The following is a 144,179-nucleotide window of genomic DNA, read 5'->3' as shown; positions in this document are numbered from 1 at the left end:
GATGTCCAATTTTTGCTGTGCTGTCTATTTGAGATGAAATTAACATTGTGGACAGTTTTCAGCAAGTTGCAACATTGAAATACATTTTTTTTTCAAGAACAAGCTCCAAATCATGTTTGATACACTCTGGATGTCCAATTTTTGCTGTGCTGTCTATTTGAGATGAAATGAACATTGTGGACAGTTTTCAGCAAGTTACAACATTAACATAAAAATAAAAACATTTTTTCCATAAACAAGCTCTAAATGATGTTTGATGCACTCTGGATGTCCAATTTTTTGCTGTGCTGTCTATTTGAGATGCAATTAACATTGTGGACAGTTTTCAGCAAGTTGCAACATTAAAATAAAATAAAACATTTTTTTCCATAAACAAGCTCTAAATCATGTTTGATGCACTCTGGATGTCCAATTTTTGCTGTGCTGTCTATTTGAGATGAAATGAACATTGTGGACAGTTTTCAGCAAATTACAACATTAAAATAAAAAAAAAAACGTTTTTTCCATGAACAAGCTCTAAATCATGTTTGATGCACTCTGGATGTCCAATTTTTGCTGTGCTGTCAAATTGAGATGAAATGAACATTGTGGACAGTTTTCAGCAAGTTGCAACATTGAAATACAGACTTATTTTTTTTACATAAACAAGCTCTAAATCATGTTTGATTCACTCTGGATGTCCAATTTTTGCTGTGATGTCTATTTGCGATGAAATGAACATTGTGGACAGTTTTCAGCAAGTTACAACATAAAAATAAAAAATAAACATGTTTTTCCATAAACAAGCTCTAAATCATGTTTGATGCACTCTGGATGTCCAATTTTTGCTGTGCTGTCTATTTGAGATGAAATGAACATTGTGGACAGTTTTCAGCAAGTTGCAACATTGAAATACATTTTTTTTTTCAAGAACAAGCTCTAAATCATGTTTGATGCACTCTGGATGTCCAATGTTTGCTGTGCTGTCTATTTGAGATGAAATGAACATTGTGGACAGTTTTCAGCAAGTTGCAACATTGAAATACAGAAAAAACGTGTTTTCCATAAACAAGCTCTAAATCATGTTTGATGCACTCTGGATGTCCAATGTTTGCTGTGCTGTCTATTTGAGATGAAATGAACATTGTGGACAGTTTTCAGCAAGTTACAACATTGAAATAAAAAAAAAACAGTTTTTTCCATAAACAAGCTCTAAATCATGTTTGATGCACTCTGGATGTCCAATGTTTTCTGTGCTGTCTATTTGAGATGAAATGAACATTGTGGACAGTTTTCAGCAAGTTGCAACATTGAAATACAGAATTATTTTGTTTTACATAAACAAGCTCTAAATCATGTTTGATGCACTCTGGATGTCCAATTTTTGCTGTGCTGTCTATTTGAGATGAAATGAACATTGTGGACAGTTTTCAGCAAATTACAACATTAAAATAAAAAAAAAACGTTTTTTCCATGAACAAGCTCTAAATCATGTTTGATGCACTCTGGATGTCCAATTTTTGCTGTGCTGTCAAATTGAGATGAAATGAACATTGTGGACAGTTTTCAGCAAGTTGCAATATTGAAATACAGACTTATTTTTTTTACATAAACAAGCTCTAAATCATGTTTGATTCACTCTGGATGTCCAATTTTTGCTGTGATGTCTATTTGCGATGAAATGAACATTGTGGACAGTTTTCAGCAAGTTACAACATAAAAATAAAAAATAAACATGTTTTTCCATAAACAAGCTCTAAATCATGTTTGATGCACTCTGGATGTCCCATTTTTGCTGTGCTGTCTATTTGAGATGAAATGAACATTGTGGACAGTTTTCAGCAAGTTGCAACATTGAAATACATTTTTTTTTCAAGAACAAGCTCAAAATCATGTTTGATGCACTCTAGATGTCCAATGTTTGCTGTGCTGTCTATTTGAGATGAAATGAACATTGTGGACAGTTTTCAGCAAGTCACAACTTAAAAATAAAAAATAAACATTTTTTTCCATAAACAAGCTCTAAATCATGTTTGATGCACTCTGGATGTCCAATTTTTGCTGTGATGTCTATATGCGATGAAATTAACATTGTGGAAGGTTTTAAGCAAGTTATAACATTAAAATAAAAAATTAAAACGTTTTTTCCATAAACAAGCTCTAAATCATGTTTGATGCACTCTGGATGTCCAATTTTTGCTGTGCTGTCTATTTGAGATGAAATGAACATTGTGGACAGTTTTCAGCAAATTACAACATTCAAATAAAAAAAAACCTTTTTTTCCATGAACAAGCTCTAAATCATGTTTGATGCACTCTGGATGTCCAATTTTTGCTGTGCTGTCAAATTGAGATGAAATGAACATTGTGGACAGTTTTCAGCAAGTTGCAACATTGAAATACAGACTTATTTTTTTTACATAAACAAGCTCTAAATCATGTTTGATTCACTCTGGATGTCCAATTTTTGCTGTGATGTCTATTTGCGATGAAATGAACATTGTGGACAGTTTTCAGCAAGTTACAACATAAAAATAAAAAATAAACATGTTTTTCCATAAACACGCTCTAAATCATGTTTGATGCACTCTGGATGTCCAATTTTTGCTGTGCTGTCAAATTGAGATGAAATGAACATTGTGGACAGTTTTCAGCAAGTTGCAACATTGAAATACATTTTTTTTTCAAGAACAAGCTCTAAATCATGTTTGATGCACTCTGGATGTCCAATGTTTGCTGTGCTGTCTATTTGAGATGAAATGAACATTGTGGACAGTTTTCAGCAAGTTGCAACATTGAAATACAGAAAAAACGTGTTTTCCATAAACAAGCTCTAAATCATGTTTGATGCACTCTGGATGTCCAATGTTTGCTGTGCTGTCTATTTGAGATGAAATGAACATTGTGGACAGTTTTCAGCAAGTTACAACATTGAAATAAAAAAAAAAACAGTTTTTTCCATAAACAAGCTCTAAATCATGTTTGATGCACTCTGGATGTCCAATGTTTGCTGTGCTGTCTATTTGAGATGAAATGAACATTGTGGACAGTTTTCAGCAAGTTGCAACATTGAAATACAGAATTATTTTGTTTTACATAAACAAGCTCTAAATCATGTTTGATGCACTCTGGATGTCCAATTTTTGCTGTGCTGTCTATTTGAGATGAAATGAACATTGTGGACAGTTTTCAGCAAATTACAACATTAAAATAAAAAAAAACGTTTTTTCCATGAACAAGCTCTAAATCATGTTTGATGCACTCTGGATGTCCAATTTTTGCTGTGCTGTCAAATTGAGATGAAATGAACATTGTGGACAGTTTTCAGCAAGTTGCAACATTGAAATACAGACTTATTTTTTTTACATAAACAAGCTCTAAATCATGTTTGATTCACTCTGGATGTCCAATTTTTGCTGTGATGTCTATTTGCGATGAAATGAACATTGTGGACAGTTTTCAGCAAGATACAACATAAAAATAAAAAATAAACATGTTTTTCCATAAACAAGCTCTAAATCATGTTTGATGCACTCTGGATGTCCAATTTTTGCTGTGCTGTCTATTTGAGATGAAATGAACATTGTGGACAGTTTTCAGCAAGTTGGAACATTGAAATACAGAAAAAACGTGTTTTCCATAAACAAGCTCTAAATCATGTTTGATGCACTCTGGATGTCCAATGTTTGCTGTGCTGTCTATTTGAGATGAAATGAACATTGTGGACAGTTTTCAGCAAGTTACAACATTGAAATAAAAAAAAAACAGTTTTTTCCATAAACAAGCTCTAAATCATGTTTGATGCACTCTGGATGTCCAATGTTTGCTGTGCTGTCTATTTGAGATGAAATGAACATTGTGGACAGTTTTCAGCAAGTTGCAACATTGAAATACAGAATTATTTTGTTTTACATAAACAAGCTCTAAATCATGTTTGATGCACTCTGGATGTCCAATTTTTGCTGTGCTGTCTATTTGAGATGAAATGAACATTGTGGACAGTTTTCAGCAAGTTACAACTTTGAAATAAAAAAAAAACAGTTTTTTTCCATAAACAAGCTCTAAATCATGTTTGATGCACTCTGGATGTCCAATTTTTGCTGTGCTGTCAAATTGAGATGAAATTAACATTGTGGACAGTTTTCAGCAAGTTGCAACATTGAAATACAGTTTTTTTATTTTTTATTACATAAACAAGCTCTAAATCATGTTTGATGCACTCTGGATGTCCAATGTTTGCTGTGCTGTCTATTTGAGATGAAATGAACATTGTGGACAGTTTTCAGCAAGTTGCAACATTGAAATACAGAATTATTTTGTTTTACATAAACAAGCTCTAAATCATGTTTGATGCACTCTGGATGTCCAATTTTTGCTGTGATGTCTATTTGCGATGAAATTAACATTGTGGACAGTTTTCAGCAAGTTACAACATAAAAATAAAAAATAAACATGTTTTTCCATAAACACGCTCTAAATCATGTTTGATGCACTCTGGATGTCCAATTTTTGCTGTGCTGTCTATTTGAGATGAAATGAACATTGTGGACAGTTTTCAGCAAGTTGCAACATTGAAATACATTTTTTTTTCAAGAACAAGCTCTAAATCATGTTTGATGCACTCTGGATGTCCAATGTTTGCTGTGCTGTCTATTTGAGATGAAATGAACATTGTGGACAGTTTTCAGCAAGTTGCAACATTGAAATACAGAAAAAACGTGTTTTCCATAAACAAGCTCTAAATCATGTTTGATGCACTCTGGATGTCCAATGTTTGCTGTGCTGTCTATTTGAGATGAAATGAACATTGTGGACAGTTTTCAGCAAGTTACAACATTGAAATAAAAAAAAAACAGTTTTTTCCATAAACAAGCTCTAAATCATGTTTGATGCACTCTGGATGTCCAATGTTTGCTGTGCTGTCTATTTGAGATGAAATGAACATTGTGGACAGTTTTCAGCAAGTTGCAACATTGAAATACAGAATTATTTTGTTTTACATAAACAAGCTCTAAATCATGTTTGATGCACTCTGGATGTCCAATTTTTGCTGTGCTGTCTATTTGAGATGAAATGAACATTGTGGACAGTTTTCAGCAAATTACAACATTAAAATAAAAAAAAACGTTTTTTCCATGAACAAGCTCTAAATCATGTTTGATGCACTCTGGATGTCCAATTTTTGCTGTGCTGTCAAATTGAGATGAAATGAACATTGTGGACAGTTTTCAGCAAGTTGCAACATTGAAATACAGACTTATTTTTTTTACATAAACAAGCTCTAAATCATGTTTGATTCACTCTGGATGTCCAATTTTTGCTGTGATGTCTATTTGCGATGAAATGAACATTGTGGACAGTTTTCAGCAAGTTACAACATAAAAATAAAAAATAAACATGTTTTTCCATAAACAAGCTCTAAATCATGTTTGATGCACTCTGGATGTCCAATTTTTGCTGTGCTGTCTATTTGAGATGAAATGAACATTGTGGACAGTTTTCAGCAAGTTGGAACATTGAAATACAGAAAAAACGTGTTTTCCATAAACAAGCTCTAAATCATGTTTGATGCACTCTGGATGTCCAATGTTTGCTGTGCTGTCTATTTGAGATGAAATGAACATTGTGGACAGTTTTCAGCAAGTTACAACATTGAAATAAAAAAAAAACAGTTTTTTCCATAAACAAGCTCTAAATCATGTTTGATGCACTCTGGATGTCCAATGTTTGCTGTGCTGTCTATTTGAGATGAAATGAACATTGTGGACAGTTTTCAGCAAGTTGCAACATTGAAATACAGAATTATTTTGTTTTACATAAACAAGCTCTAAATCATGTTTGATGCACTCTGGATGTCCAATTTTTGCTGTGCTGTCTATTTGAGATGAAATGAACATTGTGGACAGTTTTCAGCAAGTTACAACTTTGAAATAAAAAAAAACAGTTTTTTTCCATAAACAAGCTCTAAATCATGTTTGATGCACTCTGGATGTCCAATTTTTGCTGTGCTGTCAAATTGAGATGAAATTAACATTGTGGACAGTTTTCAGCAAGTTGCAACATTGAAATACAGTTTTTTTATTTTTTATTACATAAACAAGCTCTAAATCATGTTTGATGCACTCTGGATGTCCAATGTTTGCTGTGCTGTCTATTTGAGATGAAATGAACATTGTGGACAGTTTTCAGCAAGTTGCAACATTGAAATACAGAATTATTTTGTTTTACATAAACAAGCTCTGAATCATGTTTGATGCACTCTGGATGTCCAATTTTTGCTGTGATGTCTATTTGCGATGAAATTAACATTGTGGACAGTTTTCAGCAAGTTACAACATAAAAATAAAAAAAAACATGTTTTTCCATAAACACGCTCTAAATCATGTTTGATGCACTCTGGATGTCCAATTTTTGCTGTGCTGTCTATTTGAGATGAAATGAACATTGTGGACAGTTTTCAGCAAGTTGCAACATTGAAATACATTTTTTTTTCAAGAACAAGCTCTAAATCATGTTTGATGCACTCTGGATGTCCAATGTTTGCTGTGCTGTCTATTTGAGATGAAATGAACATTGTGGACAGTTTTCAGCAAGTTGCAACATTGAAATACAGAAAAAACGTGTTTTCCATAAACAAGCTCTAAATCATGTTTGATGCACTCTGGATGTCCAATGTTTGCTGTGCTGTCTATTTGAGATGAAATGAACATTGTGGACAGTTTTCAGCAAGTTACAACATTGAAATAAAAAAAAAACAGTTTTTTCCATAAACAAGCTCTAAATCATGTTTGATGCACTCTGGATGTCCAATGTTTGCTGTGCTGTCTATTTGAGATGAAATGAACATTGTGGACAGTTTTCAGCAAGTTGCAACATTGAAATACAGAATTATTTTGTTTTACATAAACAAGCTCTAAATCATGTTTGATGCACTCTGGATGTCCAATTTTTGCTGTGCTGTCTATTTGAGATGAAATGAACATTGTGGACAGTTTTCAGCAAATTACAACATTAAAATAAAAAAAAAACGTTTTTTCCATGAACAAGCTCTAAATCATGTTTGATGCACTCTGGATGTCCAATTTTTGCTGTGCTGTCAAATTGAGATGAAATGAACATTGTGGACAGTTTTCAGCAAGTTGCAACATTGAAATACAGACTTATTTTTTTTACATAAACAAGCTCTAAATCATGTTTGATTCACTCTGGATGTCCAATTTTTGCTGTGATGTCTATTTGCGATGAAATGAACATTGTGGACAGTTTTCAGCAAGTTACAACATAAAAATAAAAAATAAACATGTTTTTCCATAAACAAGCTCTAAATCATGTTTGATGCACTCTGGATGTCCAATTTTTGCTGTGCTGTCTATTTGAGATGAAATGAACATTGTGGACAGTTTTCAGCAAGTTGGAACATTGAAATACAGAAAAAACGTGTTTTCCATAAACAAGCTCTAAATCATGTTTGATGCACTCTGGATGTCCAATGTTTGCTGTGCTGTCTATTTGAGATGAAATGAACATTGTGGACAGTTTTCAGCAAGTTACAACATTGAAATAAAAAAAAAACAGTTTTTTCCATAAACAAGCTCTAAATCATGTTTGATGCACTCTGGATGTCCAATGTTTGCTGTGCTGTCTATTTGAGATGAAATGAACATTGTGGACAGTTTTCAGCAAGTTGCAACATTGAAATACAGAATTATTTTGTTTTACATAAACAAGCTCTAAATCATGTTTGATGCACTCTGGATGTCCAATTTTTGCTGTGCTGTCTATTTGAGATGAAATTAACATTGTGGACAGTTTTCAGCAAGTTACAACTTTGAAATAAAAAAAAAACAGTTTTTTTCCATAAACAAGCTCTAAATCATGTTTGATGCACTCTGGATGTCCAATTTTTGCTGTGCTGTCAAATTGAGATGAAATTAACATTGTGGACAGTTTTCAGCAAGTTGCAACATTGAAATACAGTTTTTTTATTTTTTATTACATAAACAAGCTCTAAATCATGTTTGATGCACTCTGGATGTCCAATGTTTGCTGTGCTGTCTATTTGAGATGAAATGAACATTGTGGACAGTTTTCAGCAAGTTGCAACATTGAAATACAGAATTATTTTGTTTTACATAAACAAGCTCTAAATCATGTTTGATGCACTCTGGATGTCCAATTTTTGCTGTGATGTCTATTTGCGATGAAATTAACATTGTGGACAGTTTTCAGCAAGTTACAACATAAAAATAAAAAATAAACATGTTTTTCCATAAACAAGCTCTAAATCATGTTTGATGCACTCTGGATGTCCAATTTTTGCTGTGCTGTCTATTTGAGATGAAATGAACATTGTGGACAGTTTTCAGCAAGTTGCAACATTGAAATACAGAAAAAACGTGTTTTCCATAAACAAGCTCTAAATCATGTTTGATGCACTCTGGATGTCCAATGTTTGCTGTGCTGTCTATTTGAGATGAAATGAACATTGTGGACAGTTTTCAGCAAGTTACAACATTGAAATAAAAAAAAAACAGTTTTTTCCATAAACAAGCTCTAAATCATGTTTGATGCACTCTGGATGTCCAATGTTTGCTGTGCTGTCTATTTGAGATGAAATGAACATTGTGGACAGTTTTCAGCAAGTTGCAACATTGAAATACAGAATTATTTTGTTTTACATAAACAAGCTCTAAATCATGTTTGATGCACTCTGGATGTCCAATTTTTGCTGTGCTGTCTATTTGAGATGAAATTAACATTGTGGACAGTTTTCAGCAAGTTACAACTTTGAAATAAAAAAAAAACAGTTTTTTTCCATAAACAAGCTCTAAATCATGTTTGATGCACTCTGGATGTCCAATTTTTGCTGTGCTGTCAAATTGAGATGAAATTAACATTGTGGACAGTTTTCAGCAAGTTGCAACATTGAAATACAGTTTTTTTATTTTTTATTACATAAACAAGCTCTAAATCATGTTTGATGCACTCTGGATGTCCAATGTTTGCTGTGCTGTCTATTTGAGATGAAATGAACATTGTGGACAGTTTTCAGCAAGTTGCAACATTGAAATACAGAATTATTTTGTTTTACATAAACAAGCTCTAAATCATGTTTGATGCACTCTGGATGTCCAATTTTTGCTGTGATGTCTATTTGCGATGAAATTAACATTGTGGACAGTTTTCAGCAAGTTACAACATAAAAATAAAAAATAAACATGTTTTTCCATAAACAAGCTCTAAATCATGTTTGATGCACTCTGGATGTCCAATTTTTGCTGTGCTGTCTATTTGAGATGAAATGAACATTGTGGACAGTTTTCAGCAAGTTGCAACATTGAAATACATTTTTTTTTCAAGAACAAGCTCTAAATCACGTTTGATGCACTCTGGATGTCCAATGTTTGCTGTGCTGTCTATTTGAGATGAAATGAACATTGTGGACAGTTTTCAGCAAGTTGCAACATTGAAATACAGAAAAAACGTGTTTTCCATAAACAAGCTCTAAATCATGTTTGATGCACTCTGGATGTCCAATGTTTGCTGTGCTGTCTATTTGAGATGAAATGAACATTGTGGACAGTTTTCAGCAAGTTACAACATTGAAATAAAAAAAAAACAGTTTTTTCCATAAACAAGCTCTAAATCATGTTTGATGCACTCTGGATGTCCAATGTTTGCTGTGCTGTCTATTTGAGATGAAATGAACATTGTGGACAGTTTTCAGCAAGTTGCAACATTGAAATACAGAATTATTTTGTTTTACATAAACAAGCTCTAAATCATGTTTGATGCACTCTGGATGTCCAATTTTTGCTGTGCTGTCTATTTGAGATGAAATGAACATTGTGGACAGTTTTCAGCAAATTACAACATTAAAATAAAAAAAAAACGTTTTTTCCATGAACAAGCTCTAAATCATGTTTGATGCACTCTGGATGTCCAATTTTTGCTGTGCTGTCAAATTGAGATGAAATGAACATTGTGGACAGTTTTCAGCAAGTTGCAACATTGAAATACAGACTTATTTTTTTTACATAAACAAGCTCTAAATCATGTTTGATTCACTCTGGATGTCCAATTTTTGCTGTGATGTCTATTTGCGATGAAATGAACATTGTGGACAGTTTTCAGCAAGTTACAACATAAAAATAAAAAATAAACATGTTTTTCCATAAACAAGCTCTAAATCATGTTTGATGCACTCTGGATGTCCAATTTTTGCTGTGCTGTCGATTTGAGATGAAATGAACATTGTGGACAGTTTTCAGCAAGTTGCAACATTGAAATACATTTTTTTTTCAAGAACAAGCTCTAAATCATGTTTGATGCACTCTGGATGTCCAATGTTTGCTGTGCTGTCTATTTGAGATGAAATGAACATTGTGGACAGTTTTCAGCAAGTTGCAACATTGAAATACAGAAAAAACGTATTTTCCATAAACAAGCTCTAAATCATGTTTGATGCACTCTGGATGTCCAATTTTTGCTGTGCTGTCTATTTGAGATGAAATGAACATTGTGGACAGTTTTCAGCAAGTTACAACATTGAAATAAAAAAAAACAGTTTTTTCCATAAACAAGCTCTAAATCATGTTTGATGCACTCTGGATGTCCAATGTTTGCTGTGCTGTCTATTTGAGATGAAATGAACATTGTGGACAGTTTTCAGCAAGTTGCAACATTGAAATACAGTTTTTTTTTTTTTTATTACATAAACAAGCTCTAAATCATGTTTGATGCACTCTGGATGTCCAATGTTTGCTGTGCTGTCTATTTGAGATGAAATGAACATTGTGGACAGTTTTCAGCAAGTTGCAACATTGAAATACAGAATTATTTTGTTTTACATAAACAAGCTCTAAATCATGTTTGATGCACTCTGGATGTCCAATTTTTGCTGTGATGTCTATTTGCGATGAAATTAACATTGTGGACAGTTTTCAGCAAGTTATAACATTAAAATAAAAAATAAAAACGTTTTTTCCATAAACAAGCTCTAAATCATGTTTGATGCACTCTGGATGTCCAATTTTTGCTGTGCTGTCAAATTGAGATGAAATGAACATTGTGGACAGTTTTCAGCAAGTTGCAACATTGAAATACATTTTTTTTTCAAGAACAAGCTCTAAATCATGTTTGATGCACTCTGGATGTCCAATTTTTGCTGTGCTGTCTATTTGAGATGAAATGAACATTGTGGACAGTTTTCAGCAAGTTGGAACATTGAAATACAGAAAAAACGTGTTTTCCATAAACAAGCTCTAAATCATGTTTGATGCACTCTGGATGTCCAATGTTTGCTGTGCTGTCTATTTGAGATGAAATGAACATTGTGGACAGTTTTCAGCAAGTTACAACATTGAAATAAAAAAAAAACAGTTTTTTCCATAAACAAGCTCTAAATCATGTTTGATGCACTCTGGATGTCCAATGTTTGCTGTGCTGTCTATTTGAGATGAAATGAACATTGTGGACAGTTTTCAGCAAGTTGCAACATTGAAATACAGAATTATTTTGTTTTACATAAACAAGCTCTAAATCATGTTTGATGCACTCTGGATGTCCAATTTTTGCTGTGCTGTCTATTTGAGATGAAATTAACATTGTGGACAGTTTTCAGCAAGTTACAACATTGAAATAAAAAAAAACAGTTTTTTTCCATAAACAAGCTCTAAATCATGTTTGATGCACTCTGGATGTCCAATTTTTGCTGTGCTGTCAAATTGAGATGAAATTAACATTGTGGACAGTTTTCAGCAAGTTGCAACATTGAAATACAGTTTTTTTTTATTTATTACATAAACAAGCTCTAAATCATGTTTGATGCACTCTGGATGTCCAATGTTTGCTGTGCTGTCTATTTGAGATGAAATGAACATTGTGGACAGTTTTCAGCAAGTTGCAACATTGAAATACAGAATTATTTTGTTTTACATAAACAAGCTCTAAATCATGTTTGATGCACTCTGGATGTCCAATTTTTGCTGTGATGTCTATTTGCGATGAAATTAACATTGTGGACAGTTTTCAGCAAGTTATAACATTAAAATAAAAAATAAAAACGTTTTTTCCATAAACAAGCTCTAAATCATGTTTGATGCACTCTGGATGTCCAATTTTTGCTGTGCTGTCAAATTGAGATGAAATGAACATTTTGGACAGTTTTCAGCAAGTTGCAACATTGAAATACAGACTTATTTTTTTTACATAAACAAGCTCTAAATCATGTTTGATTCACTCTGGATGTCCAATTTTTGCTGTGATGTCTATTTGCGATGAAATGAACATTGTGGACAGTTTTCAGCAAGTTACAACATAAAAATAAAAAATAAACATGTTTTTCCATAAACAAGCTCTAAATCATGTTTGATGCACTCTGGATGTCCAATTTTTGCTGTGCTGTCTATTTGAGATGAAATGAACATTGTGGACAGTTTTCAGCAAGTTGCAACATTGAAATACAGAAAAAACGTGTTTTCCATAAACAAGCTCTAAATCATGTTTGATGCACTCTGGATGTCCAATGTTTGCTGTGCTGTCTATTTGAGATTAAATGAACATTGTGGACAGTTTTCAGCAAGTTACAACATTGAAATAAAAAAAAAACAGTTTTTTCCATAAACAAGCTCTAAATCATGTTTGATGCACTCTGGATGTCCAATGTTTGCTGTGCTGTCTATTTGAGATGAAATGAACATTGTGGACAGTTTTCAGCAAGTTGCAACATTGAAATACAGAATTATTTTGTTTTACATAAACAAGCTCTAAATCATGTTTGATGCACTCTGGATGTCCAATTTTTGCTGTGCTGTCTATTTGAGATGAAATGAACATTGTGGACAGTTTTCAGCAAGTTACAACATTGAAATAAAAAAAAAACAGTTTTTTCCATAAACAAGCTCTAAATCATGTTTGATGCACTCTGGATGTCCAATTTTTGCTGTGCTGTCAAATTGAGATGAAATTAACATTGTGGACAGTTTTCAGCAAGTTGCAACATTGAAATACAGTTTTTTTTTATTTATTACATAAACAAGCTCTAAATCATGTTTGATGCACTCTGGATGTCCAATGTTTGCTGTGCTGTCTATTTGAGATGAAATGAACATTGTGGACAGTTTTCAGCAAGTTGCAACATTGAAATACAGAATTATTTTGTTTTACATAAACAAGCTCTAAATCATGTTTGATGCACTCTGGATGTCCAATTTTTGCTGTGATGACTATTTGCGATGAAATTAACATTGTGGACAGTTTTCAGCAAGTTATAACATTAAAATAAAAAATAAAAACGTTTTTTCCATAAACAAGCTCTAAATCATGTTTGATGCACTCTGGATGTCCAATTTTTGCTGTGCTGTCAAATTGAGATGAAATGAACATTGTGGACAGTTTTCATTAAGTTGCAACATTGAAATACAGTTTTTTTTAATTTATTACATAAACAAGCTCTAAATCATGTTTGATGCACTCTGGATGTCCAATGTTTGCTGTGCTGTCTATTTGAGATGAAATGAACATTGTGGACAGTTTTCAGCAAGTTGCAACATTGAAATACAGAAAAAACTTGTTTTCCTTAAACAAGCTCTAAATTATGTTTGATGCACTCTGGATGTCCAATTTTTGCTGTGCTGTCTATTTGAGATGAAATGAACATTGTGGACAGTTTTCAGCAAGTTACAACATTAAAATAAAAAAAACGCGTTTTTTTCCATGAACAAGCTCTAAATCATGTTTGATGCACTCTGGATGTCCAATTTTTGCTGTGCTGTCAAATTGAGATGAAATGAACATTGTGGACAGTTTTCAGCAAGTTGCAACATTGAAATACAGACTTATTTTTTTTACATAAACAAGCTCTAAATCATGTTTGATTCACTCTGGATGTCCAATTTTTGCTGTGATGTCTATTTGCGATTAAATGAACATTGTGGACAGTTTTCAGCAAGTTAAAACATAAAAATAAAAAATAAACATGTTTTTCCATAAACAAGCTCTAAATCATGTTTGATGCACTCTGGATGTCCAATGTTTGCTGTGCTGTCTATTTGAGATGAAATGAACATTGTGGACAGTTTTCAGCAAGTTGCAACATTGAAATACAGAAAAAACGTGTTTTCCATAAACAAGCTCTAAATCATGTTTGATGCACTCTGGATGTCCAATGTTTGCTGTGCTGTCTATTTGAGATGAAATGAACATTGTGGACAGTTTTCAGCAAGTCACAACTTAAAAATAAAAAATAAACATTTTTTTTCCATAAACAAGCTCTAAATCATGTTTGATGCACTCTGGATGTCCAATTTTTGCTGTGCTGTCTATTTGAGATGAAATGAACATTGTGGACAGTTTTCAGCAAGTTACAACATTGAAATAAAAAAAAAACAGTTTTTTCCATTAAACAAGCTCTAAATCATGTTTGATGCACTCTGGATGTCCAATGTTTGCTGTGCGGTCTATTTGAGATGAAATGAACATTGTGGACAGTTTTCAGCAAGTTGCAACATTGAAATACAGAAAAAACGTGTTTTCCATAAACAAGCTCTAAATCATGTTTGATGCACTCTGGATGTCCAATTTTTGCTGTGCTGTCTATTTGAGATGAAATGAACATTGGGGGTGATACAATCTTCGGCAAAATCATTCGCAAGGAGATTCCTGCAAAAATATTATTTGAAGATGAAGTTTTCAGCAAGTTGCAACATTGAAATACAGAAAAAAAAATATTATTTCCATAAACAAGCTCTAAATCATGTTTGATGCACTCTGGATGTCCAATTTTTGCTGTGCTGTCTATTTGAGATGAAATGAACATTGTGGACAGTTTTCAGCAAGTTGCAACATTGAAATACATTTTTTTTTCAAGAACAAGCTCTAAATCATGTTTGATGCACTCTGGATGTCCAATGTTTGCTGTGCTGTCTATTTGAGATGAAATGAACATTGTGGACAGTTTTCAGCAAGTTGCAACATTGAAATACAGAAAAAACGTGTTTTCCATAAACAAGCTCTAAATCATGTTTGATGCACTCTGGATGTCCAATTTTTTGCTGTGCTGTCTATTTGAGATGAAATGAACATTGTGGACAGTTTTCAGCAAGTTGCAACATTGAAATACAGAAAAAAAAATATTATTTCCATAAACAAGCTCTAAATCATGTTTGATGCACTCTGGATGTCCATTTTTTTTCTGTGCTGTCAATTTGAGATGAAATGAACATTGTGGACAGTTTTCAGCAAGTTACAACTTAAAAATAAAAAATAAACATTTTTTTCCATAAACAAGCTCTAAATCATGTTTGATGCACTCTGGATGTCCAATTTTTTTCTGTGCTGTCAATTTGAGATGAAATGAACATTGTGGACAGTTTTCAGCAAGTTACAACTTAAAAATAAAAAATAAACATTTTTTTCCATAAACAAGCTCTAAATCATGTTTGATGCACTCTGGATGTCCAATTTTTGCTGTGCTGTCTATTTGAGATGAAATGAACATTGTGGACAGTTTTCAGCAAGTTGCAACATTGAAATACAGAAAAAAAAATATTATTTCCATAAACAAGCTCTAAATCATGTTTGATGCACTCTGGATGTCCAATTTTTGCTGTGCTGTCTATTTGAGATGAAATGAACATTGTGGACAGTTTTCAGCAAGTTGCAACATTGAAATACAGAAAAAAAAAAATTATTTCCATAAACAAGCTCTAAATCATGTTTGATGCACTCTGGATGTCCAATTGTTTTCTGTGCTGTCAATTTGAGATGAAATGAACATTGTGGACAGTTTTCAGCAAGTTACAACTTAAAAATAAAAAATAAACATTTTTTTCCATAAACAAGCTCTAAATCATGTTTGATGCACTCTGGATGTCCAATTTTTGCTGTGCTGTCTATTTGAGATGAAATGAACATTGTGGACAGTTTTCAGCAAGTTGCAACATTGAAATACAGAATTTTTTTTTTTTACATAAACAAGCTCTAAATCATGTTTGATGCACTCTGGATGTCCAATGTTTGCTGTGCTGTCTATTTGAGATGAAATGAACATTGTGGACAGTTTTCAGCAAGTTGCAACATTGAAATACAGAAAAAATAAAATTATTTCCATAAACAAGCTCTAAATCATGTTTGATGCACTCTGGATGTCCAATTTTTGCTGTGCTGTCTATTTGAGATGAAATGAACATTGTGGACAGTTTTCAGCAAGTTGCAACATTGAAATACAGAAAAAACGTGTTTTCCATAAACAAGCTCTAAATCATGTTTGATGCACTCTGGATGTCCAATTTTTGCTGTGCTGTCTATTTGAGATGAAATGAACATTGTGGACAGTTTTCAGCAAGTTGCAACATTGAAATACAGAAAAAAAAAAAAAATTCCATAAACAAGCTCTAAATCATGTTTGATGCACTCTGGATGTCCAATTTTTTTCTGTGCTGTCAATTTGAGATGAAATGAACATTGTGGACAGTTTTCAGCAAGTTACAACTTAAAAATAAAAAATAAACATTTTTTTCCATAAACAAGCTCTAAATCATGTTTGATGCACTCTGGATGTCCAATTTTTGCTGTGCTGTCTATTTGAGATGAAATGAACATTGTGGACAGTTTTCAGCAAGTTGCAACATTGAAATACAGAAAAAAATATATTATTTCCATAAACAAGCTCTAAATCATGTTTGATGCACTCTGGATGTCCAATTTTTGCTGTGCTGTCTATTTGAGATGAAATGAACATTGTGGACAGTTTTCAGCAAGTTACAACTTAAAAATAAAAAATAAACATTTTTTTCCATAAACAAGCTCTAAATCATGTTTGATGCACTCTGGATGTCCAATGTTTGCTGTGCTGTCTATTTGAGATGAAATGAACATTGTGGACAGTTTTCAGCAAGTTGCAACATTGAAATACAGAAAGAAAAAAAAAAAATATTTCCATAAACAAGCTCTAAATCATGTTTGATGCACTCTGGATGTCCAATTTTTGCTGTGCTGTCTATTTGAGATGAAATGAACATTGTGGACAGTTTTCAGCAAGTTGCAACATTGAAATACAGAAAAAACGTGTTTTCCATAAACAAGCTCTAAATCATGTTTGATGCACTCTGGATGTCCAATTTTTGCTGTGCTGTCTATTTGAGATGAAATGAACATTGTGGACAGTTTTCAGCAAGTTGCAACATTGAAATACAGAAAAAAAAAAAAAAATTCCATAAACAAGCTCTAAATCATGTTTGATGCACTCTGGATGTCCAATTTTTTTCTGTGCTGTCAATTTGAGATGAAATGAACATTGTGGACAGTTTTCAGCAAGTTACAACTTAAAAATAAAAAATAAACATTTTTTTCCATAAACAAGCTCTAAATCATGTTTGATGCACTCTGGATGTCCAATTTTTGCTGTGCTGTCTATTTGAGATGAAATGAACATTGTGGACAGTTTTCAGCAAGTTGCAACATTGAAATACAGAAAAAAATATATTATTTCCATAAACAAGCTCTAAATCATGTTTGATGCACTCTGGATGTCCAATTTTTGCTGTGCTGTCTATTTGAGATGAAATGAACATTGTGGACAGTTTTCAGCAAGTTGCAACATTGAAATACAGAAGAAAAAAAAATTATTTCCATAAACAAGCTCTAAATCATGTTTGATGCACTCTGGATGTCCAATTTTTTTCTGTGCTGTCAATTTGAGATGAAATGAACATTTTGGACAGTTTTCAGCAAGTTACAACTTAAAAATAAAAAATAAACATTTTTTTCCATAAACAAGCTCTAAATCATGTTTGATGCACTCTGGATGTCCAATTTTTGCTGTGCTGTCTATTTGAGATGAAATGAACATTGTGGACAGTTTTCAGCAAGTTGCAACATTGAAATACAGATTTTTTTTTTTTTACATAAACAAGCTCTAAATCATGTTTGATGCACTCTGGATGTCCAATGTTTGCTGTGCTGTCTATTTGAGATGAAATGAACATTGTGGACAGTTTTCAGCAAGTTGCAACATTGAAATACAGAAAAAAAAAAATTATTTCCATAAACAAGCTCTAAATCATGTTTGATGCACTCTGGATGTCCAATTTTTGCTGTGCTGTCTATTTGAGATGAAATGAACATTGTGGACAGTTTTCAGCAAGTTGCAACATTGAAATACAGAAAAAAATATATTATTTCCATAAACAAGCTCTAAATCATGTTTGATGCACTCTGGATGTCCAATTTTTGCTGTGCTGTCTATTTGAGATGAAATGAACATTGTGGACAGTTTTCAGCAAGTTGCAACATTGAAATACAGAAAAAAAAAAAATATTTCCATAAACAAGCTCTAAATCATGTTTGATGCACTCTGGATGTCCAATTTTTTTCTGTGCTGTCAATTTGAGATGAAATGAACATTGTGGACAGTTTTCAGCAAGTTACAACTTAAAAATAAAAAATAAACATTTTTTTCCATAAACAAGCTCTAAATCATGTTTGATGCACTCTGGATGTCCAATTTTTGCTGTGCTGTCTATTTGAGATGAAATGAACATTGTGGACAGTTTTCAGCAAGTTGCAACATTGAAATACAGAATTATTTTTTTTTACATAAACAAGCTCTAAATCATGTTTGATGCACTCTGGATGTCCAATGTTTGCTGTGCTGTCTATTTGAGATGAAATGAACATTGTGGACAGTTTTCAGCAAGTTGCAACATTGAAATACATAATTATTTTTTTTTACATAAACAAGCTCTAAATCATGTTTGATGCACTCTGGATGTCCAAGTTTTGCTGTGCTGTCTATTTGAGATGAAATGAACATTGTGGACAGTTTTCAGCAAGTTATAACATTAAAATAAAAAATAAAAACATTTTTTCCATAAACAAGCTCTAAATCATGTTTGATGCACTCTGGATGTCCAATTTTTGCTGTGCTGTCAAATTGAGATGAAATGAACATTGTGGACAGTTTTCATTAAGTTGCAACATTGAAATACAGTTTTTTTTAATTTATTACATAAACAAGCTCTAAATCATGTTTGATGCACTCTGGATGTCCAATGTTTGCTGTGCTGTCTATTTGAGATGAAATGAACATTGTGGACAGTTTTCAGCAAGTTGCAACATTGAAATACAGAAAAAACTTGTTTTCCTTAAACAAGCTCTAAATTATGTTTGATACACTCTGGATGTCCAATTTTTGCTGTGCTGTCTATTTGAGATGAAATGAACATTGTGGACAGTTTTCAGCAAGTTACAACATTAAAATAAAAAAACCCCGTTTTTTTCCATGAACAAGCTCTAAATCATGTTTGATGCACTCTGGATGTCCAATTTTTGCTGTGCTGTCTATTTGAGATGAAATGAACATTGTGGACAGTTTTCAGCAAGTTACAACTTAAAAATAAAAAATAAACATTTTTTTCCATAAACAAGCTCTAAATCATGTTTGATGCACACTGGATGTCCAATTTTTGCTGTGCTGTCTATTTGAGATGAAATGAACATTGTGGGCAGTTTTCAGCAAGTTGCAACATTGAAATACAGAATTATTCTTTTTTACATAAACAAGCTCTAAATCATGTTTGATGCACTCTGGATGTCCAATTTTTGCTGTGATGTCTATTTGCGATGAAATTAACATTGTGGACAGTTTTCAGCAAGTTATACATTAAAATAAAAAATAAAAAGTTTTTTCCATAAACAAGCTCTAAATCATGTTTGATGCACTCTGGATGTCCAATTTTTGCTGTGCTGTCTATTTGAGATGAAATTAACATTGTGGACAGTTTTCAGCAAGTTGCAACATTGAAATACATTTTTTTTCAAGAACAAGCTCTAAATCATGTTTGATACAGTCTGGAGGTCCAATTTTTGCTGTGCTGTCTATTTGAGATGAAATGAACATTGTGGACAGTTTTCAGCAAGTTACAACATTAAAATAAAAAAAAAACAGTTTTTTCCATGAACAAGCTCTAAATCATGTTTGATGCACTCTGGATGTCCAATTTTTGCTGTGCTGTCTATTTGAGATGAAATTAACATTGTGGACAGTTTTCAGCAAGTTACAACATTAAAAAAAAAAAAAAATGTTTTTCCATAAACAAGCTCTAAATCATGTTTGATGCACTCTGGATGTCCAATTTTTGCTGTGCTGTCAAATTGAGATGAAATGAACATTGTGGACAGTTTTCAGCAAGTTGCAACATTAAAATAAAAAAAAACAGTTTTTTCCATGAACAAGCTCTAAATCATGTTTGATGCACTCTGGATGTCCAATTTTTGCTGTGCTGTCTATTTGAGATGAAATGAACATTGTGGACAGTTTTCAGCAAGTTACAGCATTAAAATAAAAATAAACAGTTTTTTCCATGAACAAGCTCTAAATCATGTTTGATGCACTCTGGATGTCCAATTTTTGCTGTGCTGTCTATTTGAGATGAAATTAACATTGTGGACAGTTTTCAGCAAGTTGCAACATTAACATAAAAATAAAAACATTTTTTCCATAAACAAGCTCTAAATCATGTTTGATGCACTCTGGATGTCCAATTTTTGCTGTGCTGTCTATTTGAGATGAAATGAACATTGTGGACAGTTTTCAGCAAGTTACAACATTGAAATAAAAAAAAACAGTTTTTTCCATAAACAAGCTCTAAATCATGTTTGATGCACTCCAATTTTTGCTGTGCTGTCTATTTGAGATGAAATGAACATTGTGGACAGTTTTCAGCAAGTTGCAACATTGAAATACAGAATTATTTTGTTTTACATAAACAAGCTCTAAATCATGTTTGATGCACTCTGGATGTCCAATTTTTGCTGTGATGTCTATTTGCGATGAAATTAACATTGTGGACAGTTTTCAGCAAGTTATAACATTAAAATAAAAATTTTTTTTTTTTTTTCCATAAACAAGCTCTAAATCATGTTTGATGCACTCTGGATGTCCAATTTTTGCTGTGCTGTCTATTTGAGATGAAATTAACATTGTGGACAGTTTTCAGCAAGTTGCAACATTGAAATACATTTTTTTTTCAAGAACAAGCTCAAAATCATGTTTGATGCACTCTGGATGTCCAATGTTTGCTGTGCTGTCTATTTGAGATTAAATGAACATTGTGGACAGTTTTCAGCAAGTCACAACTTAAAAATAAAAAATAAACATTTTTTTCCATAAACAAGCTCTAAATCATGTTTGATGCACTCTGGATGTCCAATTTTTGCTGTGATGTCTATTTGAGATGAAATGAACATTGTGGAAGGTTTTCAGCAAGTTATAACATTAAAATAAAAAATTTAAAAGTTTTTTCCATAAACAAGCTCTAAATCATGTTTGATGCACTCTGGATGTCCAATTTTTGCTGTGCTGTCTATTTGAGATGAAATTAACATTGTGGACAGTTTTCAGCAAGTTGCAACATTGAAATACATTTTTTTTTCAAGAACAAGCTCTAAATCATGTTTGATACACTCTGGATGTCCAATTTTTGCTGTGCTGTCTATTTGAGATGAAATGAACATTGTGGACAGTTTTCAGCAAGTTACAACATTAACATAAAAATAAAAACATTTTTTCCATAAACAAGCTCTAAATCATGTTTGATGCACTCTGGATGTCCAATTTTTTGCTGTGCTGTCTATTTGAGATGCAATTAACATTGTGGACAGTTTTCAGCAAGTTGCAACATTAAAATAAAAAAAAACATTTTTTTCCATAAACAAGCTCTAAATCATGTTTGATGCACTCTGGATGTCCAATTTTTGCTGTGCTGTCTATTTGAGATGAAATGAACATTGTGGACAGTTTTCAGCAAATTACAACATTAAAATAAAAAAAAAACGTTTTTTCCATGAACAAGCTCTAAATCATGTTTGATGCACTCTGGATGTCCAATTTTTGCTGTGCTGTCAAATTGAGATGAAATGAACATTGTGGACAGTTTTCAGCAAGTTGCAACATTGAAATACAGACTTATTTTTTTTACATAAACAAGCTCTAAATCATGTTTGATTCACTCTGGATGTCCAATTTTTGCTGTGATGTCTATTTGCGATGAAATGAACATTGTGGACAGTTTTCAGCAAGTTACAACATAAAAATAAAAAATAAACATGTTTTTCCATAAACAAGCTCTAAATCATGTTTGATGCACTCTGGATGTCCAATTTTTGCTGTGCTGTCTATTTGAGATGAAATGAACATTGTGGACAGTTTTCAGCAAGTTGCAACATTGAAATACATTTTTTTTTCAAGAACAAGCTCAAAATCATGTTTGATGCACTCTGGATGTCCAATGTTTGCTGTGCTGTCTATTTGAGATGAAATGAACATTGTGGACAGTTTTCAGCAAGTCACAACTTAAAAATAAAAAATAAACATTTTTTTCCATAAACAAGCTCTAAATCATGTTTGATGCACTCTGGATGTCCAATTTTTGCTGTGATGTCTATTTGCGATGAAATTAACATTGTGGAAGGTTTTCAGCAAGTTATAACATTAAAATAAAAAATTAAAAAGTTTTTTCCATAAACAAGCTCTAAATCATGTTTGATGCACTCTGGATGTCCAATTTTTGCTGTGCTGTCTATTTGAGATGAAATGAACATTGTGGACAGTTTTCAGCAAGTTGCAACATTGAAATACAGAAGAAAAAAAAAATATTTCCATAAACAAGCTCTAAATCATGTTTGATGCACTCTGGATGTCCAATTTTTTTCTGTGCTGTCAATTTGAGATGAAATGAACATTGTGGACAGTTTTCAGCAAGTTACAACTTAAAAATAAAAAAAAAACATTTTTTTCCATAAACAAGCTCTAAATCATGTTTGATGCACTCTGGATGTCCAATTTTTGCTGTGCTGTCTATTTGAGATGAAATGAACATTGTGGACAGTTTTCAGCAAGTTGCAACATTGAAATACAGAATTATTTTTTTTTACATAAACAAGCTCTAAATCATGTTTGATGCACTCTGGATGTCCAATGTTTGCTGTGCTGTCTATTTGAGATGAAATGAACATTGTGGACAGTTTTCAGCAAGTTGCAACATTGAAATACAGAAAAAACTTGTTTTCCTTAAACAAGCTCTAAATTATGTTTGATACACTCTGGATGTCCAATTTTTGCTGTGCTGTCTATTTGAGATGAAATGAACATTGTGGACAGTTTTCAGCAAGTTACAACATTAAAATAAAAAAAACCAGTTTTTTTCCATGAACAAGCTCTAAATCATGTTTGATGCACTCTGGATGTCCAATTTTTGCTGTGCTGTCTATTTGAGATGAAATGAACATTGTGGACAGTTTTCAGCAAGTTACAACTTAAAAATAAAAAATAAACATTTTTTTCCATAAACAAGCTCTAAATCATGTTTGATGCACACTGGATGTCCAATTTTTGCTGTGCTGTCTATTTGAGATGAAATGAACATTGTGGGCAGTTTTCAGCAAGTTGCAACATTGAAATACAGAATTATTCTTTTTTACATAAACAAGCTCTAAATCATGTTTGATGCACTCTGGATGTCCAATTTTTGCTGTGATGTCTATTTGCGATGAAATTAACATTGTGGACAGTTTTCAGCAAGTTATACATTAAAATAAAAAATAAAAAGTTTTTTCCATAAACAAGCTCTAAATCATGTTTGATGCACTCTGGATGTCCAATTTTTGCTGTGCTGTCTATTTGAGATGAAATTAACATTGTGGACAGTTTTCAGCAAGTTGCAACATTGAAATACATTTTTTTTTCAAGAACAAGCTCTAAATCATGTTTGATACAGTCTGGAGGTCCAATTTTTGCTGTGCTGTCTATTTGAGATGAAATGAACATTGTGGACAGTTTTCAGCAAGTTACAACATTAAAATAAAAAAAAAAACAGTTTTTTCCAAGAACAAGCTCTAAATCATGTTTGATGCACTCTGGATGTCCAATTTTTGCTGTGCTGTCTATTTGAGATGAAATTAACATTGTGGACAGTTTTCAGCAAGTTACAACATTAAAAAAAAATATATAATTTTTTTCCATAAACAAGCTCTAAATCATGTTTGATGCACTCTGGATGTCCAATTTTTGCTGTGCTGTCAAATTGAGATGAAATGAACATTGTGGACAGTTTTCAGCAAGTTGCAACATTAAAATAAAAAAAAACAGTTTTTTCCATGAACAAGCTCTAAATCATGTTTGATGCACTCTGGATGTCCAATTTTTGCTGTGCTGTCTATTTGAGATGAAATGAACATTGTGGACAGTTTTCAGCAAGTTACAGCATTAAAATAAAAAAAAACAGTTTTTTCCATGAACAAGCTCTAAATCATGTTTGATGCACTCTGGATGTCCAATTTTTGCTGTGCTGTCTATTTGAGATGAAATTAACATTGTGGACAGTTTTCAGCAAGTTGCAACATTAACATAAAAATAAAAACATTTTTTCCATAAACAAGCTCTAAATCATGTTTGATGCACTCTGGATGTCCAATTTTTGCTGTGCTGTCTATTTGAGATGAAATGAACATTGTGGACAGTTTTCAGCAAGTTACAACATTGAAATAAAAAAAAACAGTTTTTTCCATAAACAAGCTCTAAATCATGTTTGATGCACTCCAATTTTTGCTGTGTTGTCTATTTGAGATGAAATGAACATTGTGGACAGTTTTCAGCAAGTTGCAACATTGAAATACAGAATTATTTTGTTTTACATAAACAAGCTCTAAATCATGTTTGATGCACTCTGGATGTCCAATTTTTGCTGTGATGTCTATTTGCGATGAAATTAACATTGTGGACAGTTTTCAGCAAGTTGCAACATTAAAATAAAAAAAACAGTTTTTTCCATGAACAAGCTCTAAATCATGTTTGATGCACTCTGGATGTCCAATTTTTGCTGTGCTGTCTATTTGAGATGAAATTAACATTCTGGACAGTTTTCAGCAAGTTGCAACATTAACATAAAAATAAAAACATTTTTTCCATAAACAAGCTCTAAATCATGTTTGATGCACTCTGGATGTCCAATTTTTGCTGTGCTGTCTATTTGAGATGAAATGAACATTGTGGACAGTTTTCAGCAAGTTACAACATTGAAATAAAAAAAAACAGTTTTTTCCATAAACAAGCTCTAAATCATGTTTGATGCACTCCAATTTTTGCTGTGTTGTCTATTTGAGATGAAATGAACATTGTGGAAAGTTTTCAGCAAGTTGCAACATTGAAATACAGAATTATTTTGTTTTACATAAACAAGCTCTAAATCATGTTTGATGCACTCTGGATGTCCAATTTTTGCTGTGATGTCTATTTGCGATGAAATTAACATTGTGGACAGTTTTCAGCAAGTTGCAACATTAAAATAAAAAAAAACAGTTTTTTCCATGAACAAGCTCTAAATCATGTTTGATGCACTCTGGATGTCCAATTTTTGCTGTGCTGTCTATTTGAGATGAAATTAACATTCTGGACAGTTTTCAGCAAGTTGCAACATTAACATAAAAATAAAAACATTTTTTCCATAAACAAGCTCTAAATCATGTTTGATGCACTCTGGATGTCCAATTTTTGCTGTGCTGTCTATTTGAGATGAAATGAACATTGTGGACAGTTTTCAGCAAGTTACAACATTGAAATAAAAAAAAACAGTTTTTTCCATAAACAAGCTCTAAATCATGTTTGATGCACTCTGGATGTCCAATTTTTGCTGTGTTGTCTATTTGAGATGAAATGAACATTGTGGACAGTTTTCAGCAAGTTGCAACATTGAAATACAGAATTATTTTGTTTTACATAAACAAGCTCTAAATCATGTTTGATGCACTCTGGATGTCCAATTTTTGCTGTGATGTCTATTTGCGATGAAATTAACATTGTGGACAGTTTTCAGCAAGTTATAACATTAAAATAAAAAATATTTTTTTTTTTTCCATAAACAAGCTCTAAATCATGTTTGATGCACTCTGGATGTCCAATTTTTGCTGTGCTGTCTATTTGAGATGAAATGAACATTGTGGACAGTTTTCAGCAAGTTGCAACATTGAAATACATTTTTTTTTCAAGAACAAGCTCAAAATCATGTTTGATGCACTCTGGATGTCCAATGTTTGCTGTGCTGTCTATTTGAGATGAAATGAACATTGTGGACAGTTTTCAGCAAGTCACAACTTAAAAATAAAAAATAAACATTTTTTTCCATAAACAAGCTCTAAATCATGTTTGATGCACTCTGGATGTCCAATTTTTGCTGTGATGTCTATTTGCGATGAAATTAACATTGTGGAAGGTTTTCAGCAAGTTATAACATTAAAATAAAAAATTAAAAAGTTTTTTCCATAAACAAGCTCTAAATCATGTTTGATGCACTCTGGATGTCCAATTTTTGCTGTGCTGTCTATTTGAGATGAAATGAACATTGTGGACAGTTTTCAGCAAGTTGCAACATTGAAATACAGAAGAAAAAAAAAATATTTCCATAAACAAGCTCTAAATCATGTTTGATGCACTCTGGATGTCCAATTTTTTTCTGTGCTGTCAATTTGAGATGAAATGAACATTGTGGACAGTTTTCAGCAAGTTACAACTTAAAAATAAAAAAAAAACATTTTTTTCCATAAACAAGCTCTAAATCATGTTTGATGCACTCTGGATGTCCAATTTTTGCTGTGCTGTCTATTTGAGATGAAATGAACATTGTGGGCAGTTTTCAGCAAGTTGCAACATTGAAATACAGAATTATTCTTTTTTACATAAACAAGCTCTAAATCATGTTTGATGCACTCTGGATGTCCAATTTTTGCTGTGATGTCTATTTGCGATGAAATTAACATTGTGGACAGTTTTCAGCAAGTTATACATTAAAATAAAAAATAAAAAGTTTTTTCCATAAACAAGCTCTAAATCATGTTTGATGCACTCTGGATGTCCAATTTTTGCTGTGCTGTCTATTTGAGATGAAATTAACATTGTGGACAGTTTTCAGCAAGTTGCAACATTGAAATACATTTTTTTTTCAAGAACAAGCTCTAAATCATGTTTGATACAGTCTGGAGGTCCAATTTTTGCTGTGCTGTCTATTTGAGATGAAATGAACATTGTGGACAGTTTTCAGCAAGTTACAACATTAAAATAAAAAAAAAAACAGTTTTTTCCAAGAACAAGCTCTAAATCATGTTTGATGCACTCTGGATGTCCAATTTTTGCTGTGCTGTCTATTTGAGATGAAATTAACATTGTGGACAGTTTTCAGCAAGTTACAACATTAAAAAAATATATATAATTTTTTTCCATAAACAAGCTCTAAATCATGTTTGATGCACTCTGGATGTCCAATTTTTGCTGTGCTGTCAAATTGAGATGAAATGAACATTGTGGACAGTTTTCAGCAAGTTGCAACATTAAAATAAAAAAAAACAGTTTTTTCCATGAACAAGCTCTAAATCATGTTTGATGCACTCTGGATGTCCAATTTTTGCTGTGCTGTCTATTTGAGATGAAATGAACATTGTGGACAGTTTTCAGCAAGTTACAGCATTAAAATAAAAAAAAACAGTTTTTTCCATGAACAAGCTCTAAATCATGTTTGATGCACTCTGGATGTCCAATTTTTGCTGTGCTGTCTATTTGAGATGAAATTAACATTGTGGACAGTTTTCAGCAAGTTGCAACATTAACATAAAAATAAAAACATTTTTTCCATAAACAAGCTCTAAATCATGTTTGATGCACTCTGGATGTCCAATTTTTGCTGTGCTGTCTATTTGAGATGAAATGAACATTGTGGACAGTTTTCAGCAAGTTACAACATTGAAATAAAAAAAAACAGTTTTTTCCATAAACAAGCTCTAAATCATGTTTGATGCACTCCAATTTTTGCTGTGTTGTCTATTTGAGATGAAATGAACATTGTGGACAGTTTTCAGCAAGTTGCAACATTGAAATACAGAATTATTTTGTTTTACATAAACAAGCTCTAAATCATGTTTGATGCACTCTGGATGTCCAATTTTTGCTGTGATGTCTATTTGCGATGAAATTAACATTGTGGACAGTTTTCAGCAAGTTGCAACATTAAAATAAAAAAAAACAGTTTTTTCCATGAACAAGCTCTAAATCATGTTTGATGCACTCTGGATGTCCAATTTTTGCTGTGCTGTCTATTTGAGATGAAATTAACATTCTGGACAGTTTTCAGCAAGTTGCAACATTAACATAAAAATAAAAACATTTTTTCCATAAACAAGCTCTAAATCATGTTTGATGCACTCTGGATGTCCAATTTTTGCTGTGCTGTCTATTTGAGATGAAATGAACATTGTGGACAGTTTTCAGCAAGTTACAACATTGAAATAAAAAAAAACAGTTTTTTCCATAAACAAGCTCTAAATCATGTTTGATGCACTCCAATTTTTGCTGTGTTGTCTATTTGAGATGAAATGAACATTGTGGACAGTTTTCAGCAAGTTGCAACATTGAAATACAGAATTATTTTGTTTTACATAAACAAGCTCTAAATCATGTTTGATGCACTCTGGATGTCCAATTTTTGCTGTGATGTCTATTTGCGATGAAATTAACATTGTGGACAGTTTTCAGCAAGTTGCAACATTAAAATAAAAAAAAACAGTTTTTTCCATGAACAAGCTCTAAATCATGTTTGATGCACTCTGGATGTCCAATTTTTGCTGTGCTGTCTATTTGAGATGAAATTAACATTCTGGACAGTTTTCAGGAAGTTGCAACATTAACATAAAAATAAAAACATTTTTTCCATAAACAAGCTCTAAATCATGTTTGATGCACTCTGGATGTCCAATTTTTGCTGTGCTGTCTATTTGAGATGAAATGAACATTGTGGACAGTTTTCAGCAAGTTACAACATTGAAATAAAAAAAAACAGTTTTTTCCATAAACAAGCTCTAAATCATGTTTGATGCACTCCAATTTTTGCTGTGTTGTCTATTTGAGATGAAATGAACATTGTGGACAGTTTTCAGCAAGTTGCAACATTGAAATACAGAATTATTTTGTTTTACATAAACAAGCTCTAAATCATGTTTGATGCACTCTGGATGTCCAATTTTTGCTGTGATGTCTATTTGCGATGAAATTAACATTGTGGACAGTTTTCAGCAAGTTATAACATTAAAATAAAAAATATTTTTTTTTTTCCATAAACAAGCTCTAAATCATGTTTGATGCACTCTGGATGTCCAATTTTTGCTGTGCTGTCTATTTGAGATGAAATTAACATTGTGGACAGTTTTCAGCAAGTTGCAACATTGAAATAAATTTTTTTTTCAAGAACAAGCTCAAAATCATGTTTGATGCACTCTGGATGTCCAATGTTTGCTGTGCTGTCTATTTGAGATGAAATGAACATTGTGGACAGTTTTCAGCAAGTCACAACTTAAAAATAAAAAATAAACATTTTTTTCCATAAACAAGCTCTAAATCATGTTTGATGCACTCTGGATGTCCAATTTTTGCTGTGATGTCTATTTGCGATGAAATTAACATTGTGGAAGGTTTTCAGCAAGTTATAACATTAAAATAAAAAATTAAAAAGTTTTTTCCATAAACAAGCTCTAAATCATGTTTGATGCACTCTGGATGTCCAATTTTTGCTGTGCTGTCTATTTGAGATGAAATTAACATTGTGGACAGTTTTCAGCAAGTTGCAACATTGAAATACATTTTTTTTTCAAGAACAAGCTCTAAATCATGTTTGATACACTCTGGATGTCCAATTTTTGCTGTGCTGTCTATTTGAGATGAAATGAACATTGTGGACAGTTTTCAGCAAGTTACAACATTAACATAAAAATAAAAACATTTTTTCCATAAACAAGCTCTAAATCATGTTTGATGCACTCTGGATGTCCAATTTTTTGCTGTGCTGTCTATTTGAGATGCAATTAACATTGTGGACAGTTTTCAGCAAGTTGCAACATTAAAATAAAAAAAACATTTTTTTCCATAAACAAGCTCTAAATCATGTTTGATGCACTCTGGATGTCCAATTTTTGCTGTGCTGTCTATTTGAGATGAAATGAACATTGTGGACAGTTTTCAGCAAATTACAACATTAAAATAAAAAAAAAACGTTTTTTCCATGAACAAGCTCTAAATCATGTTTGATGCACTCTGGATGTCTAATTTTTGCTGTGCTGTCAAATTGAGATGAAATGAACATTGTGGACAGTTTTCAGCAAGTTGCAACATTGAAATACAGACTTATTTTTTTTACATAAACAAGCTCTAAATCATGTTTGATTCACTCTGGATGTCCAATTTTTGCTGTGATGTCTATTTGCGATGAAATGAACATTGTGGACAGTTTTCAGCAAGTTACAACATAAAAATAAAAAATAAACATGTTTTTCCATAAACAAGCTCTAAATCATGTTTGATGCACTCTGGATGTCCAATTTTTGCTGTGCTGTCTATTTGAGATGAAATGAACATTGTGGACAGTTTTCAGCAAGTTGCAACATTGAAATACATTTTTTTTTCAAGAACAAGCTCAAAATCATGTTTGATGCACTCTGGATGTCCAATGTTTGCTGTGCTGTCTATTTGAGATGAAATGAACATTGTGGACAGTTTTCAGCAAGTCACATCTTAAAAATAAAAAATAAACATTTTTTTCCATAAACAAGCTCTAAATCATGTTTGATGCACTCTGGATGTCCAATTTTTGCTGTGATGTCTATTTGCGATGAAATTAACATTGTGGAAGGTTTTCAGCAAGTTATAACATTAAAATAAAAAATTAAAAAGTTTTTTCCATAAACAAGCTCTAAATCATGTTTGATGCACTCTGGATGTCCAATTTTTGCTGTGCTGTCTATTTGAGATGAAATGAACATTGTGGACAGTTTTCAGCAAATTACAACATTAAAATAAAAAAAACCCGTTTTTTCCATGAACAAGCTCTAAATCATGTTTGATGCACTCTGGATGTCCAATTTTTGCTGTGCTGTCAAATTGAGATGAAATGAACATTGTGGACAGTTTTCAGCAAGTTGCAACATTGAAATACAGACTTATTTTTTTTACATAAACAAGCTCTAAATCATGTTTGATTCACTCTGGATGTCCAATTTTTGCTGTGATGTCTATTTGCGATGAAATGAACATTGTGGACAGTTTTCATCAAGTTACAACATAAAAATAAAAAATAAACATGTTTTTCCATAAACAAGCTCTAAATCATGTTTGATGCACTCTGGATGTCCAATTTTTGCTGTGCTGTCAAATTGAGATGAAATTAACATTGTGGACAGTTTTCAGCAAGTTGCAACATTGAAATACAGTTTTTTTTCAAGAACAAGCTCTAAATCATGTCTGATGCACTCTGGATGTCCAATGTTTGCTGTGCTGTCTATTTGAGATGAAATGAACATTGTGGACAGTTTTCAGCAAGTTGCAACATTGAAATACAGAAAAAACGTGTTTTCCATAAACAAGCTCCAAATCATGTTTGATGCACTCTGGATGTCCAATGTTTGCTGTGCTGTCTATTTGAGATGAAATGAACATTGTGGACAGTTTTCAGCAAGTTACAACATTGAAATAAAAAAAAAACAGTTTTTTCCATAAACAAGCTCTAAATCATGTTTGATGCACTCTGGATGTCCAATGTTTGCTGTGCTGTCTATTTGAGATGAAATGAACATTGTGGACAGTTTTCAGCAAGTTGCAACATTGAAATACAGAATTATTTTGTTTTACATAAACAAGCTCTAAATCATGTTTGATGCACTCTGGATGTCCAATTTTTGCTGTGCTGTCTATTTGAGATGAAATGAACATTGTGGACAGTTTTCAGCAAGTTACAACTTTGAAATAAAAAAAAAACAGTTTTTTTCCATAAACAAGCTCTAAATCATGTTTGATGCACTCTGGATGTCCAATTTTTGCTGTGCTGTCAAATTGAGATGAAATTAACATTGTGGACAGTTTTCAGCAAGTTGCAACATTGAAATACAGTTTTTATTTTATTTATTACATAAACAAGCTCTAAATCATGTTTGATGCACTCTGGATGTCCAATGTTTGCTGTGCTGTCTATTTGAGATGAAATGAACATTGTGGACAGTTTTCAGCAAGTTGCAACATTGAAATACAGAATTATTTTGTTTTACATAAACAAGCTCTAAATCATGTTTGATGCACTCTGGATGTCCAATTTTTGCTGTGATGTCTATTTGCGATGAAATTAACATTGTGGACAGTTTTCAGCAAGTTACAACATAAAAATAAAAAATAAACATGTTTTTCCATAAACAAGCTCTAAATCATGTTTGATGCACTCTGGATGTCCAATTTTTGCTGTGCTGTCTATTTGAGATGAAATGAACATTGTGGACAGTTTTCAGCAAGTTGCAACATTGAAATACATTTTTTTTTCAAGAACAAGCTCTAAATCATGTTTGATGCACTCTGGATGTCCAATGTTTGCTGTGCTGTCTATTTGAGATGAAATGAACATTGTGGACAGTTTTCAGCAAGTTGCAACATTGAAATACAGAAAAAACGTGTTTTCCATAAACAAGCTCTAAATCATGTTTGATGCACTCTGGATGTCCAATGTTTGCTGTGCTGTCTATTTGAGATGAAATGAACATTGTGGACAGTTTTCAGCAAGTTGCAACATTGAAATACAGAATTATTTTGTTTTACATAAACAAGCTCTAAATCATGTTTGATGCACTCTGGATGTCCAATTTTTGCTGTGCTGTCTATTTGAGATGAAATGAACATTGTGGACAGTTTTCAGCAAGTTACAACATTAAAATAAAAAAAAACCGTTTTTTCCATGAACAAGCTCTAAATCATGTTTGATGCACTCTGGATGTCCAATTTTTGCTGTGCTGTCAAATTGAGATGAAATGAACATTGTGGACAGTTTTCAGCAAGTTGCAACATTGAAATACAGACTTATTTTTTTTACATAAACAAGCTCTAAATCATGTTTGATTCACTCTGGATGTCCAATTTTTGCTGTGATGTCTATTTGCGATGAAATGAACATTGTGGACAGTTTTCATCAAGTTACAACATAAAAATAAAAAATAAACATGTTTTTCCATAAACAAGCTCTAAATCATGTTTGATGCACTCTGGATGTCCAATTTTTGCTGTGATGTCTATTTGCGATGAAATTAACATTGTGGACAGTTTTCAGCAAGTTACAACATAAAAATAAAAAATAAACATGTTTTTCCATAAACAAGCTCTAAATCATGTTTGATGCACTCTGGATGTCCAATTTTTGCTGTGCTGTCTATTTGAGATGAAATGAACATTGTGGACAGTTTTCAGCAAGTTGCAACATTGAAATACATTTTTTTTTCAAGAACAAGCTCTAAATCATGTTTGATGCACTCTGGATGTCCAATGTTTGCTGTGCTGTCTATTTGAGATGAAATGAACATTGTGGACAGTTTTCAGCAAGTTGCAACATTGAAATACAGAAAAAACGTGTTTTCCATAAACAAGCTCTAAATCATGTTTGATGCACTCTGGATGTCCAATGTTTGCTGTGCTGTCTATTTGAGATGAAATGAACATTGTGGACAGTTTTCAGCAAGTTGCAACATTGAAATACAGAATTATTTTGTTTTACATAAACAAGCTCTAAATCATGTTTGATGCACTCTGGATGTCCAATTTTTGCTGTGCTGTCTATTTGAGATGAAATGAACATTGTGGACAGTTTTCAGCAAATTACAACATTAAAATAAAAAAAAACCGTTTTTTCCATGAACAAGCTCTAAATCATGTTTGATGCACCCTGGATGTCCAATTTTTGCTGTGCTGTCAAATTGAGATGAAATGAACATTGTGGACAGTTTTCAGCAAGTTGCAACATTGAAATACAGACTTATTTTTTTTACATAAACAAGCTCTAAATCATGTTTGATTCACTCTGGATGTCCAATTTTTGCTGTGATGTCTATTTGCGATGAAATGAACATTGTGGACAGTTTTCAGCAAGTTACAACATAAAAATAAAAAATAAACATGTTTTTCCATAAACAAGCTCTAAATCATGTTTGATGCACTCTGGATGTCCAATTTTTGCTGTGCTGTCGATTTGAGATGAAATGAACATTGTGGACAGTTTTCAGCAAGTTGCAACATTGAAAAACATTTTTTTTTCAAGAACAAGCTCTAAATCATGTTTGATGCACTCTGGATGTCCAATGTTTGCTGTGCTGTCTATTTGAGATGAAATGAACATTGTGGACAGTTTTCAGCAAGTTACAACATTGAAATAAAAAAAAAACAGTTTTTTTCCATAAACAAGCTCTAAATCATGTTTGATGCACTCTGGATGTCCAATTGTTGCTGTGCTGTCTATTTGAGATGAAATGAACATTGTGGACAGTTTTCAGCAAGTTGCAATATTGAAATACAGAAAAAACGTGTTTTCCATAAACAAGCTCTAAATCATGTTTGATGCACTCTGGATGTCCAATGTTTGCTGTGCTGTCTATTTGAGATGAAATGAACATTGTGGACAGTTTTCAGCAAGTTGCAACATTGAAATACAGAATTATTTTGTTTTACATAAACAAGCTCTAAATCATGTTGATGCACTCTGGATGTCCAATTTTTGCTGTGATGTCTATTTGCGATGAAATTAACATTGTGGACAGTTTTCAGCAAGTTACAACATAAAAATAAAAAATAAACATGTTTTTCCATAAACAAGCTCTAAATCATGTTTGATGCACTCTGGATGTCCAATTTTTGCTGTGCTGTCTATTTGAGATGAAATGAACATTGTGGACAGTTTTCAGCAAGTTGCAACATTGAAATACATTTTTTTTTCAAGAACAAGCTCTAAATCATGTTTGATGCACTCTGGATGTCCAATGTTTGCTGTGCTGTCTATTTGAGATGAAATGAACATTGTGGACAGTTTTCAGCAAGTTGCAACATTGAAATACAGAAAAAACGTGTTTTCCATAAACAAGCTCTAAATCATGTTTGATGCACTCTGGATGTCCAATGTTTGCTGTGCTGTCTATTTGAGATGAAATGAACATTGTGGACAGTTTTCAGCAAGTTGCAACATTGAAATACAGAATTATTTTGTTTTACATAAACAAGCTCTAAATCATGTTTGATGCACTCTGGATGTCCAATTTTTGCTGTGCTGTCTATTTGAGATGAAATGAACATTGTGGACAGTTTTCAGCAAATTACAACATTAAAATAAAAAAAAAAACGTTTTTTCCATGAACAAGCTCTAAATCATGTTTGATGCACTCTGGATGTCCAATTTTTGCTGTGCTGTCAAATTGAGATGAAATGAACATTGTGGACAGTTTTCAGCAAGTTGCAACATTGAAATACAGACTTATTTTTTTTACATAAACAAGCTCTAAATCATGTTTGATTCACTCTGGATGTCCAATTTTTGCTGTGATGTCTATTTGCGATGAAATGAACATTGTGGACAGTTTTCAGCAAGTTACAACATAAAAATAAAAAATAAACATGTTTTTCCATAAACAAGCTCTAAATCATGTTTGATGCACTCTGGATGTCCAATTTTTGCTGTGCTGTCGATTTGAGATGAAATGAACATTGTGGACAGTTTTCAGCAAGTTGCAACATTGAAATACATTTTTTTTTCAAGAACAAGCTCTAAATCATGTTTGATGCACTCTGGATGTCCAATGTTTGCTGTGCTGTCTATTTGAGATGAAATGAACATTGTGGACAGTTTTCAGCAAGTTACAACATTGAAATAAAAAAAAAACAGTTTTTTTCCATAAACAAGCTCTAAATCATGTTTGATGCACTCTGGATGTCCAATTGTTGCTGTGCTGTCTATTTGAGATGAAATGAACATTGTGGACAGTTTTCAGCAAGTTGCAACATTGAAATACAGAAAAAACGTGTTTTCCATAAACAAGCTCTAAATCATGTTTGATGCACTCTGGATGTCCAATGTTTGCTGTGCTGTCTATTTGAGATGAAATGAACATTGTGGACAGTTTTCAGCAAGTTGCAACATTGAAATACAGAAAAAACGTGTTTTCCATAAACAAGCTCTAAATCATGTTTGATGCACTCTGGATGTCCAATGTTTGCTGTGCTGTCTATTTGAGATGAAATGAACATTGTGGACAGTTTTCAGCAAGTTACAACATTGAAATAAAAAAAAAACAGTTTTTTTCCATGAACAAGCTCTAAATCATGTTTGATGCACTCTGGATGTCCAATTGTTGCTGTGCTGTCTATTTGAGATGAAATGAACATTGTGGACAGTTTTCAGCAAGTTGCAACATTGAAATACAGAAAAAACGTGTTTTCCATAAACAAGCTCTAAATCATGTTTGATGCACTCTGGATGTCCAATGTTTGCTGTGCTGTCTATTTGAGATGAAATGAACATTGTGGACAGTTTTCAGCAAGTTGCAACATTGAAATACAGAAAAAACATGTTTTCCATAAACAAGCTCTAAATCATGTTTGATGCACTCTGGATGTCCAATGTTTGCTGTGCTGTCTATTTGAGATGAAATGAACATTGTGGACAGTTTTCAGCAAGTTGCAACCTTGAAATACAGAAAAAACGTGTTTTCCATAAACAAGCTCTAAATCATGTTTGATGCACTCTGGATGTCCAATGTTTGCTGTGCTGTCTATTTGAGATGAAATGAACATTGTGGACAGTTTTCAGCAAGTTACAACATTGAAATAAAAAAAAAACAGTTTTTTCCATAAACAAGCTCTAAATCATGTTTGATGCACTCTGGATGTCCAATGTTTGCTGTGCTGTCTATTTGAGATGAAATGAACATTGTGGACAGTTTTCAGCAAGTTGCAACATTGAAATACAGAATTATTTTGTTTTACATAAACAAGCTCTAAATCATGTTTGATGCACTCTGGATGTCCAATTTTTGCTGTGCTGTCTATTTGAGATGAAATGAACATTGTGGACAGTTTTCAGCAAATTACAACATTAAAATAAAAAAAAAACGTTTTTTCCATGAACAAGCTCTAAATCATGTTTGATGCACTCTGGATGTCCAATTTTTGCTGTGCTGTCAAATTGAGATGAAATGAACATTGTGGACAGTTTTCAGCAAGTTGCAACATTGAAATACAGACTTATTTTTTTTACATAAACAAGCTCTAAATCATGTTTGATTCACTCTGGATGTCCAATTTTTGCTGTGATGTCTATTTGCGATGAAATGAACATTGTGGACAGTTTTCATCAAGTTACAACATAAAAATAAAAAATAAACATGTTTTTCCATAAACAAGCTCTAAATCATGTTTGATGCACTCTGGATGTCCAATTTTTGCTGTGCTGTCTATTTGAGATGAAATGAACATTGTGGACAGTTTTCAGCAAGTTGCAACATTGAAATATATTTTTTTTTCAAGAACAAGCTCTAAATCATGTTTGATGCACTCTGGATGTCCAATGTTTGCTGTGCTGTCTATTTGAGATGAAATGAACATTGTGGACAGTTTTCAGCAAGTTGCAACATTGAAATACAGAAAAAACGTGTTTTCCATAAACAAGCTCTAAATCATGTTTGATGCACTCTGGATGTCCAATGTTTGCTGTGCTGTCTATTTGAGATGAAATGAACATTGTGGACAGTTTTCAGCAAGTTACAACATTGAAATAAAAAAAAAAACAGTTTTTTCCATAAACAAGCTCTAAATCATGTTTGATGCACTCTGGATGTCCAATGTTTGCTGTGCTGTCTATTTGAGATGAAATGAACATTGTGGACAGTTTTCAGCAAGTTGCAACATTGAAATACAGAATTATTTTGTTTTACATAAACAAGCTCTAAATCATGTTTGATGCACTCTGGATGTCCAATTTTTGCTGTGCTGTCTATTTGAGATGAAATGAACATTGTGGACAGTTTTCAGCAAGTTACAACTTTGAAATAAAAAAAAAACAGTTTTTTTCCATAAACAAGCTCTAAATCATGTTTGATGCACTCTGGATGTCCAATTTTTGCTGTGATGTCTATTTGCGATGAAATGAACATTGTGGACAGTTTTCATCAAGTTACAACATAAAAATAAAAAATAAACATGTTTTTCCATAAACAAGCTCTAAATCATGTTTGATGCACTCTGGATGTCCAATTTTTGCTGTGCTGTCAAATTGAGATGAAATGAACATTGTGGACAGTTTTCAGCAAGTTGCAACATTGAAATACAGACTTATTTTTTTTACATAAACAAGCTCTAAATCATGTTTGATTCACTCTGGATGTCCAATTTTTGCTGTGATGTCTATTTGCGATGAAATGAACATTGTGGACAGTTTTCATCAAGTTACAACATAAAAATAAAAAATAAACATGTTTTTCCATAAACAAGCTCTAAATCATGTTTGATGCACTCTGGATGTCCAATTTTTGCTGTGCTGTCTATTTGAGATGAAATGAACATTGTGGACAGTTTTCAGCAAGTTGCAACATTGAAATATATTTTTTTTTCAAGAACAAGCTCTAAATCATGTTTGATGCACTCTGGATGTCCAATGTTTGCTGTGCTGTCTATTTGAGATGAAATGAACATTGTGGACAGTTTTCAGCAAGTTGCAACATTGAAATACAGAAAAAACGTGTTTTCCATAAACAAGCTCTAAATCATGTTTGATGCACTCTGGATGTCCAATGTTTGCTGTGCTGTCTATTTGAGATGAAATGAACATTGTGGACAGTTTTCAGCAAGTTACAACATTGAAATAAAAAAAAAAACAGTTTTTTCCATAAACAAGCTCTAAATCATGTTTGATGCACTCTGGATGTCCAATGTTTGCTGTGCTGTCTATTTGAGATGAAATGAACATTGTGGACAGTTTTCAGCAAGTTGCAACATTGAAATACAGAATTATTTTGTTTTACATAAACAAGCTCTAAATCATGTTTGATGCACTCTGGATGTCCAATTTTTGCTGTGCTGTCTATTTGAGATGAAATGAACATTGTGGACAGTTTTCAGCAAGTTACAACTTTGAAATAAAAAAAAAACAGTTTTTTTCCATAAACAAGCTCTAAATCATGTTTGATGCACTCTGGATGTCCAATTTTTGCTGTGCTGTCAAATTGAGATGAAATTAACATTGTGGACAGTTTTCAGCAAGTTGCAACATTGAAATACAGTTTTTTTTTTATTTATTACATAAACAAGCTCTAAATCATGTTTGATGCACTCTGGATGTCCAATTTTTGCTGTGATGTCTATTTGCGATGAAATTAACATTGTGGACAGTTTTCAGCAAGTTACAACATAAAAATAAAAAATAAACATGTTTTTCCATAAACAAGCTCTAAATCATGTTTGATGCACTCTGGATGTCCAATTTTTGCTGTGCTGTCTATTTGAGATGAAATGAACATTGTGGACAGTTTTCAGCAAGTTGCAACATTGAAATACAGAAAAAACGTGTTTTCCATAAACAAGCTCTAAATCATGTTTGATGCACTCTGGATGTCCAATGTTTGCTGTGCTGTCTATTTGAGATGAAATGAACATTGTGGACAGTTTTCAGCAAGTTGCAACATTGAAATACAGAAAAAACGTGTTTTCCATAAACAAGCTCTAAATCATGTTTGATGCACTCTGGATGTCCAATGTTTGCTGTGCTGTCTATTTGAGATGAAATGAACATTGTGGACAGTTTTCAGCAAGTTACAACATTGAAATAAAAAAAAAACAGTTTTTTCCATAAACAAGCTCTAAATCATGTTTGATGCACTCTGGATGTCCAATGTTTGCTGTGCTGTCTATTTGAGATGAAATGAACATTGTGGACAGTTTTCAGCAAGTTGCAACATTGAAATACAGAATTATTTTGTTTTACATAAACAAGCTCTAAATCATGTTTGATGCACTCTGGATGTCCAATTTTTGCTGTGCTGTCTATTTGAGATGAAATGAACATTGTGGACAGTTTTCAGCAAGTTGCAACATTGAAATACATTTTTTTTTCAAGAACAAGCTCTAAATCATGTTTGATGCACTCTGGATGTCCAATGTTTGCTGTGCTGTCTATTTGAGATGAAATGAACATTGTGGACAGTTTTCAGCAAGTTGCAACATTGAAATACAGAAAAAACGTGTTTTCCATAAACAAGCTCTAAATCATGTTTGATGCACTCTGGATGTCCAATGTTTGCTGTGCTGTCTATTTGAGATGAAATGAACATTGTGGACAGTTTTCAGCAAGTTACAACATTGAAATAAAAAAAAAAACAGTTTTTTCCATAAACAAGCTCTAAATCATGTTTGATGCACTCTGGATGTCCAATGTTTGCTGTGCTGTCTATTTGAGATGAAATGAACATTGTGGACAGTTTTCAGCAAGTTGCAACATTGAAATACAGAATTATTTTGTTTTACATAAACAAGCTCTAAATCATGTTTGATGCACTCTGGATGTCCAATTTTTGCTGTGCTGTCTATTTGAGATGAAATGAACATTGTGGACAGTTTTCAGCAAGTTACAACTTTGAAATAAAAAAAAAACAGTTTTTTTCCATAAACAAGCTCTAAATCATGTTTGATGCACTCTGGATGTCCAATTTTTGCTGTGCTGTCAAATTGAGATGAAATTAACATTGTGGACAGTTTTCAGCAAGTTGCAACATTGAAATACAGTTTTTTTTATTTTTTATTACATAAACAAGCTCTAAATCATGTTTGATGCACTCTGGATGTCCAATGTTTGCTGTGCTGTCTATTTGAGATGAAATGAACATTGTGGACAGTTTTCAGCAAGTTGCAACATTGAAATACAGAATTATTTTGTTTTACATAAACAAGCTCTAAATCATGTTTGATGCACTCTGGATGTCCAATTTTTGCTGTGATGTCTATTTGCGATGAAATTAACATTGTGGACAGTTTTCAGCAAGTTACAACATAAAAATAAAAAATAAACATGTTTTTCCATAAACAAGCTCTAAATCATGTTTGATGCACTCTGGATGTCCAATTTTTGCTGTGCTGTCTATTTGAGATGAAATGAACATTGTGGACAGTTTTCAGCAAGTTGCAACATTGAAATACATTTTTTTTTCAAGAACAAGCTCTAAATCATGTTTGATGCACTCTGGATGTCCAATGTTTGCTGTGCTGTCTATTTGAGATGAAATGAACATTGTGGACAGTTTTCAGCAAGTTGCAACATTGAAATACAGAAAAAACGTGTTTTCCATAAACAAGCTCTAAATCATGTTTGATGCACTCTGGATGTCCAATGTTTGCTGTGCTGTCTATTTGAGATGAAATGAACATTGTGGACAGTTTTCAGCAAGTTGCAACATTGAAATACAGAATTATTTTGTTTTACATAAACAAGCTCTAAATCATGTTTGATTCACTCTGGATGTCCAATTTTTGCTGTGATGTCTATTTGCGATGAAATGAACATTGTGGACAGTTTTCAGCAAGTTACAACATAAAAATAAAAAATAAACATGTTTTTCCATAAACAAGCTCTAAATCATGTTTGATGCACTCTGGATGTCCAATTTTTGCTCCAGAGTGCATCAAACATGATTTAGAGCTTGTTCATGGAAAAAACGGTTTTTTTTTATTTTAATGTTGCAACTTGCTGAAAACTGTCCACAATGTTCATTTCATCTCAAATAGACAGCACAGCAAACATTGGACATCCAGAGTGCATCAAACATGATTTAGAGCTTGTTTATGGAAAACACGTTTTTTCTGTATTTCAATGTTGCAACTTGCTGAAAACTGTCCACAATGTTCATTTCATCTCAAATAGACAGCACAGCAAACATTGGACATCCAGAGTGCATCAAACATGATTTAGAGCTTGTTCTTGAAAAAAAAATGTATTTCAATGTTGCAACTTGCTGAAAACTGTCCACAATGTTCATTTCATCTCAATTTGACAGCACAGCAAAAATTGGACATCCAGAGTGCATCAAACATGATTTAGAGCTTGTTTATGGAAAAAACGTTTTTATTTTTTATTTTAATGTTATAACTTGCTGAAAACTGTCCACAATGTTAATTTCATCGCAAATAGACATCACAGCAAAAATTGGACATCCAGAGTGCATCAAACATGATTTAGAGCTTGTTTATGTAAAACAAAATAATTCTGTATTTCAATGTTGCAACTTGCTGAAAACTGTCCACAATGTTCATTTCATCTCAAATAGACAGCACAGCAAACATTGGACATCCAGAGTGCATCAAACATGATTTAGAGCTTGTTTATGGAAAAAACTGTTTTTTTTTTATTTCAATGTTGTAACTTGCTGAAAACTGTCCACAATGTTCATTTCATCTCAAATAGACAGCACAGCAACAATTGGACATCCAGAGTGCATCAAACATGATTTAGAGCTTGTTTATGGAAAAAAACTTTTTTTTTTTTATTTCAATGTTGTAACTTGCTGAAAACTGTCCACAATGTTCATTTCATCTCAAATAGACAGCACAGCAAACATTGGACATCCAGAGTGCATCAAACATGATTTAGAGCTTGTTCTTGAAAAAAAAATGTATTTCAATGTTGCAACTTGCTGAAAACTGTCCACAATGTTCATTTCATCTCAAATCGACAGCACATGAAATGAACATTGTGGACAGTTTTCAGCAAGTTGCAACATTGAAATACAGAATTATTTTGTTTTACATAAACAAGCTCTATGTTTGATGCACTCTGGATGTCCAATTTTTGCTGTGCTGTCTATTTGAGATGAAATGAACATTGTGGACAGTTTTCAGCAAGTTACAACATTGAAATAAAAAAAAAAACAGTTTTTTTCCATAAACAAGCTCTAAATCATGTTTGATGCACTCTGGATGTCCAATTTTTGCTGTGCTGTCAAATTGAGATGAAATTAACATTGTGGACAGTTTTCAGCAAGTTGCAACATTGAAATACAGTTTTTTTTAAATTTATTACATAAACAAGCTCTAAATCATGTTTGATGCACTCTGGATGTCCAATGTTTGCTGTGCTGTCTATTTGAGATGAAATGAACATTGTGGACAGTTTTCAGCAAGTTGCAACATTGAAATACAGAATTATTTTGTTTTACATAAACAAGCTCTAAATCATGTTTGATGCACTCTGGATGTCCAATTTTTGCTGTGATGTCTATTTGCGATGAAATTAACATTGTGGACAGTTTTCAGCAAGTTATAACATTAAAATAAAAAATAAAAACGTTTTTTCCATAAACAAGCTCTAAATCATGTTTGATGCACTCTGGATGTCCAATTTTTGCTGTGCTGTCAAATTGAGATGAAATGAACATTGTGGACAGTTTTCAGCAAGTTGCAACATTGAAATAGAGTTTTTTTTTAATTTATTACATAAACAAGCTCTAAATCATGTTTGATGCACTCTGGATGTCCAATGTTTGCTGTGCTGTCTATTTGAGATGAAATGAACATTGTGGACAGTTTTCAGCAAGTTGCAACATTGAAATACAGACTTATTTTTTTTACATAAACAAGCTCTAAATCATGTTTGATGCACTCTGGATGTCCAATTTTTGCTGTGCTGTCTATTTGAGATTAAATGAACATTGTGGACAGTTTTCAGCAAGTTACAACATTAAAATAAAAAAAACCCGTTTTTTTCCATGAACAAGCTCTAAATCATGTTTGATTCACTCTGGATGTCCAATTTTTGCTGTGCTGTCTATTTGAGATGAAATGAACATTGTGGACAGTTTTCAGCAGTTGCAACATTGAAATACAGAAAAAACGTGTTTTCCATAAACAAGCTCTAAATCATGTTTGATGCACTCTGGATGTCCAATTTTTGCTGTGATGTCTATTTGCGATGAAATTAACATTGTGGACAGTTTTCAGCAAGTTATAACATTAAAATAAAAAATAAAAACGTTTTTTCCATAAACAAGCTCTAAATCATGTTTGATGCACTCTGGATGTCCAATTTTTGCTGTGCTGTCAAATTGAGATGAAATGAACATTGTGGACAGTTTTCAGCAAGTTGCAACATTGAAATACAGTTTTTTTTTAATTTATTACATAAACAAGCTCTAAATCATGTTTGATGCACTCTGGATGTCCAATGTTTGCTGTGCTGTCTATTTGAGATGAAATGAACATTGTGGACAGTTTTCAGCAAGTTGCAACATTGAAATACAGACTTATTTTTTTTACATAAACAAGCTCTAAATCATGTTTGATGCACTCTGGATGTCCAATTTTTGCTGTGCTGTCTATTTGAGATTAAATGAACATTGTGGACAGTTTTCAGCAAGTTACAACATTAAAATAAAAAAACCCCGTTTTTTTCCATGAACAAGCTCTAAATCATGTTTGATTCACTCTGGATGTCCAATTTTTGCTGTGCTGTCTATTTGAGATGAAATGAACATTGTGGACAGTTTTCAGCAGTTGCAACATTGAAATACAGAAAAAACGTGTTTTCCATAAACAAGCTCTAAATCATGTTTGATGCACTCTGGATGTCCAATGTTTGCTGTGCTGTCTATTTGAGATGAAATGAACATTGTGGACAGTTTTCAGCAAGTTACAACATTGAAATAAAAAAAAAACAGTTTTTTCCATAAACAAGCTCTAAATCATGTTTGATGCACTCTGGATGTCCAATGTTTGCTGTGCTGTCTATTTGAGATGAAATGAACATTGTGGACAGTTTTCAGCAAGTTGCAACATTGAAATACAGAATTATTTTGTTTTACATAAACAAGCTCTAAATCATGTTTGATGCACTCTGGATGTCCAATTTTTGCTGTGCTGTCTATTTGAGATGAAATGAACATTGTGGACAGTTTTCAGCAAGTTACAACATTGAAATAAAAAAAAAACAGTTTTTTCCATTAAACAAGCTCTAAATCATGTTTGATGCACTCTAGATGTCCAATGTTTGCTGTGCGGTCTATTTGAGATGAAATGAACATTGTGGACAGTTTTCAGCAAGTTGCAACGTTGAAATACAGAAAAAACGTGTTTTCCATAAACAAGCTCTAAATCATGTTTGATGCACTCTGGATGTCCAATTTTTGCTGTGCTGTCTATTTGAGATGAAATGAACATTGTGGACAGTTTTCAGCAAGTTGCAACATTGAAATACAGAAAAAATAAATATTATTTCCATAAACAAGCTCTAAATCATGTTTGATGCACTCTGGATGTCCAATTTTTGCTGTGCTGTCTATTTGAGATGAAATGAACATTGTGGACAGTTTTCAGCAAGTTGCAACATTGAAATACATTTTTTTTTCAAGAACAAGCTCTAAATCATGTTTGATGCACTCTGGATGTCCAATGTTTGCTTTGCTGTCTATTTGAGATGAAATGAACATTGTGGACAGTTTTCAGCAAGTTGCAACATTGAAATACAGAAAAAACGTGTTTTCCATAAACAAGCTCTAAATCATGTTTGATGCACTCTGGATGTCCAATTTTTGCTGTGCTGTCTATTTGAGATGAAATGAACATTGTGGACAGTTTTCAGCAAGTTGCAACATTGAAATACAGAAAAAAAAATATTATTTCCATAAACAAGCTCTAAATCATGTTTGATGCACTCTGGATGTCCAATTTTTTTCTGTGCTGTCAATTTGAGATGAAATGAACATTGTGGACAGTTTTCAGCAAGTTACAACTTAAAAATAAAAAATAAACATTTATTTCCATAAACAAGCTCTAAATCATGTTTGATGCACTCTGGATGTCCAATTTTTGCTGTGCTGTCTATTTGAGATGAAATGAACATTGTGGACAGTTTTCAGCAAGTTGCAACATTGAAATACATTTTTTTTTCAAGAACAAGCTCTAAATCATGTTTGATGCATTCTGGATGTCCAATGTTTGCTGTGCTGTCTATTTGAGATGAAATGAACATTGTGGACAGTTTTCAGCAAGTTGCAACATTGAAATACAGAAAAAACGTGTTTTCCATAAACAAGCTCTAAATCATGTTTGATGCACTCTGGATGTCCAATTTTTGCTGTGCTGTCTATTTGAGATGAAATGAACATTGTGGACAGTTTTCAGCAAGTTGCAACATTGAAATACAGAAAAAAAAAATATTATTTCCATAAACAAGCTCTAAATCATGTTTGATGCACTCTGGATGTCCAATTTTTTTCTGTGCTGTCAATTTGAGATGAAATGAACATTGTGGACAGTTTTCAGCAAGTTACAACTTAAAAATAAAAAATAAACATTTTTTTCCATAAACAAGCTCTAAATCATGTTTGATGCACTCTGGATGTCCAATTTTTGCTGTGCTGTCTATTTGAGATGAAATGAACATTGTGGACAGTTTTCAGCAAGTTGCAACATTGAAATACAGAAAAAAAAATATTATTTCCATAAACAAGCTCTAAATCATGTTTGATGCACTCTGGATGTCCAATTTTTGCTGTGCTGTCTATTTGAGATGAAATGAACATTGTGGACAGTTTTCAGCAAGTTGCAACATTGAAATACAGAAAAAAAAAAATATTTCCATAAACAAGCTCTAAATCATGTTTGATGCACTCTGGATGTCCAATTTTTTTCTGTGCTGTCAATTTGAGATGAAATGAACATTGTGGACAGTTTTCAGCAAGTTACAACTTAAAAATAAAAAATAAACATTTTTTTCCATAAACAAGCTCTAAATCATGTTTGATGCACTCTGGATGTCCAATTTTTGCTGTGCTGTCTATTTGAGATGAAATGAACATTGTGGACAGTTTTCAGCAAGTTGCAACATTGAAATACAGAATTATTTTTTTTTACATAAACAAGCTCTAAATCATGTTTGATGCACTCTGGATGTCCAATGTTTGCTGTGCTGTCTATTTGAGATGAAATGAACATTGTGGACAGTTTTCAGCAAGTTGCAACATTGAAATACAGAAAAAAAAATATTATTTCCATAAACAAGCTCTAAATCATGTTTGATGCAATCTGGATGTCCAATTTTTGCTGTGCTGTCTATTTGAGATGAAATGAACATTGTGGACAGTTTTCAGCAAGTTGCAACATTGAAATACAGAAAAAAAAATATTATTTCCATAAACAAGCTCTAAATCATGTTTGATGCACTCTGGATGTCCAATTTTTGCTGTGCTGTCTATTTGAGATGAAATGAACATTGTGGACAGTTTTCAGCAAGTTGCAACATTGAAATACAGAGAAAAAAAAAATATTTCCATAAACAAGCTCTAAATCATGTTTGATGCACTCTGGATGTCCAATTTTTTTCTGTGCTGTCAATTTGAGATGAAATGAACATTGTGGACAGTTTTCAGCAAGTTACAACTTAAAAATAAAAAATAAACATTTTTTTCCATAAACAAGCTCTAAATCATGTTTGATGCACTCTGGATGTCCAATTTTTGCTGTGCTGTCTATTTGAGATGAAATGAACATTGTGGACAGTTTTCAGCAAGTTGCAACATTGAAATACAGAATTTTTTTTTTTTACATAAACAAGCTCTAAATCATGTTTGATGCACTCTGGATGTCCAATGTTTGCTGTGCTGTCTATTTGAGATGAAATGAACATTGTGGACAGTTTTCAGCAAGTTGCAACATTGAAATACAGAATTATTTTGTTTTACATAAACAAGCTCTAAATCATGTTTGATGCACTCTGGATGTCCAATTTTTGCTGTGATGTCTATTTGCGATGAAATTAACATTGTGGACAGTTTTCAGCAAGTTATAACATTCAAATAAAAAATAAAAACGTTTTTTCCATAAACAAGCTCTAAATCATGTTTGATGCACTCTGGATGTCCAATTTTTGCTGTGCTGTCAAATTGAGATGAAATGAACATTGTGGACAGTTTTCAGCAAGTTGCAACATTGAAATACATTTTTTTTTCAAGAACAAGCTCTAAATCATGTTTGATGCACTCTGGATGTCCAATGTTTGCTGTGCTGTCTATTTGAGATGAAATGAACATTGTGGACAGTTTTCAGCAGTTGCAACATTGAAATACAGAAAAAACGTGTTTTCCATAAACAAGCTCTAAATCATGTTTGATGCACTCTGGATGTCCAATGTTTGCTGTGCTGTCTATTTGAGATGAAATGAACATTGTGGACAGTTTTCAGCAAGTTGCAACATTGAAATACAGAATTATTTTGTTTTACATAAACAAGCTCTAAATCATGTTTGATGCACTCTGGATGTCCAATTTTTGCTGTGCTGTCTATTTGAGATGAAATGAACATTGTGGACAGTTTTCAGCAAGTTACAACATTGAAATAAAAAAAACAGTTTTTTTCCATAAACAAGCTCTAAATCATGTTTGATGCACTCTGGATGTCCAATTTTTGCTGTGCTGTCAAATTGAGATGAAATTAACATTGTGGACAGTTTTCATCAAGTTGCAACATTGAAATACAGTTTTTTTTTTTTTTTATTACATAAACAAGCTCTAAATCATGTTTGATGCACTCTGGATGTCCAATGTTTGCTGTGCTGTCTATTTGAGATGAAATGAACATTGTGGACAGTTTTCAGCAAGTTACAACATTAAAATAAAAAAAAACCGTTTTTTTCCATGAACAAGCTCTAAATCATGTTTGATGCACTCTGGATGTCCAATTTTTGCTGTGCTGTCAAATTGAGATGAAATGAACATTGTGGACAGTTTTCAGCAAGTTGCAACATTGAAATACAGACTTATTTTTTTTTACATAAACAAGCTCTAAATCATGTTTGATTCACTCTGGATGTCCAATTTTTGCTGTGATGTCTATTTGCGATGAAATGAACATTGTGGACAGTTTTCAGCAAGTTACAACATAAAAATAAAAAATAAACATGTTTTTCCATAAACAAGCTCTAAATCATGTTTGATGCACTCTGGATGTCCAATTTTTGCTGTGCTGTCTATTTGAGATGAAATGAACATTGTGGACAGTTTTCAGCAAGTTGCAACATTGAAATACAGAAAAAACGTGTTTTCCATAAACAAGCTCTAAATCATGTTTGATGCACTCTGGATGTCCAATGTTTGCTGTGCTGTCTATTTGAGATGAAATGAACATTGTGGACAGTTTTCTGCAAGTTACAACATTGAAATAAAAAAAAAACAGTTTTTTCCATAAACAAGCTCTAAATCATGTTTGATGCACTCTGGATGTCCAATGTTTGCTGTGCTGTCTATTTGAGATGAAATGAACATTGTGGACAGTTTTCAGCAAGTTGCAACATTGAAATACAGAATTATTTTGTTTTACATAAACAAGCTCTAAATCATGTTTGATGCACTCTGGATGTCCAATTTTTGCTGTGCTGTCTATTTGAGATGAAATGAACATTGTGGACAGTTTTCAGCAAGTTACAACATTGAAATAAAAAAAAAACAGTTTTTTCCATAAACAAGCTCTAAATCATGTTTGATGCACTCTGGATGTCCAATTTTTGCTGTGCTGTCAAATTGAGATGAAATTAACATTGTGGACAGTTTTCAGCAAGTTGCAACATTGAAATACAGTTTTTTTTTTATTTATTACATAAACAAGCTCTAAATCATGTTTGATGCACTCTGGATGTCCAATGTTTGCTGTGCTGTCTATTTGAGATGAAATGAACATTGTGGACAGTTTTCAGCAAGTTGCAACATTGAAATACAGAATTATTTTGTTTTACATAAACAAGCTCTAAATCATGTTTGATGCACTCTGGATGTCCAATTTTTGCTGTGATGTCTATTTGCGATGAAATTAACATTGTGGACAGTTTTCAGCAAGTTATAACATTAAAATAAAAAATAAAAACGTTTTTTCCATAAACAAGCTCTAAATCATGTTTGATGCACTCTGGGTGTCCAATTTTTGCTGTGCTGTCAAATTGAGATGAAATGAACATTGTGGACAGTTTTCATTAAGTTGCAACATTGAAATACAGACTTATTTTTTTTTTACATAAACAAGCTCTAAATCATGTTTGATTCACTCTGGATGTCCAATTTTTGCTGTGATGTCTATTTGCGATGAAATGAACATTGTGGACAGTTTTCAGCAAGTTACAACATAAAAATAAAAAATAAACATGTTTTTCCATAAACAAGCTCTAAATCATGTTTGATGCACTCTGGATGTCCAATTTTTGCTGTGCTGTCTATTTGAGATGAAATGAACATTGTGGACAGTTTTCAGCAAGTTGCAACATTGAAATACAGAAAAAACGTGTTTTCCATAAACAAGCTCTAAATCATGTTTGATGCACTCTGGATGTCCAATGTTTGCTGTGCTGTCTATTTGAGATGAAATGAACATTGTGGACAGTTTTCTGCAAGTTACAACATTGAAATAAAAAAAAAACAGTTTTTTCCATAAACAAGCTCTAAATCATGTTTGATGCACTCTGGATGTCCAATGTTTGCTGTGCTGTCTATTTGAGATGAAATGAACATTGTGGACAGTTTTCAGCAAGTTGCAACATTGAAATACAGAATTATTTTGTTTTACATAAACAAGCTCTAAATCATGTTTGATGCACTCTGGATGTCCAATTTTTGCTGTGCTGTCTATTTGAGATGAAATGAACATTGTGGACAGTTTTCAGCAAGTTACAACATTGAAATAAAAAAAAAACAGTTTTTTCCATAAACAAGCTCTAAATCATGTTTGATGCACTCTGGATGTCCAATTTTTGCTGTGCTGTCAAATTGAGATGAAATTAACATTGTGGACAGTTTTCAGCAAGTTGCAACATTGAAATACAGTTTTTTTTTTATTTATTACATAAACAAGCTCTAAATCATGTTTGATGCACTCTGGATGTCCAATGTTTGCTGTGCTGTCTATTTGAGATGAAATGAACATTGTGGACAGTTTTCAGCAAGTTGCAACATTGAAATACAGAATTATTTTGTTTTACATAAACAAGCTCTAAATCATGTTTGATGCACTCTGGATGTCCAATTTTTGCTGTGATGTCTATTTGCGATGAAATTAACATTGTGGACAGTTTTCAGCAAGTTATAACATTAAAATAAAAAATAAAAACGTTTTTTCCATAAACAAGCTCTAAATCATGTTTGATGCACTCTGGGTGTCCAATTTTTGCTGTGCTGTCAAATTGAGATGAAATGAACATTGTGGACAGTTTTCATTAAGTTGCAACATTGAAATACAGTTTTTTTAATTTTATTACATAAACAAGCTCTAAATCATGTTTGATGCACTCTGGATGTCCAATTTTTGCTGTGCTGTCTATTTGAGATGAAATGAACATTGTGGACAGTTTTCAGCAAGTTACAACATTAAAATAAAAAAACCCGTTTTTTTCCATGAACAAGCTCTAAATCATGTTTGATGCACTCTGGATGTCCAATTTTTGCTGTGCTGTCTATTTGAGATGAAATGAACATTGTGGACAGTTTTCAGCAAGTTGCAACATTGAAATACAGACTTATTTTTTTTACATAAACAAGCTCTAAATCATGTTTGATTCACTCTGGATGTCCAATTTTTGCTGTGATGTCTATTTGCGATGAAATGAACATTGTGGACAGTTTTCAGCAAGTTAAAACATAAAAATAAAAAATAAACATGTTTTTCCATAAACAAGCTCTAAATCATGTCTGATGCACTCTGGATGTCCAATGTTTGCTGTGCTGTCTATTTGAGATGAAATGAACATTGTGGACAGTTTTCAGCAAGTTGCAACATTGAAATACAGAAAAAACGTGTTTTCCATAAACAAGCTCTAAATCATGTTTGATGCACTCTGGATGTCCAATGTTTGATGTGCTGTCTATTTGAGATGAAATGAACATTGTGGACAGTTTTCAGCAAGTCACAACTTAAAAATAAAAAATAAACATTTTTTTCCATAAACAAGCTCTAAATCATGTTTGATGCACTCTGGATGTCCAATTTTTGCTGTGCTGTCTATTTGAGATGAAATGAACATTGTGGACAGTTTTCAGCAAGTTGCAACATTGAAATACAGAAAAAAAAATATTATTTCCATAAACAAGCTCTAAATCATGTTTGATGCACTCTGGATGTCCAATTTTTGCTGTGCTGTCTATTTGAGATGAAATGAACATTGTGGACAGTTTTCAGCAAGTTGCAACATTGAAATACAGAAGAAAAAAAAAATATTTCCATAAACAAGCTCTAAATCATGTTTGATGCACTCTGGATGTCCAATTTTTTTCTGTGCTGTCAATTTGAGATGAAATGAACATTGTGGACAGTTTTCAGCAAGTTACAACTTAAAAATAAAAAATAAACATTTTTTTTCATAAACAAGCTCTAAATCATGTTTGATGCACTCTGGATGTCCAATTTTTGCTGTGCTGTCTATTTGAGATGAAATGAACATTGTGGACAGTTTTCAGCAAGTTGCAACATTGAAATACAGAAAAAACGTGTTTTCCATAAACAAGCTCTAAATCATGTTTGATGCACTCTGGATGTCCAATGTTTGCTGTGCTGTCTATTTGAGATGAAATGAACATTGTGGACAGTTTTCAGCAAGTTACAACATTGAAATAAAAAAAAAACAGTTTTTTCCATAAACAAGCTCTAAATCATGTTTGATGCACTCTGGATGTCCAATGTTTGCTGTGCTGTCTATTTGAGATGAAATGAACATTGTGGACAGTTTTCAGCAAGTTGCAACATTGAAATACAGAATTATTTTGTTTTACATAAACAAGCTCTAAATCATGTTTGATGCACTCTGGATGTCCAATTTTTGCTGTGCTGTCTATTTGAGATGAAATGAACATTGTGGACAGTTTTCAGCAAGTTACAACATTGAAATAAAAAAAAAACAGTTTTTTCCATAAACAAGCTCTAAATCATGTTTGATGCACTCTGGATGTCCAATTTTTGCTGTGCTGTCAAATTGAGATGAAATTAACATTGTGGACAGTTTTCAGCAAGTTGCAACATTGAAATACAGTTTTTTTATTATTTATTACATAAACAAGCTCTAAATCATGTTTGATGCACTCTGGATGTCCAATGTTTGCTGTGCTGTCTATTTGAGATGAAATGAACATTGTGGACAGTTTTCAGCAAGTTGCAACATTGAAATACAGAAAAAACGTGTTTTCCATAAACAAGCTCTAAATCATGTTTGATGCACTCTGGATGTCCAATGTTTGATGTGCTGTCTATTTGAGATGAAATGAACATTGTGGACAGTTTTCAGCAAGTCACAACTTAAAAATAAAAAATAAACATTTTTTTCCATAAACAAGCTCTAAATCATGTTTGATGCACTCTGGATGTCCAATTTTTGCTGTGCTGTCTATTTGAGATGAAATGAACATTGTGGACAGTTTTCAGCAAGTTGCAACATTGAAATACAGAAAAAAAAATATTATTTCCATAAACAAGCTCTAAATCATGTTTGATGCACTCTGGATGTCCAATTTTTGCTGTGCTGTCTATTTGAGATGAAATGAACATTGTGGACAGTTTTCAGCAAGTTGCAACATTGAAATACAGAAGAAAAAAAAAATATTTCCATAAACAAGCTCTAAATCATGTTTGATGCACTCTGGATGTCCAATTTTTTTCTGTGCTGTCAATTTGAGATGAAATGAACATTGTGGACAGTTTTCAGCAAGTTACAACTTAAAAATAAAAAATAAACATTTTTTTTCATAAACAAGCTCTAAATCATGTTTGATGCACTCTGGATGTCCAATTTTTGCTGTGCTGTCTATTTGAGATGAAATGAACATTGTGGACAGTTTTCAGCAAGTTGCAACATTGAAATACAGAAAAAACGTGTTTTCCATAAACAAGCTCTAAATCATGTTTGATGCACTCTGGATGTCCAATGTTTGCTGTGCTGTCTATTTGAGATGAAATGAACATTGTGGACAGTTTTCAGCAAGTTACAACATTGAAATAAAAAAAAAACAGTTTTTTCCATAAACAAGCTCTAAATCATGTTTGATGCACTCTGGATGTCCAATGTTTGCTGTGCTGTCTATTTGAGATGAAATGAACATTGTGGACAGTTTTCAGCAAGTTGCAACATTGAAATACAGAATTATTTTGTTTTACATAAACAAGCTCTAAATCATGTTTGATGCACTCTGGATGTCCAATTTTTGCTGTGCTGTCTATTTGAGATGAAATGAACATTGTGGACAGTTTTCAGCAAGTTACAACATTGAAATAAAAAAAAAACAGTTTTTTCCATAAACAAGCTCTAAATCATGTTTGATGCACTCTGGATGTCCAATTTTTGCTGTGCTGTCAAATTGAGATGAAATTAACATTGTGGACAGTTTTCAGCAAGTTGCAACATTGAAATACAGTTTTTTTTTTATTTATTACATAAACAAGCTCTAAATCATGTTTGATGCACTCTGGATGTCCAATGTTTGCTGTGCTGTCTATTTGAGATGAAATGAACATTGTGGACAGTTTTCAGCAAGTTGCAACATTGAAATACAGAATTATTTTGTTTTACATAAACAAGCTCTAAATCATGTTTGATGCACTCTGGATGTCCAATTTTTGCTGTGATGTCTATTTGCGATGAAATTAACATTGTGGACAGTTTTCAGCAAGTTATAACATTAAAATAAAAAATAAAAACGTTTTTTCCATAAACAAGCTCTAAATCATGTTTGATGCACTCTGGGTGTCCAATTTTTGCTGTGCTGTCAAATTGAGATGAAATGAACATTGTGGACAGTTTTCATTAAGTTGCAACATTGAAATACAGACTTATTTTTTTTTTACATAAACAAGCTCTAAATCATGTTTGATTCACTCTGGATGTCCAATTTTTGCTGTGATGTCTATTTGCGATGAAATGAACATTGTGGACAGTTTTCAGCAAGTTACAACATAAAAATAAAAAATAAACATGTTTTTCCATAAACAAGCTCTAAATCATGTTTGATGCACTCTGGATGTCCAATTTTTGCTGTGCTGTCTATTTGAGATGAAATGAACATTGTGGACAGTTTTCAGCAAGTTGCAACATTGAAATACAGAAAAAACGTGTTTTCCATAAACAAGCTCTAAATCATGTTTGATGCACTCTGGATGTCCAATGTTTGCTGTGCTGTCTATTTGAGATGAAATGAACATTGTGGACAGTTTTCTGCAAGTTACAACATTGAAATAAAAAAAAAACAGTTTTTTCCATAAACAAGCTCTAAATCATGTTTGATGCACTCTGGATGTCCAATGTTTGCTGTGCTGTCTATTTGAGATGAAATGAACATTGTGGACAGTTTTCAGCAAGTTGCAACATTGAAATACAGAATTATTTTGTTTTACATAAACAAGCTCTAAATCATGTTTGATGCACTCTGGATGTCCAATTTTTGCTGTGCTGTCTATTTGAGATGAAATGAACATTGTGGACAGTTTTCAGCAAGTTACAACATTGAAATAAAAAAAAAACAGTTTTTTCCATAAACAAGCTCTAAATCATGTTTGATGCACTCTGGATGTCCAATTTTTGCTGTGCTGTCAAATTGAGATGAAATTAACATTGTGGACAGTTTTCAGCAAGTTGCAACATTGAAATACAGTTTTTTTTTTATTTATTACATAAACAAGCTCTAAATCATGTTTGATGCACTCTGGATGTCCAATGTTTGCTGTGCTGTCTATTTGAGATGAAATGAACATTGTGGACAGTTTTCAGCAAGTTGCAACATTGAAATACAGAATTATTTTGTTTTACATAAACAAGCTCTAAATCATGTTTGATGCACTCTGGATGTCCAATTTTTGCTGTGATGTCTATTTGCGATGAAATTAACATTGTGGACAGTTTTCAGCAAGTTATAACATTAAAATAAAAAATAAAAACGTTTTTTCCATAAACAAGCTCTAAATCATGTTTGATGCACTCTGGGTGTCCAATTTTTGCTGTGCTGTCAAATTGAGATGAAATGAACATTGTGGACAGTTTTCATTAAGTTGCAACATTGAAATACAGTTTTTTTAATTTTATTACATAAACAAGCTCTAAATCATGTTTGATGCACTCTGGATGTCCAATTTTTGCTGTGCTGTCTATTTGAGATGAAATGAACATTGTGGACAGTTTTCAGCAAGTTACAACATTAAAATAAAAAAACCCGTTTTTTTCCATGAACAAGCTCTAAATCATGTTTGATGCACTCTGGATGTCCAATTTTTGCTGTGCTGTCTATTTGAGATGAAATGAACATTGTGGACAGTTTTCAGCAAGTTGCAACATTGAAATACAGACTTATTTTTTTTACATAAACAAGCTCTAAATCATGTTTGATTCACTCTGGATGTCCAATTTTTGCTGTGATGTCTATTTGCGATGAAATGAACATTGTGGACAGTTTTCAGCAAGTTAAAACATAAAAATAAAAAATAAACATGTTTTTCCATAAACAAGCTCTAAATCATGTCTGATGCACTCTGGATGTCCAATGTTTGCTGTGCTGTCTATTTGAGATGAAATGAACATTGTGGACAGTTTTCAGCAAGTTGCAACATTGAAATACAGAAAAAACGTGTTTTCCATAAACAAGCTCTAAATCATGTTTGATGCACTCTGGATGTCCAATGTTTGATGTGCTGTCTATTTGAGATGAAATGAACATTGTGGACAGTTTTCAGCAAGTCACAACTTAAAAATAAAAAATAAACATTTTTTTCCATAAACAAGCTCTAAATCATGTTTGATGCACTCTGGATGTCCAATTTTTGCTGTGCTGTCTATTTGAGATGAAATGAACATTGTGGACAGTTTTCAGCAAGTTGCAACATTGAAATACAGAAAAAAAAATATTATTTCCATAAACAAGCTCTAAATCATGTTTGATGCACTCTGGATGTCCAATTTTTGCTGTGCTGTCTATTTGAGATGAAATGAACATTGTGGACAGTTTTCAGCAAGTTGCAACATTGAAATACAGAAGAAAAAAAAAATATTTCCATAAACAAGCTCTAAATCATGTTTGATGCACTCTGGATGTCCAATTTTTTTCTGTGCTGTCAATTTGAGATGAAATGAACATTGTGGACAGTTTTCAGCAAGTTACAACTTAAAAATAAAAAATAAACATTTTTTTTCATAAACAAGCTCTAAATCATGTTTGATGCACTCTGGATGTCCAATTTTTGCTGTGCTGTCTATTTGAGATGAAATGAACATTGTGGACAGTTTTCAGCAAGTTGCAACATTGAAATACAGAAAAAACGTGTTTTCCATAAACAAGCTCTAAATCATGTTTGATGCACTCTGGATGTCCAATGTTTGCTGTGCTGTCTATTTGAGATGAAATGAACATTGTGGACAGTTTTCAGCAAGTTACAACATTGAAATAAAAAAAAAACAGTTTTTTCCATAAACAAGCTCTAAATCATGTTTGATGCACTCTGGATGTCCAATGTTTGCTGTGCTGTCTATTTGAGATGAAATGAACATTGTGGACAGTTTTCAGCAAGTTGCAACATTGAAATACAGAATTATTTTGTTTTACATAAACAAGCTCTAAATCATGTTTGATGCACTCTGGATGTCCAATTTTTGCTGTGCTGTCTATTTGAGATGAAATGAACATTGTGGACAGTTTTCAGCAAGTTACAACATTGAAATAAAAAAAAAACAGTTTTTTCCATAAACAAGCTCTAAATCATGTTTGATGCACTCTGGATGTCCAATTTTTGCTGTGCTGTCAAATTGAGATGAAATTAACATTGTGGACAGTTTTCAGCAAGTTGCAACATTGAAATACAGTTTTTTTATTATTTATTACATAAACAAGCTCTAAATCATGTTTGATGCACTCTGGATGTCCAATGTTTGCTGTGCTGTCTATTTGAGATGAAATGAACATTGTGGACAGTTTTCAGCAAGTTGCAACATTGAAATACAGAAAAAACTTGTTTTCCATAAACAAGCTCTAAATCATGTTTGATGCACTCTGGATGTCCAATGTTTGCTGTGCTGTCTATTTGAGATGAAATGAACATTGTGGACAGTTTTCAGCAAGTTACAACATTGAAATAAAAAAAAAACAGTTTTTTCCATAAACAAGCTCTAAATCATGTTTGATGCACTCTGGATGTCCAATGTTTGCTGTGCTGTCTATTTGAGATGAAATGAACATTGTGGACAGTTTTCAGGAAGTTGCAACATTGAAATACAGAAAAAACGTGTTTTCCATAAACAAGCTCTAAATCATGTTTGATGCACTCTGGATGTCCAATTTTTGCTGTGCTGTCTATTTGAGATGAAATGAACATTGTGGACAGTTTTCAGCAAGTTGCAACATTGAAATACAGAAGAAAAAAAATATATTTCCATAAACAAGCTCTAAATCATGTTTGATGCACTCTGGATGTCCAATTTTTGCTGTGCTGTCTATTTGAGATGAAATGAACATTGTGGACAGTTTTCAGCAAGTTGCAACATTGAAATACAGAATTATTTTTTTTTTACATAAACAAGCTCTAAATCATGTTTGATGCACTCTGGATGTCCAATGTTTGCTGTGCTGTCTATTTGAGATGAAATGAACATTGTGGACAGTTTTCAGCAAGTTGCAACATTGAAATACAGAATTATTTTGTTTTACATAAACAAGCTCTAAATCATGTTTGATGCACTCTGGATGTCCAATTTTTGCTGTGATGTCTATTTGCGATGAAATTAACATTGTGGACAGTTTTCAGCAAGTTATACCATTAAAATAAAAAATAAAAAAGTTTTTTCCATAAACAAGCTCTAAATCATGTTTGATGCACTCTGGATGTCCAATGTTTGCTGTGCTGTCTATTTGAGATGAAATGAACATTGTGGACAGTTTTCAGCAAGTTGCAACATTAAAATAAAAAAAAAACGTTTTTTCCATGAACAAGCTCTAAATCATGTTTGATGCACTCTGGATGTCCAATTTTTGCTGTGCTGTCTATTTGAGATGAAATGAACATTGTGGACAGTTTTCAGCAAGTTGCAACATTGAAATACAGAAAAAACGTGTTTTCCATAAACAAGCTCTAAATCATGTTTGATGCACTCTGGATGTCCAATGTTTGCTGTGCTGTCTATTTGAGATGAAATGAACATTGTGGACAGTTTTCAGCAAGTTGCAACATTGAAATACAGAATTATTTTGTTTTACATAAACAAGCTCTAAATCATGTTTGATGCACTCTGGATGTCCAATTTTTGCTGTGCTGTCTATTTGAGATGAAATGAACATTGTGGACAGTTTTCAGCAAGTTATAACATTGAAATAAAAAAAAAACAGTTTTTTTCCATAAACAAGCTCTAAATCATGTTTGATGCACTCTGGATGTCCAATTTTTGCTGTGCTGTCAAATTGAGATGAAATTAACATTGTGGACAGTTTTCAGCAAGTTGCAACATTGAAATACAGTTTTTTTTTTATTTATTACATAAACAAGCTCTAAATCATGTTTGATGCACTCTGGATGTCCAATGTTTGCTGTGCTGTCTATTTGAGATGAAATGAACATTGTGGACAGTTTTCAGCAAGTTGCAACATTGAAATACAGAATTATTTTGTTTTACATAAACAAGCTCTAAATCATGTTTGATGCACTCTGGATGTCCAATTTTTGCTGTGATGTCTATTTGCGATGAAATTAACATTGTGGACAGTTTTCAGCAAGTTATAACATTAAAATAAAAAATAAAAACGTTTTTTCCATAAACAAGCTCTAAATCATGTTTGATGCACTCTGGATGTCCAATTTTTGCTGTGCTGTCAAATTGAGATGAAATGAACATTGTGGACAGTTTTCAGCAAGTTGCAACATTGAAATACAGTTTTTTTTTATTTATTACATAAACAAGCTCTAAATCATGTTTGATGCACTCTGGATGTCCAATGTTTGCTGTGCTGTCTATTTGAGATGAAATGAACATTGTGGACAGTTTTCAGCAAGTTGCAACATTGAAATACAGAAAAAACTTGTTTTCCTTAAACAAGCTCTAAATTATGTTTGATGCACTCTGGATGTCCAATTTTTGCTGTGCTGTCTATTTGAGATGAAATGAACATTGTGGACAGTTTTCAGCAAGTTACAACATTAAAATAAAAAAAACCCGTTTTTTTCCATGAACAAGCTCTAAATCATGTTTGATGCACTCTGGATGTCCAATTTTTGCTGTGCTGTCAAATTGAGATGAAATGAACATTGTGGACAGTTTTCAGCAAGTTGCAACATTGAAATACAGAATTATTTTGTTTTACATAAACAAGCTCTAAATCATGTTTGATGCACTCTGGATGTCCAATTTTTGCTGTGCTGTCTATTTGAGATGAAATGAACATTGTGGACAGTTTTCAGCAAGTTACAACATTGAAATAAAAAAAAAACAGTTTTTTTCCATAAACAAGCTCTAAATCATGTTTGATGCACTCTGGATGTCCAATTTTTGCTGTGCTGTCAAATTGAGATGAAGTTAACATTGTGGACAGTTTTCAGCAAGTTGCAACATTGAAATACAGTTTTTTTTTTATTTATTACATAAACAAGCTCTAAATCATGTTTGATGCACTCTGGATGTCCAATGTTTGCTGTGCTGTCTATTTGAGATGAAATGAACATTGTGGACAGTTTTCAGCAAGTTGCCACATTGAAATACAGAATTATTTTGTTTTACATAAACAAGCTCTAAATCATTTTTGATGCACTCTGGATGTCCAATTTTTGCTGTGATGTCTATTTGCGATGAAATTAACATTGTGGACAGTTTTCAGCAAGTTATAACATTAAAATAAAAAATAAAAACGTTTTTTCCATAAACAAGCTCTAAATCATGTTTGATGCACTCTGGATGTCCAATTTTTGCTGTGCTGTCAAATTGAGATGAAATGAACATTGTGGACAGTTTTCAGCAAGTTGCAACATTGAAATACAGACTTATTTTTTTTACATAAACAAGCTCTAAATCATGTTTGATTCACTCTGGATGTCCAATTTTTGCTGTGATGTCTATTTGCGATGAAATGAACACTGTGGACAGTTTTCAGCAAGTTACAACATAAAAATAAAAAATAAACATGTTTTTCCATAAACAAGCTCTAAATCATGTTTGATGCACTCTGGATGTCCAATTTTTGCTGTGCTGTCTATTTGAGATGAAATGAACATTGTGGACAGTTTTCAGCAAGTTGCAACATTGAAATACAGAAAAAACTTGTTTTCCTTAAACAAGCTCTAAATTATGTTTGATGCACTCTGGATGTCCAATTTTTGCTGTGCTGTCTATTTGAGATGAAATGAACATTGTGGACAGTTTTCAGCAAGTTACAACATTAAAATAAAAAAAACCCGTTTTTTTCCATGAACAAGCTCTAAATCATGTTTGATGCACTCTGGATGTCCAATTTTTGCTGTGCTGTCAAATTGAGATGAAATGAACATTGTGGACAGTTTTCAGCAAGTTGCAACATTGAAATACAGAATTATTTTGTTTTACATAAACAAGCTCTAAATCATGTTTGATGCACTCTGGATGTCCAATTTTTGCTGTGCTGTCTATTTGAGATGAAATGAACATTGTGGACAGTTTTCAGCAAGTTACAACATTGAAATAAAAAAAAAACAGTTTTTTTCCATAAACAAGCTCTAAATCATGTTTGATGCACTCTGGATGTCCAATTTTTGCTGTGCTGTCAAATTGAGATGAAATTAACATTGTGGACAGTTTTCAGCAAGTTGCAACATTGAAATACAGTTTTTTTTTTATTTATTACATAAACAAGCTCTAAATCATGTTTGATGCACTCTGGATGTCCAATGTTTGCTGTGCTGTCTATTTGAGATGAAATGAACATTGTGGACAGTTTTCAGCAAGTTGCCACATTGAAATACAGAATTATTTTGTTTTACATAAACAAGCTCTAAATCATTTTTGATGCACTCTGGATGTCCAATTTTTGCTGTGATGTCTATTTGCGATGAAATTATCATTGTGGACAGTTTTCAGCAAGTTATAACATTAAAATAAAAAATAAAAACGTTTTTTCCATAAACAAGCTCTAAATCATGTTTGATGCACTCTGGATGTCCAATTTTTGCTGTGCTGTCAAATTGAGATGAAATGAACATTGTGGACAGTTTTCAGCAAGTTGCAACATTGAAATACAGTTTTTTTTAATTTATTACATAAACAAGCTCTAAATCATGTTTGATGCACTCTGGATGTCCAATGTTTGCTGTGCTGTCTATTTGAGATGAAATGAACATTGTGGACAGTTTTCAGCAAGTTACAACATTAAAATAAAAAAACCCCGTTTTTTTCCATGAACAAGCTCTAAATCATGTTTGATGCACTCTGGATGTCCAATTTTTGCTGTGCTGTCAAATTGAGATGAAATGAACATTGTGGACAGTTTTCAGCAAGTTGCAACATTGAAATACAGACTTATTTTTTTTACATAAACAAGCTCTAAATCATGTTTGATTCACTCTGGATGTCCAATTTTTGCTGTGATGTCTATTTGCGATGAAATGAACATTGTGGACAGTTTTCAGCAAGTTACAACATAAAAATAAAAAATAAACATGTTTTTCCATAAACAAGCTCTAAATCATGTTTGATGCACTCTGGATGTCCAATTTTTGCTGTGCTGTCTATTTGAGATGAAATGAACATTGTGGACAGTTTTCAGCAAGTTGCAACATTGAAATACAGAAAAAAACGTGTTTTCCATAAACAAGCTCTAAATCATGTTTGATGCACTCTGGATGTCCAATGTTTGCTGTGCTGTCTATTTGAGATGAAATGAACATTGTGGACAGTTTTCAGCAAGTTACAACATTGAAATAAAAAAAAAACAGTTTTTTTCATAAACAAGCTCTAAATCATGTTTGATGCACTCTGGATGTCCAATGTTTGCTGTGCTGTCTATTTGAGATGAAATGAACATTGTGGACAGTTTTCAGCAAGTTGCAACATTGAAATACAGAATTATTTTGTTTTACATAAACAAGCTCTAAATCATGTTTGATGCACTCTGGATGTCCAATTTTTGCTGTGCTGTCTATTTGAGATGAAATGAACATTGTGGACAGTTTTCAGCAAGTTACAACATTGAAATAAAAAAAAAACAGTTTTTTCCATAAACAAGCTCTAAATCATGTTTGATGCACTCTGGATGTCCAATTTTTGCTGTGCTGTCAAATTGAGATGAAATTAACATTGTGGACAGTTTTCAGCAAGTTGCAACATTGAAATACAGTTTTTTTTAAATTTATTACATAAACAAGCTCTAAATCATGTTTGATGCACTCTGGATGTCCAATGTTTGCTGTGCTGTCTATTTGAGATGAAATGAACATTGTGGACAGTTTTCAGCAAGTTGCAACATTGAAATACAGAATTATTTTGTTTTACATAAACAAGCTCTAAATCATGTTTGATGCACTCTGGATGTCCAATTTTTGCTGTGATGTCTATTTGCGATGAAATTAACATTGTGGACAGTTTTCAGCAAGTTATAACATTAAAATAAAAAATAAAAACGTTTTTTCCATAAACAAGCTCTAAATCATGTTTGATGCACTCTGGATGTCCAATTTTTGCTGTGCTGTCAAATTGAGATGAAATGAACATTGTGGACAGTTTTCAGCAAGTTGCAACATTGAAATACAGTTTTTTTTTATTTATTACATAAACAAGCTCTAAATCATGTTTGATGCACTCTGGATGTCCAATGTTTGCTGTGCTGTCTATTTGAGATGAAATGAACATTGTGGACAGTTTTCAGCAAGTTGCAACATTGAAATACAGAAAAAACGTGTTTTCCTTAAACAAGCTCTAAATTATGTTTGATGCACTCTGGATGTCCAATTTTTGCTGTGCTGTCTATTTGAGATGAAATTAACATTGTGGACAGTTTTCAGCAAGTTACAACATTAAAATAAAAAAAACCCGTTTTTTTCCATGAACAAGCTCTAAATCATGTTTGATGCACTCTGGATGTCCAATTTTTGCTGTGCTGTCAAATTGAGATGAAATGAACATTGTGGACAGTTTTCAGCAAGTTGCAACATTGAAATACAGAATTATTTTGTTTTACATAAACAAGCTCTAAATCATGTTTGATGCACTCTGGATGTCCAATTTTTGCTGTGCTGTCTATTTGAGATGAAATGAACATTGTGGACAGTTTTCAGCAAGTTACAACATTGAAATAAAAAAAAAACAGTTTTTTTCCATAAACAAGCTCTAAATCATGTTTGATGCACTCTGGATGTCCAATTTTTGCTGTGCTGTCAAATTGAGATGAAATTAACATTGTGGACAGTTTTCAGCAAGTTGCAACATTGAAATACAGTTTTTTTTTTATTTATTACATAAACAAGCTCTAAATCATGTTTGATGCACTCTGGATGTCCAATGTTTGCTGTGCTGTCTATTTGAGATGAAATGAACATTGTGGACAGTTTTCAGCAAGTTGCCACATTGAAATACAGAATTATTTTGTTTTACATAAACAAGCTCTAAATCATTTTTGATGCACTCTGGATGTCCAATTTTTGCTGTGATGTCTATTTGCGATGAAATTAACATTGTGGACAGTTTTCAGCAAGTTATAACATTAAAATAAAAAATAAAAACGTTTTTTCCATAAACAAGCTCTAAATCATGTTTGATGCACTCTGGATGTCCAATTTTTGCTGTGCTGTCAAATTGAGATGAAATGAACATTGTGGACAGTTTTCAGCAAGTTGCAACATTGAAATACAGTTTTTTTTAATTTATTACATAAACAAGCTCTAAATCATGTTTGATGCACTCTGGATGTCCAATGTTTGCTGTGCTGTCTATTTGAGATGAAATGAACATTGTGGACAGTTTTCAGCAAGTTACAACATTAAAATAAAAAAACCCCGTTTTTTTCCATGAACAAGCTCTAAATCATGTTTGATGCACTCTGGATGTCCAATTTTTGCTGTGCTGTCAAATTGAGATGAAATGAACATTGTGGACAGTTTTCAGCAAGTTGCAACATTGAAATACAGACTTATTTTTTTTACATAAACAAGCTCTAAATCATGTTTGATTCACTCTGGATGTCCAATTTTTGCTGTGATGTCTATTTGCGATGAAATGAACATTGTGGACAGTTTTCAGCAAGTTACAACATAAAAATAAAAAATAAACATGTTTTTCCATAAACAAGCTCTAAATCATGTTTGATGCACTCTGGATGTCCAATTTTTGCTGTGCTGTCTATTTGAGATGAAATGAACATTGTGGACAGTTTTCAGCAAGTTGCAACATTGAAATACAGAAAAAAACGTGTTTTCCATAAACAAGCTCTAAATCATGTTTGATGCACTCTGGATGTCCAATGTTTGCTGTGCTGTCTATTTGAGATGAAATGAACATTGTGGACAGTTTTCAGCAAGTTACAACATTGAAATACAGTTTTTTTTAATTTATTACATAAACAAGCTCTAAATCATGTTTGATGCACTCTGGATGTCCAATGTTTGCTGTGCTGTCTATTTGAGATGAAATGAACATTGTGGACAGTTTTCAGCAAGTTACAACATTAAAATAAAAAAACCCCGTTTTTTTCCATGAACAAGCTCTAAATCATGTTTGATGCACTCTGGATGTCCAATTTTTGCTGTGCTGTCAAATTGAGATGAAATGAACATTGTGGACAGTTTTCAGCAAGTTGCAACATTGAAATACAGACTTATTTTTTTTACATAAACAAGCTCTAAATCATGTTTGATTCACTCTGGATGTCCAATTTTTGCTGTGATGTCTATTTGCGATGAAATGAACATTGTGGACAGTTTTCAGCAAGTTACAACATAAAAATAAAAAATAAACATGTTTTTCCATAAACAAGCTCTAAATCATGTTTGATGCACTCTGGATGTCCAATTTTTGCTGTGCTGTCTATTTGAGATGAAATGAACATTGTGGACAGTTTTCAGCAAGTTGCAACATTGAAATACAGAAAAAAACGTGTTTTCCATAAACAAGCTCTAAATCATGTTTGATGCACTCTGGATGTCCAATGTTTGCTGTGCTGTCTATTTGAGATGAAATGAACATTGTGGACAGTTTTCAGCAAGTTACAACATTGAAATAAAAAAAAAACAGTTTTTTCCATAAACAAGCTCTAAATCATGTTTGATGCACTCTGGATGTCCAATGTTTGCTGTGCTGTCTATTTGAGATGAAATGAACATTGTGGACAGTTTTCAGCAAGTTGCAACATTGAAATACAGAATTATTTTGTTTTACATAAACAAGCTCTAAATCATGTTTGATGCACTCTGGATGTCCAATTTTTGCTGTGCTGTCTATTTGAGATGAAATGAACATTGTGGACAGTTTTCAGCAAGTTACAACATTGAAATAAAAAAAAAACAGTTTTTTCCATAAACAAGCTCTAAATCATGTTTGATGCACTCTGGATGTCCAATTTTTGCTGTGCTGTCAAATTGAGATGAAATTAACATTGTGGACAGTTTTCAGCAAGTTGCAACATTGAAATACAGTTTTTTTTAAATTTATTACATAAACAAGCTCTAAATCATGTTTGATGCACTCTGGATGTCCAATGTTTGCTGTGCTGTCTATTTGAGATGAAATGAACATTGTGGACAGTTTTCAGCAAGTTGCAACATTGAAATACAGAATTATTTTGTTTTACATAAACAAGCTCTAAATCATGTTTGATGCACTCTGGATGTCCAATTTTTGCTGTGATGTCTATTTGCGATGAAATTAACATTGTGGACAGTTTTCAGCAAGTTATAACATTAAAATAAAAAATAAAAACGTTTTTTCCATAAACAAGCTCTAAATCATGTTTGATGCACTCTGGATGTCCAATTTTTGCTGTGCTGTCAAATTGAGATGAAATGAACATTGTGGACAGTTTTCAGCAAGTTGCAACATTGAAATACAGTTTTTTTTTATTTATTACATAAACAAGCTCTAAATCATGTTTGATGCACTCTGGATGTCCAATGTTTGCTGTGCTGTCTATTTGAGATGAAATGAACATTGTGGACAGTTTTCAGCAAGTTGCAACATTGAAATACAGAAAAAACTTGTTTTCCTTAAACAAGCTCTAAATTATGTTTGATGCACTCTGGATGTCCAATTTTTGCTGTGCTGTCTATTTGAGATGAAATTAACATTGTGGACAGTTTTCAGCAAGTTACAACATTAAAATAAAAAAAACCCGTTTTTTTCCATGAACAAGCTCTAAATCATGTTTGATGCACTCTGGATGTCCAATTTTTGCTGTGCTGTCAAATTGAGATGAAATGAACATTGTGGACAGTTTTCAGCAAGTTGCAACATTGAAATACAGAATTATTTTGTTTTACATAAACAAGCTCTAAATCATGTTTGATGCACTCTGGATGTCCAATTTTTGCTGTGCTGTCTATTTGAGATGAAATGAACATTGTGGACAGTTTTCAGCAAGTTACAACATTGAAATAAAAAAAAAACAGTTTTTTTCCATAAACAAGCTCTAAATCATGTTTGATGCACTCTGGATGTCCAATTTTTGCTGTGCTGTCAAATTGAGATGAAATTAACATTGTGGACAGTTTTCAGCAAGTTGCAACATTGAAATACAGTTTTTTTTTTATTTATTACATAAACAAGCTCTAAATCATGTTTGATGCACTCTGGATGTCCAATGTTTGCTGTGCTGTCTATTTGAGATGAAATGAACATTGTGGACAGTTTTCAGCAAGTTGCCACATTGAAATACAGAATTATTTTGTTTTACATAAACAAGCTCTAAATCATTTTTGATGCACTCTGGATGTCCAATTTTTGCTGTGATGTCTATTTGCGATGAAATTAACATTGTGGACAGTTTTCAGCAAGTTATAACATTAAAATAAAAAATAAAAACGTTTTTTCCATAAACAAGCTCTAAATCATGTTTGATGCACTCTGGATGTCCAATTTTTGCTGTGCTGTCAAATTGAGATGAAATGAACATTGTGGACAGTTTTCAGCAAGTTGCAACATTGAAATACAGTTTTTTTTAATTTATTACATAAACAAGCTCTAAATCATGTTTGATGCACTCTGGATGTCCAATGTTTGCTGTGCTGTCTATTTGAGATGAAATGAACATTGTGGACAGTTTTCAGCAAGTTACAACATTAAAATAAAAAAACCCCGTTTTTTTCCATGAACAAGCTCTAAATCATGTTTGATGCACTCTGGATGTCCAATTTTTGCTGTGCTGTCAAATTGAGATGAAATGAACATTGTGGACAGTTTTCAGCAAGTTGCAACATTGAAATACAGACTTATTTTTTTTACATAAACAAGCTCTAAATCATGTTTGATTCACTCTGGATGTCCAATTTTTGCTGTGATGTCTATTTGCGATGAAATGAACATTGTGGACAGTTTTCAGCAAGTTACAACATAAAAATAAAAAATAAACATGTTTTTCCATAAACAAGCTCTAAATCATGTTTGATGCACTCTGGATGTCCAATTTTTGCTGTGCTGTCTATTTGAGATGAAATGAACATTGTGGACAGTTTTCAGCAAGTTGCAACATTGAAATACAGAAAAAAACGTGTTTTCCATAAACAAGCTCTAAATCATGTTTGATGCACTCTGGATGTCCAATGTTTGCTGTGCTGTCTATTTGAGATGAAATGAACATTGTGGACAGTTTTCAGCAAGTTACAACATTGAAATAAAAAAAAAACAGTTTTTTCCATAAACAAGCTCTAAATCATGTTTGATGCACTCTGGATGTCCAATGTTTGCTGTGCTGTCTATTTGAGATGAAATGAACATTGTGGACAGTTTTCAGCAAGTTGCAACATTGAAATACAGAATTATTTTGTTTTACATAAACAAGCTCTAAATCATGTTTGATGCACTCTGGATGTCCAATTTTTGCTGTGCTGTCTATTTGAGATGAAATGAACATTGTGGACAGTTTTCAGCAAGTTACAACATTGAAATAAAAAAAAAACAGTTTTTTCCATAAACAAGCTCTAAATCATGTTTGATGCACTCTGGATGTCCAATTTTTGCTGTGCTGTCAAATTGAGATGAAATTAACATTGTGGACAGTTTTCAGCAAGTTGCAACATTGAAATACAGTTTTTTTTTAATTTATTACATAAACAAGCTCTAAATCATGTTTGATGCACTCTGGATGTCCAATGTTTGCTGTGCTGTCTATTTGAGATGAAATGAACATTGTGGACAGTTTTCAGCAAGTTGCAACATTGAAATACAGAATTATTTTGTTTTACATAAACAAGCTCTAAATCATGTTTGATGCACTCTGGATGTCCAATTTTTGCTGTGATGTCTATTTGCGATGAAATTAACATTGTGGACAGTTTTCAGCAAGTTATAACATTAAAATAAAAAATAAAAACGTTTTTTCCATAAACAAGCTCTAAATCATGTTTGATGCACTCTGGATGTCCAATTTTTGCTGTGCTGTCAAATTGAGATGAAATGAACATTGTGGACAGTTTTCATTAAGTTGCAACATTGAAATACAGTTTTTTTTAATTTATTACATAAACAAGCTCTAAATCATGTTTGATGCACTCTGGATGTCCAATGTTTGCTGTTTGCTATTTGAGATGAAATGAACATTGTGGACAGTTTTCAGCAAGTTGCAACATTGAAATACAGAAAAAACTTGTTTTCCTTAAACAAGCTCTAAATTATGTTTGATGCACTCTGGATGTCCAATTTTTGCTGTGCTGTCTATTTGAGATGAAATGAACATCGTGGACAGTTTTCAGCAAGTTACAACATTAAAATAAAAAAAACCCGTTTTTTTCCATGAACAAGCTCTAAATCATGTTTGATGCACTCTGGATGTCCAATTTTTGCTGTGCTGTCAAATTGAGATGAAATGAACATTGTGTACAGTTTTCAGCAAGTTGCAACATTGAAATACAGACTTATTTTTTTTACATAAACAAGCTCTAAATCATGTTTGATGCACTCTGGATGTCCAATGTTTGCTGTGCTGTCTATTTGAGATGAAATGAACATTGTGGACAGTTTTCAGCAAGTTGCAACATTGAAATACAGAAAAAACGTGTTTTCCATAAACAAGCTCTAAATCATGTTTGATGCACTCTGGATGTCCAATGTTTGCTGTGCTGTCTATTTGAGATGAAATGAACATTGTGGACAGTTTTCAGCAAGTTACAACATTGACATAAAAAAAAAAACAGTTTTTTCCATAAACAAGCTCTAAATCATGTTTGATGCACTCTGGATGTCCAATTTTTGCTGTGCTGTCAAATTGAGATGAAACGAACATTGTGGACAGTTTTCAGCAAGTTGCAACATTGAAATACAGACTTATTTTTTTTACATAAACAAGCTCTAAATCATGTTTGATTCACTCTGGATGTCCAATTTTTGCTGTGATGTCTATTTGCGACGAAATGAACATTGTGGACAGTTTTCAGCAAGTTACAACATAAAAATAAAAAATAAACATGTTTTTCCATAAACAAGCTCTAAATCATGTTTGATGCACTCTGGATGTCCAATTTTTGCTGTGCTGTCTATTTGAGATGAAATGAACATTGTGGACAGTTTTCAGCAAGTTGCAACATTGAAATACATTTTTTTTTCAAGAACAAGCTCTAAATCATGTTTGATGCACTCTGGATGTCCAATGTTTGCTGTGCTGTCTATTTGAGATGAAATGAACATTGTGGACAGTTTTCAGCAAGTTGCAACATTGAAATACAGAAAAAACGTGTTTTCCATAAACAAGCTCTAAATCATGTTTGATGCACTCTGGATGTCCAATGTTTGCTGTGCTGTCTATTTGAGATGAAATGAACATTGTGGACAGTTTTCAGCAAGTTACAACATTGAAATAAAAAAAAAACAGTTTTTTCCATAAACAAGCTCTAAATCATGTTTGATGCACTCTGGATGTCCAATGTTTGCTGTGCTGTCTATTTGAGATGAAATGAACATTGTGGACAGTTTTTAGCAAGTTGCAACATTGAAATACAGAATTATTTTGTTTTACATAAACAAGCTCTAAATCATGTTTGATGCACTCTGGATGTCCAATTTTTGCTGTGCTGTCTATTTGAGATGAAATGAACATTGTGGACAGTTTTCAGCAAATTACAACATTAAAATAAAAAAAAAACGTTTTTTCCATGAACAAGCTCTAAATCATGTTTGATGCACTCTGGATGTCCAATTTTTGCTGTGCTGTCAAATTGAGATGAAATGAACATTGTGGACAGTTTTCAGCAAGTTGCAACATTGAAATACAGACTTATTTTTTTTACATAAACAAGCTCTAAATCATGTTTGATGCACTCTGGATGTCCAATTTTTGCTGTGATGTCTATTTGCGATGAAATGAAAATTGTGGACAGTTTTCAGCAAGTTACAACATAAAAATAAAAAATAAACATGTTTTTCCATAAACAAGCTCTAAATCATGTTTGATGCACTCTGGATGTCCAATTTTTGCTGTGCTGTCTATTTGAGATGAAATGAACATTGTGGACAGTTTTCAGCAAGTTGCAACATTGAAATACATTTTTTTTTCAAGAACAAGCTCTAAATCATGTTTGATGCACTCTGGATGTCCAATGTTTGCTGTGCTGTCTATTTGAGATGAAATGAACATTGTGGACAGTTTTCAGCAAGTTGCAACATTGAAATACAGAAAAAACGTGTTTTCCATAAACAAGCTCTAAATCATGTTTGATGCACTCTGGATGTCCAATGTTTGCTGTGCTGTCTATTTGAGATGAAATGAACATTGTGGACAGTTTTCAGCAAGTTACAACATTGAAATAAATAAAAAAACAGTTTTTTCCATAAACAAGCTCTAAATCATGTTTGATGCACTCTGGATGTCCAATGTTTGCTGTGCTGTCTATTTGAGATGAAATGAACATTGTGGACAGTTTTCAGCAAGTTGCAACATTGAAATACAGAATTATTTTGTTTTACATAAACAAGCTCTAAATCATGTTTGATGCACTCTGGATGTCCAATTTTTGCTGTGCTGTCTATTTGAGATGAAATGAACATTGTGGACAGTTTTCAGCAAGTTACAACATTGAAATAAAAAAAAAACAGTTTTTTTCCATAAACAAGCTCTAAATCATGTTTGATGCACTCTGGATGTCCAATTTTTGCTGTGCTGTCAAATTGAGATGAAATGAACATTGTGGACAGTTTTCAGCAAGTTGCAACATTGAAATACATTTTTTTTTCAAGAACAAGCTCTAAATCATGTTTGATGCACTCTGGATGTCCAATGTTTGCTGTGCTGTCTATTTGAGATGAAATGAACATTGTGGACAGTTTTCAGCAGTTGCAACATTGAAATACAGAAAAAACGTGTTTTCCATAAACAAGCTCTAAATCATGTTTGATGCACTCTGGATGTCCAATGTTTGCTGTGCTGTCTATTTGAGATGAAATGAACATTGTGGACAGTTTTCAGCAAGTTACAACATTGAAATAAAAAAAAAACAGTTTTTTCCATAAACAAGCTCTAAATCATGTTTGATGCACTCTGGATGTCCAATGTTTGCTGTGCTGTCTATTTGAGATGAAATGAACATTGTGGACAGTTTTCAGCAAGTTGCAACATTGAAATACAGAATTATTTTGTTTTACATAAACAAGCTCTAAATCATGTTTGATGCACTCTGGATGTCCAATTTTTGCTGTGATGTCTATTTGCGATGAAATTAACATTGTGGACAGTTTTCAGCAAGTTATAACATTAAAATAAAAAATAAAAACGTTTTTTCCATAAACAAGCTCTAAATCATGTTTGATGCACTCTGGATGTCCAATTTTTGCTGTGCTGTCAAATTGAGATGAAATGAACATTGTGGACAGTTTTCAGCAAGTTGCAACATTGAAATACAGTTTTTTTTAATTTATTACATAAACAAGCTCTAAATCATGTTTGATGCACTCTGGATGTCCAATGTTTGCTGTGCTGTCTATTTGAGATGAAATGAACATTGTGGACAGTTTTCAGCAAGTTGCAACATTGAAATACAGACTTATTTTTTTTACATAAACAAGCTCTAAATCATGTTTGATTCACTCTGGATGTCCAATTTTTGCTGTGATGTCTATTTGCGATGAAATGAACATTGTGGACAGTTTTCAGCAAGTTACAACATAAAAATAAAAAATAAACATGTTTTTCCATAAACAAGCTCTAAATCATGTTTGATGCACTCTGGATGTCCAATGTTTGCTGTGCTGTCTATTTGAGATGAAATGAACATTGTGGACAGTTTTCATTAAGTTGCAACATTGAAATACAGTTTTTTTTAATTTATTACATAAACAAGCTCTAAATCATGTTTGATGCACTCTGGATGTCCAATGTTTGCTGTGCTGTCTATTTGAGATGAAATGAACATTGTGGACAGTTTTCAGCAAGTTGCAACATTGAAATACAGAAAAAACTTGTTTTCCTTAAACAAGCTCTAAATTATGTTTGATGCACTCTGGATGTCCAATTTTTGCTGTGCTGTCAAATTGAGATGAAACGAACATTGTGGACAGTTTTCAGCAAGTTGCAACATTGAAATACAGACTTATTTTTTTTACATAAACAAGCTCTAAATCATGTTTGATTCACTCTGGATGTCCAATTTTTGCTGTGATGTCTATTTGCGACGAAATGAACATTGTGGACAGTTTTCAGCAAGTTACAACATAAAAATAAAAAATAAACATGTTTTTCCATAAACAAGCTCTAAATCATGTTTGATGCACTCTGGATGTCCAATTTTTGCTGTGCTGTCTATTTGAGATGAAATGAACATTGTGGACAGTTTTCAGCAAGTTGCAACATTGAAATACATTTTTTTTTCAAGAACAAGCTCTAAATCATGTTTGATGCACTCTGGATGTCCAATGTTTGCTGTGCTGTCTATTTGAGATGAAATGAACATTGTGGACAGTTTTCAGCAAGTTGCAACATTGAAATACAGAAAAAACGTGTTTTCCATAAACAAGCTCTAAATCATGTTTGATGCACTCTGGATGTCCAATGTTTGCTGTGCTGTCTATTTGAGATGAAATGAACATTGTGGACAGTTTTCAGCAAGTTACAACATTGAAATAAAAAAAAAACAGTTTTTTCCATAAACAAGCTCTAAATCATGTTTGATGCACTCTGGATGTCCAATGTTTGCTGTGCTGTCTATTTGAGATGAAATGAACATTGTGGACAGTTTTTAGCAAGTTGCAACATTGAAATACAGAATTATTTTGTTTTACATAAACAAGCTCTAAATCATGTTTGATGCACTCTGGATGTCCAATTTTTGCTGTGCTGTCTATTTGAGATGAAATGAACATTGTGGACAGTTTTCAGCAAATTACAACATTAAAATAAAAAAAAACCGTTTTTTCCATGAACAAGCTCTAAATCATGTTTGATGCACTCTGGATGTCCAATTTTTGCTGTGCTGTCAAATTGAGATGAAATGAACATTGTGGACAGTTTTCAGCAAGTTGCAACATTGAAATACAGACTTATTTTTTTTACATAAACAAGCTCTAAATCATGTTTGATGCACTCTGGATGTCCAATTTTTGCTGTGATGTCTATTTGCGATGAAATGAAAATTGTGGACAGTTTTCAGCAAGTTACAACATAAAAATAAAAAATAAACATGTTTTTCCATAAACAAGCTCTAAATCATGTTTGATGCACTCTGGATGTCCAATTTTTGCTGTGCTGTCTATTTGAGATGAAATGAACATTGTGGACAGTTTTCAGCAAGTTGCAACATTGAAATACATTTTTTTTTCAAGAACAAGCTCTAAATCATGTTTGATGCACTCTGGATGTCCAATGTTTGCTGTGCTGTCTATTTGAGATGAAATGAACATTGTGGACAGTTTTCAGCAAGTTGCAACATTGAAATACAGAAAAAACGTGTTTTCCATAAACAAGCTCTAAATCATGTTTGATGCACTCTGGATGTCCAATGTTTGCTGTGCTGTCTATTTGAGATGAAATGAACATTGTGGACAGTTTTCAGCAAGTTACAACATTGAAATAAATAAAAAAACAGTTTTTTCCATAAACAAGCTCTAAATCATGTTTGATGCACTCTGGATGTCCAATGTTTGCTGTGCTGTCTATTTGAGATGAAATGAACATTGTGGACAGTTTTCAGCAAGTTGCAACATTGAAATACAGAATTATTTTGTTTTACATAAACAAGCTCTAAATCATGTTTGATGCACTCTGGATGTCCAATTTTTGCTGTGCTGTCTATTTGAGATGAAATGAACATTGTGGACAGTTTTCAGCAAGTTACAACATTGAAATAAAAAAAAAACAGTTTTTTTCCATAAACAAGCTCTAAATCATGTTTGATGCACTCTGGATGTCCAATTTTTGCTGTGCTGTCAAATTGAGATGAAATGAACATTGTGGACAGTTTTCAGCAAGTTGCAACATTGAAATACATTTTTTTTTCAAGAACAAGCTCTAAATCATGTTTGATGCACTCTGGATGTCCAATGTTTGCTGTGCTGTCTATTTGAGATGAAATGAACATTGTGGACAGTTTTCAGCAGTTGCAACATTGAAATACAGAAAAAACGTGTTTTCCATAAACAAGCTCTAAATCATGTTTGATGCACTCTGGATGTCCAATGTTTGCTGTGCTGTCTATTTGAGATGAAATGAACATTGTGGACAGTTTTCAGCAAGTTACAACATTGAAATAAAAAAAAAACAGTTTTTTCCATAAACAAGCTCTAAATCATGTTTGATGCACTCTGGATGTCCAATGTTTGCTGTGCTGTCTATTTGAGATGAAATGAACATTGTGGACAGTTTTCAGCAAGTTGCAACATTGAAATACAGAATTATTTTGTTTTACATAAACAAGCTCTAAATCATGTTTGATGCACTCTGGATGTCCAATTTTTGCTGTGATGTCTATTTGCGATGAAATTAACATTGTGGACAGTTTTCAGCAAGTTATAACATTAAAATAAAAAATAAAAACGTTTTTTCCATAAACAAGCTCTAAATCATGTTTGATGCACTCTGGATGTCCAATTTTTGCTGTGCTGTCAAATTGAGATGAAATGAACATTGTGGACAGTTTTCAGCAAGTTGCAACATTGAAATACAGTTTTTTTTAATTTATTACATAAACAAGCTCTAAATCATGTTTGATGCACTCTGGATGTCCAATGTTTGCTGTGCTGTCTATTTGAGATGAAATGAACATTGTGGACAGTTTTCAGCAAGTTGCAACATTGAAATACAGACTTATTTTTTTTACATAAACAAGCTCTAAATCATGTTTGATTCACTCTGGATGTCCAATTTTTGCTGTGATGTCTATTTGCGATGAAATGAACATTGTGGACAGTTTTCAGCAAGTTACAACATAAAAATAAAAAATAAACATGTTTTTCCATAAACAAGCTCTAAATCATGTTTGATGCACTCTGGATGTCCAATGTTTGCTGTGCTGTCTATTTGAGATGAAATGAACATTGTGGACAGTTTTCATTAAGTTGCAACATTGAAATACAGTTTTTTTTAATTTATTACATAAACAAGCTCTAAATCATGTTTGATGCACTCTGGATGTCCAATGTTTGCTGTGCTGTCTATTTGAGATGAAATGAACATTGTGGACAGTTTTCAGCAAGTTGCAACATTGAAATACAGAAAAAACTTGTTTTCCTTAAACAAGCTCTAAATTATGTTTGATGCACTCTGGATGTCCAATTTTTGCTGTGCTGTCTATTTGAGATTAAATGAACATTGTGGACAGTTTTCAGCAAGTTACAACATTAAAATAAAAAAACCCCGTTTTTTTCCATGAACAAGCTCTAAATCATGTTTGATGCACTCTGGATGTTCAATTTTTGCTGTGCTGTCAAATTGAGATGAAATGAACATTGTGGACAGTTTTCAGCAAGTTGCAACATTGAATTACAGACTTATTTTTTTTACATAAACAAGCTCTAAATCATGTTTGATTCACTCTGGATGTCCAATTTTTGCTGTGATGTCTATTTGCGATGAAATGAACATTGTGGACAGTTTTCAGCAAGTTAAAACATAAAAATAAAAAATAAACATGTTTTTCCATAAACAAGCTCTAAATCATGTTTGATGCACTCTGGATGTCCAATGTTTGCTGTGCTGTCTATTTGAGATGAAATGAACATTGTGGACAGTTTTCAGCAAGTTGCAACATTGAAATACAGAATTATTTTGTTTTACATAAACAAGCTCTAAATCATGTTTGATGCACTCTGGATGTCCAATTTTTGCTGTGCTGTCTATTTGAGATGAAATGAACATTGTGGACAGGTTTCAGCAAGTTATAACATTGAAATAAAAAAAAAACAGTTTTTTTCCATAAACAAGCTCTAAATCATGTTTGATGCACTCTGGATGTCCAATTTTTGCTGTGCTGTCAAATTGAGATGAAATTAACATTGTGGACAGTTTTCAGCAAGTTGCAACATTGAAATACAGTTTTTTTTTAATTTATTACATAAACAAGCTCTAAATCATGTTTGATGCACTCTGGATGTCCAATGTTTGCTGTGCTGTCTATTTGAGATGAAATGAACATTGTGGACAGTTTTCAGCAAGTTGCAACATTGAAATACAGAATTATTTTGTTTTACATAAACAAGCTCTAAATCATGTTTGATGCACTCTGGATGTCCAATTTTTGCTGTGATGTCTATTTGCGATGAAATTAACATTGTGGACAGTTTTCAGCAAGTTATAACATTAAAATAAAAAATAAAAACGTTTTTTCCATAAACAAGCTCTAAATCATGTTTGATGCACTCTGGATGTCCAATTTTTGCTGTGCTGTCAAATTGAGATGAAATGAACATTGTGGACAGTTTTCAGCAAGTTGCAACATTGAAATACAGTTTTTTTTTATTTATTACATAAACAAGCTCTAAATCATGTTTGATGCACTCTGGATGTCCAATGTTTGCTGTGCTGTCTATTTGAGATGAAATGAACATTGTGGACAGTTTTCAGCAAGTTGCAACATTGAAATACAGAAAAAACTTGTTTTCCTTAAACAAGCTCTAAATTATGTTTGATGCACTCTGGATGTCCAATTTTTGCTGTGCTGTCTATTTGAGATGAAATGAACATTGTGGACAGTTTTCAGCAAGTTACAACATTAAAATAAAAAAAACCCGTTTTTTTCCATGAACAAGCTCTAAATCATGTTTGATGCACTCTGGATGTCCAATTTTTGCTGTGCTGTCAAATTGAGATGAAATGAACATTGTGGACAGTTTTCAGCAAGTTGCAACATTGAAATACAGAATTATTTTGTTTTACATAAACAAGCTCTAAATCATGTTTGATGCACTCTGGATGTCCAATTTTTGCTGTGCTGTCTATTTGAGATGAAATGAACATTGTGGACAGTTTTCAGCAAGTTACAACATTGAAATGAAAAAAAAACAGTTTTTTTCCATAAACAAGCTCTAAATCATGTTTGATGCACTCTGGATGTCCAATTTTTGCTGTGCTGTCAAATTGAGATGAAATTAACATTGTGGACAGTTTTCAGCAAGTTGCAACATTGAAATACATTTTTTTATTTATTTATTACATAAACAAGCTCTAAATCATGTTTGATGCACTCTGGATGTCCAATGTTTGCTGTGCTGTCTATTTGAGATGAAATGAACATTGTGGACAGTTTTCAGCAAGTTGCAACATTGAAATACAGAATTATTTTGTTTTACATAAACAAGCTCTAAATCATGTTTGATTCACTCTGGATGTCCAATTTTTGCTGTGATGTCTATTTGCGATGAAATGAACATTGTGGACAGTTTTCAGCAAGTTACAACATAAAAATAAAAAATAAACATGTTTTTCCATAAACAAGCTCTAAATCATGTTTGATGCACTCTGGATGTCCAATTTTTGCTGTGCTGTCTATTTGAGATGAAATGAACATTGTGGACAGTTTTCAGCAAGTTGCAACATTGAAATACAGAAAAAACGTGTTTTCCATAAACAAGCTCTAAATCATGTTTGATGCACTCTGGATGTCCAATGTTTGCTGTGCTGTCTATTTGAGATGAAATGAACATTGTGGACAGTTTTCAGCAAGTTACAACATTGAAATAAAAAAAAAACAGTTTTTTCCATAAACAAGCTCTAAATCATGTTTGATGCACTCTGGATGTCCAATGTTTGCTGTGCTGTCTATTTGAGATGAAATGAACATTGTGGACAGTTTTCAGCAAGTTGCAACATTGAAATACAGAATTATTTTGTTTTACATAAACAAGCTCTAAATCATGTTTGATGCACTCTGGATGTCCAATTTTTGCTGTGCTGTCTATTTGAGATGAAATGAACATTGTGGACAGTTTTCAGCAAGTTACAACATTGAAATAAAAAAAAAACAGTTTTTTCCATAAACAAGCTCTAAATCATGTTTGATGCACTCTGGATGTCCAATTTTTGCTGTGCTGTCAAATTGAGATGAAATTAACATTGTGGACAGTTTTCAGCAAGTTGCAACATTGAAATACATTTTTTTATTTATTTATTACATAAACAAGCTCTAAATCATGTTTGATGCACTCTGGATGTCCAATGTTTGCTGTGCTGTCTATTTGAGATGAAATGAACATTGTGGACAGTTTTCAGCAAGTTGCAACATTGAAATACAGACTTATTTTTTTTACATAAACAAGCTCTAAATCATGTTTGATTCACTCTGGATGTCCAATTTTTGCTGTGATGTCTATTTGCGATGAAATGAACATTGTGGACAGTTTTCAGCAAGTTACAACATAAAAATAAAAAATAAACATGTTTTTCCATAAACAAGCTCTAAATCATGTTTGATGCACTCTGGATTTCCAATTTTTGCTGTGCTGTCTATTTGAGATGAAATGAACATTGTGGACAGTTTTCAGCAAGTTGCAACATTGAAATACAGAAAAAACGTGTTTTCCATAAACAAGCTCTAAATCATGTTTGATGCACTCTGGATGTCCAATGTTTGCTGTGCTGTCTATTTGAGATGAAATGAACATTGTGGACAGTTTTCAGCAAGTTACAACATTGAAATAAATAAAAAAACAGTTTTTTCCATAAACAAGCTCTAAATCATGTTTGATGCACTCTGGATGTCCAATGTTTGCTGTGCTGTCTATTTGAGATGAAATGAACATTGTGGACAGTTTTCAGCAAGTTGCAACATTGAAATACAGAATTATTTTGTTTTACATAAACAAGCTCTAAATCATGTTTGATGCACTCTGGATGTCCAATTTTTGCTGTGCTGTCTATTTGAGATGAAATGAACATTGTGGACAGTTTTCAGCAAGTTACAACATTGAAATAAAAAAAAAACAGTTTTTTCCATAAACAAGCTCTAAATCATGTTTGATGCACTCTGGATGTCCAATTTTTGCTGTGCTGTCAAATTGAGATGAAATTAACATTGTGGACAGTTTTCAGCAAGTTGCAACATTGAAATACAGTTTTTTTTTATTTATTTCATAAACAAGCTCTAAATCATGTTTGATGCACTCTGGATGTCCAATGTTTGCTGTGCTGTCTATTTGAGATGAAATGAACATTGTGGACAGTTTTCAGCAAGTTGCAACATTGAAATACAGAAAAAACTTGTTTTCCTTAAACAAGCTCTAAATTATGTTTGATGCACTCTGGATGTCCAGTTTTTGTTGTGCTGTCTATCTGAGATGAAATGAACATTGTGGACAGTTTTCAGCAAGTTACAACATTAAAATAAAAAAACCCCGTTTTTTTCCATGAACAAGCTCTAAATCATGTTTGATGCACTCTGGATGTCCACTTTTTGCTGTGCTGTCAAATTGAGATGAAATGAACATTGTGGACAGTTTTCAGCAAGTTGCAACATTGAAATACAGAATTATTTTGTTTTACATAAACAAGCTCTAAATCATGTTTGATGCACTCTGGATGTCCAATTTTTGCTGTGCTGTCTATTTGAGATGAAATGAACATTGTGGACAGTTTTCAGCAAGTTACAACATTGAAATAAAAAAAAAACAGTTTTTTTCCATAAACAAGCTCTAAATCATGTTTGATGCACTCTGGATGTCCAATTTTTGCTGTGCTGTCAAATTGAGATGAAATTAACATTGTGGACAGTTTTCAGCAAGTTGCAACATTGAAATACAGTTTTTTTTTTTTTATTACATAAACAAGCTCTAAATCATGTTTGATGCACTCTGGATGTCCAATGTTTGCTGTGCTGTCTATTTGAGATGAAATGAACATTGTGGACAGTTTTCAGCAAGTTGCAACATTGAAATACAGAATTATTTTGTTTTACATAAACAAGCTCTAAATCATGTTTGATGCACTCTGGATGTCCAATTTTTGCTGTGATGTCTATTTGCGATGAAATTAACATTGTGGACAGTTTTCAGCAAGTTATAACATTAAAATAAAAAATAAAAACGTTTTTTCCATAAACAAGCTCTAAATCATGTTTGATGCACTCTGGATGTCCAATTTTTGCTGTGCTGTCAAATTGAGATGAAATGAACATTGTGGACAGTTTTCAGCAAGTTGCAACATTGAAATACAGTTTTTTTTTTATTTATTACATAAACAAGCTCTAAATCATGTTTGATGCACTCTGGATGTCCAATGTTTGCTGTGCTGTCTATTTGAGATGAAATGAACATTGTGGACAGTTTTCAGCAAGTTGCAACATTGAAATACAGACTTATTTTTTTTACATAAACAAGCTCTAAATCATGTTTGATTCACTCTGGATGTCCAATTTTTGCTGTGATGTCTATTTGCGATGAAATGAACATTGTGGACAGTTTTCAGCAAGTTACAACCTAAAAATAAAAAATAAACATGTTTTTCCATAAACAAGCTCTAAATCATGTTTGATGCACTCTGGATGTCCAATTTTTGCTGTGCTGTCTATTTGAGATGAAATGAACATTGTGGACAGTTTTCAGCAAGTTGCAACATTGAAATACAGAAAAAACTTGTTTTCCTTAAACAAGCTCTAAATTATGTTTGATGCACTCTGGATGTCCAATTTTTGCTGTGCTGTCTATTTGAGATGAAATGAACATTGTGGACAGTTTTCAGCAAGTTGCAACATTGAAATACAGAAAAAACTTGTTTTCCTTAAACAAGCTCTAAATTATGTTTGATGCACTCTGGATGTCCAATTTTTGCTGTGCTGTCTATTTGAGATGAAATGAACATTGTGGACAGTTTTCAGCAAGTTACAACATTAAAATAAAAAAACCCCGTTTTTTTCCATGAACAAGCTCTAAATCATGTTTGATGCACTCTGGATGTCCACTTTTTGCTGTGCTGTCAAATTGAGATGAAATGAACATTGTGGACAGTTTTCAGCAAGTTGCAACATTGAAATACAGAATTATTTTGTTTTACATAAACAAGCTCTAAATCATGTTTGATGCACTCTGGATGTCCAATTTTTGCTGTGCTGTCTATATGAGATGAAATGAACATTGTGGACAGTTTTCAGCAAGTTACAACATTGAAATAAAAAAAAAACAGTTTTTTTCCATAAACAAGCTCTAAATCATGTTTGATGCACTCTGGATGTCCAATTTTTGCTGTGCTGTCAAATTGAGATGAAATTAACATTGTGGACAGTTTTCAGCAAGTTGCAACATTGAAATACAGTTTTTTTTTTTTTATTACATAAACAAGCTCTAAATCATGTTTGATGCACTCTGGATGTCCAATGTTTGCTGTGCTGTCTATTTGAGATGAAATGAACATTGTGGACAGTTTTCAGCAAGTTGCAACATTGAAATACAGAATTATTTTGTTTTACATAAACAAGCTCTAAATCATGTTTGATGCACTCTGGATGTCCAATTTTTGCTGTGATGTCTATTTGCGATGAAATTAACATTGTGGACAGTTTTCAGCAAGTTATAACATTAAAATAAAAAATAAAAACGTTTTTTCCATAAACAAGCTCTAAATCATGTTTGATGCACTCTGGATGTCCAATTTTTGCTGTGCTGTCAAATTGAGATGAAATGAACATTGTGGACAGTTTTCAGCAAGTTGCAACATTGAAATACAGTTTTTTTTTTATTTATTACATAAACAAGCTCTAAATCATGTTTGATGCACTCTGGATGTCCAATGTTTGCTGTGCTGTCTATTTGAGATGAAATGAACATTGTGGACAGTTTTCAGCAAGTTGCAACATTGAAATACAGACTTATTTTTTTTACATAAACAAGCTCTAAATCATGTTTGATTCACTCTGGATGTCCAATTTTTGCTGTGATGTCTATTTGCGATGAAATGAACATTGTGGACAGTTTTCAGCAAGTTACAACATAAAAATAAAAAATAAACATGTTTTTCCATAAACAAGCTCTAAATCATGTTTGATGCACTCTGGATGTCCAATTTTTGCTGTGCTGTCTATTTGAGATGAAATGAACATTGTGGACAGTTTTCAGCAAGTTGCAACATTGAAATACAGAAAAAACGTGTTTTCCATAAACAAGCTCTAAATCATGTTTGATGCACTCTGGATGTCCAATGTTTGCTGTGCTGTCTATTTGAGATGAAATGAACATTGTGGACAGTTTTCAGCAAGTTACAACATTGAAATAAAAAAAAAACAGTTTTTTCCATAAACAAGCTCTAAATCATGTTTGATGCACTCTGGATGTCCAATGTTTGCTGTGCTGTCTATTTGAGATGAAATGAACATTGTGGACAGTTTTCAGCAAGTTGCAACATTGAAATACAGACTTATTTTTTTTACATAAACAAGCTCTAAATCATGTTTGATTCACTCTGGATGTCCAATTTTTGCTGTGATGTCTATTTGCGATGAAATGAACATTGTGGACAGTTTTCAGCAAGTTACAACATAAAAATAAAAAGTAAACATGTTTTTCCATAAACAAGCTCTAAATCATGTTTGATGCACTCTGGATGTCCAATTTTTGCTGTGCTGTCTATTTGAGATGAAATGAACATTGTGGACAGTTTTCAGCAAGTTGCAACATTGAAATACAGAAAAAACGTGTTTTCCATAAACAAGCTCTAAATCATGTTTGATGCACTCTGGATGTCCAATGTTTGCTGTGCTGTCTATTTGAGATGAAATGAACATTGTGGACAGTTTTCAGCAAGTTACAACATTGAAATAAAAAAAAAACAGTTTTTTCCATAAACAAGCTCTAAATCATGTTTGATGCACTCTGGATGTCCAATGTTTGCTGTGCTGTCTATTTGAGATGAAATGAACATTGTGGACAGTTTTCAGCAAGTTGCAACATTGAAATACAGAATTATTTTGTTTTACATAAACAAGCTCTAAATCATGTTTGATGCACTCTGGATGTCCAATTTTTGCTGTGCTGTCTATTTGAGATGAAATGAACATTGTGGACAGTTTTCAGCAAGTTACAACATTGAAATAAAAAAAAAACAGTTTTTTCCATAAACAAGCTCTAAATCATGTTTGATGCACTCTGGATGTCCAATTTTTGCTGTGCTGTCAAATTGAGATGAAATTAACATTGTGGACAGTTTTCAGCAAGTTGCAACATTGAAACGTTTTTTTTTAATTTATTACATAAACAAGCTCTAAATCATGTTTGATGCACTCTGGATGTCCAATGTTTGCTGTGCTGTCTATTTGAGATGAAATGAACATTGTGGACAGTTTTCAGCAAGTTGCAACATTGAAATACAGACTTATTTTTTTTACATAAACAAGCTCTAAATCATGTTTGATTCACTCTGGATGTCCAATTTTTGCTGTGATGTCTATTTGCGATGAAATGAACATTGTGGACAGTTTTCAGCAAGTTACAACATAAAAATAAAAAATAAACATGTTTTTCCATAAACAAGCTCTAAATCATGTTTGATGCACTCTGGATGTCCAATTTTTGCTGTGCTGTCTATTTGAGATGAAATGAACATTGTGGACAGTTTTCAGCAAGTTGCAACATTGAAATACAGAAAAAACGTGTTTTCCATAAACAAGCTCTAAATCATGTTTGATGCACTCTGGATGTCCAATGTTTGCTGTGCTGTCTATTTGAGATGAAATGAACATTGTGGACAGTTTTCAGCAAGTTACAACATTGAAATAAAAAAAAAACAGTTTTTTCCATAAACAAGCTCTAAATCATGTTTGATGCACTCTGGATGTCCAATGTTTGCTGTGCTGTCTATTTGAGATGAAATGAACATTGTGGACAGTTTTCAGCAAGTTGCAACATTGAAATACAGACTTATTTTTTTTACATAAACAAGCTCTAAATCATGTTTGATTCACTCTGGATGTCCAATTTTTGCTGTGATGTCTATTTGCGATGAAATGAACATTGTGGACAGTTTTCAGCAAGTTACAACATAAAAATAAAAAATAAACATGTTTTTCCATAAACAAGCTCTAAATCATGTTTGATGCACTCTGGATGTCCAATTTTTGCTGTGCTGTCTATTTGAGATGAAATGAACATTGTGGACAGTTTTCAGCAAGTTGCAACATTGAAATACAGAAAAAACGTGTTTTCCATAAACAAGCTCTAAATCATGTTTGATGCACTCTGGATGTCCAATGTTTGCTGTGCTGTCTATTTGAGATGAAATGAACATTGTGGACAGTTTTCAGCAAGTTACAACATTGAAATAAAAAAAAAACAGTTTTTTCCATAAACAAGCTCTAAATCATGTTTGATGCACTCTGGATGTCCAATGCTTGCTGTGCTGTCTATTTGAGATGAAATGAACATTGTGGACAGTTTTCAGCAAGTTGCAACATTGAAATACAGAATTATTTTGTTTTACATAAACAAGCTCTAAATCATGTTTGATGCACTCTGGATGTCCAATTTTTGCTGTGCTGTCTATTTGAGATGAAATGAACATTGTGGACAGTTTTCAGCAAGTTACAACATTGAAATAAAAAAAAAACAGTTTTTTCCATAAACAAGCTCTAAATCATGTTTGATGCACTCTGGATGTCCAATTTTTGCTGTGCTGTCAAATTGAGATGAAATTAACATTGTGGACAGTTTTCAGCAAGTTGCAACATTGAAACACAGTTTTTTTTTATTTATTACATAAACAAGCTCTAAATCATGTTTGATGCACTCTGGATGTCCAATGTTTGCTGTGCTGTCTATTTGAGATGAAATGAACATTGTGGACAGTTTTCAGCAAGTTGCAACATTGAAATACAGACTTATTTTTTTTACATAAACAAGCTCTAAATCATGTTTGATTCACTCTGGATGTCCAATTTTTGCTGTGATGTCTATTTGCGATGAAATGAACATTGTGGACAGTTTTCAGCAAGTTACAACATAAAAATAAAAAATAAACATGTTTTTCCATAAACAAGCTCTAAATCATGTTTGATGCACTCTGGATGTCCAATTTTTGCTGTGCTGTCTATTTGAGATGAAATGAACATTGTGGACAGTTTTCAGCAAGTTGCAACATTGAAATACAGAAAAAACGTGTTTTCCATAAACAAGCTCTAAATCATGTTTGATGCACTCTGGATGTCCAATGTTTGCTGTGCTGTCTATTTGAGATGAAATGAACATTGTGGACAGTTTTCAGCAAGTTACAACATTGAAATAAAAAAAAAACAGTTTTTTCCATAAACAAGCTCTAAATCATGTTTGATGCACTCTGGATGTCCAATGTTTGCTGTGCTGTCTATTTGAGATGAAATGAACATTGTGGACAGTTTTCAGCAAGTTGCAACATTGAAATACAGAATTATTTTGTTTTACATAAACAAGCTCTAAATCATGTTTGATGCACTCTGGATGTCCAATTTTTGCTGTGCTGTCTATTTGAGATGAAATGAACATTGTGGACAGTTTTCAGCAAGTTACAACATTGAAATAAAAAAAAAACAGTTTTTTCCATAAACAAGCTCTAAATCATGTTTGATGCACTCTGGATGTCCAATTTTTGCTGTGCTGTCAAATTGAGATGAAATTAACATTGTGGACAGTTTTCAGCAAGTTGCAACATTGAAACACAGTTTTTTTTTTATTTATTACATAAACAAGCTCTAAATCATGTTTGATGCACTCTGGATGTCCAATGTTTGCTGTGCTGTCTATTTGAGATGAAATGAACATTGTGGACAGTTTTCAGCAAGTTGCAACATTGAAATACAGAATTATTTTGTTTTACATAAACAAGCTCTAAATCATGTTTGATGCACTCTGGATGTCCAATTTTTGCTGTGATGTCTATTTGCGATGAAATTAACATTGTGGACAGTTTTCAGCAAGTTATAACATTAAAATAAAAAATAAAAACGTTTTTTCCATAAACAAGCTCTAAATCATGTTTGATGCACTCTGGATGTCCAATTTTTGCTGTGCTGTCAAATTGAGATGAAATGAACATTGTGGACAGTTTTCATTAAGTTGCAACATTGAAATACAGTTTTTTTTTATTTATTACATAAACAAGCTCTAAATCATGTTTGATGCACTCTGGATGTCCAATGTTTGCTGTTTGCTATTTGAGATGAAATGAACATTGTGGACAGTTTTCAGCAAGTTGCAACATTGAAATACAGAAAAAACTTGTTTTCCTTAAACAAGCTCTAAATTATGTTTGATGCACTCTGGATGTCCAATTTTTGCTGTGCTGTCTATTTGAGATGAAATGAACATTGTGGACAGTTTTCAGCAAGTTACAACATTAAAATAAAAAAACCCCGTTTTTTTCCATGAACAAGCTCTAAATCATGTTTGATGCACTCTGGATGTCCAATTTTTGCTGTGCTGTCAAATTGAGATGAAATGAACATTGTGGACAGTTTTCAGCAAGTTGCAACATTGAAATACAGACTTATTTTTTTTACATAAACAAGCTCTAAATCATGTTTGATGCACTCTGGATGTCCAATGTTTGCTGTGCTGTCTATTTGAGATGAAATGAACATTGTGGACAGTTTTCAGCAAGTTGCAACATTGAAATACAGAAAAAACGTGTTTTCCATAAACAAGCTCTAAATCATGTTTGATGCACTCTGGATGTCCAATGTTTGCTGTGCTGTCTATTTGAGATGAAATGAACATTGTGGACAGTTTTCAGCAAGTTACAACATTGACATAAAAAAAAAACAGTTTTTTCCATAAACAAGCTCTAAATCATGTTTGATGCACTCTGGATGTCCAATTTTTGCTGTGCTGTCTATTTGAGATGAAATGAACATTGTGGACAGTTTTCAGCAAATTACAACATTAAAATTAAAAAAAAACGTTTTTTCCATGAACAAGCTCTAAATCATGTTTGATGCACTCTGGATGTCCAATTTTTGCTGTGCTGTCAAATTGAGATGAAATGAACATTGTGGACAGTTTTCAGCAAGTTGCAACATTGAAATACAGACTTATTTTTTTACATAAACAAGCTCTAAATCATGTTTGATTCACTCTGGATGTCCAATTTTTGCTGTGATGTCTATTTGCGATGAAATGAACATTGTGGACAGTTTTCAGCAAGTTACAACATAAAAATAAAAAATAAACATGTTTTTCCATAAACAAGCTCTAAATCATGTTTGATGCACTCTGGATGTCCAATTTTTGCTGTGCTGTCAAATTGAGATGAAATGAACATTGTGGACAGTTTTCAGCAAGTTGCAACATTGAAATACATTTTTTTTTCAAGAACAAGCTCTAAATCATGTTTGATGCAATCTGGATGTCCAATGTTTGCTGTGCTGTCTATTTGAGATGAAATGAACATTGTGGACAGTTTTCAGCAAGTTGCAACATTGAAATACAGAAAAAACGTGTTTTCCATAAACAAGCTCTAAATCATGTTTGATGCACTCTGGATGTCCAATGTTTGCTGTGCTGTCTATTTGAGATGAAATGAACATTGTGGACAGTTTTCAGCAAGTTACAACATTGAAATAAAAAAAAAAACTGTTTTTTCCATAAACAAGCTCTAAATCATGTTTGATGCACTCTGGATGTCCAATGTTTGCTGTGCTGTCTATTTGAGATGAAATGAACATTGTGGACAGTTTTCAGCAGTTGCAACATTGAAATACAGAAAAAACGTGTTTTCCATAAACAAGCTCTAAATCATGTTTGATGCACTCTGGATGTCCAATGTTTGCTGTGCTGTCTATTTGAGATGAAATGAACATTGTGGACAGTTTTCAGCAAGTTACAACATTGAAATAAAAAAAAAACTGTTTTTTCCATAAACAAGCTCTAAATCATGTTTGATGCACTCTGGTTGTCCAATGTTTGCTGTGCTGTCTATTTGAGATGAAATGAACATTGTGGACAGTTTTCAGCAAGTTGCAACATTGAAATACAGAATTATTTTGTTTTACATAAACAAGCTCTAAATCATGTTTGATGCACTCTGGATGTCCAATTTTTGCTGTGCTGTCTATTTGAGATGAAATGAACATTGTGGACAGTTTTCAGCAAGTTACAACATTGAAATAAAAAAAAACAGTTTTTTTCCATAAACAAGCTCTAAATCATGTTTGATGCACTCTGGATGTCCAATTTTTGCTGTGCGGTCAAATTGAGATGAAATTAACATTGTGGACAGTTTTCAGCAAGTTGCAACATTGAAATACAGTTTTTTTTTTATTTATTACATAAACAAGCTCTAAATCATGTTTGATGCACTCTGGATGTCCAATGTTTGCTGTGCTGTCTATTTGAGATGAAATGAACATTGTGGACAGTTTTCAGCAAGTTGCAACATTGAAATACAGAATTATTTTGTTTTACATAAACAAGCTCTAAATCATGTTTGATGCACTCTGGATGTCCAATTTTTGCTGTGCTGTCTATTTGAGATGAAATGAACATTGTGGACAGTTTTCAGCAAGTTACAACATTGAAATAAAAAAAAAACAGTTTTTTTCCATAAACAAGCTCTAAATCATGTTTGATGCACTCTGGATGTCCAATTTTTGCTGTGCTGTCAAATTGAGATGAAATTAACATTGTGGACAGTTTTCAGCAAGTTGCAACATTGAAATACAGTTTTTTTTATTTATTACATAAACAAGCTCTAAATCATGTTTGATGCACTCTGGATGTCCAATGTTTGCTGTGCTGTCTATTTGAGATGAAATGAACATTGTGGACAGTTTTCAGCAAGTTGCAACATTGAAATAAAGAATTATTTTGTTTTACATAAACAAGCTCTAAATCATGTTTGATGCACTCTGGATGTCCAATTTTTGCTGTGATGTCTATTTGCGATGAAATTAACATTGTGGACAGTTTTCAGCAAGTTATAACATTAAAATAAAAAATAAAAACGTTTTTTCCATAAACAAGCTCTAAATCATGTTTGATGCACTCTGGATGTCCAATTTTTGCTGTGCTGTCAAATTGAGATGAAATGAACATTGTGGACAGTTTTCAGCAAGTTGCAACATTGAAATACAGTTTTTTTTAATTTATTACATAAACAAGCTCTAAATCATGTTTGATGCACTCTGGATGTCCAATGTTTGCTGTGCTGTCTATTTGAGATGAAATGAACATTGTGGACAGTTTTCAGCAAGTTGCAACATTGAAATACAGACTTATTTTTTTTACATAAACAAGCTCTAAATCATATTTGATTCACTCTGGATGTCCAATGTTTGCTGTTTGCTATTTGAGATGAAATGAACATTGTGGACAGTTTTCAGCAAGTTGCAACATTGAAATACAGAAAAAACTTGTTTTCCTTAAACAAGCTCTAAATTATGTTTGATGCACTCTGGATGTCCAATTTTTGCTGTGCTGTCTATTTGAGATGAAATGAACATTGTGGACAGTTTTCAGCAAGTTACAACATTAAAATAAAAAAAACCCGTTTTTTTCCATGAACAAGCTCTAAATCATGTTTGATGCACTCTGGATGTCCAATTTTTGCTGTGCTGTCAAATTGAGATGAAATGAACATTGTGGACAGTTTTCAGCAAGTTGCAACATTGAAATACAGACTTATTTTTTTTACATAAACAAGCTCTAAATCATGTTTGATGCACTCTGGATGTCCAATGTTTGCTGTGCTGTCTATTTGAGATGAAATGAACATTGTGGACAGTTTTCAGCAAGTTGCAACATTGAAATACAGAAAAAACGTGTTTTCCATAAACAAGCTCTAAATCATGTTTGATGCACTCTGGATGTCCAATGTTTGCTGTGCTGTCTATTTGAGATGAAATGAACATTGTGGACAGTTTTCAGCAAGTTACAACATTGACATAAAAAAAAAACAGTTTTTTCCATAAACAAGCTCTAAATCATGTTTGATGCACTCTGGATGTCCAATTTTTGCTGTGCTGTCTATTTGAGATGAAATGAACATTGTGGACAACATTAAAATAAAAAAAAAACGTTTTTTCCATGAACAAGCTCTAAATCATGTTTGATGCACTCTGGATGTCCAATTTTTGCTGTGCTGTCAAATTGAGATGAAATGAACATTGTGGACAGTTTTCAGCAAGTTGCAACATTGAAATACAGACTTATTTTCTTTACATAAACAAGCTCTAAATCATGTTTGATTCACTCTGGATGTCCAATTTTTGCTGTGATGTCTATTTGCGATGAAATGAACATTGTGGACAGTTTTCAGCAAGTTACAACATAAAAATAAAAAATAAACATGTTTTTCCATAAACAAGCTCTAAATCATGTTTGATGCACTCTGGATGTCCAATTTTTGCTGTGCTGTCTATTTGAGATGAAATGAACATTGTGGACAGTTTTCAGCAAGTTGCAACATTGAAATACATTTTTTTTTCAAGAACAAGCTCTAAATCATGTTTGATGCACTCTGGATGTCCAATGTTTGCTGTGCTGTCTATTTGAGATGAAATGAACATTGTGGACAGTTTTCAGCAAGTTGCAACATTGAAATACAGAAAAAAACGTGTTTTCCATAAACAAGCTCTAAATCATGTTTGATGCACTCTGGATGTCCAATGTTTGCTGTGCTGTCTATTTGAGATGAAATGAACATTGTGGACAGTTTTCAGCAAGTTACAACGTTGAAATAAAAAAAAAAACAGTTTTTTCCATAAACAAGCTCTAAATCATGTTTGATGCACTCTGGATGTCCAATGTTTGCTGTGCTGTCTATTTGAGATGAAATGAACATTGTGGACAGTTTTCAGCAAGTTGCAACATTGAAATACAGAATTATTTTGTTTTACATAAACAAGCTCTAAATCATGTTTGATGCACTCTGGATGTCCAATTTTTGCTGTGCTGTCTATTTGAGATGAAATGAACATTGTGGACAGTTTTCAGCAAGTTACAACATTGAAATAAAAAAAAAACAGTTTTTTTCCATAAACAAGCTCTAAATCATGTTTGATGCACTCTGGATGTCCAATTTTTGCTGTGCTGTCAAATTGAGATGAAATGAACATTGTGGACAGTTTTCAGCAAGTTGCAACATTGAAATACATTTTTTTTTCAAGAACAAGCTCTAAATCATGTTTGATGCACTCTGGATGTCCAATGTTTGCTGTGCTGTCTATTTGACATGAAATGAACATTGTGGACAGTTTTCAGCAGTTGCAACATTGAAATACAGAAAAAACGTGTTTTCCATAAACAAGCTCTAAATCATGTTTGATGCACTCTGGATGACCAATGTTTGCTGTGCTGTCTATTTGAGATGAAATGAACATTGTGGACAGTTTTCAGCAAGTTGCAACATTGAAATACAGACTTATTTTTTTTACATAAACAAGCTCTAAATCATGTTTGATTCACTCTGGATGTCCAATTTTTGCTGTGATGTCTATTTGCGATGAAATGAACATTGTGGACAGTTTTCAGCAAGTTACAACATAAAAATAAAAAATAAACATGTTTTTCCATAAACAAGCTCTAAATCATGTTTGATGCACTCTGGATGTCCAATTTTTGCTGTGCTGTCTATTTGAGATGAAATGAACATTGTGGACAGTTTTCAGCAAGTTGCAACATTGAAATACAGAAAAAACGTGTTTTCCATAAACAAGCTCTAAATCATGTTTGATGCACTCTGGATGTCCAATGTTTGCTGTGCTGTCTATTTGAGATGAAATGAACATTGTGGACAGTTTTCAGCAAGTTACAACATTGAAATAAAAAAAAAACAGTTTTTTCCATAAACAAGCTCTAAATCATGTTTGATGCACTCTGGATGTCCAATGTTTGCTGTGCTGTCTATTTGAGATGAAATGAACATTGTGGACAGTTTTCAGCAAGTTGCAACATTGAAATACAGAATTATTTTGTTTTACATAAACAAGCTCTAAATCATGTTTGATGCACTCTGGATGTCCAATTTTTAATGTGCTGTCTATTTGAGATGAAATGAACATTGTGGACAGTTTTCAGCAAGTTACAACATTGAAATAAAAAAAAAACAGTTTTTTCCATAAACAAGCTCTAAATCATGTTTGATGCACTCTGGATGTCCAATTTTTGCTGTGCTGTCAAATTGAGATGAAATTAACATTGTGGACAGTTTTCAGCAAGTTGCAACATTGAAATACAGTTTTTTTTTTATTTATTACATAAACAAGCTCTAAATCATGTTTGATGCACTCTGGATGTCCAATGTTTGCTGTGCTGTCTATTTGAGATGAAATGAACATTGTGGACAGTTTTCAGCAAGTTGCAACATTGAAATACAGAATTATTTTGTTTTACATAAACAAGCTCTAAATCATGTTTGATCCACTCTGGATGTCCAATTTTTGCTGTGATGTCTATTTGCGATGAAATGAACATTGTGGACAGTTTTCAGCAAGTTACAACATAAAAATAAAAAATAAACATGTTTTTCCATAAACAAGCTCTAAATCATGTTTGATGCACTCTGGATGTGCAATTTTTGCTGTGCTGTCAAATTGAGATGAAATTAACATTGTGGACAGTTTTCAGCAAGTTGCAACATTGAAATACAGTTTTTTTTTATTTATTACATAAACAAGCTCTAAATCATGTTTGATGCACTCTGGATGTCCAATGTTTGCTGTGCTGTCTATTTGAGATGAAATGAACATTGTGGACAGTTTTCAGCAAGTTGCAACATTGAAATACAGAATTATTTTGTTTTACATAAACAAGCTCTAAATCATGTTTGATCCACTCTGGATGTCCAATTTTTGCTGTGATGTCTATTTGCGATGAAATGAACATTGTGGACAGTTTTCAGCAAGTTACAACATAAAAATAAAAAATAAACATGTTTTTCCATAAACAAGCTCTAAATCATGTTTGATGCACTCTGGATGTGCAATTTTTGCTGTGCTGTCTATTTGAGATGAAATGAACATTGTGGACAGTTTTCAGCAAGTTGCAACATTGAAATACATTTTTTTTTCAAGAACAAGCTCTAAATCATGTTTGATGCACTCTGGATGTCCAATGTTTGCTGTGCTGTCTATTTGAGATGAAATGAACATTGTGGACAGTTTTCAGCAAGTTGCAACATTGAAATACATTTTTTTTTCAAGAACAAGCTCTAAATCATGTTTGATGCACTCTGGATGTCCAATGTTTGCTGTGCTGTCTATTTGAGATGAAATGAACATTGTGGACAGTTTTCAGCAAGTTGCAACATTGAAATACAGAAAAAAACGTGTTTTCCATAAACAAGCTCTAAATCATGTTTGATGCACTCTGGATGTCCAATGTTTGCTGTGCTGTCTATTTGAGATGAAATGAACATTGTGGACAGTTTTCAGCAAGTTACAACATTGAAATAAAAAAAAAAACAGTTTTTTCCATAAACAAGCTCTAAATCATGTTTGATGCACTCTGGATGTCCAATGTTTGCTGTGCTGTCTATTTGAGATGAAATGAACATTGTGGACAGTTTTCAGCAAGTTGCAACATTGAAATACAGAATTATTTTGTTTTACATAAACAAGCTCTAAATCATGTTTGATGCACTCTGGATGTCCAATTTTTGCTGTGCTGTCTATTTGAGATGAAATGAACATTGTGGACAGTTTTCAGCAAGTTACAACATTGAAATAAAAAAAAAAACAGTTTTTTTCCATAAACAAGCTCTAAATCATGTTTGATGCACTCTGGATGTCCAATTTTTGCTGTGCTGTCAAATTGAGATGAAATGAACATTGTGGACAGTTTTCAGCAAGTTGCAACATTGAAATACATTTTTTTTTCAAGAACAAGCTCTAAATCATGTTTGATGCACTCTGGATGTCCAATGTTTGCTGTGCTGTCTATTTGAGATGAAATGAACATTGTGGACAGTTTTCAGCAGTTGCAACATTGAAATACAGAAAAAACGTGTTTTCCATAAACAAGCTCTAAATCATGTTTGATGCACTCTGGATGTCCAATGTTTGCTGTGCTGTCTATTTGAGATGAAATGAACATTGTGGACAGTTTTCAGCAAGTTGCAACATTGAAATACAGAATTATTTTTTTTTCCATAAACAAGCTCTAAATCATGTTTGATGCACTCTGGATGTCCAATTTTTGCTGTGCTGTCAAATTGAGATGAAATTAACATTGTGGACAGTTTTCAGCAAGTTGCAACATTGAAATACAGTTTTTTATTTATTTATTACATAAACAAGCTCTAAATCATGTTTGATGCACTCTGGATGTCCAATTTTTGCTGTGCTGTCAAATTGAGATGAAATGAACATTGTGGACAGTTTTCAGCAAGTTGCAACATTGAAATACAGTTTTTTTTTTTTTATTACATAAACAAGCTCTAAATCATGTTTGATGCACTCTGGATGTCCAATGTTTGCTGTGCTGTCTATTTGAGATGAAATGAACATTGTGGACAGTTTTCAGCAAGTTGCAACATTGAAATACAGACTTATTTTTTTTACATAAACAAGCTCTAAATCATGTTTGATTCACTCTGGATGTCCAATTTTTGCTGTGATGTCTATTTGCGATGAAATGAACATTGTGGACAGTTTTCAGCAAGTTGCAACATTGAAATACAGAATTATTTTGTTTTACATAAACAAGCTCTAAATCATGTTTGATGCACTCTGGATGTCCAATTTTTGCTGTGCTGTCTATTTGAGATGAAATGAACATTGTGGACAGTTTTCAGCAAGTTACAACATTGAAATAAAAAAAAAACAGTTTTTTCCATAAACAAGCTCTAAATCATGTTTGATGCACTCTGGATGTCCAATTTTTGCTGTGCTGTCAAATTGAGATGAAATTAACATTGTGGACAGTTTTCAGCAAGTTGCAACATTGAAATACAGTTTTTTTTTTATTTATTACATAAACAAGCTCTAAATCATGTTTGATGCACTCTGGATGTCCAATTTTTGCTGTGCTGTCAAATTGAGATGAAATGAACATTGTGGACAGTTTTCAGCAAGTTGCAACATTGAAATACAGTTTTTTTTTATTTATTACATAAACAAGCTCTAAATCATGTTTGATGCACTCTGGATGTCCAATGTTTGCTGTGCTGTCTATTTGAGATGAAATGAACATTGTGGACAGTTTTCAGCAAGTTGCAACATTGAAATACAGACTTATTTTTTTTACATAAACAAGCTCTAAATCATGTTTGATTCACTCTGGATGTCCAATTTTTGCTGTGATGTCTATTTGCGATGAAATGAACATTGTGGACAGTTTTCAGCAAGTTACAACATAAAAATAAAAAATAAACATGTTTTTCCATAAACAAGCTCTAAATCATGTTTGATGCACTCTGGATGTCCAATTTTTGCTGTGCTGTCTATTTGAGATGAAATGAACATTGTGGACAGTTTTCAGCAAGTTGCAACATTGAAATACAGAAAAAACGTGTTTTCCATAAACAAGCTCTAAATCATGTTTGATGCACTCTGGATGTCCAATGTTTGCTGTGCTGTCTATTTGAGATGAAATGAACATTGTGGACAGTTTTCAGCAAGTTACAACATTGAAATAAAAAAAAAACAGTTTTTTCCATAAACAAGCTCTAAATCATGTTTGATGCACTCTGGATGTCCAATGTTTGCTGTGCTGTCTATTTGAGATGAAATGAACATTGTGGACAGTTTTCAGCAAGTTGCAACATTGAAATACAGAATTATTTTGTTTTACATAAACAAGCTCTAAATCATGTTTGATGCACTCTGGATGTCCAATTTTTAATGTGCTGTCTATTTGAGATGAAATGAACATTGTGGACAGTTTTCAGCAAGTTACAACATTGAAATAAAAAAAAACAGTTTTTTCCATAAACAAGCTCTAAATCATGTTTGATGCACTCTGGATGTCCAATTTTTGCTGTGCTGTCAAATTGAGATGAAATTAACATTGTGGACAGTTTTCAGCAAGTTGCAACATTGAAATACAGTTTTTATTTTATTTATTACATAAACAAGCTCTAAATCATGTTTGATGCACTCTGGATGTCCAATGTTTGCTGTGCTGTCTATTTGAGATGAAATGAACATTGTGGACAGTTTTCAGCAAGTTGCAACATTGAAATACAGAATTATTTTGTTTTACATAAACAAGCTCTAAATCATGTTTGATGCACTCTGGATGTCCAATTTTTGCTGTGATGTCTATTTGCGATGAAATGAACATTGTGGACAGTTTTCAGCAAGTTATAACATTAAAATAAAAAATAAAAACGTTTTTTCCATAAACAAGCTCTAAATCATGTTTGATGCACTCTGGATGTCCAATTTTTGCTGTGCTGTCAAATTGAGATGAAATGAACATTGTGGACAGTTTTCATTAAGTTGCAACATTGAAATACAGTTTTTTTTAATTTATTACATAAACAAGCTCTAAATCATGTTTGATGCACTCTGGATGTCCAATGTTTGCTGTTTGCTATTTGAGATGAAATGAACATTGTGGACAGTTTTCAGCAAGTTGCAACATTGAAATGCAGAAAAAACTTGTTTTCCTTAAACAAGCTCTAAATTATGTTTGATGCACTCTGGATGTCCAATTTTTGCTGTGCTGTCTATTTGAGATGAAATGAACATTGTGGACAGTTTTCAGCAAGTTACAACATTAAAATAAAAAAACCCAGTTTTTTTCCATGAACAAGCTCTAAATCATGTTTGATGCACTCTGGATGTCCAATTTTTGCTGTGCTGTCAAATTGAGATGAAATGAACATTGTGGACAGTTTTCAGCAAGTTGCAACATTGAAATACAGACTTATTTTTTTTACATAAACAAGCTCTAAATCATGTTTGATGCACTCTGGATGTCCAATGTTTGCTGTGCTGTCTATTTGAGATGAAATTAACATTGTGGACAGTTTTCAGCAAGTTGCAACATTGAAATACAGAAAAAACGTGTTTTCCATAAACAAGCTCTAAATCATGTTTGATGCACTCTGGATGTCCAATGTTTGCTGTGCTGTCTATTTGAGATGAAATGAACATTGTGGACAGTTTTCAGCAAGTTACAACATTGACATAAAAAAAAAACAGTTTTTTCCATAAACAAGCTCTAAATCATGTTTGATGCACTCTGGATGTCCAATTTTTGCTGTGCTGTCAAATTGAGATGAAATGAACATTGTGGACAGTTTTCAGCAAGTTGCAACATTGAAATACAGACTTATTTTTTTTACATAAACAAGCTCTAAATCATGTTTGATTCACTCTGGATGTCCAATTTTTGCTGTGATGTCTATTTGCGATGAAATGAACATTGTGGACAGTTTTCAGCAAGTTACAACATAAAAATAAAAAATAAACATGTTTTTCCATAAACAAGCTCTAAATCATGTTTGATGCACTCTGGATGTCCAATTTTTGCTGTGCTGTCTATTTGAGATGAAATGAACATTGTGGACAGTTTTCAGCAAGTTGCAACATTGAAATACATTTTTTTTTCAAGAACAAGCTCTAAATCATGTTTGATGCACTCTGGATGTCCAATGTTTGCTGTGCTGTCTATTTGAGATGAAATGAACATTGTGGACAGTTTTCAGCAAGTTGCAACATTGAAATACAGAAAAAACGTGTTTTCCATAAACAAGCTCTAAATCATGTTTGATGCACTCTGGATGTCCAATGTTTGCTGTGCTGTCTATTTGAGATGAAATGAACATTGTGGACAGTTTTCAGCAAGTTACAACATTGAAATAAAAAAAAAACAGTTTTTTCCATAAACAAGCTCTAAATCATGTTTGATGCACTCTGGATGTCCAATGTTTGCTGTGCTGTCTATTTGAGATGAAATGAACATTGTGGACAGTTTTTAGCAAGTTGCAACATTGAAATACAGAATTATTTTGTTTTACATAAACAAGCTCTAAATCATGTTTGATGCACTCTGGATGTCCAATTTTTGCTGTGCTGTCTATTTGAGATGAAATGCACATTGTGGACAGTTTTCAGCAAATTACAACATTAAAATAAAAAAAAAACGTTTTTTCCATGAACAAGCTCTAAATCATGTTTGATGCACTCTGGATGTCCAATTTTTGCTGTGCTGTCAAATTGAGATGAAATGAACATTGTGGACAGTTTTCAGCAAGTTGCAACATTGAAATACAGACTTATTTTTTTTACATAAACAAGCTCTAAATCATGTTTGATTCACTCTGGATGTCCAATTTTTGCTGTGATTTCTATTTGCGATGAAATGAACATTGTGCACAGTTTTCAGCAAGTTACAACATAAAAATAAAAAATAAACATGTTTTTCCATAAACAAGCTCTAAATCATGTTTGATGCACTCTGGATGTCCAATGTTTGCTGTGCTGTCTATTTGAGATGAAATGAACATTGTGGACAGTTTTCAGCAAGTTGCAACATTGAAATACATTTTTTTTTCAAGAACAAGCTCTAAATCATGTTTGATGCACTCTGGATGTCCAATGTTTGCTGTGCTGTCTATTTGAGATGAAATGAACATTGTGGACAGTTTTCAGCAAGTTGCAACATTGAAATACAGAAAAAACGTGTTTTCCATAAACAAGCTCTAAATCATGTTTGATGCACTCTGGATGTCCAATGTTTGCTGTGCTGTCTATTTGAGATGAAATGAACATTGTGGACAGTTTTCAGCAAGTTACAACATTGAAATAAAAAAAAAAACAGTTTTTTCCATAAACAAGCTCTAAATCATGTTTGATGCACTCTGGATGTCCAATGTTTGCTGTGCTGTCTATTTGAGATGAAATGAACATTGTGGACAGTTTTCAGCAAGTTGCAACATTGAAATACAGAATTATTTTGTTTTACATAAACAAGCTCTAAATCATGTTTGATGCACTCTGGATGTCCAATGTTTGCTGTGCTGTCTATTTGAGATGAAATGAACATTGTGGACAGTTTTCAGCAAGTTGCAACATTGAAATACAGAAAAAACGTGTTTTCCATAAACAAGCTCTAAATCATGTTTGATGCACTCTGGATGTCCAATGTTTGCTGTGCTGTCTATTTGAGATGAAATGAACATTGTGGACAGTTTTCAGCAAGTTACAACATTGAAATAAAAAAAAAACAGTTTTTTCCATAAACAAGCTCTAAATCATGTTTGATGCACTCTGGATGTCCAATGTTTGCTGTGCTGTCTATTTGAGATGAAATGAACATTGTGGACAGTTTTTAGCAAGTTGCAACATTGAAATACAGAATTATTTTGTTTTACATAAACAAGCTCTAAATCATGTTTGATGCACTCTGGATGTCCAATTTTTGCTGTGCTGTCTATTTGAGATGAAATGAACATTGTGGACAGTTTTCAGCAAATTACAACATTAAAATAAAAAAAAAACGTTTTTTCCATGAACAAGCTCTAAATCATGTTTGATGCACTCTGGATGTCCAATTTTTGCTGTGCTGTCAAATTGAGATGAAATGAACATTGTGGACAGTTTTCAGCAAGTTGCAACATTGAAATACAGACTTATTTTTTTTACATAAACAAGCTCTAAATCATGTTTGATTCACTCTGGATGTCCAATTTTTGCTGTGATTTCTATTTGCGATGAAATGAACATTGTGGACAGTTTTCAGCAAGTTACAACATAAAAATAAAAAATAAACATGTTTTTCCATAAACAAGCTCTAAATCATGTTTGATGCACTCTGGATGTCCAATGTTTGCTGTGCTGTCTATTTGAGATGAAATGAACATTGTGGACAGTTTTCAGCAAGTTGCAACATTGAAATACATTTTTTTTTCAAGAACAAGCTCTAAATCATGTTTGATGCACTCTGGATGTCCAATGTTTGCTGTGCTGTCTATTTGAGATGAAATGAACATTGTGGACAGTTTTCAGCAAGTTGCAACATTGAAATACAGAAAAAACGTGTTTTCCATAAACAAGCTCTAAATCATGTTTGATGCACTCTGGATGTCCAATGTTTGCTGTGCTGTCTATTTGAGATGAAATGAACATTGTGGACAGTTTTCAGCAAGTTACAACATTGAAATAAAAAAAAAAACAGTTTTTTCCATAAACAAGCTCTAAATCATGTTTGATGCACTCTGGATGTCCAATGTTTGCTGTGCTGTCTATTTGAGATGAAATGAACATTGTGGACAGTTTTCAGCAAGTTGCAACATTGAAATACAGAATTATTTTGTTTTACATAAACAAGCTCTAAATCATGTTTGATGCACTCTGGATGTCCAATGTTTGCTGTGCTGTCTATTTGAGATGAAATGAACATTGTGGACAGTTTTCAGCAAGTTGCAACATTGAAATACAGAAAAAACGTGTTTTCCATAAACAAGCTCTAAATCATGTTTGATGCACTCTGGATGTCCAATGTTTGCTGTGCTGTCTATTTGAGATGAAATGAACATTGTGGACAGTTTTCAGCAAGTTACAACATTGAAATAAAAAAAAAACAGTTTTTTCCATAAACAAGCTCTAAATCATGTTTGATGCACTCTGGATGTCCAATGTTTGCTGTGCTGTCTATTTGAGATGAAATGAACATTGTGGACAGTTTTTAGCAAGTTGCAACATTGAAATACAGAATTATTTTGTTTTACATAAACAAGCTCTAAATCATGTTTGATGCACTCTGGATGTCCAATTTTTGCTGTGCTGTCTATTTGAGATGAAATGAACATTGTGGACAGTTTTCAGCAAATTACAACATTAAAATAAAAAAAAAACGTTTTTTCCATGAACAAGCTCTAAATCATGTTTGATGCACTCTGGATGTCCAATTTTTGCTGTGCTGTCAAATTGAGATGAAATGAACATTGTGGACAGTTTTCAGCAAGTTGCAACATTGAAATACAGACTTATTTTTTTTACATAAACAAGCTCTAAATCATGTTTGATTCACTCTGGATGTCCAATTTTTGCTGTGATTTCTATTTGCGATGAAATGAACATTGTGGACAGTTTTCAGCAAGTTACAACATAAAAATAAAAAATAAACATGTTTTTCCATAAACAAGCTCTAAATCATGTTTGATGCACTCTGGATGTCCAATGTTTGCTGTGCTGTCTATTTGAGATGAAATGAACATTGTGGACAGTTTTCAGCAAGTTGCAACATTGAAATACATTTTTTTTTCAAGAACAAGCTCTAAATCATGTTTGATGCACTCTGGATGTCCAATGTTTGCTGTGCTGTCTATTTGAGATGAAATGAACATTGTGGACAGTTTTCAGCAAGTTGCAACATTGAAATACAGAAAAAACGTGTTTTCCATAAACAAGCTCTAAATCATGTTTGATGCACTCTGGATGTCCAATGTTTGCTGTGCTGTCTATTTGAGATGAAATGAACATTGTGGACAGTTTTCAGCAAGTTACAACATTGAAATAAAAAAAAAAACAGTTTTTTCCATAAACAAGCTCTAAATCATGTTTGATGCACTCTGGATGTCCAATGTTTGCTGTGCTGTCTATTTGAGATGAAATGAACATTGTGGACAGTTTTCAGCAAGTTGCAACATTGAAATACAGAATTATTTTGTTTTACATAAACAAGCTCTAAATCATGTTTGATGCACTCTGGATGTCCAATTTTTGCTGTGCTGTCTATTTGAGATGAAATGAACATTGTGGACAGTTTTCAGCAAGTTACAACATTGAAATAAAAAAAAAACAGTTGTTTTCCATAAACAAGCTCTAAATCATGTTTGATGCACTCTGGATGTCCAATTTTTGCTGTGCTGTCAAATTGAGATGAAATGAACATTGTGGACAGTTTTCAGCAAGTTGCAACATTGAAATACATTTTTTTTTCAAGAACAAGCTCTAAATCATGTTTGATGCACTCTGGATGTCCAATGTTTGCTGTGCTGTCTATTTGAGATGAAATGAACATTGTGGACAGTTTTCAGCAGTTGCAACATTGAAATACAGAAAAAACGTGTTTTCCATAAACAAGCTCTAAATCATGTTTGATGCACTCTGGATGTCCAATGTTTGCTGTGCTGTCTATTTGAGATGAAATGAACATTGTGGACAGTTTTCAGCAAGTTACAACATTGAAATAAAAAAAAAAACAGTTTTTTCCATAAACAAGCTCTAAATCATGTTTGATGCACTCTGGATGTCCAATGTTTGCTGTGCTGTCTATTTGAGATGAAATGAACATTGTGGACAGTTTTCAGCAAGTTGCAACATTGAAATACAGAATTATTTTGTTTTACATAAACAAGCTCTAAATCATGTTTGTTGCACTCTGGATGTCCAATTTTTGCTGTGCTGTCTATTTGAGATGAAATGAACATTGTGGACAGTTTTCAGCAAGTTACAACATTGAAATAAAAAAAAAACAGTTTTTTTTCATAAACAAGCTCTAAATCATGTTTGATGCACTCTGGATGTCCAATTTTTGCTGTGCGGTCAAATTGAGATGAAATTAACATTGTGGACAGTTTTCAGCAAGTTGCAACATTGAAATACAGTTTTTTTTTTATTTATTACATAAACAAGCTCTAAATCATGTTTGATGCACTCTGGATGTCCAATTTTTGCTGTGCTGTCAAATTGAGATGAAATGAACATTGTGGACAGTTTTCAGCAAGTTGCAACATTGAAATACAGACTTATTTTTTTTACATAAACAAGCTCTAAATCATGTTTGATGCACTCTGGATGTCCAATGTTTGCTGTGCTGTCTATTTGAGATGAAATTAACATTGTGGACAGTTTTCAGCAAGTTGCAACATTGAAATACAGAAAAAACGTGTTTTCCATAAACAAGCTCTAAATCATGTTTGATGCACTCTGGATGTCCAATGTTTGCTGTGCTGTCTATTTGAGATGAAATGAACATTGTGGACAGTTTTCAGCAAGTTACAACATTGACATAAAAAAAAACTGTATTTTCCATAAACAAGCTCTAAATCATGTTTGATGCACTCTGGATGTCCAATTTTTGCTGTGCTGTCAAATTGAGATGAAATGAACATTGTGGACAGTTTTCAGCAAGTTGCAACATTGAAATACAGACTTATTTTTTTTACATAAACAAGCTCTAAATCATGTTTGATTCACTCTGGATGTCCAATTTTTGCTGTGATGTCTATTTGCGATGAAATGAACATTGTGGACAGTTTTCAGCAAGTTACAACATAAAAAGAAAAAATAAACATGTTTTTCCATAAACAAGCTCTAAATCATGTTTGATGCACTCTGGATGTCCAATTTTTGCTGTGCTGTCTATTTGAGATGAAATGAACATTGTGGACAGTTTTCAGCAAGTTGCAACATTGAAATACATTTTTTTTTCAAGAACAAGCTCTAAATCATGTTTGATGCACTCTGGATGTCCAATGTTTGCTGTGCTGTCTATTTGAGATGAAATGAACATTGTGGACAGTTTTCAGCAAGTTGCAACATTGAAATACAGAAAAAACGTGTTTTCCATAAACAAGCTCTAAATCATGTTTGATGCACTCTGGATGTCCAATGTTTGCTGTGCTGTCTATTTGAGATGAAATGAACATTGTGGACAGTTTTCAGCAAGTTACAACATTGAAATAAAAAAAAAACAGTTTTTTCCATAAACAAGCTCTAAATCATGTTTGATGCACTCTGGATGTCCAATGTTTGCTGTGCTGTCTATTTGAGATGAAATGAACATTGTGGACAGTTTTCAGCAAGTTGCAACATTGAAATACAGACTTATTTTTTTTACATAAACAAGCTCTAAATCATTTTTGATTCACTCTGGATGTCCAATTTTTGCTGTGATTTCTATTTGCGATGAAATGAACATTGTGGACAGTTTTCAGCAAGTTACAACATAAAAATAAAAAATAAACATGTTTTTCCATAAACAAGCTCTAAATCATGTTTGATGCACTCTGGATGTCCAATGTTTGCTGTGCTGTCTATTTGAGATGAAATGAACATTGTGGACAGTTTTCAGCAAGTTGCAACATTGAAATACATTTTTTTTTCAAGAACAAGATCTAAATCATGTTTGATGCACTCTGGATGTCCAATGTTTGCTGTGCTGTCTATTTGAGATGAAATGAACATTGTGGACAGTTTTCAGCAAGTTACAACATTGAAATAAAAAAAAAACAGTTTTTTCCATAAACAAGCTCTAAATCATGTTTGATGCACTCTGGATGTCCAATGTTTGCTGTGCTGTCTATTTGAGATGAAATGAACATTGTGGACAGTTTTCAGCAAGTTGCAACATTGAAATACAGAATTATTTTGTTTTACATAAACAAGCTCTAAATCATGTTTGATGCACTCTGGATGTCCAATTTTTGCTGTGCTGTCTATTTGAGATGAAATGAACATTGTGGACAGTTTTCAGCAAGTTACAACATTGAAATAAAAAAAAAACAGTTTTTTTCCATAAACAAGCTCTAAATCATGTTTGATGCACTCTGGATGTACAATTTTTGCTGTGCTGTCAAATTGAGATGAAATGAACATTGTGGACAGTTTTCAGCAAGTTGCAACATTGAAATACATTTTTTTTTCAAGAACAAGCTCTAAATCATGTTTGATGCACTCTGGATGTCCAATGTTTGCCGTGCTGTCTATTTGAGATGAAATGAACATTGTGGACAGTTTTCAGCAGTTGCAACATTGAAATACAGAAAAAACGTTTTTTCCATAAACAAGCTCTAAATCATGTTTGATGCACTCTGGATGTCCAATGTTTGCTGTGCTGTCTATTTGAGATGAAATGAACATTGTGGACAGTTTTCAGCAAGTTACAACATTGAAATAAAAAAAAAACAGTTTTTTCCATAAACAAGCTCTAAATCATGTTTGATGCACTCTGGATGTCCAATGTTTGCTGTGCTGTCTATTTGAGATGAAATGAACATTGTGGACAGTTTTCAGCAAGTTGCAACATTGAAATACAGAATTATTTTGTTTTACATAAACAAGCTCTAAATCATGTTAGATGCACTCTGGATGTCCAATTTTTGCTGTGCTGTCTATTTGAGATGAAATGAACATTGTGGACAGTTTTCAGCAAGTTACAACATTGAAATAAAAAAAATACAGTTTTTTTTCCATAAACAAGCTCTAAATCATGTTTGATGCACTCTGGATGTCCAATTTTTGCTGTGCTGTCAAATTGAGATGAAATTAACATTGTGGACAGTTTTCAGCAAGTTGCAACATTGAAATACAGTTTTTTTTTTATTTATTACATAAACAAGCTCTAAATCATGTTTGATGCACTCTGGATGTCCAATGTTTGCTGTGCTGTCTATTTGAGATGAAATGAACATTGTGGACAGTTTTCAGCAAGTTGCAACATTGAAATACAGACTTATTTTTTTTACATAAACAAGCTCTAAATCATGTTTGATTCACTCTGGATGTCCAATTTTTGCTGTGATGTCTATTTGCGATGAAATGAACATTGTGGACAGTTTTCAGCAAGTTACAACATAAAAATAAAAAATAAACATGTTTTTCCATAAACAAGCTCTAAATCATGTTTGATGCACTCTGGATGTCCAATGTTTGCTGTGCTGTCTATTTGAGATTAAATGAACATTGTGGACAGTTTTCATTAAGTTGCAACATTGAAATACAGTTTTTTTTAATTTATTACATAAACAAGCTCTAAATCATGTTTGATGCACTCTGGATGTCCAATGTTTGCTGTGCTGTCTATTTGAGATGAAATGAACATTGTGGACAGTTTTCAGCAAGTTGCAACATTGAAATACAGAAAAAACTTGTTTTCCTTAAACAAGCTCTAAATTATGTTTGATGCACTCTGGATGTCCAATTTTTGCTGTGCTGTCAAATTGAGATGAAATGAACATTGTGGACAGTTTTCAGCAAGTTGCAACATTGAAATACAGACTTATTTTTTTTACATAAACAAGCTCTAAATCATGTTTGATTCACTCTGGATGTCCAATTTTTGCTGTGATGTCTATTTGCGATGAAATGAACATTGTGGACAGTTTTCAGCAAGTTACAACATAAAAATAAAAAATAAACATGTTTTTCCATAAACAAGCTCTAAATCATGTTTGATGCAGTCTGGATGTCCAATTTTTGCTGTGCTGTCTATTTGAGATGAAATGAACATTGTGGACAGTTTTCAGCAAGTTGCAACATTGAAATACAGAAAAAACGTGTTTTCCATAAACAAGCTCTAAATCATGTTTGATGCACTCTGGATGTCCAATGTTTGCTGTGCTGTCTATTTGAGATGAAATGAACATTGTGGACAGTTTTCAGCAAGTTGCAACATTGAAATACAGAATTATTTTGTTTTACATAAACAAGCTCTAAATCATGTTTGATGCACTCTGGATGTCCAATTTTTGCTGTGCTGTCTATTTGAGATGAAATGAACATTGTGGACAGTTTTCAGCAAGTTACAACATTGAAATAAAAAAAAAACAGTTTTTTCCATAAACAAGCTCTAAATCATGTTTGATGCACTCTGGATGTACAATTTTTGCTGTGCTGTCAAATTGAGATGAAATTAACATTGTGGACAGTTTTCAGCAAGTTGCAACATTGAAATACAGTTTTTTTTTAATTTATTACATAAACAAGCTCTAAATCATGTTTGATGCACTCTGGATGTCCAATGTTTGCTGTGCTGTCTATTTGAGATGAAATGAACATTGTGGACAGTTTTCAGCAAGTTGCAACATTGAAATACAGAATTATTTTGTTTTACATAAACAAGCTCTAAATCATGTTTGATGCACTCTGGATGTCCAATTTTTGCTGTGATGTCTATTTGCGATGAAATTAACATTGTGGACAGTTTTCAGCAAGTTATAACATTAAAATAAAAAATAAAAACGTTTTTTCCATAAACAAGCTCTAAATCATGTTTGATGCACTCTGGATGTCCAATTTTTGCTGTGCTGTCAAATTGAGATGAAATGAACATTGTGGACAGTTTTCATTAAGTTGCAACATTGAAATACAGTTTTTTTAAATGTATTACATAAACAAGCTCTAAATCATGTTTGATGCACTCTGGATGTCCAATGTTTGCTGTTTGCTATTTGAGATGAAATGAACATTGTGGACAGTTTTCAGCAAGTTGCAACATTGAAATACAGAAAAAACTTGTTTTCCTTAAACAAGCTCTAAATCATGTTTGATGCACTCTGGATGTCCAATGTTTGCTGTGCTGTCTATTTGAGATGAAATGAACATTGTGGACAGTTTTCAGCAAGTTACAACATTGAAATAAAAAAAAACAGTTTTTTCCATAAACAAGCTCTAAATCATGTTTGATGCACTCTGGATGTCCAATGTTTGCTGTGCTGTCTATTTGAGATGAAATGAACATTGTGGACAGTTTTCAGCAAGTTGCAACATTGAAATACAGAATTATTTTGTTTTACATAAACAAGCTCTAAATCATGTTTGATGCACTCTGGATGTCCAATTTTTGCTGTGCTGTCTATTTGAGATGAAATGAACATTGTGGACAGTTTTCAGCAAGTTACAACATTGAAATAAAAAAAAACAGTTTTTTCCATAAACAAGCTCTAAATCATGTTTGATGCACTCTGGATGTCCAATTTTTGCTGTGCTGTCAAATTGAGATGAAATTAACATTGTGGACAGTTTTCAGCAAGTTGCAACATTGAAATACAGTTTTTTTTTTATTTATTACATAAACAAGCTCTAAATCATGTTTGATGCACTCTGGATGTCCAATGTTTGCTGTGCTGTCTATTTGAGATGAAATTAACATTGTGGACAGTTTTCAGCAAGTTGCAACATTGAAATACAGAAAAAACGTGTTTTCCATAAACAAGCTCTAAATCATGTTTGATGCACTCTGGATGTCCAATGTTTGCTGTGCTGTCTATTTGAGATGAAATGAACATTGTGGACAGTTTTCAGCAAGTTGCAACATTGAAATACAGAAAAAACGTGTTTTCCATAAACAAGCTCTAAATCATGTTTGATGCACTCTGGATGTCCAATGATTGCTGTGCTGTCTATTTGAGATGAAATTAACATTGTGGACAGTTTTCAGCAAGTTACAACATTGAAATAAAAAAAAAACAGTTTTTTCCATAAACAAGCTCTAAATCATGTTTGATGCACTCTGGATGTCCAATGTTTGCTGTGCTGTCTATTTGAGATGAAATGAACATTGTGGACAGTTTTTAGCAAGTTGCAACATTGAAATACAGAATTATTTTGTTTTACATAAACAAGCTCTAAATCATGTTTGATGCACTCTGGATGTCCAATTTTTGCTGTGCTGTCTATTTGAGATGAAATGAACATTGTGGACAGTTTTCAGCAAATTACAACATTAAAATAAAAAAAAAACGTTTTTTCCATGAACAAGCTCTAAATCATGTTTGATGCACTCTGGATGTCCAATTTTTGCTGTGCTGTCAAATTGAGATGAAATGAACATTGTGGACAGTTTTCAGCAAGTTGCAACATTGAAATACAGACTTATTTTTTTTACATAAACAAGCTCTAAATCATGTTTGATTCACTCTGGATGTCCAATTTTTGCTGTGATTTCTATTTGCGATGAAATGAACATTGTGGACAGTTTTCAGCAAGTTACAACATAAAAATAAAAAATAAACATGTTTTTCCATAAACAAGCTCTAAATCATGTTTGATGCACTCTGGATGTCCAATGTTTGCTGTGCTGTCTATTTGAGATGAAATGAACATTGTGGACAGTTTTCAGCAAGTTGCAACATTGAAATACAGAAAAAACGTGTTTTCCATAAACAAGCTCTAAATCATGTTTGATGCACTCTGGATGTCCAATGTTTGCTGTGCTGTCTATTTGAGATGAAATGAACATTGTGGACAGTTTTCAGCAAGTTACAACATTGAAATAAAAAAAAAAAAAAGTTTTTTCCATAAACAAGCTCTAAATCATGTTTGATGCACTCTGGATGTCCAATGTTTGCTGTGCTGTCTATTTGAGATGAAATGAACATTGTGGACAGTTTTCAGCAAGTTGCAACATTGAAATACAGAATTATTTTGTTTTACATAAACAAGCTCTAAATCATGTTTGATGCACTCTGGATGTCCAATTTTTGCTGTGCTGTCTATTTGAGATGAAATGAACATTGTGGACAGTTTTCAGCAAGTTACAACATTGAAATAAAAAAAAAACAGTTTTTTTCCATAAACAAGCTCTAAATCATGTTTGATGCACTCTGGATGTCCAATTTTTGCTGTGCTGTCAAATTGAGATGAAATGAACATTGTGGACAGTTTTCAGCAAGTTGCAACATTGAAATACATTTTTTTTTCAAGAACAAGCTCTAAATCATGTTTGATGCACTCTGGATGTCCAATGTTTGCTGTGCTGTCTATTTGAGATGAAATGAACATTGTGGACAGTTTTCAGCAGTTGCAACATTGAAATACAGAAAAAACGTGTTTTCCATAAACAAGCTCTAAATCATGTTTGATGCACTCTGGATGTCCAATGTTTGCTGTGCTGTCTATTTGAGATGAAATGAACATTGTGGACAGTTTTCAGCAAGTTACAACATTGAAATAAAAAAAAAACAGTTTTTTCCATAAACAAGCTCTAAATCATGTTTGATGCACTCTGGATGTCCAATGTTTGCTGTGCTGTCTATTTGAGATGAAATGAACATTGTGGACAGTTTTCAGCAAGTTACAACATTGAAATAAAAAAAAAAAAAAGTTTTTTCCATAAACAAGCTCTAAATCATGTTTGATGCACTCTGGATGTCCAATGTTTGCTGTGCTGTCTATTTGAGATGAAATGAACATTGTGGACAGTTTTCAGCAAGTTGCAACATTGAAATACAGAATTATTTTGTTTTACATAAACAAGCTCTAAATCATGTTTGATGCACTCTGGATGTCCAATTTTTGCTGTGCTGTCTATTTGAGATGAAATGAACATTGTGGACAGTTTTCAGCAAGTTACAACATTGAAATAAAAAAAAAACAGTTTTTTTCCATAAACAAGCTCTAAATCATGTTTGATGCACTCTGGATGTCCAATTTTTGCTGTGCTGTCAAATTGAGATGAAATGAACATTGTGGACAGTTTTCAGCAAGTTGCAACATTGAAATACATTTTTTTTTCAAGAACAAGCTCTAAATCATGTTTGATGCACTCTGGATGTCCAATGTTTGCTGTGCTGTCTATTTGAGATGAAATGAACATTGTGGACAGTTTTCAGCAGTTGCAACATTGAAATACAGAAAAAACGTGTTTTCCATAAACAAGCTCTAAATCATGTTTGATGCACTCTGGATGTCCAATGTTTGCTGTGCTGTCTATTTGAGATGAAATGAACATTGTGGACAGTTTTCAGCAAGTTACAACATTGAAATAAAAAAAAAACAGTTTTTTCCATAAACAAGCTCTAAATCATGTTTGATGCACTCTGGATGTCCAATGTTTGCTGTGCTGTCTATTTGAGATGAAATGAACATTGTGGACAGTTTTCAGCAAGTTGCAACATTGAAATACAGAATTATTTTGTTTTACATAAACAAGCTCTAAATCATGTTTGATGCACTCTGGATGTCCAATTTTTGCTGTGCTGTCTATTTGAGATGAAATGAACATTGTGGACAGTTTTCAGCAAGTTACAACATTGAAATAAAAAAAAAACAGTTTTTTTTCATAAACAAGCTCTAAATCATGTTTGATGCACTCTGGATGTCCAATTTTTGCTGTGCGGTCAAATTGAGATGAAATTAACATTGTGGACAGTTTTCAGCAAGTTGCAACATTGAAATACAGTTTTTTTTTTTATTTATTACATAAACAAGCTCTAAATCATGTTTGATGCACTCTGGATGTCCAATGTTTGCTGTGCTGTCTATTTGAGATGAAATGAACATTGTGGACAGTTTTCAGCAAGTTGCAACATTGAAATACAGAATTATTTTGTTTTACATAAACAAGCTCTAAATCATGTTTGATGCACTCTGGATGTCCAATTTTTGCTGTGATGTCTATTTGCGATGAAATTAACATTGTGGACAGTTTTCAGCAAGTTATAACATTAAAATAAAAAATAAAAACGTTTTTTCCATAAACAAGCTCTAAATCATGTTTGATGCACTCTGGATGTCCAATTTTTGCTGTGCTGTCAAATTGAGATGAAATGAACATTGTGGACAGTTTTCATTAAGTTGCAACATTGAAATACAGTTTTTTTTAATTTATTACATAAACAAGCTCTAAATCATGTTTGATGCACTCTGGATGTCCAATGTTTGCTGTTTGCTATTTGAGATGAAATGAACATTGTGGACAGTTTTCAGCAAGTTGCAACATTGAAATACAGAAAAAACTTGTTTTCCTTAAACAAGCTCTAAATTATGTTTGATGCACTCTGGATGTCCAATTTTTGCTGTGCTGTCTATTTGAGATGAAATGAACATTGTGGACAGTTTTCAGCAAGTTACAACATTAAAATAAAAAAAAAACGTTTTTTTCCATGAACAAGCTCTAAATCATGTTTGATGCACTCTGGATGTCCAATTTTTGCTGTGCTGTCAAATTGAGATGAAATGAACATTGTGGACAGTTTTCAGCAAGTTGCAACATTGAAATACAGACTTATTTTTTTTACATAAACAAGCTCTAAATCATGTTTGATGCACTCTGGATGTCCAATGTTTGCTGTGCTGTCTATTTGAGATGAAATTAACATTGTGGACAGTTTTCAGCAAGTTGCAACATTGAAATACAGAAAAAACGTGTTTTCCATAAACAAGCTCTAAATCATGTTTGATGCACTCTGGATGTCCAATTTTTGCTGTGCTGTCAAATTGAGATGAAATGAACATTGTGGACAGTTTTCAGCAAGTTGCAACATTGAAATACAGACTTATTTTTTTTTACATAAACAAGCTCTAAATCATGTTTGATTCACTCTGGATGTCCAATTTTTGCTGTGATGTCTATTTGCGATGAAATGAACATTGTGGGCAGTTTTCAGCAAGTTACAACATAAAAATAAAAAATAAACATGTTTTTCCATAAACAAGCTCTAAATCATGTTTGATGCACTCTGGATGTCCAATTTTTGCTGTGCTGTCTATTTGAGATGAAATGAACATTGTGGACAGTTTTCAGCAAGTTGCAACATTGAAATACAGAATTATTTTGTTTTACATAAACAAGCTCTAAATCATGTTTGATGCACTCTGGATGTCCAATTTTTGCTGTGCTGTCTATTTGAGATGAAATGAACATTGTGGACAGTTTTCAGCAAGTTACAACATTGAAATAAAAAAAAACAGTTTTTTCCATAAACAAGCTCTAAATCATGTTTGATGCACTCTGGATGTCCAATTTTTGCTGTGCTGTCAAATTGAGATGAAATTAACATTGTGGACAGTTTTCAGCAAGTTGCAACATTGAAATACAGTTTTTTTTTTATTTATTACATAAACAAGCTCTAAATCATGTTTGATGCACTCTGGATGTCCAATGTTTGCTGTGCTGTCTATTTGAGATGAAATTAACATTGTGGACAGTTTTCAGCAAGTTGCAACATTGAAATACAGAAAAAACGTGTTTTCCATAAACAAGCTCTAAATCATGTTTGATGCACTCTGGATGTCCAATGTTTGCTGTGCTGTCTATTTGAGATGAAATGAACATTGTGGACAGTTTTCAGCAAGTTGCAACATTGAAATACAGAAAAAACGTGTTTTCCATAAACAAGCTCTAAATCATGTTTGATGCACTCTGGATGTCCAATGATTGCTGTGCTGTCTATTTGAGATGAAATTAACATTGTGGACAGTTTTCAGCAAGTTACAACATTGAAATAAAAAAAAAACAGTTTTTTCCATAAACAAGCTCTAAATCATGTTTGATGCACTCTGGATGTCCAATGTTTGCTGTGCTGTCTATTTGAGATGAAATGAACATTGTGGACAGTTTTTAGCAAGTTGCAACATTGAAATACAGAATTATTTTGTTTTACATAAACAAGCTCTAAATCATGTTTGATGCACTCTGGATGTCCAATTTTTGCTGTGCTGTCTATTTGAGATGAAATGAACATTGTGGACAGTTTTCAGCAAATTACAACATTAAAATAAAAAAAAAACGTTTTTTCCATGAACAAGCTCTAAATCATGTTTGATGCACTCTGGATGTCCAATTTTTGCTGTGCTGTCAAATTGAGATGAAATGAACATTGTGGACAGTTTTCAGCAAGTTGCAACATTGAAATACAGACTTATTTTTTTTACATAAACAAGCTCTAAATCATGTTTGATTCACTCTGGATGTCCAATTTTTGCTGTGATTTCTATTTGCGATGAAATGAACATTGTGGACAGTTTTCAGCAAGTTACAACATAAAAATAAAAAATAAACATGTTTTTCCATAAACAAGCTCTAAATCATGTTTGATGCACTCTGGATGTCCAATGTTTGCTGTGCTGTCTATTTGAGATGAAATGAACATTGTGGACAGTTTTCAGCAAGTTGCAACATTGAAATACAGAAAAAACGTGTTTTCCATAAACAAGCTCTAAATCATGTTTGATGCACTCTGGATGTCCAATGTTTGCTGTGCTGTCTATTTGAGATGAAATGAACATTGTGGACAGTTTTCAGCAAGTTACAACATTGAAATAAAAAAAAAAAAAAGTTTTTTCCATAAACAAGCTCTAAATCATGTTTGATGCACTCTGGATGTCCAATGTTTGCTGTGCTGTCTATTTGAGATGAAATGAACATTGTGGACAGTTTTCAGCAAGTTGCAACATTGAAATACAGAATTATTTTGTTTTACATAAACAAGCTCTAAATCATGTTTGATGCACTCTGGATGTCCAATTTTTGCTGTGCTGTCTATTTGAGATGAAATGAACATTGTGGACAGTTTTCAGCAAGTTACAACATTGAAATAAAAAAAAAACAGTTTTTTTCCATAAACAAGCTCTAAATCATGTTTGATGCACTCTGGATGTCCAATTTTTGCTGTGCTGTCAAATTGAGATGAAATGAACATTGTGGACAGTTTTCAGCAAGTTGCAACATTGAAATACATTTTTTTTTCAAGAACAAGCTCTAAATCATGTTTGATGCACTCTGGATGTCCAATGTTTGCTGTGCTGTCTATTTGAGATGAAATGAACATTGTGGACAGTTTTCAGCAGTTGCAACATTGAAATACAGAAAAAACGTGTTTTCCATAAACAAGCTCTAAATCATGTTTGATGCACTCTGGATGTCCAATGTTTGCTGTGCTGTCTATTTGAGATGAAATGAACATTGTGGACAGTTTTCAGCAAGTTACAACATTGAAATAAAAAAAAAACAGTTTTTTCCATAAACAAGCTCTAAATCATGTTTGATGCACTCTGGATGTCCAATGTTTGCTGTGCTGTCTATTTGAGATGAAATGAACATTGTGGACAGTTTTCAGCAAGTTGCAACATTGAAATACAGAATTATTTTGTTTTACATAAACAAGCTCTAAATCATGTTTGATGCACTCTGGATGTCCAATTTTTGCTGTGCTGTCTATTTGAGATGAAATGAACATTGTGGACAGTTTTCAGCAAGTTACAACATTGAAATAAAAAAAAAACAGTTTTTTTTCATAAACAAGCTCTAAATCATGTTTGATGCACTCTGGATGTCCAATTTTTGCTGTGCGGTCAAATTGAGATGAAATTAACATTGTGGACAGTTTTCAGCAAGTTGCAACATTGAAATACAGTTTTTTTTTTTATTTATTACATAAACAAGCTCTAAATCATGTTTGATGCACTCTGGATGTCCAATGTTTGCTGTGCTGTCTATTTGAGATGAAATGAACATTGTGGACAGTTTTCAGCAAGTTGCAACATTGAAATACAGAATTATTTTGTTTTACATAAACAAGCTCTAAATCATGTTTGATGCACTCTGGATGTCCAATTTTTGCTGTGATGTCTATTTGCGATGAAATTAACATTGTGGACAGTTTTCAGCAAGTTATAACATTAAAATAAAAAATAAAAACGTTTTTTCCATAAACAAGCTCTAAATCATGTTTGATGCACTCTGGATGTCCAATTTTTGCTGTGCTGTCAAATTGAGATGAAATGAACATTGTGGACAGTTTTCATTAAGTTGCAACATTGAAATACAGTTTTTTTTAATTTATTACATAAACAAGCTCTAAATCATGTTTGATGCACTCTGGATGTCCAATGTTTGCTGTTTGCTATTTGAGATGAAATGAACATTGTGGACAGTTTTCAGCAAGTTGCAACATTGAAATACAGAAAAAACTTGTTTTCCTTAAACAAGCTCTAAATTATGTTTGATGCACTCTGGATGTCCAATTTTTGCTGTGCTGTCTATTTGAGATGAAATGAACATTGTGGACAGTTTTCAGCAAGTTACAACATTAAAATTAAAAAAAAACGTTTTTTTCCATGAACAAGCTCTAAATCATGTTTGATGCACTCTGGATGTCCAATTTTTGCTGTGCTGTCAAATTGAGATGAAATGAACATTGTGGACAGTTTTCAGCAAGTTGCAACATTGAAATACAGACTTATTTTTTTTACATAAACAAGCTCTAAATCATGTTTGATGCACTCTGGATGTCCAATGTTTGCTGTGCTGTCTATTTGAGATGAAATTAACATTGTGGACAGTTTTCAGCAAGTTGCAACATTGAAATACAGAAAAAACGTGTTTTCCATAAACAAGCTCTAAATCATGTTTGATGCACTCTGGATGTCCAATTTTTGCTGTGCTGTCAAATTGAGATGAAATGAACATTGTGGACAGTTTTCAGCAAGTTGCAACATTGAAATACAGACTTATTTTTTTTACATAAACAAGCTCTAAATCATGTTTGATTCACTCTGGATGTCCAATTTTTGCTGTGATGTCTATTTGCGATGAAATGAACATTGTGGGCAGTTTTCAGCAAGTTACAACATAAAAATAAAAAATAAACATGTTTTTCCATAAACAAGCTCTAAATCATGTTTGATGCACTCTGGATGTCCAATTTTTGCTGTGCTGTCTATTTGAGATGAAATGAACATTGTGGACAGTTTTCAGCAAGTTGCAACATTGAAATACATTTTTTTTTCAAGAACAAGCTCTAAATCATGTTTGATGCACTCTGGATGTCCAATGTTTGCTGTGCTGTCTATTTGAGATGAAATGAACATTGTGGACAGTTTTCAGCAAGTTGCAACATTGAAATACAGAAACAACGTGTTTTCCATAAACAAGCTCTAAATCATGTTTGATGCACTCTGGATGTCCAATGTTTGCTGTGCTGTCTATTTGAGATGAAATGAACATTGTGGACAGTTTTCAGCAAGTTACAACATTGAAATAAAAAAAAAACAGTTTTTTCCATAAACAAGCTCTAAATCATGTTTGATGCACTCTGGATGTCCAATGTTTGCTGTGCTGTCTATTTGAGATGAAATGAACATTGTGGACAGTTTTTAGCAAGTTGCAACATTGAAATACAGAATTATTTTGTTTTACATAAACAAGCTCTAAATCATGTTTGATGCACTCTGGATGTCCAATTTTTGCTGTGCTGTCTATTTGAGATGAAATGAACATTGTGGACAGTTTTCAGCAAATTACAACATTAAAATAAAAAAAAACCGTTTTTTCCATGAACAAGCTCTAAATCATGTTTGATGCACTCTGGATGTCCAATTTTTGCTGTGCTGTCAAATTGAGATGAAATGAACATTGTGGACAGTTTTCAGCAAGTTGCAACATTGAAATACAGACTTATTTTTTTTACATAAACAAGCTCTAAATCATGTTTGATTCACTCTGGATGTCAAATTTTTGCTGTGATTTCTATTTGCGATGAAATGAACATTGTGGACAGTTTTCAGCAAGTTACAACATAAAAATAAAAAATAAACATGTTTTTCCATAAACAAGCTCTAAATCATGTTTGATGCACTCTGGATGTCCAATGTTTGCTGTGCTGTCTATTTGAGATGAAATGAACATTGTGGACAGTTTTCAGCAAGTTGCAACATTGAAATACATTTTTTTTTCAAGAACAAGCTCTAAATCATGTTTGATGCACTCTGGATGTCCAATGTTTGCTGTGCTGTCTATTTGAGATGAAATGAACATTGTGGACAGTTTTCAGCAAGTTGCAACATTGAAATACAGAAAAAACGTGTTTTCCATAAACAAGCTCTAAATCATGTTTGATGCACTCTGGATGTCCAATGTTTGCTGTGCTGTCTATTTGAGATGAAATGAACATTGTGGACAGTTTTCAGCAAGTTACAACATTGAAATAAAAAAAAAAACTGTTTTTTCCATAAACAAGCTCTAAATCATGTTTGATGCACTCTGGATGTCCAATGTTTGCTGTGCTGTCTATTTGAGATGAAATGAACATTGTGGACAGTTTTCAGCAAGTTGCAACATTGAAATACAGAATTATTTTGTTTTACATAAACAAGCTCTAAATCATGTTTGATGCACTCTGGATGTCCAATTTTTGCTGTGCTGTCTATTTGAGATGAAATGAACATTGTGGACAGTTTTCAGCAAGTTACAACATTGAAATAAAAAAAAAACAGTTTTTTTTCATAAACAAGCTCTAAATCATGTTTGATGCACTCTGGATGTCCAATTTTTGCTGTGCGGTCAAATTGAGATGAAATTAACATTGTGGAAAGTTTTCAGCAAGTTGCAACATTGAAATACAGTTTTTTTTTTTATTTATTACATAAACAAGCTCTAAATCATGTTTGATGCACTCTGGATGTCCAATGTTTGCTGTGCTGTCTATTTGAGATGAAATGAACATTGTGGACAGTTTTCAGCAAGTTGCAACATTGAAATACAGAATTATTTTGTTTTACATAAACAAGCTCTAAATCATGTTTGATGCACTCTGGATGTCCAATTTTTGCTGTGCTGTCTATTTGAGATGAAATGAACATTGTGGACAGTTTTCAGCAAGTTACAACATTGAAATAAAAAAAATACAGTTTTTTTCCATAAACAAGCTCTAAATCATGTTTGATGCACTCTGGATGTCCAATTTTTGCTGTGCTGTCAAATTGAGATGAAATTAACATTGTGGACAGTTTTCAGCAAGTTGCAACATTGAAATACAGTTTTTTTTTTATTTATTACATAAACAAGCTCTAAATCATGTTTGATGCACTCTGGATGTCCAATGTTTGCTGTGCTGTCTATTTGAGATGAAATGAACATTGTGGACAGTTTTCAGCAAGTTGCAACATTGAAATACAGACTTATTTTTTTTACATAAACAAGCTCTAAATCATGTTTGATTCACTCTGGATGTCCAATTTTTGCTGTGATGTCTATTTGCGATGAAATGAACATTGTGGACAGTTTTCAGCAAGTTACAACATAAAAATAAAAAATAAACATGTTTTTCCATAAACAAGCTCTAAATCATGTTTGATGCACTCTGGATGTCCAATGTTTGCTGTGCTGTCTATTTGAGATTAAATGAACATTGTGGACAGTTTTCATTAAGTTGCAACATTGAAATACAGTTTTTTTTAATGTATTACATAAACAAGCTCTAAATCATGTTTGATGCACTCTGGATGTCCAATGTTTGCTGTGCTGTCTATTTGAGATGAAATGAACATTGTGGACAGTTTTCAGCAAGTTGCAACATTGAAATACAGAAAAAACTTGTTTTCCTTAAACAAGCTCTAAATTATGTTTGATGCACTCTGGATGTCCAATTTTTGCTGTGCTGTCAAATTGAGATGAAATGAACATTGTGGACAGTTTTCAGCAAGTTGCAACATTGAAATACAGACTTATTTTTTTTACATAAACAAGCTCTAAATCATGTTTGATTCACTCTGGATGTCCAATTTTTGCTGTGATGTCTATTTGCGATGAAATGAACATTGTGGACAGTTTTCAGCAAGTTACAACATAAAAATAAAAAATAAACATGTTTTTCCATAAACAAGCTCTAAATCATGTTTGATGCACTCTGGATGTCCAATTTTTGCTGTGCTGTCTATTTGAGATGAAATGAACATTGTGGACAGTTTTCAGCAAGTTGCAACATTGAAATACAGAATTATTTTGTTTTACATAAACAAGCTCTAAATCATGTTTGATGCACTCTGGATGTCCAATTTTTGCTGTGCTGTCTATTTGAGATGAAATGAACATTGTGGACAGTTTTCAGCAAGTTACAACATTGAAATAAAAAAAAAACAGTTTTTTCCATAAACAAGCTCTAAATCATGTTTGATGCACTCTGGATGTCCAATTTTTGCTGTGCTGTCAAATTGAGATGAAATTAACATTGTGGACAGTTTTCAGCAAGTTGCAACATTGAAATACAGTTTTTTATTTATTTATTACATAAACAAGCTCTAAATCATGTTTGATGCACTCTGGATGTCCAATGTTTGCTGTGCTGTCTATTTGAGATGAAATGAACATTGTGGACAGTTTTCAGCAAGTTGCAACATTGAAATACAGACTTATTTTTTTTACATAAACAAGCTCTAAATCATGTTTGATTCACTCTGGATGTCCAATTTTTGCTGTGATTTCTATTTGCGATGAAATGAACATTGTGGACAGTTTTCAGCAAGTTACAACATAAAAATAAAAAATAAACATGTTTTTCCATAAACAAGCTCTAAATCATGTTTGATGCACTCTGGATGTCCAATGTTTGCTGTGCTGTCTATTTGAGATGAAATGAACATTGTGGACAGTTTTCAGCAAGTTGCAACATTGAAATACATTTTTTTTTCAAGAACAAGCTCTAAATCATGTTTGATGCACTCTGGATGTCCAATGTTTGCTGTGCTGTCTATTTGAGATGAAATGAACATTGTGGACAGTTTTCAGCAAGTTGCAACATTGAAATACAGAAAAAACGTGTTTTCCATAAACAAGCTCTAAATCATGTTTGATGCACTCTGGATGTCCAATGTTTGCTGTGCTGTCTATTTGAGATGAAATGAACATTGTGGACAGTTTTCAGCAAGTTACAACATTGAAATAAATAAAAAAACAGTTTTTTCCATAAACAAGCTCTAAATCATGTTTGATGCACTCTGGATGTCCAATGTTTGCTGTGCTGTCTATTTGAGATGAAATGAACATTGTGGACAGTTTTCAGCAAGTTGCAACATTGAAATACAGAATTATTTTGTTTTACATAAACAAGCTCTAAATCATGTTTGATGCACTCTGGATGTCCAATTTTTGCTGTGCTGTCTATTTGAGATGAAATGAACATTGTGGACAGTTTTCAGCAAGTTACAACATTGAAATAAAAAAAAAACAGTTTTTTTCCATAAACAAGCTCTAAATCATGTTTGATGCACTCTGGATGTTCAATTTTTGCTGTGCTGTCAAATTGAGATGAAATGAACATTGTGGACAGTTTTCAGCAAGTTGCAACATTGAAATACATTTTTTTTTAATTTATTACATAAACAAGCTCTAAATCATGTTTGATGCACTCTGGATGTCCAATGTTTGCTGTTTGCTATTTGAGATGAAATGAACATTGTGGACAGTTTTCAGCAAGTTGCAACATTGAAATACAGAAAAAACTTGTTTTCCTTAAACAAGCTCTAAATTATGTTTGATGCACTCTGGATGTCCAATTTTTGCTGTGCTGTCTATTTGAGATGAAATGAACATTGTGGACAGTTTTCAGCAAGTTACAACATTAAAATAAAAAAAACACGTTTTTTTCCATGAACAAGCTCTAAATCATGTTTGATGCACTCTGGATGTCCAATTTTTGCTGTGCTGTCAAATTGAGATGAAATGAACATTGTGGACAGTTTTCAGCAAGTTGCAACATTGAAATACAGACTTATTTTTTTTACATAAACAAGCTCTAAATCATGTTTGATGCACTCTGGATGTCCAATGTTTGCTGTGCTGTCTATTTGAGATGAAATTAACATTGTGGACAGTTTTCAGCAAGTTGCAACATTGAAATACAGAAAAAACGTGTTTTCCATAAACAAGCTCTAAATCATGTTTGATGCACTCTGGATGTCCAATTTTTGCTGTGCTGTCAAATTGAGATGAAATGAACATTGTGGACAGTTTTCAGCAAGTTGCAACATTGAAATACAGACTTATTTTTTTTACATAAACAAGCTCTAAATCATGTTTGATTCACTCTGGATGTCCAATTTTTGCTGTGATGTCTATTTGCGATGAAATGAACATTGTGGACAGTTTTCAGCAAGTTACAACATAAAAATAAAAAATAAACATGTTTTTCCATAAACAAGCTCTAAATCATGTTTGATGCACTCTGGATGTCCAATTTTTGCTGTGCTGTCTATTTGAGATGAAATGAACATTGTGGACAGTTTTCAGCAAGTTGCAACATTGAAATACATTTTTTTTTCAAGAACAAGCTCTAAATCATGTTTGATGCACTCTGGATGTCCAATGTTTGCTGTGCTGTCTATTTGAGATGAAATGAACATTGTGGACAGTTTTCAGCAAGTTGCAACATTGAAATACAGAAAAAACGTGTTTTCCATAAACAAGCTCTAAATCATGTTTGATGCACTCTGGATGTCCAATGTTTGCTGTGCTGTCTATTTGAGATGAAATGAACATTGTGGACAGTTTTCAGCAAGTTACAACATTGAAATAAAAAAAAAACAGTTTTTTCCATAAACAAGCTCTAAATCATGTTTGATGCACTCTGGATGTCCAATGTTTGCTGTGCTGTCTATTTGAGATGAAATGAACATTGTGGACAGTTTTTAGCAAGTTGCAACATTGAAATACAGAATTATTTTGTTTTACATAAACAAGCTCTAAATCATGTTTGATGCACTCTGGATGTCCAATTTTTGCTGTGCTGTCTATTTGAGATGAAATGAACATTGTGGACAGTTTTCAGCAAATTACAACATTAAAATTAAAAAAAACCGTTTTTTCCATGAACAAGCTCTAAATCATGTTTGATGCACTCTGGATGTCCAATTTTTGCTGTGCTGTCAAATTGAGATGAAATGAACATTGTGGACAGTTTTCAGCAAGTTGCAACATTGAAATACAGACTTATTTTTTTTACATAAACAAGCTCTAAATCATGTTTGATTCACTCTGGATGTCAAATTTTTGCTGTGATTTCTATTTGCGATGAAATGAACATTGTGGACAGTTTTCAACAAGTTACAACATAAAAATAAAAAATAAACATGTTTTTCCATAAACAAGCTCTAAATCATGTTTGATGCACTCTGGATGTCCAATGTTTGCTGTGCTGTCTATTTGAGATGAAATGAACATTGTGGACAGTTTTCAGCAAGTTGCAACATTGAAATACATTTTTTTTTCAAGAACAAGCTCTAAATCATGTTTGATGCACTCTGGATGTCCAATGTTTGCTGTGCTGTCTATTTGAGATGAAATGAACATTGTGGACAGTTTTCAGCAAGTTGCAACATTGAAATACAGAAAAAACGTGTTTTCCATAAACAAGCTCTAAATCATGTTTGATGCACTCTGGATGTCCAATGTTTGCTGTGCTGTCTATTTGAGATGAAATGAACATTGTGGACAGTTTTCAGCAAGTTACAACATTGAAATAAAAAAAAAAACAGTTTTTTCCATAAACAAGCTCTAAATCATGTTTGATGCACTCTGGATGTCCAATGTTTGCTGTGCTGTCTATTTGAGATGAAATGAACATTGTGGACAGTTTTCAGCAAGTTGCAACATTGAAATACAGAATTATTTTGTTTTACATAAACAAGCTCTAAATCATGTTTGATGCACTCTGGATGTCCAATTTTTGCTGTGCTGTCTATTTGAGATGAAATGAACATTGTGGACAGTTTTCAGCAAGTTACAACATTGAAATAAAAAAAAAACAGTTTTTTTTCATAAACAAGCTCTAAATCATGTTTGATGCACTCTGGATGTCCAATTTTTGCTGTGCGGTCAAATTGAGATGAAATTAACATTGTGGAAAGTTTTCAGCAAGTTGCAACATTGAAATACAGTTTTTTTTTTTATTTATTACATAAACAAGCTCTAAATCATGTTTGATGCACTCTGGATGTCCAATGTTTGCTGTGCTGTCTATTTGAGATGAAATGAACATTGTGGACAGTTTTCAGCAAGTTGCAACATTGAAATACAGAATTATTTTGTTTTACATAAACAAGCTCTAAATCATGTTTGATGCACTCTGGATGTCCAATTTTTGCTGTGCTGTCTATTTGAGATGAAATGAACATTGTGGACAGTTTTCAGCAAGTTACAACATTGAAATAAAAAAAATACAGTTTTTTTCCATAAACAAGCTCTAAATCATGTTTGATGCACTCTGGATGTCCAATTTTTGCTGTGCTGTCAAATTGAGATGAAATTAACATTGTGGACAGTTTTCAGCAAGTTGCAACATTGAAATACAGTTTTTTTTTTATTTATTACATAAACAAGCTCTAAATCATGTTTGATGCACTCTGGATGTCCAATGTTTGCTGTGCTGTCTATTTGAGATGAAATGAACATTGTGGACAGTTTTCAGCAAGTTGCAACATTGAAATACAGACTTATTTTTTTTACATAAACAAGCTCTAAATCATGTTTGATTCACTCTGGATGTCCAATTTTTGCTGTGATGTCTATTTGCGATGAAATGAACATTGTGGACAGTTTTCAGCAAGTTACAACATAAAAATAAAAAATAAACATGTTTTTCCATAAACAAGCTCTAAATCATGTTTGATGCACTCTGGATGTCCAATGTTTGCTGTGCTGTCTATTTGAGATTAAATGAACATTGTGGACAGTTTTCATTAAGTTGCAACATTGAAATACAGTTTTTTTTAATTTATTACATAAACAAGCTCTAAATCATGTTTGATGCACTCTGGATGTCCAATGTTTGCTGTGCTGTCTATTTGAGATGAAATGAACATTGTGGACAGTTTTCAGCAAGTTGCAACATTGAAATACAGAAAAAACTTGTTTTCCTTAAACAAGCTCTAAATTATGTTTGATGCACTCTGGATGTCCAATTTTTGCTGTGCTGTCAAATTGAGATGAAATGAACATTGTGGACAGTTTTCAGCAAGTTGCAACATTGAAATACAGACTTATTTTTTTTACATAAACAAGCTCTAAATCATGTTTGATTCACTCTGGATGTCCAATTTTTGCTGTGATGTCTATTTGCGATGAAATGAACATTGTGGACAGTTTTCAGCAAGTTACAACATAAAAATAAAAAATAAACATGTTTTTCCATAAACAAGCTCTAAATCATGTTTGATGCACTCTGGATGTCCAATTTTTGCTGTGCTGTCTATTTGAGATGAAATGAACATTGTGGACAGTTTTCAGCAAGTTGCAACATTGAAATACAGAATTATTTTGTTTTACATAAACAAGCTCTAAATCATGTTTGATGCACTCTGGATGTCCAATTTTTGCTGTGCTGTCTATTTGAGATGAAATTAACATTGTGGACAGTTTTCAGCAAGTTACAACATTGAAATAAAAAAAAAACAGTTTTTTCCATAAACAAGCTCTAAATCATGTTTGATGCACTCTGGATGTCCAATTTTTGCTGTGCTGTCAAATTGAGATGAAATTAACATTGTGGACAGTTTTCAGCAAGTTGCAACATTGAAATACAGTTTTTTATTTATTTATTACATAAACAAGCTCTAAATCATGTTTGATGCACTCTGGATGTCCAATGTTTGCTGTGCTGTCTATTTGAGATGAAATGAACATTGTGGACAGTTTTCAGCAAGTTGCAACATTGAAATACAGACTTATTTTTTTTACATAAACAAGCTCTAAATCATGTTTGATTCACTCTGGATGTCCAATTTTTGCTGTGATTTCTATTTGCGATGAAATGAACATTGTGGACAGTTTTCAGCAAGTTACAACATAAAAATAAAAAATAAACATGTTTTTCCATAAACAAGCTCTAAATCATGTTTGATGCACTCTGGATGTCCAATGTTTGCTGTGCTGTCTATTTGAGATGAAATGAACATTGTGGACAGTTTTCAGCAAGTTGCAACATTGAAATACATTTTTTTTTCAAGAACAAGCTCTAAATCATGTTTGATGCACTCTGGATGTCCAATGTTTGCTGTGCTGTCTATTTGAGATGAAATGAACATTGTGGACAGTTTTCAGCAAGTTGCAACATTGAAATACAGAAAAAACGTGTTTTCCATAAACAAGCTCTAAATCATGTTTGATGCACTCTGGATGTCCAATGTTTGCTGTGCTGTCTATTTGAGATGAAATGAACATTGTGGACAGTTTTCAGCAAGTTGCAACATTGAAATACAGAAAAAACTTGTTTTCCTTAAACAAGCTCTAAATTATGTTTGATGCACTCTGGATGTCCAATTTTTGCTGTGCTGTCAAATTGAGATGAAATGAACATTGTGGACAGTTTTCAGCAAGTTGCAACATTGAAATACAGACTTATTTTTTTTACATAAACAAGCTCTAAATCATGTTTGATTCACTCTGGATGTCCAATTTTTGCTGTGATGTCTATTTGCGATGAAATGAACATTGTGGACAGTTTTCAGCAAGTTACAACATAAAAATAAAAAATAAACATGTTTTTCCATAAACAAGCTCTAAATCATGTTTGATGCACTCTGGATGTCCAATTTTTGCTGTGCTGTCTATTTGAGATGAAATGAACATTGTGGACAGTTTTCAGCAAGTTGCAACATTGAAATACAGAATTATTTTGTTTTACATAAACAAGCTCTAAATCATGTTTGATGCACTCTGGATGTCCAATTTTTGCTGTGCTGTCTATTTGAGATGAAATGAACATTGTGGACAGTTTTCAGCAAGTTACAACATTGAAATAAAAAAAAAACAGTTTTTTCCATAAACAAGCTCTAAATCATGTTTGATGCACTCTGGATGTCCAATTTTTGCTGTGCTGTCAAATTGAGATGAAATTAACATTGTGGACAGTTTTCAGCAAGTTGCAACATTGAAATACAGTTTTTTTTTTATTTATTACATAAACAAGCTCTAAATCATGTTTGATGCACTCTGGATGTCCAATGTTTGCTGTGCTGTCTATTTGAGATGAAATGAACATTGTGGACAGTTTTCAGCAAGTTGCAACATTGAAATACAGAATTATTTTGTTTTACATAAACAAGCTCTAAATCATGTTTGATGCACTCTGGATGTCCAATTTTTGCTGTGATGTCTATTTGCGATGAAATTAACATTGTGGACAGTTTTCAGCAAGTTATAACATTAAAATAAAAAATAAAAAAGTTTTTTCCATAAACAAGCTCTAAATCATGTTTGATGCACTCTGGATGTCCAATTTTTGCTGTGCTGTCAAATTGAGATGAAATGAACATTGTGGACAGTTTTCATTAAGTTGCAACATTGAAATACAGTTTTTTAAAATTTATTACATAAACAAGCTCTAAATCATGTTTGATGCACTCTGGATGTCCAATGTTTGCTGTTTGCTATGTGAGATGAAATGAACATTGTGGACAGTTTTCAGCAAGTTGCAACATTGAAATACAGAAAAAACTTGTTTTCCTTAAACAAGCTCTAAATCATGTTTGATGCACTCTGGATGTCCAATGTTTGCTGTGCTGTCTATTTGAGATGAAATGAACATTGTGGACAGTTTTCAGCAAGTTACAACATTGAAATAAAAAAAAACAGTTTTTTCCATAAACAAGCTCTAAATCATGTTTGATGCACTCTGGATGTCCAATGTTTGCTGTGCTGTCTATTTGAGATGAAATGAACATTGTGGACAGTTTTCAGCAAGTTGCAACATTGAAATACAGAATTATTTTGTTTTACATAAACAAGCTCTAAATCATGTTTGATGCACTCTGGATGTCCAATTTTTGCTGTGCTGTCTATTTGAGATGAAATGAACATTGTGGACAGTTTTCAGCAAGTTACAACATTGAAATAAAAAAAAAACAGTTTTTTCCATAAACAAGCTCTAAATCATGTTTGATGCACTCTGGATGTCCAATTTTTGCTGTGCTGTCAAATTGAGATGAAATTAACATTGTGGACAGTTTTCAGCAAGTTGCAACATTGAAATACAGTTTTTTTTTTATTTATTACATAAACAAGCTCTAAATCATGTTTGATGCACTCTGGATGTCCAATGTTTGCTGTGCTGTCTATTTGAGATGAAATGAACATTGTGGACAGTTTTCAGCAAGTTGCAACATTGAAATACAGAATTATTTTTTTTTACATAAACAAGCTCTAAATCATGTTTGATGCACTCTGGATGTCCAATTTTTGCTGTGATGTCTATTTGCGATGAAATTAACATTGTGGACAGTTTTCAGCAAGTTGCAACATTGAAATACAGAAAAAACTTGTTTTCCTTAAACAAGCTCTAAATTATGTTTGATGCACTCTGGATGTCCAATTTTTGCTGTGCTGTCTATTTGAGATGAAATGAACATTGTGGACAGTTTTCAGCAAGTTACAACATTAAAATAAAAAAACCCCGTTTTTTTCCATGAACAAGCTCTAAATCATGTTTGATGCACTCTGGATGTCCAATTTTTGATGTGCTGTCAAATTGAGATGAAATGAACATTGTGGACAGTTTTCAGCAAGTTGCAACATTGAAATACAGACTTATTTTTTTTACATAAACAAGCTCTAAATCATGTTTGATGCACTCTGGATGTCCAATGTTTGCTGTGCTGTCTATTTGAGATGAAATGAACATTGTGGACAGTTTTCAGCAAGTTGCAACATTGAAATACAGAAAAAACGTGTTTTCCATAAACAAGCTCTAAATCATGTTTGATGCACTCTGGATGTCCAATGTTTGCTGTGCTGTCTATTTGAGATGAAATGAACATTGTGGACAGTTTTCAGCAAGTTACAACATTGACATAAAAAAAAAACAGTTTTTTCCATAAACAAGCTCTAAATCATGTTTGATGCACTCTGGATGTCCAATTTTTGCTGTGCTGTCAAATTGAGATGAAATGAACATTGTGGACAGTTTTCAGCAAGTTGCAACATTGAAATACAGACTTATTTTTTTTACATAAACAAGCTCTAAATCATGTTTGATCCACTCTGGATGTCCAATTTTTGCTGTGATGTCTATTTGCGATGAAATGAACATTGTGGACAGTTTTCAGCAAGTTACAACATAAAAATAAAAAATAAACATGTTTTTCCATAAACAAGCTCTAAATCATGTTTGATGCACTCTGGATGTGCAATGTTTGCTGTGCTGTCTATTTGAGATGAAATGAACATTGTGGACAGTTTTCAGCAAGTTGCAACATTGAAATACATTTTTTTTTCAAGAACAAGCTCTAAATCATGTTTGATGCACTCTGGATGTCCAATGTTTGCTGTGCTGTCTATTTGAGATGAAATGAACATTGTGGACAGTTTTCAGCAAGTTGCAACATTGAAATACAGAAAAAACGTGTTTTCCATAAACAAGCTCTAAATCATGTTTGATGCACTCTGGATGTCCAATGTTTGCTGTGCTGTCTATTTGAGATGAAATGAACATTGTGGACAGTTTTCAGCAAGTTACAACATTGAAATAAAAAAAAAACAGTTTTTTCCATAAACAAGCTCTAAATCATGTTTGATGCACTCTGGATGTCCAATGTTTGCTGTGCTGTCTATTTGAGATGAAATGAACATTGTGGACAGTTTTTAGCAAGTTGCAACATTGAAATACAGAATTATTTTGTTTTACATAAACAAGCTCTAAATCATGTTTGATGCACTCTGGATGTCCAATTTTTGCTGTGCTGTCTATTTGAGATGAAATGAACATTGTGGACAGTTTTCAGCAAATTACAACATTAAAATAAAAAAAAAACGTTTTTTCCATGAACAAGCTCTAAATCATGTTTGATGCACTCTGGATGTCCAATTTTTGCTGTGCTGTCAAATTGAGATGAAATGAACATTGTGGACAGTTTTCAGCAAGTTGCAACATTGAAATACAGACTTATTTTTTTTACATAAACAAGCTCTAAATCATGTTTGATTCACTCTGGATGTCCAATTTTTGCTGTGATGTCTATTTGCGATGAAATGAACATTGTGGACAGTTTTCAGCAAGTTACAACATAAAAATAAAAAATAAACATGTTTTTCCATAAACAAGCTCTAAATCATGTTTGATGCACTCTGGATGTGCAATTTTTGCTGTGCTGTCTATTTGAGATGAAATGAACATTGTGGACAGTTTTCAGCAAGTTGCAACATTGAAATACAGTTTTTTTTTTTATTTATTACATAAACAAGCTCTAAATCATGTTTGATGCACTCTGGATGTCCAATGTTTGCTGTGCTGTCTATTTGAGATGAAATGAACATTGTGGACAGTTTTCAGCAAGTTGCAACATTGAAATACAGAATTATTTTGTTTTACATAAACAAGCTCTAAATCATGTTTGATGCACTCTGGATGTCCAATTTTTGCTGTGATGTCTATTTGCGATGAAATTAACATTGTGGACAGTTTTCAGCAAGTTGCAACATTGAAATACAGAAAAAACGTGTTTTCCTTAAACAAGCTCTAAATTATGTTTGATGCACTCTGGATGTCCAATTTTTGCTGTGCTGTCTATTTGAGATGAAATGAACATTGTGGACAGTTTTCAGCAAGTTACAACATTAAAATAAAAAAACCCCGTTTTTTTCCATGAACAAGCTCTAAATCATGTTTGATGCACTCTGGATGTCCAATTTTTGATGTGCTGTCAAATTGAGATGAAATGAACATTGTGGACAGTTTTCAGCAAGTTGCAACATTGAAATACAGACTTATTTTTTTTACATAAACAAGCTCTAAATCATGTTTGATGCACTCTGGATGTCCAATGTTTGCTGTGCTGTCTATTTGAGATGAAATGAACATTGTGGACAGTTTTCAGCAAGTTGCAACATTGAAATACAGAAAAAACGTGTTTTCCATAAACAAGCTCTAAATCATGTTTGATGCACTCTGGATGTCCAATGTTTGCTGTGCTGTCTATTTGAGATGAAATGAACATTGTGGACAGTTTTCAGCAAGTTACAACATTGACATAAAAAAAAAACAGTTTTTTCCATAAACAAGCTCTAAATCATGTTTGATGCACTCTGGATGTCCAATTTTTGCTGTGCTGTCAAATTGAGATGAAATGAACATTGTGGACAGTTTTCAGCAAGTTGCAACATTGAAATACAGACTTATTTTTTTTACATAAACAAGCTCTAAATCATGTTTGATCCACTCTGGATGTCCAATTTTTGCTGTGATGTCTATTTGCGATGAAATGAACATTGTGGACAGTTTTCAGCAAGTTACAACATAAAAATAAAAAATAAACATGTTTTTCCATAAACAAGCTCTAAATCATGTTTGATGCACTCTGGATGTGCAATGTTTGCTGTGCTGTCTATTTGAGATGAAATGAACATTGTGGACAGTTTTCAGCAAGTTGCAACATTGAAATACATTTTTTTTTCAAGAACAAGCTCTAAATCATGTTTGATGCACTCTGGATGTCCAATGTTTGCTGTGCTGTCTATTTGAGATGAAATGAACATTGTGGACAGTTTTCAGCAAGTTGCAACATTGAAATACAGAAAAAACGTGTTTTCCATAAACAAGCTCTAAATCATGTTTGATGCACTCTGGATGTCCAATGTTTGCTGTGCTGTCTATTTGAGATGAAATGAACATTGTGGACAGTTTTCAGCAAGTTACAACATTGAAATAAAAAAAAAACAGTTTTTTCCATAAACAAGCTCTAAATCATGTTTGATGCACTCTGGATGTCCAATGTTTGCTGTGCTGTCTATTTGAGATGAAATGAACATTGTGGACAGTTTTTAGCAAGTTGCAACATTGAAATACAGAATTATTTTGTTTTACATAAACAAGCTCTAAATCATGTTTGATGCACTCTGGATGTCCAATTTTTGCTGTGCTGTCTATTTGAGATGAAATGAACATTGTGGACAGTTTTCAGCAAATTACAACATTAAAATAAAAAAAAAACGTTTTTTCCATGAACAAGCTCTAAATCATGTTTGATGCACTCTGGATGTCCAATTTTTGCTGTGCTGTCAAATTGAGATGAAATGAACATTGTGGACAGTTTTCAGCAAGTTGCAACATTGAAATACAGACTTATTTTTTTTACATAAACAAGCTCTAAATCATGTTTGATTCACTCTGGATGTCCAATTTTTGCTGTGATGTCTATTTGCGATGAAATGAACATTGTGGACAGTTTTCAGCAAGTTACAACATAAAAATAAAAAATAAACAGGTTTTTCCATAAACAAGCTCTAAATCATGTTTGATGCACTCTGGATGTGCAATTTTTGCTGTGCTGTCTATTTGAGATGAAATGAACATTGTGGACAGTTTTCAGCAAGTTGCAACATTGAAATACATTTTTTTTTCAAGAACAAGCTCTAAATCATGTTTGATGCACTCTGGATGTCCAATGTTTGCTGTGCTGTCTATTTGAGATGAAATGAACATTGTGGACAGTTTTCAGCAAGTTGCAACATTGAAATACAGAAAAAACGTGTTTTCCATAAACAAGCTCTAAATCATGTTTGATGCACTCTGGATGTCCAATGTTTGCTGTGCTGTCTATTTGAGATGAAATGAACATTGTGGACAGTTTTCAGCAAGTTACAACATTGAAATAAAAAAAAAACAGTTTTTTCCATAAACAAGCTCTAAATCATGTTTGATGCACTCTGGATGTCCAATGTTTGCTGTGCTGTCTATTTGAGATGAAATGAACATTGTGGACAGTTTTTAGCAAGTTGCAACATTGAAATACAGAATTATTTTGTTTTACATAAACAAGCTCTAAATCATGTTTGATGCACTCTGGATGTCCAATTTTTGCTGTGCTGTCTATTTGAGATGAAATGAACATTGTGGACAGTTTTCAGCAAATTACAACATTAAAATAAAAAAAAAACGTTTTTTCCATGAACAAGCTCTAAATCATGTTTGATGCACTCTGGATGTCCAATTTTTGCTGTGCTGTCAAATTGAGATGAAATGAACATTGTGGACAGTTTTCAGCAAGTTGCAACATTGAAATACAGACTTATTTTTTTTACATAAACAAGCTCTAAATCATGTTTGATGCACTCTGGATGTCCAATGTTTGCTGTGCTGTCTATTTGAGATGAAATGAACATTGTGGACAGTTTTCAGCAAGTTGCAACATTGAAATACAGAAAAAACGTGTTTTCCATAAACAAGCTCTAAATCATGTTTGATGCACTCTGGATGTCCAATGTTTGCTGTGCTGTCTATTTGAGATGAAATGAACATTGTGGACAGTTTTCAGCAAGTTACAACATTGACATAAAAAAAAAACAGTTTTTTCCATAAACAAGCTCTAAATCATGTTTGATGCACTCTGGATGTCCAATTTTTGCTGTGCTGTCAAATTGAGATGAAATGAACATTGTGGACAGTTTTCAGCAAGTTGCAACATTGAAATACAGACTTATTTTTTTTACATAAACAAGCTCTAAATCATGTTTGATCCACTCTGGATGTCCAATTTTTGCTGTGATGTCTATTTGCGATGAAATGAACATTGTGGACAGTTTTCAGCAAGTTACAACATAAAAATAAAAAATAAACATGTTTTTCCATAAACAAGCTCTAAATCATGTTTGATGCACTCTGGATGTGCAATGTTTGCTGTGCTGTCTATTTGAGATGAAATGAACATTGTGGACAGTTTTCAGCAAGTTGCAACATTGAAATACATTTTTTTTTCAAGAACAAGCTCTAAATCATGTTTGATGCACTCTGGATGTCCAATGTTTGCTGTGCTGTCTATTTGAGATGAAATGAACATTGTGGACAGTTTTCAGCAAGTTGCAACATTGAAATACAGAAAAAACGTGTTTTCCATAAACAAGCTCTAAATCATGTTTGATGCACTCTGGATGTCCAATGTTTGCTGTGCTGTCTATTTGAGATGAAATGAACATTGTGGACAGTTTTCAGCAAGTTACAACATTGAAATAAAAAAAAAACAGTTTTTTCCATAAACAAGCTCTAAATCATGTTTGATGCACTCTGGATGTCCAATGTTTGCTGTGCTGTCTATTTGAGATGAAATGAACATTGTGGACAGTTTTTAGCAAGTTGCAACATTGAAATACAGAATTATTTTGTTTTACATAAACAAGCTCTAAATCATGTTTGATGCACTCTGGATGTCCAATTTTTGCTGTGCTGTCTATTTGAGATGAAATGAACATTGTGGACAGTTTTCAGCAAATTACAACATTAAAATAAAAAAAAAACGTTTTTTCCATGAACAAGCTCTAAATCATGTTTGATGCACTCTGGATGTCCAATTTTTGCTGTGCTGTCAAATTGAGATGAAATGAACATTGTGGACAGTTTTCAGCAAGTTGCAACATTGAAATACAGACTTATTTTTTTTACATAAACAAGCTCTAAATCATGTTTGATTCACTCTGGATGTCCAATTTTTGCTGTGATGTCTATTTGCGATGAAATGAACATTGTGGACAGTTTTCAGCAAGTTACAACATAAAAATAAAAAATAAACAGGTTTTTCCATAAACAAGCTCTAAATCATGTTTGATGCACTCTGGATGTGCAATTTTTGCTGTGCTGTCTATTTGAGATGAAATGAACATTGTGGACAGTTTTCAGCAAGTTGCAACATTGAAATACATTTTTTTTTCAAGAACAAGCTCTAAATCATGTTTGATGCACTCTGGATGTCCAATGTTTGCTGTGCTGTCTATTTGAGATGAAATGAACATTGTGGACAGTTTTCAGCAAGTTGCAACATTGAAATACAGAAAAAACGTGTTTTCCATAAACAAGCTCTAAATCATGTTTGATGCACTCTGGATGTCCAATGTTTGCTGTGCTGTCTATTTGAGATGAAATGAACATTGTGGACAGTTTTCAGCAAGTTACAACATTGAAATAAAAAAAAAACAGTTTTTTCCATAAACAAGCTCTAAATCATGTTTGATGCACTCTGGATGTCCAATGTTTGCTGTGCTGTCTATTTGAGATGAAATGAACATTGTGGACAGTTTTTAGCAAGTTGCAACATTGAAATACAGAATTATTTTGTTTTACATAAACAAGCTCTAAATCATGTTTGATGCACTCTGGATGTCCAATTTTTGCTGTGCTGTCTATTTGAGATGAAATGAACATTGTGGACAGTTTTCAGCAAATTACAACATTAAAATAAAAAAAAAACGTTTTTTCCATGAACAAGCTCTAAATCATGTTTGATGCACTCTGGATGTCCAATTTTTGCTGTGCTGTCAAATTGAGATGAAATGAACATTGTGGACAGTTTTCAGCAAGTTGCAACATTGAAATACAGACTTATTTTTTTTACATAAACAAGCTCTAAATCATGTTTGATTCACTCTGGATGTCCAATTTTTGCTGTGATGTCTATTTGCGATGAAATGAACATTGTGGACAGTTTTCAGCAAGTTACAACATAAAAATAAAAAATAAACATGTTTTTCCATAAACAAGCTCTAAATCATGTTTGATGCACTCTGGATGTCCAATTTTTGCTGTGCTGTCTATTTGAGATGAAATGAACATTGTGGACAGTTTTCAGCAAGTTGCAACATTGAAATACATTTTTTTTTCAAGAACAAGCTCTAAATCATGTTTGATGCACTCTGGATGTCCAATGTTTGCTGTGCTGTCTATTTGAGATGAAATGAACATTGTGGACAGTTTTCAGCAAGTTGCAACATTGAAATACCGAAAAAACGTGTTTTCCATAAACAAGCTCTAAATCATGTTTGATGCACTCTGGATGTCCAATGTTTGCTGTGCTGTCTATTTGAGATGAAATGAACATTGTGGACAGTTTTCAGCAAGTTACAACATTGAAATAAAAAAAAAAACAGTTTTTTCCATAAACAAGCTCTAAATCATGTTTGATGCACTCTGGATGTCCAATGTTTGCTGTGCTGTCTATTTGAGATGAAATGAACATTGTGGACAGTTTTCAGCAAGTTGCAACATTGAAATACAGAATTATTTTGTTTTACATAAACAAGCTCTAAATCATGTTTGATGCACTCTGGATGTCCAATTTTTGCTGTGCTGTCTATTTGAGATGAAATGAACATTGTGGACAGTTTTCAGCAAGTTACAACATTGAAATAAAAAAAAAACAGTTTTTTTCCATAAACAAGCTCTAAATCATGTTTGATGCATTCTGGATGTCCAATTTTTGCTGTGCTGTCAAATTGAGATGAAATGAACATTGTGGACAGTTTTCAGCAAGTTGCAACATTGAAATACATTTTTTTTTCAAGAACAAGCTCTAAATCATGTTTGATGCACTCTGGATGTCCAATGTTTGCTGTGCTGTCAAATTGAGATGAAATGAACATTGTGGACAGTTTTCAGCAAGTTGCAACATTGAAATACAGACTTATTTTTTTTACATAAACAAGCTCTAAATCATGTTTGATTCACTCTGGATGTCCAATTTTTGCTGTGATGTCTATTTGCGATGAAATGAACATTGTGGACAGTTTTCAGCAAGTTACAACATAAAAATAAAAAATAAACATGTTTTTCCATAAACAAGCTCTAAATCATGTTTGATGCACTCTGGATGTGCAATTTTTGCTGTGCTGTCTATTTGAGATGAAATGAACATTGTGGACAGTTTTCAGCAAGTTGCAACATTGAAATACATTTTTTTTTCAAGAACAAGCTCTAAATCATGTTTGATGCACTCTGGATGTCCAATGTTTGCTGTGCTGTCTATTTGAGATGAAATGAACATTGTGGACAGTTTTCAGCAAGTTGCAACATTGAAATACAGAAAAAACGTGTTTTCCATAAACAAGCTCTAAATCATGTTTGATGCACTCTGGATGTCCAATGTTTGCTGTGCTGTCTATTTGAGATGAAATGAACATTGTGGACAGTTTTCAGCAAGTTACAACATTGAAATAAAAAAAAAACAGTTTTTTCCATAAACAAGCTCTAAATCATGTTTGATGCACTCTGGATGTCCAATGTTTGCTGTGCTGTCTATTTGAGATGAAATGAACATTGTGGACAGTTTTTAGCAAGTTGCAACATTGAAATACAGAATTATTTTGTTTTACATAAACAAGCTCTAAATCATGTTTGATGCACTCTGGATGTCCAATTTTTGCTGTGCTGTCTATTTGAGATGAAATGAACATTGTGGACAGTTTTCAGCAAATTACAACATTAAAATAAAAAAAAAACGTTTTTTCCATGAACAAGCTCTAAATCATGTTTGATGCACTCTGGATGTCCAATTTTTGCTGTGCTGTCAAATTGAGATGAAATGAACATTGTGGACAGTTTTCAGCAAGTTGCAACATTGAAATACAGACTTATTTTTTTTACATAAACAAGCTCTAAATCATGTTTGATTCACTCTGGATGTCCAATTTTTGCTGTGATGTCTATTTGCGATGAAATGAACATTGTGGACAGTTTTCAGCAAGTTACAACATAAAAATAAAAAATAAACATGTTTTTCCATAAACAAGCTCTAAATCATGTTTGATGCACTCTGGATGTGCAATTTTTGCTGTGCTGTCTATTTGAGATGAAATGAACATTGTGGACAGTTTTCAGCAAGTTGCAACATTGAAATACATTTTTTTTTCAAGAACAAGCTCTAAATCATGTTTGATGCACTCTGGATGTCCAATGTTTGCTGTGCTGTCTATTTGAGATGAAATGAACATTGTGGACAGTTTTCAGCAAGTTGCAACATTGAAATACAGAAAAAACGTGTTTTCCATAAACAAGCTCTAAATCATGTTTGATGCACTCTGGATGTCCAATGTTTGCTGTGCTGTCTATTTGAGATGAAATGAACATTGTGGACAGTTTTCAGCAAGTTACAACATTGAAATAAAAAAAAAACAGTTTTTTCCATAAACAAGCTCTAAATCATGTTTGATGCACTCTGGATGTCCAATGTTTGCTGTGCTGTCTATTTGAGATGAAATGAACATTGTGGACAGTTTTTAGCAAGTTGCAACATTGAAATACAGAATTATTTTGTTTTACATAAACAAGCTCTAAATCATGTTTGATGCACTCTGGATGTCCAATTTTTGCTGTGCTGTCTATTTGAGATGAAATGAACATTGTGGACAGTTTTCAGCAAATTACAACATTAAAATAAAAAAAAAACGTTTTTTCCATGAACAAGCTCTAAATCATGTTTGATGCACTCTGGATGTCCAATTTTTGCTGTGCTGTCAAATTGAGATGAAATGAACATTGTGGACAGTTTTCAGCAAGTTGCAACATTGAAATACAGACTTATTTTTTTTACATAAACAAGCTCTAAATCATGTTTGATTCACTCTGGATGTCCAATTTTTGCTGTGATGTCTATTTGCGATGAAATGAACATTGTGGACAGTTTTCAGCAAGTTACAACATAAAAATAAAAAATAAACAGGTTTTTCCATAAACAAGCTCTAAATCATGTTTGATGCACTCTGGATGTCCAATTTTTGCTGTGCTGTCTATTTGAGATGAAATGAACATTGTGGACAGTTTTCAGCAAGTTGCAACATTGAAATACATTTTTTTTTCAAGAACAAGCTCTAAATCATGTTTGATGCACTCTGGATGTCCAATGTTTGCTGTGCTGTCTATTTGAGATGAAATGAACATTGTGGACAGTTTTCAGCAAGTTGCAACATTGAAATACCGAAAAAACGTGTTTTCCATAAACAAGCTCTAAATCATGTTTGATGCACTCTGGATGTCCAATGTTTGCTGTGCTGTCTATTTGAGATGAAATGAACATTGTGGACAGTTTTCAGCAAGTTACAACATTGAAATAAAAAAAAAAACAGTTTTTTCCATAAACAAGCTCTAAATCATGTTTGATGCACTCTGGATGTCCAATGTTTGCTGTGCTGTCTATTTGAGATGAAATGAACATTGTGGACAGTTTTCAGCAAGTTGCAACATTGAAATACAGAATTATTTTGTTTTACATAAACAAGCTCTAAATCATGTTTGATGCACTCTGGATGTCCAATTTTTGCTGTGCTGTCTATTTGAGATGAAATGAACATTGTGGACAGTTTTCAGCAAGTTACAACATTGAAATAAAAAAAAAAACAGTTTTTTTCCATAAACAAGCTCTAAATCATGTTTGATGCACTCTGGATGTCCAATTTTTGCTGTGCTGTCAAATTGAGATGAAATGAACATTGTGGACAGTTTTCAGCAAGTTGCAACATTGAAATACATTTTTTTTTCAAGAACAAGCTCTAAATCATGTTTGATGCACTCTGGATGTCCAATGTTTGCTGTGCTGTCTATTTGAGATGAAATGAACATTGTGGACAGTTTTCAGCAGTTGCAACATTGAAATACAGAAAAAACGTGTTTTCCATAAACAAGCTCTAAATCATGTTTGATGCACTCTGGATGTCCAATGTTTGCTGTGCTGTCTATTTGAGATGAAATGAACATTGTGGACAGTTTTCAGCAAGTTACAACATTGAAATAAAAAAAAAACAGTTTTTTCCATAAACAAGCTCTAAATCATGTTTGATGCACTCTGGATGTCCAATGTTTGCTGTGCTGTCTATTTGAGATGAAATGAACATTGTGGACAGTTTTCAGCAAGTTGCAACATTGAAATACAGAATTATTTTGTTTTACATAAACAAGCTCTAAATCATGTTTGATGCACTCTGGATGTCCAATTTTTGCTGTGATGTCTATTTGCGATGAAATTAACATTGTGGACAGTTTTCAGCAAGTTACAACATTGAAATACAGTTTTTTTAAATTTATTACATAAACAAGCTCTAAATCATGTTTGATGCACTCTGGATGTCCAATGTTTGCTGTTTGCTATTTGAGATGAAATGAACATTGTGGACAGTTTTCAGCAAGTTGCAACATTGAAATACAGTTTTTTTAAATTTATTACATAAACAAGCTCTAAATCATGTTTGATGCACTCTGGATGTCCAATTTTTGCTGTGCTGTCAAATTGAGATGAAATGAACATTGTGGACAGTTTTCATTAAGTTGCAACATTGAAATACAGTTTTTTTAAATTTATTACATAAACAAGCTCTAAATCATGTTTGATGCACTCTGGATGTCCAATGTTTGCTGTTTGCTATTTGAGATGAAATGAACATTGTGGACAGTTTTCAGCAAGTTGCAACATTGAAATACAGAAAAAACTTGTTTTCCTTAAACAAGCTCTAAATTATGTTTGATGCACTCTGGATGTCCAATTTTTGCTGTGCTGTCTATTTGAGATGAAATGAACATTGTGGACAGTTTTCAGCAAGTTACAACATTAAAATAAAAAAAACCCGCTTTTTTCCATGAACAAGCTCTAAATCATGTTTGATGCACTCTGGATGTCCAATTTTTGCTGTGCTGTCAAATTGAGATGAAATGAACATTGTGGACAGTTTTCAGCAAGTTGCAACATTGAAATACAGACTTATTTTTTTTACATAAACAAGCTCTAAATCATGTTTGATGCACTCTGGATGTCCAATGTTTGCTGTGCTGTCTATTTGAGATGAAATGAACATTGTGGACAGTTTTCAGCAAGTTACAACATTGAAATAAAAAAAAACAGTTTTTTTCCATAAACAAGCTCTAAATCATGTTTGATGCACTCTGGATGTCCAATTTTTGCTGTGCTGTCAAATTGAGATGAAATGAACATTGTGGACAGTTTTCAGCAAGTTGCAACATTGAAATACATTTTTTTTTCAAGAACAAGCTCTAAATCATGTTTGATGCACTCTGGATGTCCAATGTTTGCTGTGCTGTCTATTTGAGATGAAATGAACATTGTGGACAGTTTTCAGCAGTTGCAACATTGAAATACAGAAAAAACGTGTTTTCCATAAACAAGCTCTAAATCATGTTTGATGCACTCTGGATGTCCAATGTTTGCTGTGCTGTCTATTTGAGATGAAATGAACATTGTGGACAGTTTTCAGCAAGTTGCAACATTGAAATACAGAATTATTTTGTTTTACATAAACAAGCTCTAAATCATGTTTGATGCACTCTGGATGTCCAATTTTTGCTGTGATGTCTATTTGCGATGAAATTAACATTGTGGACAGTTTTCAGCAAGTTATAACATTAAAATAAAAAATAAAAACGTTTTTTCCATAAACAAGCTCTAAATCATGTTTGATGCACTCTGGATGTCCAATTTTTGCTGTGCTGTCAAATTGAGATGAAATGAACATTGTGGACAGTTTTCATTAAGTTGCAACATTGAAATACAGTTTTTTTAAATTTATTACATAAACAAGCTCTAAATCATGTTTGATGCACTCTGGATGTCCAATGTTTGCTGTTTGCTATTTGAGATGAAATGAACATTGTGGACAGTTTTCAGCAAGTTGCAACATTGAAATACAGAAAAAACTTGTTTTCCTTAAACAAGCTCTAAATTATGTTTGATGCACTCTGGATGTCCAATTTTTGCTGTGCTGTCTATTTGAGATGAAATGAACATTGTGGACAGTTTTCAGCAAGTTACAACATTGAAATAAAAAAAAACAGTTTTTTCCATAAACAAGCTCTAAATCATGTTTGATGCACTCTGGATGTCCAATGTTTGCTGTGCTGTCTATTTGAGATGAAATGAACATTGTGGACAGTTTTCAGCAAGTTGTAACATTGAAATACAGAATTATTTTGTTTTACATAAACAAGCTCTAAATCATGTTTGATGCACTCTGGATGTCCAATTTTTGCTGTGCTGTCAAATTGAGATGAAATGAACATTGTGGACAGTTTTCAGCAAGTTGCAACATTGAAATACAGTTTTTTTTTATTTATTACATAAACAAGCTCTAAATCATGTTTGATGCACTCTGGATGTCCAATGTTTGCTGTGCTGTCTATTTGAGATGAAATGAACATTGTGGACAGTTTTCAGCAAGTTGCAACATTGAAATACAGAATTATTTTGTTTTACATAAACAAGCTCTAAATCATGTTTGATGCACTCTGGATGTCCAATTTTTGCTGTGATGTCTATTTGCGATGAAATTAACATTGTGGACAGTTTTCAGCAAGTTATAACATTAAAATAAAAAATAAAAACGTTTTTTCCATAAACAAGCTCTAAATCATGTTTGATGCACTCTGGATGTCCAATTTTTGCTGTGCTGTCAAATTGAGATGAAATGAACATTGTGGACAGTTTTCATTAAGTTGCAACATTGAAATACAGTTTTTTTAAATTTATTACATAAACAAGCTCTAAATCATGTTTGATGCACTCTGGATGTCCAATGTTTGCTGTTTGCTATTTGAGATGAAATGAACATTGTGGACAGTTTTCAGCAAGTTGCAACATTGAAATACAGAAAAAACTTGTTTTCCTTAAACAAGCTCTAAATTATGTTTGATGCACTCTGGATGTCCAATTTTTGCTGTGCTGTCTATTTGAGATGAAATGAACATTGTGGACAGTTTTCAGCAAGTTACAACATTAAAATAAAAAAAACCCGTTTTTTTCCATGAACAAGCTCTAAATCATGTTTGATGCACTCTGGATGTCCAATTTTTGCTGTGCTGTCAAATTGAGATGAAATGAACATTGTGGACAGTTTTCAGCAAGTTGCAACATTGAAATACAGACTTATTTTTTTTACATAAACAAGCTCTAAATCATGTTTGATGCACTCTGGATGTCCAATGTTTGCTGTGCTGTCTATTTGAGATGAAATGAACATTGTGGACAGTTTTCAGCAAGTTACAACATTGAAATAAAAAAAAACAGTTTTTTTCCATAAACAAGCTCTAAATCATGTTTGATGCACTCTGGATGTCCAATTTTTGCTGTGCTGTCAAATTGAGATGAAATGAACATTGTGGACAGTTTTCAGCAAGTTGCAACATTGAAATACATTTTTTTTTCAAGAACAAGCTCTAAATCATGTTTGATGCACTCTGGATGTCCAATGTTTGCTGTGCTGTCTATTTGAGATGAAATGAACATTGTGGACAGTTTTCAGCAGTTGCAACATTGAAATACAGAATTATTTTGTTTTACATAAACAAGCTCTAAATCATGTTTGATGCACTCTGGATGTCCAATTTTTGCTGTGCTGTCAAATTGAGATGAAATGAACATTGTGGACAGTTTTCAGCAAGTTGCAACATTGAAATACAGTTTTTTTTAATTTATTACATAAACAAGCTCTAAATCATGTTTGATGCACTCTGGATGTCCAATGTTTGCTGTGCTGTCTATTTGAGATGAAATGAACATTGTGGACAGTTTTCAGCAAGTTGCAACATTGAAATACAGAATTATTTTGTTTTACATAAACAAGCTCTAAATCATGTTTGATGCACTCTGGATGTCCAATTTTTGCTGTGATGTCTATTTGCGATGAAATTAACATTGTGGACAGTTTTCAGCAAGTTATAACATTAAAATAAAAAATAAAAACGTTTTTTCCATAAACAAGCTCTAAATCATGTTTGATGCACTCTGGATGTCCAATTTTTGCTGTGCTGTCAAATTGAGATGAAATGAACATTGTGGACAGTTTTCATTAAGTTGCAACATTGAAATACAGTTTTTTTAAATTTATTACATAAACAAGCTCTAAATCATGTTTGATGCA

The sequence above is a fragment of the Oncorhynchus mykiss genome, chromosome 10 (genome assembly GCF_057628025.1).
Source record: "Oncorhynchus mykiss isolate SJ-2025 chromosome 10, ASM5762802v1, whole genome shotgun sequence".
Taxonomy (NCBI): domain Eukaryota; kingdom Metazoa; phylum Chordata; class Actinopteri; order Salmoniformes; family Salmonidae; genus Oncorhynchus; species Oncorhynchus mykiss.
This window is presented reverse-complemented; position numbering follows the sequence as displayed.